Below are 144,179 nucleotides of genomic sequence, written 5' to 3'. Positions count from 1 at the left end.
CAATGGATAATGGATGTTATTAATCATGCGGCAAGTAATTAATTGCGTTGATATAAACCCTGGAAATAGTTCTTATATTTCATTTTAACGATATTAAAATTGCTTTTCCTTAACAAAAAAAACTTCAGATTGAGGTAAATATTTCATTCAAGTAATGAAGAGTGAAAACAAACTTTGTAAAATATTCTGTAGTATTTCATACTCCATGGATTTATGGAAGTAGTACTGGATGGAACTCCTAAATTACTTCAACTAAACAAAATGCAAGTGCATTACAATGAAGCATAAGGGAAAAAACCTCATGCATGTACGTGTTTACTAAGCTTGACAAATGCTACAAATTTCCATTGTTATAATCAAAGTTCATTAATCGTGATATTTGTGACGGATCAAATTATCTACTGGCATACATGCTTGGGTAAACATTCTTTCTCGTCATCTTGTAACACCCCTCATTTTTGCAAAACTCCTAGCTTAATATAAAGTTTAAGGACATTTAATGATAGATAAGTGTAAAGCCATTTTATTAAATTTTATCCACAAATAAATGTTCTTAACTCAATGTCCTTTTAAGGAATAATATCGCTAACGTAATTGTATTTCATAAATTAGCTGTAAAAAGTCCCTTATCTAATTATTTAATCCTGAAAATATCTTGGAACTTCTAGAATTCGATAATAAATATAGTATCACAAAGTAGTAGTCAAGATCTTTCATTTCCTGGAGTATTTACGAAATTAATACCAATTCATTACCATGTAAAGGAAAAGGGATGAGGCCAATTTTTTAACCGCTTCTTAAAAAATGTACATTATCATCACGAGTTATCAATCTGAGGTCTATTTTACACGAGCTCTCCAAACAATCCTACGTCCTGCCAAACTCTTCATTAGCTCAAAGGTTCTTTTACCGAAATTCTCCATGACATGCTCCCCATATTAATAGTATATGTTTGCCTTGACCACTGTTATACTATTCCTTTATGATCTTTAATTTACAGTTTAGGAAGCTTTTTGCCTGAGCATATGTCCAATGAATTTTCCCCCTCTTCTTACGTACGAGAAGTACTATCCATACGTTTATAAATTCACCCATTCTTCATGTTTTGCATGTGCTATTCGAAATGACCATTTTTTTCATCATTCTTCGGTAGCACAGTACTTTTATTGCCTCGATACTACATTTCTTTGCCACCCCCTACATTGCACGTGAGATATCCAGAGAAAAGAAGACTTCATGTATAAATTCAAAACAATCGCTTCTTTTTGACGACGTTAGTACTAATTCCGTAAGTAGCTTTTTACTTAGATGAAAACCTTTCTCAGCATGGTTATTATTATTGTATTCCTATTGCTACGTACATCGCTAGTCGAAATAGCAAAACTCGTTCTCTGATTTCACCGTGCCTTTTTTTAATATAACTTATTGAATTTTTCCCTACTTAATATACAAAACATTTCCTTCGTTTAATCTTGTGGATCTCCATAATAACTGGTTACATAAAAAATTCTTCATTCTCTCTGAAAGCATGCTCATTCCTCAACTTTTTCTTACACTATGATGGATCATTTTCGTCAAACTTAATGCAAAGCTCTTTCTTTAATATTTGAGTGCTTTTTTCTAATGCTCCTCATTCCTTACAGAATTTCGCCGCATTGACACAGCAAGATTATTGTATAAGAATTTATCATAAAATATGATTATATAGAAGAAAATTTGTATATTGAACGCTAAACACGATAATCAATACCTTTATTCCCTTATCGCAGGTACGATTTAATATGCAGGAGAGATTATTGCTGTTGTCACTTTATGCATCAATCAGATATTCTTGATAACTTTGTCTCAGAACTACCAACGTTTCAAGACTAAAGAAAAATGATACAAATTATTCAATCAGAAAAAAATAGTAAAAAACCGTTTTCTCTAATCTGACCTCACTTTCGTTAAGCTTAATATCCAATTTTACGAAAAGCGCAAGTATCTGGTGTCTCATTTTAAATTTTGGGGGGTCCCAAAAAATATGAAGCATTGAGTTTGAAATCAAATATCCATTATTTGAATAAATATTTCTAGTTTTATATTATGTTCAATTGCTAAATTATTAAAATTCAGTTAAATTCAGGTTACACAACGAATAAATAAATATAGTACAATATTACAGGAAATTATCCGTAGGTCGTTTTAACCCGTAAATTAAGAGAAAAAAAATAGAATGAAACAACGAATGCTGCAATTTTACGTTATTTCCACTGTTTAAATAAATCTGTAATTGTAGATGCAGTGAAATTATTAGCAACTGGGTCATACTATTTCGATACACCAAGGATCATAACTTTAGCAGGTTAGCTTAAAAGTGCATTTTAATGCATAGCTAGTTGATTTATACCCGAATAATTGCAATGCACTTTTCTCATAAATGCCTCTATAATTTCCCCCATATAAGTTCCCCATCCTCAATTTTTCTCCATATCTCCCCTTCTGGCTGTGTTTTTCAGCTCATTGGGTGTCATTATTTGGGTTTCCCAATCAATCCTGTAATCCTGAAAAATATCTACACAATTTCATTGGGAAACAGTAATGTTGGAGTATACAAGAGACGCTCGGTAATATTTTCATTTGCAAAGGGTGTGGCGAAGATACGCAATTGAAGGTATGTAAAAATATGAAGAGCTTCCAATCATCCTTTCCCCACAATCAGAAATAAGTCATAAAAAGCACCAAACGGAAGAAACCCTATTTGAGCTAGAGCTACAGAAAGCGCTGACGACAAGATACGTTAAACATCTCCTGCTGGAGCTAAACACTCAAAACCTCCCTCCGCATAATGGAACTTGGAACGCTCTCTCACGAGTTGGGAGGTGTTTCCAGCGATTCACCAAAAAAGTTTAGCGCCAGGGATGGCAAGAGAATGGTTTGGGTGAGGGAGGGATGCACGCCCGCGGAATTATATTGCAGCGTAAGCGGAGCGTCGGAAGCGAACGATCAATCAAAGCTGGAAAAAGTAGTTTGCAGACGCCGCCGGAAATGACGGAGACAAGCCACTCAAGTCATGCCATGATAAAACATCTCTCTATCAGTTGGACGAAAAACCCCAAAAACATGGAACATTGCGACCATATTAATACATTAATGCCAAAATCATCCTCCTCCATAAAATTCACGGCTTTCATGTGTAAACTTATGGGAGAAAATTGTGTTAATTATCTTTGTGGAGACACGAGCAACGCCTCTCGATTATTTGTGTGTTCATTTTTAAGATACACTGCGTCCAAAAAATATCTCAAGGCAAAGGTACACCTTCAAATAATTAACTATGCTTATGAAGAAAGTGCATAATTTCTAACACGAAAGGTAAATAAGGAAGACTGATTATATTACAGTTTATGCATAAGAAGTTGAGGCTAAACCTACGCGGGCGTGGTTGATAGTCAGACAACGAAAGGAGTATTTTTATTTTACACTAGTATATATTTATTTCACTTTATGTGCAAGTAAATTTTTGTCTCGGTCTAAATTTACGGTTTTATCCAATCCTTTTGCTTCAGAAATAAACTCGTGCTTCATATCTATTTATAAAACTTCAGTCCAAAGAGAGACACGACTGCTATTTTGCTATTTTTAATTTGGGACGATTTCTCAATATCCTATATTAAAAGCATACCAAAATAATCCTAAGATGATGCCTAAGGAATCTGCAATTAAATAATTCAATTCTTAATCTTTTCCGATCAGCTCCAAATTCTACAGGCATATTCTCAGCGTGGAATAGCGGGGCTGTAAATGGAAGGTTTTCAATTATTTACTATAGTTACTAAAAATATTGAAATAGACAAATTTGCATTGAAATGAGTAATCCGTCGATGACATAAAATTGTAATGCAACAATTTCAGAGTGTAAAAATTATTCACCTTCACCGGGATTCGATTTAAATAGATTAAAATAGAATATATTAAAGAAGTAACTCCGTAAAGAAGTTCAAGTCATATATGCAAGTATTAAAAATCTTTTTATGATCATAAATTTTAGCTTTTGAAATTGTATATTTCCTATTATTTAATACATTCCTAACTTTGAAGTTGACCTAAGGGCATTCGTAGAAGGTAATGACGTTTTCGAAAGAAATCTAATAATACTCGAACAATTCAATTGATATAAATTCTAAATTTTTATGATTTAAAGATGATTCTGTAAATAAGAAATCATTAATTTATTTTCTTACTCTGCACAAAGGCATTACTTACCAACGTGTAGGCGTTTAATAATCATTCATATATTAAATTAAAAATTCTTGTGACATCAATGGGAAATTACTCATATGTAAATTCTTTCTTTTAAAATGTAATCTATGAGCTCAAGAATAAGCTATCAGAGAGTGCACTCTAATTTTTCGAAATATTACACGAATGTTTCCGTTATGGTCCATTTCCTTTTCAACAAACTGCGACAAAATGGGAAAAAGTATAACATAAACTTATTACATGCATAATCACAAGAGAAATAAACGTAACGTGTGCATCTGTGTCTTCATTGAAGGGAAACTGAACTCTCTGGTGCTTTAAAATAAATGATTGAAGATAAATTAATTAAGTTAATAATGCAGGTGGTATTTCTAAAAAAAATTAGTATTCTTCCTGACCATTATAAACACATGCTATGTAAAACGTTAATTCTAACAAAACTTCTGAAGAGACTAAAAATGGAATTGGTAATCAACATAAAATTGTTGAAAAATTGCATTTTCGTTGAATATGTTTTCTCGTATTCATGAAAAACTACAAAGAATTGATAAACGATAAACGTGAGTACTTGTTGTATTTATCAAGTATTATTCGTTGATTGGAGTTCGGGTAGATGTCAAAATTAAAATGTTTGAAATATAATGCATATTTTTGCCAATTTTTCAATGAAAACGGCAGATATTAGGTGCAAACCCCATACCACTCCGCAGAGTAGAAAGAAAGCCTTTTTATTCTTTTGACTTAATGTTCAATGGGATCAATAAAGATCATGTCACTCTTCATCTACCTATTTGCGAGATAACGTATTAATAGAGCTGTAAATCATTCGGCACATTAATTTGCACTATGGTACACGGCGACCAAAAAGGATAGTCCTCCCCCAAAAACGGTTTTCCTTTCCAATTTATGAGAAAGGAATACTTTATCTTCAAGGGATTACATTTCACAAATACGATTATGTAAGTCCAAAAAGTGGAAGAGAGCGTCTTACGGAATTCCGGATACATTCACAGCGTCGACTGTGAAATCTACTGAACTCTTTACCTCCTCACTGAAGAATAATATATCACCTACGGAGATTAATTACAAGTGTTACATGTGGGGAGGTAAGAGAAAGTACAGTAAACTATAATAAACTTAATTATTTAGGCAAACTCAGTTTAAATCGCATCCAGCCGACATCACAAACTCCGCAACCCTCTGAAAAGATCTTATTTCAGTCAGAAACGCCACTCAAGAGAAAAGCTTCACGAACCTACTCGCAACCCTTCCGAAGACCAAACAGACTCGAAACTCTCACGGTAATGAGCCGGAGTTTTGGGAACTTCCTCACTTAGTCAATGGCAAGCATATCCGGAATCCCTCAACACGGAACCCCCCAAGCCTCCACTTCTCTCCCTAAACACGCCGCCCACTCCTCGGAGAGAGGCGGCACCCGCGCTGGGCGGCAAGGGAGGTAAGGGAGGTAAGGTAGGCGCACCCCAACCGCTTACCCTTCCCTACACCCCTACATCTTCCAAAAAACCCAACTCCCTCAAAATCGCATCTTCTCCTCTTTTCCTCTCCCACCCGTATCCGAGAACCCTGCCTTCTCGCAATTCTCTAATATTGGGTATCGTCAGGGTAAAAGTATTCCTCGGAGAGCATTAACAGTTTCCATCCCATGTTCTTGCGTTTTGCCACCCCTTCCACCACACACCTCAACCCCTGTATACCCCTTATATTTCCGCTTACACCCCACAGACTTTACCCTAATCTTTCTCCTACGCCACCACACCTCCCCTGAGTGTTCCCTCCTCTTGTCTATCCACACGCACTCCTTCCCTCTCTCCCGTTCGCCCGCCTGCCTCCGTCCCACCCGCGTTGCTAATTCTTCGTTGTCATACCTCGCGTCAGTTCTCCGTACGTGATTAGGGGCCGGGAAACTTCGGTGGTGGTTGGGGTTCCCCGTGGGTCTGTAACAGTGGTGCTCCACCGACCATACGGCCCGCGATCCACACACGTGTCATGGAAGCAACTCGCCCACTTTCCTATCTACCTCGAGACCCGGGAGGCGGTTGGACCGGGAATGAGGTCTGTAACTTGACCAGAGAAACGAGTATTTTTTCCCTGTTCCTTGGATGAGGGTGGGGAATTTGATGACAAGAAACGTCGATGGCCGTGAGAACTCGATTACGCGGGATGTTGCAGAGGGAGGTAGCTGCGCGCCGTGCCTGGCGGAAGTGCAACCGTAGGTGGTTCGCTGGCTCGGGACGTGCCCTTGCCTCTGTAGAGTAGGTGGCGTGGATTAACCCCCAGCGCCCTGATAATAAAATTGGATGAATCAGCTTCCTGATCCTGGGAGCGATTTATTGCAGAGTAATTTACTTAACTACAAACTAAATTCTGCCCAAAGAAGAAAACGTATCATGTCTCTTTTATTTATTAAATTAGTTTAATTTCGTAAATTTAATTTTTTTATTTCACAATAACAAATAGCTTTGAATATAATCGATCGCACTATTTCAAATATATTTTGGTAGATTTTACACTGCGTTAGATATGATGCGTAGCACTCAAATAGGTGTGATGTTTTTAGTGTTATTTTCTTCTCATTTAGAAGTAGCCCCTTCTAATCAAATAGGCGATAAAAAGTATGGGTTTTAATCTCCATCAGTCAAACAAATAAGATGTTCTTCCTCATTAATCTTTGGAATGATTCAAAGCGGCAACTATTGAGCTGGGGACGAGGGATTTTGATGAACTTTGCGAAATAGCATTTTTAATGGCGCGCGTTATCTGAGCACAAAGCCGTCCCAGGAGCCAGATCATACTCATTTCTTTTCGGCTGTGATTATGCAATGCCGTGGAAATTGCGAATTTTTACGATGCACATTCATACGAGGCGGTGAGATGGAATAACGCAGCATTGGATAAATAAAGTTTCGCCGATCTGAAGATAAAAAATATTTTATTGAACCGAAGACAAAGATATCTGTTTGTACATTTGTATAGTTATTCCACCTGTATAAAGTTAGATCGCTTTTCAGCCGAATTTTTTTATTCATCAAATGATTTTTTTCGTTCGTCGTTTCCATAAGCTATCAGATGAGAGATCATCTCTCGTTGGAATTACATGCTCACGGAAAAACATTGTGGGTTTGAATGAAAGTGCTGACGAAATTCAACTTTGACTGCCCAAGGGAACGCTAATATGTAAATCCAAGATAACTTTATTTGGTCCAAATCCACAAAAACACCCTGAAAATTTCCACTGAACTCAATCTGTAGGGCTTTTTACTCAACTATAGGACGACAGTTATGTGCTGACCTATTTCTGCATTAAAATCACCACCATTCTTGCACAATTCATTACACACAGATGAAATTTGTTTAGCTAATGTATTTATAAATTCAACACTTAATCACCAAGTTTTGTATCCACTTTAACACATTTACCAGCTTGGGGATTTTATTCTCCTTGAATAACAGCTTGCTCACTGTCGGCCCAGCACCAACATTATGAAGAAATATTTATGAAAACATATTAATGTGTCATTTTATGCCTTGATTTTGGCGCTTCCAATGTCTAATGCCAAATCGAAGGTCCATGACATATTCCTGAATCCGAAATTATTACTCCATAACTCCCCCTTTCTCTGAATCGGTTCCTCGAAAGGTGGAAGTTACCGGTCGTTTATATGGGTGAATGCCTCAAATTCGGCAAGCAAAGTTCTTCATTCCTAATTATATGAAACATACTCAGGAACATATAAGGAATGCAAAGTACTCGTATGATATCGGCTGCATACGGTTATTATAAAGTAGTGTTATTATATTCAACATCATATTAATTGAAGAAGGAATATGATTGTATCAGTCAGAAAAAGACGTCAATTTTTTAGCAATTTCAGTCTACCGGCAATGACATCCTTAACCTACGCTTATGTCCTCTAACCCGAATATTGCACTGCTGAATATAATATCCAGTATATATTCCCTCATTCATATTCTCTGGAAGCTTTCTCTAATCATCATTTCAAGCACCCTCATCAATAATTTATCTTGCTTTCTATAACTTCGATATGTACCAGGTTGCCCTTCACCGGAAGAGAGCTTCGTATCTATCCCAATAATGGTAACATTTGGAAGTCAACAAATATGTAATTCAATATTAACCTATTAAAACTGACTATGAATTAAGCAATTAGAATTCAATATTCAAATTGTCAATATAAATATGGCAGATCAATGGATGTTATATCAAAATTAAATCTATCTTGACAGAATGGTGGGTATGGCACAATTGTGAGTTTGGAATAAGTACGCATTCAAATGCGTAATCAAGAAGTGTAATAAGCCGACTCGATGTCACCTAATCAACAAAATTTATTTGAAAAATGGACATTAATGTAGTCCTTCAGAAGGCTGGGAATGTAAGGGTTTGGATTTCAACTGAAAACCAATGGATATAGTTTCTATGCGTTCGGAATCTTTGAAATAAAAATATTTTTTGTTGGAGAAAGAGTTTTATCAAGGAAAAATTAAAATGTGGCAAAATTATGTATTCAGTGAAATAAAAAATTTCTCATAATTATGACCTTTGAAACAAGTATTTTTTTACCAAATCGTACCTTCTACACAATAGTGTTCGCTTGATTCGCAAACTTTTTGTGGTTAAGAAACTGTCATTGCCTCTTCCTTCAATAATATTAGTCGTCCCTGAAATTACCTCTTTTAAGCACAACTTCAGAGTCCAAAATGTTAAAAGTTCTCTCTGTATGTTACATGCTGCTTAAAAATTTGCACGAATATTGTTATTATGTACTAGAGTTGCTAGTCATGAATATATTTTTAAACTTTGAAAACATATATGTTGCTACGAATAAGTAAGTATACATGCGATATATACAAATTCCAGTGCACACAAACAGTCATTTTTACATTATGTTATAATTATTTCAATAGACATTCCTTTGGATGCATGGATATTTGGGGAGAAAGAGAAAGAATTGATGAAGATGATAATAAACTCTTTTTATGATTTGGTTAAAATGAAATGATAAAGAATATGTGCACTCTAACGAGTGATGTTATAAATATAATATAATGTAATTTTTTACAGTTAATTTACCTTCTTATTCCAATTAAATGTCACCCTCATGTCGGAGCACTTTGACTCACTCTTGAGATCATCACAGGGACGATAAATTCATTTAAAGCAAATAAACTATACGGAGCTGCAGAATGCAAGAATATCGTTGAATGGATTTGGCACTCGGAAACAGTGGTTTCTGTAAATATTTGCTGTAACGGAGCCGACTTTTAACCAGTGACCCGAATTCAGAATCTGCGACCCCAAATGCTGGTAAATATTTATATGTAAGGAATGAAAATGTTTTAAACATTCATCGGATTGCTATTCCGTGCGTATTGAGTGATCGTAAAAGTCGCGTGAAAATCTTTGATAAAGTAATTGTAGCTGGGATATTTAAAGGGAAAAAATTCAATTTTTAGAACAGATTGAATGTCCCCTGTGAATACCAGTAGTGTATTGGATTCAAGTCCCTCTTTGACCTCGGCTTTATTCATTCTCTGACTCGTGTACTATTAAAGAAAACATAATTGAAAGCCATTTGGTTGAAAAACAGGATTTTGATAACTTCAAATGCATATCTTAAACAACAATAAACCTAAATAAATCAATTTCCACATATTAGACAGAACAACCATAATGTCCCAATAATTTTTCTTCTAATCCCGTATAAACGTTAGGTATAATGTTTGAGGCTTCTGGGTATACATTACGCGTAGGTGAGTTGATAGACGACTGTTTTCCTCTCAACGGACTGTTACTGTTGGCAAATCTTCCCCCAGTCCTGTAGGCGTCTTCAGGTCGAAGTGACTTCGACCTGAAGACGTCTACAAAGAATTCTGTCAGTAATCGAGTATTAATTTTTACCCAAATATTTGCACTCTAAATTGCTTGCAGAATGGTAATGATAAGGACATCTATTATAGCACTATTTCAGATGCAATAAATTGTAATTTAACAAAAATTGTTTTTCCTCTATGTTTATGAACTTGTGTGTTGTTGTTAACTATAGAACAAGTTGAAGCAAGAGTACTCAGAGGAAAGCTACATTTTGAGAATTCTTCTTTTACTCTGCACTCTATAAGTATCGAGTATTTTCAGGGACTAGCAATGTCATGAATATGATACAATATGAGCATTTAATGCTGGTAAATTAAGCTGGAGCTGATTCAATTATTGCTGCAACACTTATCCATGCATATGTTTTAAGAAGAAATCATAGAAAGGGTATGAAAATCTATAGATTGTGTGCACATACATTCCAGCTTTTTAAACTACTGCTACGGGGCACTAATCTCAGAATTAATCCCAAGCAAGCAATAAAGAGGCAACGTGTATTCATCGTTTTGGAGTTCAGTTCCTGAACCCTTGGGGACAATTTTGGGATTGGACTGAGTCAACAATCGCTTTACCTCTTTCGATTTCCATATCTATAGGTTTTAGCTTGGCTTAGCAAGTGTGGCTATAGTCTACACGTTTCGGTCAATTCAAGCCTTTTTTGCTGCTGACGAAATAGCAAACCATATCTGAAAACACATACATTGCAAATACTGCTCGATGACCATGAATTCACTCGCCAGTCAGACTACATGAAGAAAGTCAGCGGAAAGTCCCAGCAGCAATGTTTAATTTTAAAAATAATTGAATAAGCCCTGCCAGAAGGAAATAAAGTGAACAACAAATGTAAATGAGGTCTTTCACAATAAAAAAGAAAGAAATTTCCATTTCGAGTTTGCACATTGATTTCTATCGAGCAATCAAGTCCTGAATATGAAGTACTTAACAGAGGTTCCTTTTAATTCTACTGAAAGAGAGGGGAGTTGTTTTAGATTTGACCTATCAAGTGCGATAGGGAGTAGTTCACATAATTCGCGTGAGTGAGCACCTGCATATCTTCCATAAAAACAAGCGAAAGGCGCCATGATCCTTCCCGACATTTTATCGATGAAGATCCCGCATCCACGGGTTTTTATGCCTCTCCTATATTTTCAGCCCATTCTAAGCACTACACAAACTTTCAATTTACGGAGAGGGCATGGTGGGAAAAGGAAAAATTTCCTGCAACGGTTCAAGAGCCCGTATTGCCGTATGCCACTAGGAAAGACGAGTACGATGGGTAAAACAGGGAACGTGGAACAAGAGAGAAATATCCTAAGGCCAGAGAGGAAGGCGAGGGAATCGAGAGCAATACTCCCTCTCTCACTCTGCCTCTGTCACTCATCCCCTGCTTCTGTTTTCTCTCACTCCTCTGCCTCCGTCATTCTTTCTCTCTCCCCTCTGCCACTACAGCCCCTCGGCTTGGGTCCTTCGACCGCGTTGGGCGGGGTAGAGGAGTTTCCCATCACGCATCCCGATTCGATTTCCGTCCGCCAGCTCGACAAGCTCTTGTGTGGGAACTTGTGTACCCATTCGTCACCAGTCCTGGGAAAGTGCGACGGCCACGTGCACGCTGCCTTGAAAATACATAGCTAACTGCTATCCCCGTGTACAGTCCAAATAAATAAATGTTAGCATTAGGCTTTTGGTGCGTCAGCCATTTCTCCAATCAATGGGCATATTCGGCGTCATGATGAGCAGTGCGGTCGCGCTGGAGCTGTAAATGCTTTAATTTTCGGTATACTATAAGAGGCAAAAGTAATGTATAAAGAATAGATCAACGTTGAAGTGACAAATTTAAATGCTTTTATTTAAATTCCTGGCGTAAAAATTGATTTTAGTGACATCTTCAAGCTCACCTCGAGTTAAGTTGGCAAATCTTATTCCGTGCTAAAAAAACTGCGGAAAGATCCGTCGCGTAAGATCTATCTGTATAAGATCTATGGCTGATAGCTAAAAATCAGCAATTTTGAATAGTTTTTAACTCTGGCTTCCATTTCCTTTGCAAGGTAAACGGGTTAGTTTGGGATACTTTTTCAACCCGTAAAATAAATGCAGACTTTAAACCCTATTAAAGTGCAGGCAGTTTTTCTGTACAGTAAGCAGAGACAGTCCGAGATAAATTGTACGTGAAAAACTACTTGCCTTCGACAAATGGGTCGTATCGCACGCCCGCATGAAAGAGCAGCATGAAAGTGCAAACGAGTCGGTGCCATGTCGGGTGCAGAGCTATTGCCATGCTTTCCAACCGTCCATCGATTCGCTCATCTCGCTCTCCCCAGACACGGTCTTTTTTACACCATGGAATGGGGAGAGTCAATTTTTTCCCAACGGTCTCGTAGGGAGATATGGACCAAGTTCCGGAACCATATTTGGGCACATTCTTGTTTGGCAGGGGTGATGAGGTTTTTACATAATGTATATTATAGCAAGACAAAATCAAGTATTGACGAGAGTCTCTTTCTCGACAGCCGCTAATTTGCATGAATGAGCAATGTGATAACTCCCATTAGACACGCCGATGAATTTTCACTCACGTTTTATCTGGAGAGTTAAAAATTTTCTAAATGATATTTGATAATCATAATGGGAATTCCTGCTCCCCTTTCATTAATGTTTTCTTAATTGAATGAAAAATATGCTCCGAAGTACTATTTCTCATGGATATATACAGTTTATTTATCTAATTAGGTATAATTGCCACGAATGGTGAATTGTTTTTCGACACGAGGAGGTGTAAATGTATTGTTTCTCTGCACTAATATGGATTACTGTAAGCAGTATATGAAGACAGACTTTGAGCCCACAAATACAACCGAAGATCCTGTAAGAAATGTATCTTTTTCTTGAAATGTCCCTCGTTTCATTCTCCGCTAAGATTGTATGCCTATTTTCACAACATTATAATATTTAGATTGATTGTAATTTAACTTCTCAATTAAATATTGTCTTCAATCAGTATAAAATCCAAAATATGCGGAATGTCCAAAGTGTTGGAATCGAATGTCTATTTTTAATCATGTTTACCGTGATACGTTTAAATATTAGACTCTTAAAGGGCCGAACACCTATTTACTGCAACTGATATCAAATTCAACCATAAACATAAGCATGTATTACAATGTTTCCAGGATCAACGCTATTACCATTTCCTTCGATTTACGGATGATGACAAATGGCGGACGAGTGAAGTTGGAGCAGAATAAAATCCACAAATATTTGTCCGGGGCTTACTTGGCGTTTGGTAAAATAACAAATAATTCATGGGTTGGGAAAAAATCACCAGCTACGTGACCTTATATCATCGTACAAACATCTTAGAGTATATTATGAACATTGGTGCCTTCTGGCATATCGCACGTGTAAATGATATGCGTGAGTTCTATTTAATCAAAATACTAGCGTAAAAACAGTGACGAGAAACGATAGCAAATATTCTGGATAACCTGAATAAGAGTGGCACAAGAATAATAATGCTCACCGGACGAGACTCTACTCCTGCGTTTATAAATTAATGCAATTTGGTTAATATGTATACACTACATATTGAAAATTTGATATGTCAAAATTTCTGAGTAAGAAAAGGCAGATTCACAAATAACATACGAACAGGAGATTCTAGAAAATATTAACAAAATAGTTTCATTAATGTTTACTCATTAGAGACTACCAATAAGTCATATTCATATGATCGACAAACTTGTTGCTACGTCAGTTTTCATTAATTACATCATTAATATATTAAGCTTCTATTCCAGGAATGTGATATATTATGAAACATTTAAATAAAGTGTCTAAATATAAAATTTATGCTTAAATATGAACGCTTTGAGAACCATCATTAAGTTACTTCAAGTAAATGTTAATGCCCAACTTAATAAGGAGTCCCAACGTATGACACACCGAATATGAGTCGTGTTTTGCTGAATACTAAACGTGAGAACTCAAATAAAAAAGGGATTCCATCACGAGCGCCATTCGAACAAAAAATAAACCTGTTAGGGTAAGCCATAGTTACTTCAATCAACAAACGAATTCTGTCTTGTTTAACTAGGAAATAAGCTACTGCAATTTCTTTTACAGAAGTCAGTAGCCCTTATTAGAATTGACTTTCGGACTTGGAATCTAATGGAATAATATAAAGCCAATGTTAATAAACTTAATGAAATAAACTAGTCTCTTTTCAGGTGCCTATTTAATATGCCTTCTTTTTATTTTTTATTGCCAAGTAACGCGATCATTCCAAGGGGAAGTAATAGTTACCAATGGGATGACCGGCCAGCTGCACGAGAAATAACGGTCAGCCGGCCTCGTGCAGCACCTGAGACATAGATTATTGACCGCTCGCCTTCAAAGTCTGAAAAGGTTAGAGCATGGGGGTGGGCATACGAGGGTGTGTGTGGGGAGGGTTACGAGGTAGGGGAGGAAGAGAAGAAGGAGGCAGGACGGGCCTTTGCGAGGAGTCGACCTCGGATATATATTTTTCCGCCGGCTCCGCCCTGCATGCCAGAGACAACCAAGAGTGCGGGACCCGAGCCCGCCCCTAGCTTTTATCTAAGTAGAGGCCACTTCCAGGAAATACATTAAAAAGACTTCAGATTTGTGGTATTTTAGCAAGCGAGGGTGGGAGGGTTCTCGCGGGCGTTCGGATATGTGTGCGTGGATCGGTCGACAAAAGAAAGCTCTTCGAGTTAAGTTCTTTTTCCATGGTGAGGGGGAGGGTAGTTTGTGGAAAGAGTCGAGAGGTTTGCACTAAGTTAGGAACAAAGAGGTAATTTATGTTTTATGCTCCCGACTCTCGCCCGCTCCCCTCTTACCTCCTCAGCCCCAACACCCCCAAAAAGTTTTCACACACGAGAAATATATTGTCGATGGGTGTTTGAAGGAGCCTTTTGAAGTAACACATGTCTGTGATGTCAAAGTAATGGAGAGATTTAAAAAAATTGCCCTGTGCTGAATTTCCATGTCTTCTAGTGATTTATGCACCAAGTTAGCTTGTTACACCGGATTCAATTGCATGCTTCATCCCCATAAGGTTCGATTTTCTTCTAAATTATAATTTTTATGAAACAGAAATACATTCTTTCTCATGTGGGTTTAGAACATTCCTTTTAGTGCTGCTATTCTGTCATCGATTTACTTTGCGGAAATATTCCAAAAACTAGCTTTCTAATATATTGAAAGCAAGAAGTGAAAAAATGAAAATAAAATTTTATAAAAGAGATCGCGAAAACGATAATTTGCGTTAACCGTTGCCATTTATTTACACATTTATAAGAAAGAAGAAAAATGCTAGTTATATCGACCTACAAAAACAACATCGTTACGGATTAAACTTAAATGAATTGCTTCAAAGTTTACGTACATTAAATATAAAGTTTATTCCTACGCAGTAAAATATTAATACCCATTTTATAAAAGATAGTCCGTTCAAGGTCATGCCATGGGCCACAGGTTTCTTAAGTAACATTTAAATCGCAAAGTATGAGTGCCTAGGAAACTAAGCTTTATGATATCTGTTACTACATAATGATGTCATCCAATGTTATCTTAACTTCAAGTGAGTTATTTATGGCTTTTAAAGGTACTACTAAAAACAAATAATTGCATCCAATTGATCCATCCATAACTATGAAGTATGCCCCCGAAATGAGACAAGTTCTGATTATAAAAATAAAGTATATAGTAGAAATGCCGTGATTATTCAAACATTTGATAAAATTCTTATTCTAAATGTATTCAAGGATTATTTTAGTGTTAGCTTTTAGGCAAAATAGAGGTTAAAACGTATTTTCCAAAAATGATTCTCAAACGATATAATATCCAATTATCATTTTATCTGAAGAGTTTTATTTCAAAATTATGATTGCTTTCCTGTTTCTTTTAGAGAAAATACATTAGGACTAATAGTTTCATGTAAATATGCATTTGAAGTTTAAATTACCAGAATTTCACAAACCAAGTGCAATAACAAAAATATGTAAAATCAAACTCATGAAAAAATTTCTAAATATATATTAAGAAGAACCCTTAATTGGAAATTTCATACCTCTAAATGACATGGGTATTTTCAGCCGAAAGTTGACATCGGAATTCAGGGTCACTTCAAGCAACATTATGATTTACATTATGATCTTTAAGCAAAATATTTTCTTGATTCAATTTCATTATTCAACTTAGTGCGCTTTTATTTCTTTCATGAATGAATTTCAAATTCGTGATTAGGGAATGAAAATTCATATTCAGTTTAAAAAATATAGCCAGGAAAAAGGCCACAGATAAGGCAAAGAGGTTGGCCCAAAACAAATGATTTATGTTGAGGGACAATTGAATGAATAGCTGAGCAAAATATATGACCAGAGAGGAATTTATGCTGCCAAGGAGAGGTAGGAATTTGGTATTCCGGATATGCCCTCCAATATCCGCTGGATATCTGTTACAAGGGTAGATAGAAAGTGGGCTATGTAAAACATGAAGAGCAATAAGCATTATTTATAAGGGCATGTATCTAGAAATGGTCTTTGAGGAAGAGGATTGTTGATTTAATTATAAATAACGCATCCTTACGTGTCTTACAAAGAGATACTAGAGTTGAGTTAAAACATTCTTGGGGATATTGGTGTTACAATTGGCTTTTGGACGCCTTCTGGTAACTTTAAGAATATTTCCTCTTTTTGTGCCAGCTGCATTCCTTGATATGAGCAGTTAAGCCAAGTATATAGTCCACACTGAGACAAAGTTCAAAAAAGTAAATATATATTTATTTTTCTTGGAATGTTATATAGGTAGCTATCACCTTACTACATATATATACGAACTTAGAATAGCAACATAATTGTATTGGCGGTACAGAAAACTGATAGAGGAAAATATGATTCTAACATTTCGTGCAAAGGAGAAGTTACTGCTATTTGAAATATTTCCATAGTGGTCAACAAATTTATATTAAATTTCAAAAACGATATTAAATGTGAAAATAACAATTTAATTTAATAATGACCCAACAGCACTTAGGGACGGAAATGCTAAACATTTATTTAAATGTACGAGAGCCGAACTAACTTGGGCCATGGGGATCATTGGGGGTTAAACCCCCACCAGGCCAAAAATATGCACAGCGGGTCATAAATGTTTTTGTTTCGGGGACGTACGGAAAATAAACGGAATTCTCTCTCTCCGCAAAAAAACGTTCACGAGGATATATGTAGCGAATAGGGTTAAAAAATGCATTAAAATAAAGGCAAACGGAGTGAAATGGGGATCCTTGGTCAAGAAGTTAAGGGGACTTGGAAGGATTCCAAATTCCAGGCAAGCGAATTCTTTGCCTGAGGAAAAGACACTACAAATGTGATCAAAAAACTTCAATCAATGCACCATTTGTGAAAATTTAACAAAAGATCAATACATTACCACCTGAAAAATATCGCAAAGTACACATTTGTCAAGAGCGCAACAGTTTCTTACCCATGTATCGAAAGAAAATAAATTCTCAATTCAAAACCAATGGGAGATTTTTTCACACTAATACCGATATTACATGCAACAATTAGAGTGCTTTATACATAAATGTAACTCTGTGTGCGTACACACACTACACACACACACACACACACACACACACACACATATATATATATATATATATATATATATATATATATATATATATATATACATATATATATATATATATATATATACATACATATATATATATGTGTGTGTGTTTGTGTATGCATATATTTGTGTGTGTACATGTATATTTATATACGAATATCCTGATAGTGATATACCTTGTCCTGATAACGACCTAAGAAAAAGAATTCTGATAATCACTCTCATGCCTGCTGTCACAGTTGGTCTCAAGGAGCGTTCCGAAATTCTCAGGGAAACGAATTTCCCCATAGAGAAACAAGCCCGAGATTCTTCCGAATTCTTTATTATTTTGACTGCCCCTCATGAGGTTGCTAGTGTGCCTGACCGGAAAATGAAACCTGGGAAAGTAGCAGTGACTGAGACACTGACTGGAGGCCGACAACATTAAAAATAACTTCATAACGCGAGGGGCGGGTATGTGGAGGATGAAGGGGGTCCGGAGTTGCCTTGGTTGAGGGTCCAGATGGGAGAGAGATGCGGAAGAGGTGAATGGCGGCCGGGGGGGAGGAGGCGCGGGGAAGGGGAACGGGAAGAAGAGGAAAAATGCCGAGAGCAGAGAGAATGGAACATTTTGGGGCAAAGTGATCGTTTGCTGGCTCGAAGGGGACATTTGCGAGCCTACGACCCACCGAGTCATTCACTTGGCTTCCTCACTTATGCAATCCGAACACGTAGAGCATAATGTTCTACCATATTTTATTTCCTGCGGATTTAACGTGGGAATTCCTTACAGTTCCAACAAAGCCTACGTCACCCCATCCCACACCACGCCAAGATGCTAGAAGAGGGGGTTAGGGGGGAAGGAAAGATAAAATCCTCCTCCGAGTGCCTCCCGGCTCCATCAACTCCCCCTTTCCACCGCCCAGTCAGTCCCACGCCCCTTTTCTCCCTCTCCCCCGCCCACCCCCTCAAAACACCATCCCCAGACACCGCACGCGAAAAGGAACAAACGAGAACCCTGGAGATTTCCCATCCGACTCTACCGGGCACCCCTTCCCCTCCTCGGCCATCGCCAAATCCCTCCCTCCCCATTTCCAGTCTCCCTACTCCGCCTTACGTTCTCCTCATTTCAACCTCAACCTCCAACTCCTAACCATCGCTAAGTTATTCCTCTCACGGGAAAACGTCGTAGGGGGAGCCCCCTTTTCCACCCGCCGGCCCTCCACTTTCCTTCCCCTCCCCGCGCCATCTCTCTTCCTCAACTCCTTCGCCTCCCGCCTCCGCTGGGAGGATCGTGAGAGGGAGGAAGAGGTGGGGGGGCGGCCACAATGGAGATGGAATGGTGGATCGGGGAGGGAGGAGGATGGCCGAGGGGCAAAGGGGGTTGAGGGATTGCCGTAAAGAGTTGGCAAGTGGGATATGTGGGTGGGGGATGGTAAAAGAGGAGGGAGATAGCTGGGATCACGTGAAATAATTCTCATGATTTGTCACCCCTTACTCCACTCCCCACTCCATTCTCGTGAGCCACCCCTCTTTCCGAACGCACACATACCCTCACCTCGCCCCACACTTCAACCCTGTCGATATGTCAGGGTATTCATTCTAACTTGGCGTGCACACACAAAGCCCACACGAGCTATTGGTTCATTCGGTCTCGCCGCCGCTACTCGCGGAGCGGCACTCGGGTAATCTACGACCATCGTGGCACCGCAGCGTGGCAAAAATTGCGAGCTCGATGGAATACGCGATGAAATCGCGGTGAGGATACGTCTTGGCCGCGAGGCGTAGGAATTGCCTTGGCGTCACACTACCTTTTAGTGTCACGATGAAGACAAATATAAACGTGTCCATCGGTATTTCCTAAAATAAACCCATTATCCCAATTTTTCGTTGATTAAGGATCACACCATGTGCCCGAAGCGGTTTATTTAAATTCTTGTGGTTTTTTCACGCGTTTGGTATGTTTCGGAAAAGGAGATTTTTTAAACTGCTATCCCGATACTCTTCAAAAGATTTGAATGAAAAGACAATGCAGTAAGTGAAATTTTGAAAAATACCGTACTTATTTGTCTCTTTGAAGTAATAACATTGCAAACAATTGCGTTGTTAAATGCTATCCTCTTCATAGCAGGGACCTCTCTGAGTCGGAACGAAAACATTTCAGAAAAACCTTTTCGCAAACTAAAAGAAAAATTTCAATAATCGATCATTCCTCTCCTTTCCACGTCAATGTCAGAAACTCGATACTCGAAAGCCAGAGCCTAGTCAGGAAGAAAAATTCAAACGCCGAGTAGATCCTATCGGAAAATCTGGAGAAATATAGTTTGCATTTATTGTCATCGAGGCAGAAGAACCATTTCGAAAAATCCACCGTAAGTTCTAGACGTACACATTCAGTGAAGAGCACAAATGATTCTCCCTTGGCTGATTTCCTCTGCGGATAAGTTATTCTACGGGAAAAAAAATATGGCGCCACAAAATTTTGGTACGGTAAACCTTCAGTTTGGAGAAAAATATCTTATGCTTGAGGATACTATGCGTGGAACTACTTTGACTCTCGGCAGGAGAGTGCACTGTGTTATTAGTTCTCACTGCTTATATCCCCGGCCACTCCTCATTTCCTTGGCATTGGTCATAAATCAGTTATTTTGGAATGAAATAAAAATGTACATTGCGTCCTGTCTGTGTTCAATGATGCGAAGGTAATTTATTGAAAATTAATGTGAGAACTGTTCTAGCATTCGAAAAAAAGTCGAGTTTATTACCTTAGCTACACGAAAACGACCTAAATGTACCCAAACGATTCGATAATATTATATATTCCTCCCACATCCTGGAATATAACTTGTATTTAAATTGAAAATAAACAACTGTATTTTAGACCACGTGACAATGTAAATATCTAATTAAAGTGTGTTCAATATGACTGATACTTGAATTTATTAATAATACGTTTTGCGGCAAAACAGTTGAGAATATTGCAAGTGACCTTGGCGATTAAATTTGATTAGATAGAATTTATTTATCTGATAGGTACGCCGATTATATAATCGATTTCTCTAATAGAGGGATTCTAATACCTGTTGTGGCAAATTTTTTAGCACACACTGGTGATAAAAACGCGCCAGGGAGAGCACAATATAAAATCATTCACTCATATGTTGAAGCGATAAAAGTGGGTGGCCCTGATATATCCTTTTTTAGGCAGAGTTTGGTCTGAGTACAATGCCGACAGTTGCTTTCGGACTAGACCCGAATCCTCAGCCCAAAATACGAAATTAATACTAAAACTAAAATTTCCAATTTTTTCCTAATAAAATAAAAGTCTCATTTTCAATAACTTACTTATCATTTTAAACTTGAACACTCTTTATTTTTCTACTTAATTGTTATTTCGGGCAAAGTATTTTTTCAGGCACTGGGACCGTTTTTGTATTGCCATGTCGTACCAATTCGCCGCCATGTCGCTGAGGAAGTGTTGGGCCTCATATTTTACCCCATCATCGTCACTTATTACGAGCGATAAAACCTTGGTGTCCCACTTCAGATCTGAGACCAAACAGCGATCACCTTGAGTGGCGGTTTTACTCTTCGCCGAAGCCGCGAACATTCAAACAAACACAGTCTGGCGGCAAAATCATAGCAACTGTGTTTTGAGATCAAAACACGGTCTCGCTGGACTATCTAATGGCTCCTGAGACCACGTTAGACGCTGACAGGTATTGTGGGACACTTGTACAACTCAGGTGGGCGATTAAGAACAGGAGAATAGGAATGTTGAGTAAGGGAGCCAGCCATTTACACGACAACGCTCGCCCACGTCATCAGTCAAACCGTCGCTCTCGTGCAACAGTTTGGATGGGATATCATCACCCTACAGTCTGGCCTTGGCACCCAGTGACTGCAATTTGTTTCAAAACTAGAATAAATCTTTGATCGGAAGGAGCTCACGCGACGATAATGAGGTGTAAGATGAAAGTCGGACGCCTCCTCAAGGATATGGCGGCAAGCTGGTAGGACGTGGGCGCACAAAAATTAACCCAGTACCTACAAAAATGTACAAGACGAAATGAAAATAATATAGCACTTTTAAGAGACAACTTTTAGGCCTTTAAATAAATTGGTAATTGCAGAAAACAAGTGTTTATTTCAATTTCTAAAAAACAGAAACCTACATTTCGAAATACCCTCGTATTATGAATACCGGAGTTTACTAAGGCGCTAGTTTCCTATGCTACTTCGAGTGTGAGTGAAGATAAAATAATTGATACAGACTGCTCTTAAGCTGGAGTATCACGTTCAATCTCTATCAGGAGCAAACGTGAACGCGAGTTTGTAGACGTAAACTCATCGCAAATAAATATGTTTGCTACTCATCCATCAACCTTTTATGGCTAATTATGAACGCATAATCCACAATTACCCCCACTAACCATAAAATCAATCAAGGAAGTGACAAATGAGGTTCCTGATCTTACATTCACTGTTATATCACAAGATAAAATAGCATGGGATGCAACAATTTCAGAGTGTAAAAATCATTCGCCTTTACTGGGATTCGAACCCAGATCCCTCAATATCCGGTCGAGTGCTTTAGCCACTTAAGCTATCGAGGCGTCCTCTTAAACTCTGAAATCTTTGGAATTTGTAGCATGGGATGGATAAATCTAATGAAAACCATCACCAAGCGATAGGTAAGCCATTTCACGTGGGTATCTATTTTTTCCCTAACGTAAGAAGATAAAAATTGAAGTTTGCATACATCATAGGTCAAAATAGAGGAAAGTTTAAATGTAAATATCGATTTTTAATCGTAAAAATACATATGATAACACACATAAAACATTATTGGGACAAATATCATCCGCGTGAATGTACTTTTCTTGAAGACGAATGTATCTTTTAGGCGTCATTACATTTATTTCATGCGAAAAATCAGGTTCAAAGTATGGCAAGGTGACTAGATTTTAAATTAGAATTTAAAAAGCCAAAAAATAAGTGATATGCACCTTAAGTTCGGAAATGCAGGCTAGTAATTGAGCGGATAGGGTAGAAAAATCACTAATTGAGTAGTTTCAGGCGTGATGTCATGTAATTCGAACTTAATAAAGAACGGGTATTAGAAATTTTCCACTGGATAAGATTTATTTTACGATTTGTTTTTGACGTATTACATCCTCCTAAGCTACCCAAATGAAGTCAAGAGCTTTCTTCTAAACAATTTACATACCGGGAGGGGAGGAAGGATGTGGTAGGAAAGGAGAGAGGGGGGAGAAGAGAAGGGGTGGCCAACTAACCAATTGGATTGCGACATGCAAAGTTTGAAACGTCAAAAACAGTTAAGCATTTAAAAACTTGACTTTATTTAGGTACCTGAAGATGATGTAATGCATCAAATTCCGGTCGTAAAATAAATCTGATGTAATATAAAATTGCAATTATCCGGTCTTTATCAGAAAAATTATATTGTTATTACATTTCAATTACAAATTTCTCCTCAAAGTCATGATAAATATGACATTAAAAATATAAAATAAAAACATATTTGGTGAAGGTAATTATTTCAAATATCATCGTCACTATATACCCCCGAAATCATCCACGAGAGCTCAATCAAACCTTTCAAATCCTATTGTTCAACTTGATTGAATCATGACAGAACTATTAACGATTACATCTTATCCAATTTTTCGCAACTTTACAGCTCCAGTGTGTCATTTATCAGAATTTATTTATTTCATGCACATTCATGTGGACCGGAATCTTAATATTATGCTCCCTTGCAGGCGCAGAGGGCTTTGACATATTTCTTTAACGAAATCTTCTGAATGAGAGCGAACACGTAGTCAAATCGAATTCTTACGAATGAAGTAGCGTGTGGCTTTCTCTGAAGAGAGTTGTTATATTTACGCTCTGATGGCATTTAGCTTGCCTATACTAACCTTTGGATAGCGAAGTAATGTAACTGGAGGAAATCTGATTTGTATGCAGTGTGAATGAGTCTAAGAAACAGGAATTTGACGGCGTAAAATCAAGAACCCGAATTGGGAGCTTCCGCGTAAATAATCGTTCATTGCGATGGTTTTTTTTTATTTTAGGGCATTCAAAATACCATAATTAGTATCCTTCTCCAAAACAATTTCCGTTGCTGAAATTTTAATTCACTCTTTCATTTAAACTAAAAAAAATTACGCGGACGGAAATTACTTAAATTGTTGATCCTTACGTACAGAAAGAGTCTGCCAAGTGGAAAGGAGATAATCTCAAACATGAGATATATCATTAAGTTTAAAATTGTCGGTAACCTAACCTTATTAAGGTGATCTTTCTCAATCAATAATTTTGTAATCCAAATCAAAGGATTTTATATATTAAATAAATTTCTTTCAACGATACCATTGGGACGCTCTTGGCAAAATATCCACGTCCTGTACGTATTCCATGGATAATTAATAAGAAAAATGGTTTCTTTATGGAAAAAAAAATTCGATAAAGTAAGTTTTTCATCGTTGAACACGCTTTTATGCTTTCCTGGAGACTGCTAATAAGACTAATTATGATTCTATCATTTCGCAAATTTTAAAAACTTTCCTTTACCTTTTTTCACAGTAGAAAAGATGCTTTTCCTAATTAAAAGATAAATCAATGAAGAAGATATAAAGGTTAATAGCTTGGCACCTGATAACATTTTGGATGGCTAACATTACAAAACGTCGATGATTTAATTTATTTAATAAAAGTTGGTACTTTTACAATATAAAATTACATTCAGTGAAGACAAGTTTTATCACTGGGGTGACAATATTACTTATATAGTGCTGAATAAACAGTTTCAAGTGCAACCTCAGTGTTGAGAGTCTACTCCTGTATAACGGTGTATCTATATGCTTCCATTTCCGGGTAAAAAAATGTATTTATATATATAAATATATATATATAAATGTATATATGTATATATATATATATATATATATATATATATATATATATATGGAAATATCATAAACACAGTAATCTACCTGAAGGTCGATTTAATTGGTGATGATGAAGTTCACCCAATACTAAGCCGTACGGTGTGTGAAATTCACACATCAGGGTAAGGGGGACAGATCCTTTCCCTATCCTCTGGTTTCCCAGGAATCCATACAACCCGAAAAATCATACAGCTTGGAGAGTTTCTCGGGCGCGTCTCTCTGAGGGTGCCCATAGAGGCGTGCCCGAGCATCGAACGCGGAATCTCCGGTCAGAAGTCCAGCGTTCTGCCCCTGAACCACCGCAAACACTATAAATGATGTTAAGATAATTGTTCTGTGTCGGTGTAACTTATTACCGATATTCTTTTAGTTCTTGCAAGCATCATCCAATAGATGTTAACACACACAAAGAATGAAATTAAAGAGAGAGTGGAAAATGAGTCGGTTTCAAATGCGACTGACACCAGGACTATGTACAAGCGGCCATTTGAGTAATAGTGAAACTTTAAAAATACTGTTGAGGAATGTAATCAGAAACCACCTCAGTCTTTTACACTTGGAATGTCCGGATGGACACCATAATGAAAATGGGTCCGGGCCTCAACCTAATCGGCCGATTGTCACCCTCGGCAGATGGAATGGCAATATTTCCGCAGTCTTCACCTCACAAAATGAAAGTAATCAAAGATATGTCATAAAAGTACCTGTATTAAAGCAATAAAAATCCCAAGTAGATGGGATGAATATATGGAGGAACTATATGGTTAAGGCTAAAAATTTTTAATGTAGATCAAATGATGAAGATGGAGATAGCTGAGGAGCAGACATATTTGATGACAAGTTAGAAATAATATCATGTTACTCGAAAACAAATATGGCCATACGGTAACAAAACCTTTTCTTTAGTATTTATTAGTATTAAGTGTTTCCTTAAGTAAAACGTGAGAGGTTAAGTTTTCATAGACTAATTTGTTGCATTTATGAGGGATTAACTTGGCTGGAAGCTTTCTTTGTATCTGTGTTAGGTCATATGCCAAGAAATGGAAAGTAAACAAACATGGTGAATGGAAAACAATAAGTTTGATTTCAACCGCAGTTAAACTAGTACTCAAGATCATGAATATGAGCAAGGAATATTCCACTCTATGAGAAAATTAAAATTTTACATCTAAAATGATAATTTTATAATAGAAATTCGGGCACCAAAAATATTGCGGGATAAAATTTAACAACGATGCAAATTGAATACCTTCTTGATATTCAATATATTAAATTCTTCCGAAAATTTTTTATGATATTGAATATAACATGCTGCTTATTCGTTTAAATGAAAATACTTTGTAACTTCCACACAATTTTTATTCGTACTACCGGTTTCAACGCTTCGGCGTCATCATCAGGTACCTGAAGATGACGCCGAAGCGTTGAAACCAGTAGTACGAATAAAAATTGTGTGTAAGTTACAAAGTATTTTCATTTAAACGAACATGAACCTCCACAAAGTTGAGCCCGAGACCATAGAATTCATGCTGCTAATTTTTCACCTTCATGTATGGAACCATGTAATTCGTTTGAATAATGTTGTTCACCAAAATTAAAGTAATTGTAGGAAAGTTTTATTTTGCATTGTCAAAGGATGGGATGAAAAACTGTTTCTTAAGCCCTCGTTATCAGACCCAAGAATGAAATAACTCTCATTTAACTTATTATGGCCTTCTGTTTTAGTTATAAGTTTTTTTAAACCAATGCCGAGTACGGCATTGGTTTAAAAAATATGTTTAACTCTTCAACAAAAAACCTTGTAAGAAAAGGGTAACTCAAATGTGAACTCCAATGATTCCTTTCCCGGCATAGTGCTTAATTTTACATTCCATGGAAAATACTTTTCTACAGACGGCATAGCTTCAACATGTTTCGCCGCATTATTAATTAATACCCTTGGAGATAATCACATTAATAAGCGCGTCAATTTTTTATTTTATCGGATAATTATGAATTGCCGTGTGAGTAGTTTTGGAGTAATGTTCGAAAGCGTACTTAAACGAATAGAGCTCTTACTCCGTCATTCATTCTCAAATCGCGGTCAAGAGAAGCAATTTATGATATCAGTTCTGTGTTTAACTAAGAGGTAGAAGGACTTCACACAAATTGAAAAAAGTAAAGAGAAAAATAGTATTTTTACCAACTCGAAAGCCTTCAAGAAAAAAAAGACTACTAAAGAACTGAAAACTTTGGAAGTGACGGCGGAGACATTAGAATCGGTTGTGTGTTCAAATTGGCGATATCATGAGTTTTTAAGAGTCAAATAGCATTATAGATTTCTCATCATGTTACGACATGAGCACTGCTCATGTCTGCAGTTTTATAATTTAATACCCATTTGACATAAACACTCTTCTTCCGCGAAATTAAGTCGTTTAACATTTTTTTTATTTTGGTTTGCTTTTACAATAATTTTTTGAGCATTATAACGCATTGATTTCTTCCAGATACAGCTTCAAGAAAGTATTCTTCTCAATTTTTCTCAAAGAGAATGATATTTACTGCATATAACTCTGTAAGTAAATATATTTTTATAATTTGTGTTTGACTCTTCGCAATATTTCAAAGTGAATTAATATTTTCAAATGTTAACGATAAATTCTGGTTTTCTAAATAGGAATCATCTTATCATGCTCCTTTAGCCATAAAAAATTATCATTCATGAGAAGAATTGGACTCAGCGTCATGAAGTATGCTTTCATTTGAGTCTGCGTGTAATCTAAGGGATCCTTACTGTGAAACTAGGTCACGAACGCGGCTTGTGTGTTGTCAACGGTTAAGAAATACGACTGGCGGATTTGGAACACGCTGTGCAGCGAAAAATCATTGTGAAACATGATTCAATGCTATTCGCGCGCCGTAGTTTAATTATAAATTCATTATTACAAATAGACGCTCATAAATGCTATCTGTGAGATAAATGTGTCACACATTTTATGTTCGAAGTTAACCATTATAATAGGTTTCAATTTCATCTGCTTATAATAAAAAAAATAAATATTTTCTTTTGAGATTTTTATTCATACACACAATCGGCGTATTTCCGGCTTGTGTATATCATACGTATTATAATACCAAATACTTAAAAGTTTTATTATAACATTATTTATGAAAGCTACTTGCCTTTCTGAATTATAGAGCCAAAAAACCAGAGTGGATTATTTAACCATTATTCACATATCAGTTTAAAACGCTTCGGGAAAGCACGTAAAAAAATTTAAATTTAGCAGTACTGAATGGGTGTGAAATCATAAGTTAGTGATTAAAAACTTTTTATTTTTTTTAAAGAAAATGGTGGAATTATCATTAAAGTTGCTTTAATAATTTGTAGGTTGATGATCAAGGAAGTATTAAGTCATCGATTTTTGACATTTATATGGAATACAAGTGTTTATTAGCTATCCATCAACTAGCGAGTATAAATAGACCATTTGAAATGATTGGACATTCCAATAAAATGCGGGAATTCTTGAAAAAGCTAGATTGCTGAGAGTTACTAGAGCGTTTGGTAAATCAATGGGTGAATCTATGTTTAAAAGTATATCGGATTTTTTTTCCAAAATTTATAATTCTCTTGCTAGTAATACAATACAAACTTTCGCTATAATATTTACGGGAGCTCAACTTATTTATACTCGATATTTAGTTTCTTGATTACTTTTTTGAGTCATAAAACTCTCCAATGCATTGCAGCACTTCCATTTTTCTGTAATAAAATCATTTCTTTCCGTAGCTAGATATAAAAATCTAGTCTTCAGAAAACGAAATTACATGTTAAAAAATCTACTTCCACGACCATCGTCACAGTTTTACACACGAATCCAACCCGTAATTCCCACCCGCGGCAGAGGATCCTGACTGTATGCCCTCGGGCACGACTGAACACCTCCCCCACACCCAATCCTGGCACCTTTGGACAAATAAAAAGCCATTCTAATCTAATACGCTTCCCACAGCCACCCTTCTCGCTCCACTCCACTCCCTCGGCACCCCCCACTCTCCCATATCCGCGCGGCCCACCTCAAAGTGGCCACGGCCAAGAGGGCAATCGTGACCACCAACGGGAGTCGCTCCCCCAGCCCGTCCCCCCCCTACTCCCCATTGCTCACCAGTAGATCGCACGAGTTCCTCAGCAGCCATTACGGCACGTCCTATTCCTCCATCCCAAACCACCCCTCAACTCCCCGTTCGTACTCTCCCGCCGCTGAAACCCCACTCATCCTCACCCCTGTCCAACCCCCGCAAACTCCACATCCACAAATGTTTAAGCCGCTCCAACGGCATTCTCCTTCCAAACACGGGATCTCGTCGACACCTTGATCTGCTTCGCAAACTTGCACGTGGAGCACTACGCAATCCCCGCTGAAACTATTTCAACGCCTACCGACATATCTCAAAATCCTGAGACTGGAGGGTTTTGAGAGGCAGTTCTTTCATGGCTATGCGCAATGGAGCAGATGCACAAGAAGACGAATCTCATTTTTCCTCTTTCCTTGCTTCCAGCCGTTTTTGTTCTCCTGAACGCGGGCAATCAGCGTTCTTCTCCTCTATTGTACCCCAGATCTTTCTCACGTGGCTATTGTGCAGCTTGAATTTTTCGCGCGGCCATCCGAATGCAAAATTGAGAGCTCGCTTTGCTGAAATTTTCTTTGAAGTAACAAGCAAGACGCGGAATTCGTAAGTGTCTTGGAAAGCCTATTTACTCGTGTGCGCATTTCTTTAATTTATGTAAAAACATTATAAATCAGGCAATAAATTTCACCGCAAATAAGTTGTGAAACGTAATTGAAAAACTCCTTTAAAATAGTTTTAATGTGTGTCGTCCCTCGCAAAACTCACATACGCTTTCCGTTTTGAAAGACCTACAGGTATTTTCTCACGGGAGCATTTCTTAAATTTATGTATATAAAATTATTAATCAGGCTGTTACACCACACGGAAGATGCGCACCATGATTAAAAATTTTTAATTTTACTTTTAATGAATCTCACCGCTCTATATACATAAATAAATAAATGAATATATATATATATATATATATATATATATATATATATATATATATATATATATATATATATATATACATAACCACATACGCAGTATTCAATCCGAAGGTAGGTTTGGTTGGTGATTGTAGAGTTTACCCAGTACTAAGACCGACGATGTGTGCAATTCACACATCAGGGTAGGGGGGCCAGTGCCTTTCACTGTGACGGTTATGGATCCCCGGGAAGATCTGGTACCCGAAAAATTACATATCTTGGGTGTAGCTGTAGGTGCCCAGAGAGACTTGCCCGGGAAATGTGTGTCTGTACGTATGTGTGTATGTATATATATATATATATATATATATATATATATATATATATATATATATATATATATATATATATATATATATATATATGTACACACACACACACACACATATATATATATATATGTAACCATTTTCAATCTACCGAAATTTCATTCTCTTGGAAACAGAATAACCTTTCCTATTAAGGATGCATGCTTTAATTATCACTTCATTTTTATTGTCAATTCCTATCACTCGTTAAAATTTCCCATATGCTGCAGAAAGCAATCTATTGGGAGGATATAGCACACGAGATAAAAATTTAGGAAAGCAAAAGGCATTATAATGCGTTAGGACTAGCCGTGACATCGTGCTACGTGCCTGTCGGAGGTTGGCGATAGTCAATTCTCATCCGGAAAAGTTGTAATTTTCTGGGCGTCGGAGGAATGTTAATTAAGTTTGAAAGCCAGTGATGGCTGTTAAAAGCTTTTATGGTTGAAGATTATACATAGATAGGTGTTTTTGACAATACCCTGCCCTCCCTTGCATTGAAATTACCAAATGAGTAGAACCTAGGGGGGCTTAATAACTCAACCTTGCATTTATGAAGTCCACATGTTTAATATGTGTCCGAAGTGATACTACCTACCCAGCGGGGTCTAAGTGGAATTAATTTAATTCCATGCACTTTTGCTTCACTGACTAACAATTTCTGAACAAATAAAATGGCAATTAATTGTTGCACTAAACATTGTATGTATCGATCTGTCTATTTAGTCTGTGAAGTCCAGCTGCAGGCCAAAATGGAAATTTATTCTATTCATTATTATCCGGAATTAAATGAGTTATTTCCGGAATGCTGCATTTTGAGAAAGAAATAATAAATGAAATCATCCAGAAACTTTGATGGTCCTATCAATTTTATCCAAAAATCTATTCACGTGTATTTTCCGAATAGAATTTCATACGTTAAATATATGTTCAATTCTAGGAAGGTACCTTTAAATTGGCCCGAAATCAAATAATTTGAGGAAAACCTTTTCATTGAGGTAAAAACACTAGTGTCATAATCTTACGCGTCTTGTCCTTTGGACTCGTACCGCTTCGTTAACTGTGGGCATAACGCCAGGTTTCAAGCCAAAAGATCAACAAAAAAATACACGTTTAAGGGTGTGAATAATCTGATAATATAATGCAGTGCTCAGGGCAGGATTGGGACTGTTCAAAAGATTGTTCTTATCCCTAGAACTAGAAACACTATTAAAGCAGTCTGAATATCCAAATTCACGACGCATATTAAGAAATTTGAAGACGAGTGTGATTCTGTAGGTTTTATAAAATCTCTCAATTTCGAAACTTAAAAATAAACGAGTTTTCACCCAAATCTTGTCATTACCTCTCCGTTTAACAAAAAGTAAACATTTCTTCTGCTCTAAACGGATTCGAATTCCTCAATTAATTTTTTTGCGATGCTGCCTTGATTATATCGGCAGACTAAGCACTTCACCTGCCTTTAAAAACACTATCTCCTCCCTTCTTTATCATGGAAAGTGCACGACGCGCTCTTTGAACACATTGCGGATACTGGGAGCGGCAAAAATTCAAGAAAATTTTTTTCCAGCTAATTTGCACTCAGAGAGACGAATGGTTTCAACAGATTTCTAAAAGTTAGGTCTCCCTGGCCAATTGTAAGACGAGACAGCGTTAGTTTAGCATCGACAGAAAGGGAACGCCAGTACTCACAAACCTCAGCATCCTAGACGTACGAAAATGTGTATACCTATTGGGGGCGATGGACAAATCTGAAAAAGAGTTCATCATCCAGGAGGAAATATAAATGGCGTTGTCGTCCAGGCCGCAATGACACGCCTTTCTGATGCTGAGAGGAGCATGAAAGAAAGATCATATGTCCTTTAACAAGGGCTGTATGGAACATAGCCGTGATTTTCACGGCTTATGATAACATTTTGCATTCTTTACTCCCACATGAGATGATCAAAGGAGCCGCTTGCATGGTATTGCATGAAAACTGACTATGTTTTTTTTTTTGAGGTACACATGCCGACCCGAGGAAAAGTTGTGAAGAACCTAAGGGGACAAACTCTCGTATTTGCCAACTGTCGCGGCTTCGCCACTCACCATCGAAAAGAGACGACACGTCTGATTGTGAGGCATGCGAACCTCTTCCAATCTTCCATCATACAAACCCTTCTGCCGAGCCCGCTTTCACTACACAAACACGCTCCAACCATTCTCCCAAGGGACTGCCCAAGGGTTGCGGCCTGCGTACCGTAAAGTTGGTGGGGAGGACCAAAGAGGATCTCGACGACGAGTTCGGCGTTTTCAAATCATCTCGTTCTCCACATTTTCACCCGTGTGAATACCGGCGGTGCCGACCACCAAGTGTGCTCCTCCATGTGACTCGGGTGTGGATGAGAGAGGGTGGTGAAAGCTTGTTGGTTGGAGTTAGAACGGTGTAAAAAAAGACGACGCCACGGGGAGCCGAAAGGGGGGCCAATGTGGACAGTGAGGAGTATAGACGACGCTTTGTCACACCAAGAGCACCCCGAAGGGCGTGCAGATTTTTTGTTTCAGTGTTGAATTTTTTTCAGCGCTTGCGTCGCAGAATGCGTGAGTGGGCGTTTGAGACACGGGCCGCGAGGAAGCACTGGAGCTTGCACGAAGGAGGTGGATAGAGGGGGAGGGAACGCAAAGCACCTCCCTCCCCTTCAACTCCACTCTGTCGCGAATTCCCTCCCTCTCGGTGGCACCCACGACACGCCTGCCACCCGACCCACCCAAAACCACCGCCGCCGGTGAAACAAAGCCAGCGATTTTTCGATCGATCCCGGACGGGTGGATGGCGTGTCGCGAGCGTTGTTTGTGGATTCGCTGTGCTGAGAGGTCTCACGCACAGTTGAGTGCGTGAGTGCGGTGAATACGGGGCGGGGGGGAAGCGACCGTCGTCCCGGCCCGCCTCGCATTTGACCCCCTTTATGGACTCCCGCGATGGACTTGTCGCAACCCCACCTCCGAGCGTGTGGTAGAGGAGGACGCACACTGCTACCCCCCCGTGGGGTTCGCATTCGGCCACCGAACCGCACCTGATGGCAGTCGAGGTGTTGGGGGGGGTCAGAGTGGAGAAGTTGGATGTTGGGGTGAACGTGAGTGACGGATCGCATCGGGGAAGGGAGAGTGGTTGCGGCAACAGTGCATGGTGGGGCGAACGTGAAGGTCATCGCGATTATATGCTATTTTCACCTTTATATTCTCTTTTTGGTCACGTCTGGCGGGAGTGATAGTACTGCCCGGGGTCAATTTCAAACAAATTTGCAAAAGTGATACATTCATGATCCGAGTACCGCTTGGTATGATCTTGTTACGGCGGTATATTATTCATTAAGTCGGAGTGTTAAAATAATAAATTTTCATATTTGTCGTCTTTTGTAACAGAATAAACCGTATTGGGAATGTCACCGTGGGCATCATTGCAACAAATGTATGGATTCTTGGGTGATGTCGTGAAGGGCGAACATGGTCAAAATATGGCAAATATTTATGCACTGTTCCAGTTTCAGACAGAAATATAATTTGGTCTGAGTTTCAACGTAACTTGCTCGTTTTCATTCGTTATCATCGTAACTGGGTCATGTTTAACCTGAAAATGACGAATTGTCGTACAAATATAGCTTATTAATAGTGGATTAGTGCATTACTATTTGCTATGAATCGTTCAGTGCCACCCACGTAGAGGCCATAGGCTAATTCTCCGCAGACGAAATTTATCCCCTTTTGGAATTGAAATCTACGGCCACTATAGTCCAATGAGCAGTAGCAGCCACACTAATCAGCCTTGATTATAAAACATAAGTTAACCATAATATTTAAAGAACAGAAAGAGGGAATTATCTGCAGAGAAAATCATAGCTTTATTATTATGCTCTTAAGACGTTGTCCTTTCCATCCAGGCGTGCCTACCGATTAGATCTGAGCGGACCAACTCCCTCAACGTGACATTAGACAAGCAAATTGCCTAAAAAATCGATCCACCTGCGTTTTTTAATGAGTTTAAACGATTTACCACCAAGTTTGCTGTAGTAACTATCCCCTATGACCAACTTTAACTCATGACCTGAAATAATGTGCCAAAATGTTTCATGATTTTTAAATACTTCAGAAAGAGGGATTATAAACTTTTATTTAAGTAATTTATGGTGCCAAATTTTAATTTTACGTAATTTTGCTAATAATAGGTATTGTATATGTGATATATATTCCATTCTTTTGGATTCGGTATTGTGACAGTAGTAGCTGTTGCAATTTTAAAAAAATGGTCTATTCGGAAATATCATCAACTTCGGTCAGATGAAAACGATGATGGTAACACATGATACTGATTTGAAATTTTGCTTCAACATTAACAATTGGTTAGTTGTTACCTATGTTATATTAAAGGATGTCATTGGAAAAATTTTTTTCTCTAAGATTATGGCTAGGGGTAAAATACAAATTTCCCTGACAATGCAAGATTAACTCTTATAACTAATATAATTGTTCAAATACCAAATTATATTACGTCAGCGTATTTTAAAGTTGATGATGCCCATTGGTAATATTCTACTAATATACAAAATTCTAAAGATTACTTGTCCTTAATTTTATTGTGTCCATTGCGTCCAATTTAAAACTATGCTTAAGTTAAACTTAAGCTACGTTTAAGCGCTAATCTCACAGTAGAAAATGAAAAAAAATTCACATAAAAAATGCTGTCAATTGTGAAATATCAATAAAATATTCACCTCAATAACCGCCTTAACTATAAGTATATATATATATATATATATATATATATATATATATATATATATATATATATATATATATATATATATATATATATATATATATATATATATACAGAAACATATATAAGGAAAAGGGATAGGAACACGTATAAAGGACGAACACAATAGAGGTGGGGAAGGCGGAATCGAACGGATCACAAGAGTAAAAATATTTCCTCAACCGGGACTCGAACACTGGATCTTTCCACTTGCCGGGCGGATGCTCTTAACCACTTGAGCTATCGAGGATATGTAATTTACCCTGAGATCCGTGGGTGTTATATGTCGCCAAGCGCCCCGATTCTTTAGCCAAGATGTGGCGTCAGGGGGCTGTTTCACCCACCAAAGGAGAAATAGACAATACACAAGAGGAAAGGAGAGTGGTTAGAATTCATACAACATCATACAGGAAAAGAAAAGTGCGTTTCGTGGCACGCATAGCCAGAAGAAAGACATATAAGACCCACGGATCTCAGGGTAAATTACATATCCTCGATAGCTCAAGTGGTTAAGAGCATCCGCCCGGCAAGTGGAAAGATCCGGTGTTCGAGTCCCGGTTGAGGAAATATTTTTACTCTTGTGATCCGTTCGATTCCGCCTTCCCCACCTCTATTGTGTTCGTCCTTTATACGTGTTCCTATCCCTTTTCCTTATATATGCTTCTGTATATATATGAGTATTTATTCGCCGTTTGGCGGGATTTCGTGTTTGAATGTGTGTATATATATATATATATATATATATATATATATATATATATATATATATATATATATATATATATATATATAGTATACATTCTTACTTGATGCACCAAATTCCTTCGGGTAAATGTAGTCTCAAATCTAATTAGGTATTATTGGTGTATCGATTTCATTATTTGGGGTATGCAGAAACGAATAATGTAGCATTGTAGTTTATACAGGTATGTCAATTTTTTATGGCATCTCCCTCATTGGCTTAACCTCGCGTTCACCATGAAAGATAAATTTGGACTAAAACATTTATCAGTGATATCTTATCTCGTGATTTTTTTTCATTTTACAATCTAAGGAGGCGTTCCTAGTATCTCCAAATCTGCAACTGAACTTTTTTTTAATTAATTGGAAAACACCTTATCTTTTATCTGTTCCACTTCCCCAAAAGCACGAAGCCAGTCTTGCTAGAAAAAAAATTGCATATTTTGGGTTAAATCGGCTGTTGCATTCCATGCTGTATTAACACATTTTAGTTCCAATCAAAATTGCCCTAAATATTTCAAATAATCTACTTTCTCCAATGCATTTATAAAATATTTGAATACGCTCCATTGCACAAGAAATATTATGGTTATTCTTAAATGAGAACAATGTTTTCTAATCTACGTTTTAATTGATCGTGTATAGTTATATTTACTTTCATTTAGTGATTTTTCAAATACCTATACAATTAACTATCTTCCGTGAAACAGAAAAAAGTTTGAGGGATCATGAAATGTGATGTTTCAATAAAATGATCTGCATGCCGGTTGAAGGCCTGTAGTTCTTTAGTCAGTTAAAATATTTTTGAATTCATACACTACTCATACATTATCTATCTCATCATGTCATACTAAGCAAAAAAAATGCCAAAACATTGGTCACAAAAATTATTGGTTCGTAAAATTTTATAATCCTATAGTTCATCAGAATGGAATACCATTTTAAAAGGTTAAATTCATTGATTTTTACCAAGACAGATATCTTTCCTATGTTTTACAATTACAGATAGTTCAGTAATTTAGCATTCAGGATATAACTTTATTCCTAAATAATCTGGCGATAATTGAAAAGATTTGAACAAAATTAAAATAGATATTATTGCTTGGTATTAATAAAAAACTTTATTTCGAAAATATGTCTTCAACTTTTGAAAAAAAAATAAAGTTAGCTTTCAAAAACCAGACGTACTGGTGCAGGATGTAATCTCTTTTTCCAACGATGCCCAGTTCAACACTTTGAGTTTCTTGGCCACGTCATATTCCACATTATCAACCATCGATAATGTATTGTCAGAAGAGACTGCGTGTAATCAAATGATATTTATCTAATTAATTTTTCCGTACATCTCCCTTTGTAATAATTTCATGCACTCTACTCCTAAATTTTACGCTGCAAGTTGTCGTTAGTGTGAGCAGCTGGGTTTGATTCAAAAACCAATGACATAATAAATGTCCAAGTCTTATAATTCCAGTAACTAAACAAGAGCGTATTTATTAAGAAATGGAATTGATTTTTTTTTTAACTTTCGCTTATTCTTCTCAACAGTATCCCTTGATATATTGCTACTCATAGGTGAGATGCTAGCTAAAATTAAAATAATTCAGTAGTTTATATAATGGCTATTACATTTATAAACCCATCGTCAAAAAAGCTACCTGTCTTAATTCTTAGACTATTTTACTAATCCCTTAAATTCCAGTAAAGAATGATATTATACCTGAAATTATACATAAATAAACGCTCGATATATATTTTGATGAAATGTAATATTCGAAGTATAATTATTGTAATGACTGATATCTATTAAATTAGATAACATAGGCATGGTTTAAGTGTAAAAAATTTAGGTACTTGCTATGTTATGCAATTCAATAAGTTATATTCAGTTACCGTATATTTAGTTAAAAATTAAGAAAGCATCGAATTTTTCAGAAAATTTAATAGAGTCGTTTTTTCTCCACCGGATAGTACAGGAAAATTTGAAATAACCGGGATCTCAGGGCACGTAAGAAATAGAGTTCTGCCGGATAGCTTTGGAAAAACCTTGATCAAAAATTGTTAAATAGTGTATTTCTCTTGAAATTGAGCATTTGAATTTCCTGATGATTCTTCAACAATTTTGCAGATGATAGCTTTTTCACCTATCGAATAATCGCTAACCATGTCAGACATTCCCTCGAAAGTATTGGACGCAATCGGTAGGAAAAACGGTTATATCACATTTTGAAAGTCAGATTATTATTATATACCGGGAAACATTGAGTCCCAAACATCCTTTGATAATGCCTAATTAACCTGTCATGTTTTCATTTAGATCGAATCACCGTCACTTGTGAACTGAGGTGAGTTTAATTAAAAGAGAAGCAAGGTTTGCTAAAGGCGTTCATGAAGAATAGAGCAATGTAACAATATTTTTCAAAGATTTAGGGTGAGACCCAATCTACAATCGGAGATCAACTTTTAGACTAATTCTATTAAATAAGGATGAGTTATTTAGCTTTCAGAAGATGTTTAATAATTTCACAATTTCCAAATATTTGCTAAAGGCAGAAAAATTCCTTCAAGATTAGAGAGATACGCTGCAGAAATCGTATATTACATGTCTTTTCTTTTCAGAAAAATGGGATACAGAGTGGCATCAGCGTCGGTTTATACACAATAATGTTTCTCTTTCTACTAATATTTATGTGTGTTTATGCACATGTGTACGTTTGTACAGATGTGTGTATATGTAATATAAACACACACATACACGGAAGGCTAAAATCCTCTTCCTTTCAAGTTGTGCAGTATTTGTTTATTAAAAAGCGTTCTGTAATGTTAATCTCATTACAATGAATAACCAATTGCAAATATGTCCTTCATTTTAATTATTCTACCACTAAAACTGTTTCCAAGTCTTATCCGAGAAATATTTTTACTCCTTAGAAAGCCTTTATAGGAATGACGTATCAAGTATAACGATATGCATGGATAATAACCTAAAATATTTATGACTATGAAGCATTTAGTTTTGAATCTCAGGGTTCCTCCTGAAATTTGTAAGAGTATAGGTATTGAATCCAAAATACTAGTGTATCCTGAAAGGTTACCGAATTACTAAATGAAAATTAAATCAAAGGGCGATCAAATGAAACAACGACGTCCCGAAGTACTTTGATGAGGGGCACTTATTCTGGTAGAAAAAAGAAAACATTATACGTTTTCCAAAGTGATTAATCATGAAATATAAAAATATCAAATAGTCACCATCCGACTTCACTCGGTTAAGTCTTGCTTTAATGTTCGTGTTGGATATCTCGTGCGCCCAACCTTGAACCATCAGACTTCCTCTCTCTCAAGGCGATCATTCCTTCTGGCGCCCTCCAAATCCCACCCTCCCACGGATCACGCGTTAGCCTCCATAATCTCTCCCTCCAGGCGAACAGCAAAAACACTCCCCCGTAGAACCCGTCTACATGTCATCCTCATTTCCTCGGTCTCCCACGAACGACTCGGGAGAAAAATTAGATAGAGTGGAGCTAACGGCAGCGGCCTCATGGATTTCCGATAAATTGATGACTTTTGTTCGCATAATCCCTGAGTTCTACCAAGCGGAAAGTGGGCGTCATATTGGTTTGCGTACTATATACATATACAATTTTTGTGCAAGAATGTGAGCATGTAGATGTAATAACTTTGTTTGGTCTCCTACTCCTTTCATTTCCCCGTACTCGATAAACATATTTCTTCTCCTGTTGGTTTGTTTCTCTGCCTCACCGACTTACACTAGCAGCGGTTAACTTTTTCCTCTGCATAATACACGTAACTGACTTTTTCTCTACAATTAAGGATTACTCTTTGTCCTCTCCCCAAAACACGACTTTATTCAAAGTGTGCCATGTTTCAGTTCACTTGCATCTGTCGTTGATTAATGAATAATTTCTACAAGCACTTTGCTCTACCTTTTTCAGACTTACTTTCTCAAACCTACAATAAAATTGGGTGAAAAGCTTGTTCAGGAATATATTCATTCATTGGGGTCCATAATTAAATTTATATTTAAATTTTGAGTGAAGGAAGTATTAGAACTGGAAATATCCTCATAATAGTTTAAGGTTTAATTTAATATAGCACACATGGTAGCGCATTAGTTTCAGTCTTAGAAGTGGTTTTATCTTTGCATTAAATCTTTGTTTAAATGAAAAACTTAAATAAGTTTATGTTGCTGTTGTTTCGAGAAATATCAGTTGCTGACTTCATAAACGGGGAAATATAGTATACCTTCCATACGGTTTATCAAATATGAATCCAGTATCCTTTAACTAAAATTCTATTCATACCATTGAAGATGAAACACTTATTACTATCCGGACTATTATATGTTAATACACAAATCTCAACTACTGTGGAAAATACATATGTGGAAAGCACAACGATTTATATTATCAGAAACCATTCAATACCAACGTCAAACGTACCTTTTTCTACACAAGTTTTAAATCAAGAATATCATTTATTCCCCATATGTGATTATTAGGATTTCATATTTCCTTGCTTTACGTTGCCTTTAGGAATGAAGTTTTCATTATGATGGTAGGGAATTAGTTCGAGGTAAGCAATGTAGATTCTAAGATATTTTAATCACTTCATTTAGAATAAACAATTAAAATTTCTAGAGCCGGTGGAAGGGGATGGTGCGGTGGCTAATGTATTAGCATCCAACTCGGAGGACCCGGTTTTGAATACTGGAGACCGCAGATTTTTTTCAGTGGCATCCCGATCCTTACTTGAGGTGTTTTGTGGAGAGCACTTCAAGTAAGTACGACGTCCGTCGCATGGGACGTTAAACTGCAAACCCCATGGCGCCTATCGTTTAGAGTAGTAATATCACTTCACTACTCTTACTCCTACTAGTACTAGTAGGAGTAAGAGTAGTGAAGTAATGAAGACGCTGGGTTTCTCTCCACCCTTCCTCCATTTTCATTCATCACTAAAAGCGTAAATGACCTCTGTTCTCGGTTTTTTCCCCTATTAATAACTAACTACTACTACTACTATTATTGGAGCCTTGGGACCTATTGAAAAGAAGAAATATATATTTTCTTTCACTTAAATTATCGAGAAAACTTATCAGAGTTGAATTAAGACGAAGGAAATGAGGAACATTTTTTGAACTAAACTTTGCAATAAGTTTGCTTGTTTACGTCTAATGAAAATAAGCTTCGTCAAACTGAAAATCAGCCCAAAATTATTTCTGTGTGGAGGTGAAAGAGATGAAGAGTTGTTTGGCAAGTGCATCTGTTAGGTAAAAGTGACTTAATTGCTATTGACAGAGACGATTATTCATGAAATTAAACGTCTGTTCAATAAACAATTAGAAAATTGGGGAATAAAACCATATTCCACATTCAAATGCTCACCGCTGTCCAGGATGAATAACTAAATAAAAATAATTTTTCAATTTGAAATTTTATTTGCAAAAGTTTCACATTCTTTGCTTGCCATTTGCTAGATTTTCTTGAACAAGAAATATAATCAAAGAGAACGACTGCTTGGTGAATAATGGGAAAGAATCCAGATTCATTAAAAGAGCGACATCAGCTCAAAGATTACAATCAATGGCAAGATTACATTATCAATGGCAAAATTACATTATCAATGGCGAAACCATTGTTAAAACTGAGCATCCCAAAAATAACTACGAGGGTCATCCGGAAAGTAGTAAACAAATAAAATTTTTTATGTTTGTTAATATTTACTTTTGTGTCTTTATTTCACGAACGGGTACTACTTTCCGGATGACCCTCGTATATCGGTCGGCAAATCATGTTACAATTTGTAAATCATTAAGTCGGCTTTTCAAAGATGTTGGCAGCGTCGAGATATTTACTGGCGTGGGCGCCTAGTGGGCGGATCTTTCGGTTGCATTTAAATACAAGGAGTGAATTAACGATGGAGCAAATAATTGTCCCCTTTGAATGAAAAGCAGTTATTTTATAACATGTATGACATGCCAGGTACATAGTTTGTTCGCTTATTCTAGAGTATGGATTGGTGAACAGTTACAATAAAAAAAACAATTTCAGCGAGCGTCTTGAGTAACTATGGTATTTGCGACGGTTTGAGGGTCAATAGGAATAGATACATTTAACGCTTTTAGGCGCACTCACTGATACTCATCCCTTAAAACTCGTATCCTGTAAATGAATCAGGCATATCTACCAAGAATAGTTATTATTCAGCATAGCCTGTGCAATGGAGTGGTCAATTTCACTAATTATACGTGAGTTCCGCACCTTATCACACTCGGATGGCATAAACAAGGTTAGTAGTTACACCTTGGGTCTCGGCAAAGTGCCTCAATATGCATGCCTCTCTCATTTGCAGCTTCCACTGATTGATTTTCTCGATTCATTTGCAGGTGGAGGGAAGAGAAGGGAATTCGAATGCCCATCACAGAATATCAGTGTGGCTGTACATATAGCGCAGTCTGGATCCATCATTTAAGATTCAAAAGGCAGAGTAAGACGCCAGGGGCCAAAGTTAGCAGGGTCAATGAAATGCAAGTGGCTGATTTGGCGATGATAGATCGATCACACTATTCTCAATGCAATGACCCCCCGAGGCTTAACTACGTTAAACTTACCATGGAATAATACTTAAGCCTCCCGCCCCTAATTGGAACACACGCATCGAGGCTAAAATTTATAAGAGGATATTTACATCTAGATTGTTACCTTTGATAACCCTTCAGGCCCCTACTACAGGGGTGGCAAATTAATTCAGCACCTAACTGTGTTACTTATTAATCGCGAATGAATGAATCGTGTTTGAATTAGGCTAATTTGGAGGATGGAATGATTATTTTTTTCTGCTATAGAAATAAAATCTTTCAATATTAAAATGATTTCTCATAATTTTATTGAACGTGCTGTCCCACATTCTTAGTAGTATGTTGCATTAAGTTTTGAATTCCAAAAGATTTCCATTTCATGTCTTTCTTGTACAAATTTGAGAATGTGACCAGTCAATTCAAACTTGTATGCACGTCAATTCAAACTTGCATGCATGTCATTTCAAACAAGCATCATTCGGCTCATTTCACTTTCTTTAAAAGAATTCAGGGCCCCTTTTCAATTTCGACGCCGGTATAAGGATTTCCCGGCTCTCCACGCGCCATGAATTATTGAAGTGAAGTGTATTGATTCCGTAGCGAATATCCACGGGCATTGCCACCCCCTCGCGGTTGGTGACCGCGTTTGAGCGTCCAGTGGTCGAAGCACAAATGCTTTGAATGCCGTCTAGTCCTCGGAATTTCAGTAGAGAAAGAGAAAAATGTAGCGCTATGCAACTGCGGACGTAGTCCTTCAATCGATTTTCGAGAGCCGACAGAGCATAATGTTTTTTTAACATAGACAAATCATCATAATATTTTTTTGTGGATTCGAAGTAATTCGCATAATATTTATTTATTTATTCAGTATTAGTCCGAAAACAGCACATTTTTGTCTTTACATCGCACTATTAACAACGATAATAATGGTCAAATTTACAAACACCCAAGCCCAAGGTGGAGAAATACTAACCCAGGCAGGAATCGAACCCGCGACCCTTGGCATGGCAGACAGGGACGTTACCCCGCCGCCACCGGGGTCGGCAATCATGAGTTTGCAATCACCTTTCATGTAGAGATTAAAGTATGTACAAAATAATTTTTCAAGCCATGGATGGCTTCAGTGACCTCCAAACGGATAAAGAAAATTTCTGTAGCAAATGGAGTTATGAGAAGAACAACATAGATTAAGGTTTAAAAAAATTATTTATAAATTGATGGGGTTCCCAGGACAAGAATGAGTGCGAAAGCATTTATTCAAAAGCGGTATGAATGTGTAGCAGAAAAATTGGTGTGATAACCTCTCAAAGGAGTATATCCATAAGATATGGTAATCACAATGATGAAAGAGAAAATTTGCATGCACGTAGAAAACCTCATGGCATGGATTTCATGGCATTTATGATTCCAAGAAAGCACTCATTAACAGACCGCTTAGTTTTAGGCTTAACTTAGTAGAAACTTTCCATGTTGGGGAGATATGACAATGAACAATTGTGATTTCTACAATTATATTTCCATTCACACGACTGGGGTTTGAACACTTCGCGTCATCTTCAGGTTTTCTTAATTGAGCTAATATGTGTTCAAATTTTGATCTAGTTTTTAGTCATCAGATTTCAGGAAAACACTACTCCGTATAGGCAGGACGATTCAACTTGAGACACTTAGACAAAAAATGACCAGACGCATAGGGGGCCTTTCGCTTTTATAATATAGATTAGACATAACTTATTTGAGGATAAACTGTTCGAAAAAATGCCAAAAGTAAGTTTTTAAATCTGTTAATTTTAATTTTACATCAGTTCTCAATGAATGCCCAAAAGTATGATTTAACAAATAAATAAATACATAATTATAAAATTGTTGTGTTATTTTGTAGATTTGTAAAAGGGGCCTATTTTCATAAATGTCTTTTCTTTTATAATGAAATATTCCTGCCAAATATTGCACACATGATCCCTTAATAGTTACAGAAAATCTTTGAAAAGAACGTTTTTTATCAAAATGTCAACTTCCAATAATAATATGTGAGTAAATATTTGTTTCCCTCTTGTTTCATAAAAAATAAGGTTGGCTATTAATCAGGCTATAACTCTGTCAGTTCACACAAAGATTTAAATGATACTAAAATTTGCCTATTAGAGAGTGATACCAGAAGTACCCGGCCTGAAATAGATATGGCGGTAGTTGTTTTAAAAATATCACTGTATTCAGAAGTACATAATCTATCTATAACGCATATGTTTCAAGTTTGAAGACGCCACGTTGTTTAGTATTTGTTTGATAGCCATCAATAGTGATATTTTAAGTGAATTTGTGAAAATGGAGAAACTTGGTCACCGTTATGTGACACAATACTTTTAATTCAAAGGCCTCAGCCCAACCAATATAAAGTCTGAACTGGATTCTAATCTGGGTGAGTCTGCTCCTTCGTTTACAACAGTTAAATATTAGGTAGCAGCGTTTAAATGAGGTCGTACGAGCTGTCAAGACGAGCATCGCATTGGTCGACCAAATGAAATGATGACTCCAGAAACGGTGAAGAAAATCCACAACGTGATACTGGATGATCGTCGACTGAAAGTGCGCGAGCTAGTAGACATAGTAGGCATTTCAAAAAGTGCGGTACATCACACATTAACTAAAACATTGGATATGAGAACGCTGTGTACAAGATGGGTGCTCACACTCGAGCAAAACCAGTGTGGTGAAGATGTTTCAATTGAGTGTTTATCAAAGTTTCACCGTAAAAAAGCAAAATTTTTACGCCATTTCATAAACATGCATGGAAAATAGGTCCATTACATCACACTCGAGACAAAAGAACAATCAAAACAATGGATTCAAAAGGGAAAATCGGCTCCAAAAAAGGTGAAAAACAGTTTAATCTGCAGGCAATTTCATGGAGTAGGTCTTTTGGGATGTGCGTGGGATCAATTTCATTAACTATTTGGAAAATAAAATACTAACAACGCCAAGAATAATGCGAACTTATTGCAACGTTAGAGCGAAAAAATCATTCAAAAGCGGCCGCATTTTTTTTAGAAGAAAGTGTTGTTTCATCAAGACAATGCTCCAGCTCACAAATCCGTCATTGCAATGGCCAAAATTCATAAATTAAAGTTTGATTTGCCACCTCATGCACCCTAGTCGCCACCCCTCGGATTTTTTACTGTTCACAAACTTGAAAAAATGGCTCGGTGGTCAAAGATTTCTCAACCGTGAAGAAGTAAAGTCTGCAGTTCATAGCTAATTTAAGGAGAAAGACAGTTCTTATTATGAAAAGGGTATCGAACTTATTGAGCATCGCTGGAAAAAGTGTATAGCGTTGAAAGGAGATTATTTTGAAAAAATAAATACACCTTTTTCCAAAATATTTGTGGTTTCTTTTTTGGGTCGGGTACTTCTGGGATTAACCTCGTGTATGTATATTTTCAAAAGTTAAACATTAAAATTTAGCTGGAAATAACATCTTTAATTTTAGTTTTAGGATGAATAACTACGTTTCAATACAATTACAGCTCTGATGACGACAATCCAATTGAACACGACGATAATGAAAGTTTACAAGCATTTCTACATATGTTTGACCATGTTTGGAAAAGAAGGTAATAAAAGGGAAGACAGAGTAAAGTTATTTTCACCATACCTTGAATATATTAATCAATTTCAAGAGTTGCATATATGATGAATTGCACCTAATAACTTTAGGAATATGATGAATGACGGAAATTATTTCATTGCCAGATATAAGGAAAATATTACGCATTCGGTAAATCTTCACGCATCAGATATCATTCAGTTGCTTCCTTAGTAGACTATTTGCATCATAAAATTTAAACATAAGCCTCACAAATTATTACTACACCACTTAACTCGCGGATTAATGTGGATGACTGTAAATTCATTTAGTACATATCTAAAAATAAACTGGAGTCGCGAAAAAAATTCAACAACCCATGGCAGCTAAGCTGAATAATACAAGTAAAAAAACTCCAGTAACATGCGATCACGGCTGAGTGGCTTTCATTCAAAAGTCCAGAGTGACAGTTTTCATTCCCTAACATCAGTTTTTAATACTCACAGCCGCGTTCCCATTCGGATTATGAAAACAATACCTTCTATAAGTCTCATTTACTTGTTCAAAACAACTTTCCGAATGCATTAAGCTGACTTGTGTGCTTTTTTGTTAATTTCAGGGACTATGAGATCAGTAAAGAGATCTTTGGTTGAACTCATAGTTGCCGACGAGGTAGGGTCCGGGGAATGCCAGTGTTCTTCATCAAGGAAAACTGAATCGTGATTCAAAGATGATGAAGGAATCTAAGTCACTAATGGAGGCAAGGGTAATCAATGGCATCAGCGAGCTGTTTATACTCATTCAATGTCTAAAACACTCGGAAAACGACATCACGGTTTCGTGGCTAAGTAAAAGCGCTGAGGAAATGGTTAATGGAAGAAGGCGCTGCGAAGGTTTTAACAGTCTCCGATGTATTTCCGGAACTAAGCCTCAACAAATGAGCACGCACAGCACGGAAACCACACATTTATACCGGCATTGTATCATTGATTCCCCAATTCTTTTCGACTATCAATTTTTTAGGGACAAGTACTTTTCTCGGCTCATAAGCATCTCAAGGCCTCTTCGCCAATTCCATCTAAATCCATGGGGCAATTCAACCATTCTGGAGGATTCAAACGACTAATCATTCCTGGAAGCTCTTATCTCCTTTTGTCAAGAGTTTGTGGGAGAGAGGTAATGATATCTTTCTGTGTATAACCCCATCTCACTAAATTCCTAAGAGTCTGCTACATTTTCCTTTAACACATTCCATCAAATACGGAAACATTGCAGTACTAAATCATTAACGGTTTTAAACGATAAATGATTACTCTAAAGAAAAGAAGCTACAAAGGACAAAAATTATGACTAACTAGTAAAAGGGAATATCTGTAATGATCATGTAGTAACCAAATGCAAACATTTTCATTAAATTTTATTTATTTGCCCAAGGAGAGTTTGTCGCATGTGTTTATATTGGAGTACACGTCAGTATAGACAAATTAGGATCAATTATTAGTTGATTTTTGAGACGGGATGGAATCGATTCATTTTAAAATGTAAAACTATAAGTTTATAATAGCATGGTGTTTCAATTAAATACGACCAGGGTTTTGACTTTAAACGTAATCCTCTGATGATGGGCATCTTAGGATGACGTAAAACTTCGAAACCCGGACCGTGTCTAAATAAAATTCTGTAAAATTACAAAATTCTAGTTTTTCATTATAAAGTAAATTATTAGATACATTTACTTGGAAGAATTGCAACCACTCATACTAGAATTACAACTATTCTGAGAAACACCGACGACGGAGTAAAACGAAAATTAAGAAAGTTCCAATTACATCCACTGAAATGTAAAACTAAAAGCTCAGTGGCAGAATAAAATTTCTACACAAAACGTGAAAATAAATTTCAATTTATAGTAATGGCAACCAACTACTAGCACGATTGGTGACACTGTATGAGGGTTAGTTCAGAGAAAAATTCAAAGTATCTGGCTAATGAGACTTTGTTACAAATTTTATTGGATGTACCCATTGATTTGTTATGCCTTTGTCTTTTGTTACAATGTAACTCCTAATGAATAACCAGATATTCCATCAGGATCTTCTCCACACACTATATCAGCTCTTTTGCGGCGTGGCCTGAGGACATGATGAAGGGAAATTGACATGGGAAATGGAAGGAAGTACGGCTCATCAGCAAATGAAAATGGTCCGTTTGAGACACAAGAATCACCTTTTCTTTGTTCTTCTTTCCCCATCTTGTAGTTTCAAATGCAACAGAGAGACAAAGTAGAGTAATTGAGATCATTTCTGGGGTTTTTGATGATTTTAAATTTATTTTGGTTTCAGCCAGCATAAGCGAATTCATTTTATATAATTTTTGTTTTGCTCAAATTTGAATTCCTTTAAAATGATTTTTTTGAAATTTTACGCCATAGTCTTCACCCATGTATTTGTTTGCTTAACTCAAGGCGCTTTACTCATTTATTTGTTTATTATTTGGTATCAGTACTCGTGAAATGGTTCCAAATTTTAACGTTAGAACTAAACTTCTCATTTATCATGAACTGGACTACTTCCTAAATTTATAAAACTTAAAAACTTTTTTAACGTTAAAAATTTTAAAGATACCCAACTATTCTATTGCCACCCAAACGATTTAGTTCCAATCCTATATTTAATTTCGACTTCCCATGAACAATACGACGTCCTTTCGTGAAATGTAATAGAATCAAAACGTTGAGTAGTTACCTATACAATTTAGTGTACATTTATTTAAAAAATAATGAGGGAGTTAACTTCAATCTATCAAATTGTGCCTATAACTTACTGCTACAATTTTTTTAGATATGTAAGTTTTCACCCCTGATATTTTTCATTATTAGGCCACAAATCTCTAATTCAATTAGTTCAACAGAAACTTTCCCACGATTCATTCCTGTGGTCACACCAGTAACTAGGCATACTCTGGGCCATGAAATCTTCCCTCCTCGTCAAAGATAAATTTATTTAAATTGTAAGTTAACTTTAATTAGGCCTTGCATATACTCTCTCTTCATACATGCTGATCAGGGGTTACATGGCGCCGAGAAAACAAGTAGTCATGTTGAATAACGGTAACATGTGGACAAAGTTGCTTGTAGTGTAACATTCAGATATAGTTTTGTATTTTCAGAACGTGCTCTTTCCATCGTACCCACAATATCACTTAAAATTGTTCCATATAGCCGATAGCTACTTCTGTGTAGTTCTAAACCACTAGCAAAATGTCCGCATTAACAACTTGATGGTCTCTCCAAATTCTAAAATAATGCAGATTATCCCGGTGTAACTCTTCCCATATAAATGCCCAAATAACGTCATAATTTCTATAGCATACTTCTCAAGGGATTACGGGTTTCCAGACACAACAATTTTAAAATACCCGGATTTTTTAAACAACTTATTTCTTTACTAGTGACAGTATTTTATGTTCTGAGTACCATTGATGAGTCACAGTTAAAGATTGCAGCGAAAGAGATCAACATACCCAATAGAATTCATAAAGTGGACTGTTCGAGCACATTGCCAGAGAAATTTTTTCACGATCAATGGGTATTAAACTATAAGATATTTTCTTCTCGAACCCGATTACATGATTTGTTCAATACCTATATGGACACAGTAATATTCAGCAGATAGTTGGATACCAAATTATTTCTTTTAAATGTTAACATGGTCGAGTTAACATCCACAAATCGTTGCTCAAAATTCTGCAATCTGAAGGAGATTTCATGGCATATGCATTACTCTCATTTCCGTCTCGTTACAGATTATGCCACCAATGAGATGGGAACGGGAGCCAAATTTCCGGTGACATTTGATGACAGAAGCGCTTCCGCGGTGTGGAAGCTGAGTGAAGTGTTATTTTGCAGCATGGAACATTCATTGAAGTTTGGATAAACAGATAATAGATCCCGGATGCATACAAATAATATGCGAAAAGAAGGACGTGGTTACTTTGGATGCCAGACGGAGTGCAGGAGCCACTTCGGTGCGCGCTCTCCAGGAAGTTCCTTCGGAAAAAAGTTCAACGAGCACCGGAGCGGATGGTGGAATTTATGTGTGGAAGTCCATCGTGTTATTAGCTCCCCTTTTCTCCTGACTTTGCCATTGCAAGTTCAGCATATCCTTCCCCACCCATGGACGCACTGAGAACCCGGGCAAAATTCCCATTCCTATTCAAGCGAAATCCAGAGCGAAACAGCTCCCCTCGTGCCCTCTTCAACGTCCTGAATGAAGAGAGAACTTCAAAATATCTGAAGTCTTAATGAAAAGACTGGAAACACTGTGACCATAATATCGAACATTTGATAGAGGAAAAGTCATAAAATCTGGTTTTTGCGTTATGCGGGTATCGTAATTTTATGTTTGCGGTGTCATCGCTGGACCTGTATTCCGTTGATCCAATAGAGCACAAGGCAGAGTTTGAGTGGTTAATGGTTGAAAAACCCCTTGAACTTATCCGACATTTTAGCATATACCAATTCAAGCACATACGTGTATGTATGCATAAATCGATGATGTTCCAGCACTCAATAGCAATATAACATTCCAGCACTCGAGAGCAATATAACATTTGGACGGCACAATACAGCAAAAAATAAAATAGATAACACGTAAAACACAATTCTTAATATTCTTATCACTCTAAAAGTACATTATATGTTCCCAAACGTTTATTAACGGTGTAAAGCCTTCCTTTTTTTTGAATTGTAAGGCTCACAAGAAAAAAGTATGAATTATACTTTTATATTCTGATCATAATTCCTGTTTTATTTTCAGTTTATTTATTCCGTAAAAATATTCTCTAAGCTGCAGTTTTCTGTGCACACAAACTCTCACTCATAAATATATATATCTATATATATATATACACACACACACACACACGCACACGAGGGTCATCCGGAAAGTAGTACCCGTTCGTGCCGCATGAAGTGCTGACGACGCGAGTAGCCGCTGGACGAGGTCAGATAGCTTCAGTGGCTTGTCTGCCTTCTCTGAGCCAAGTTGCGTGACGCTAGCATTGCCTGTGTTGTTTCTGTGATTGTTTACAATGTTTAAAAAAATTGAGAACGCCGCCAGTTGTGAAGTGAGGGCAGTGATTAAATTCCTCAATGCAAGAAACGTTCGCCCATGTGATATTCATCGCCAATTAAAGGAGGTGTATGGAGACAATGTAATGGACGAGTCGTCTGTTCGGCGGTGGTGTCGCAACTTCAACATGGGGAGGGGGAACACACACGACGATGAGCGTTCGGGGAGACCGTCTGTCATTACAGACCAACTGGTGAGTTCAGTTGACGAATTCGTGAGGAACGATCGGCGCGTCACAATTGATGACATCTGTGAGCATTTTCCCAATGTTTCTCGAACAATTGTTCATGAAATTGTTAAACACCATCTGCATTATGCAAAAATTTGTGCAAGATGGGTCCCTCGCAAGCTTACAGATGAGCACAAAACCAAGCGTATGGCTGCAGCACTGACGTTTTTGGGACGTTATTCTGATGAAGGAGACTCTTTCTTGACTCGCATAATTACTGGTGACGAAACATGGGTTTGTTATGCATCACCTCAGAGTAAACGACAGTCAATGGAGTGGCATCATGCTCATTCACCAAACAAACCAAAAAAATTCAAGACAGTTCTGTCCACCAGGAAACTCATGGCAACCATTTTCTGGGATCGACGAGGTGTATTGCTTATTGATTTTATGGCCCGTGGAGACACTATTAATGCCAATGCGTATTGTGAAACATTAAAGAAATTACGGCGGGCAATACAAAATCGGCGGCGAGGTCTATTGTCTACTGGTGTCATTCTCGTTCATGACAATGCCAGGCCTCATGCAGCTGGGATAACACAAAAACTTTTGCAGCAATTCAAATGGGAAACTTTCGACCATCCACCGTATAGCCCGGACTTGGCCCCTTCAGATTTTCATCTCTTTACAAAGCTTAAAGACTTTTTGGCAGGAAAAAGATTTGACAGCGATGAAGAACTTAAAGAAGGAGTGACCCTGTATCTCAATGAGCTGGCGGCGAAGGACTATGCAGCAGGAATACAGAAACTTGTCACACGTTATGACAAATGCCTTAATTTGCTTGGAGATTATGTTGAGAAGTAGTTTAAAGTATCCTCTTTCAAATAAAATTTTTTATGTTTGTTAATATTTACTTTTGTCTTTTTATTTCACGAACGGGTACTACTTTCCGGATGACCCTCGCGTGTGTATATATATATATATATATATATATATATATATATATATATATATATATATATATATATATATATATATATATATATATATATATATATATATATATATATATATATATGAATGATTTTGTCGACGTAGCACGGAAGTGTTGAAATAAATTGGACAGCAGCAAACAATATAGAAGCACATAAAAAGATCACTCACACGTTATTTCTTGATCATTTCGACGGAATTCTGCATATATATATAGATGTTGGGACTATGAATTTCTCTAAATATGAGGTACACAACTGTCACATTTCCAATTCGTTTTTCGACTCATTATTAGGTTAAGTTCCTCCTTTTTTTACTATTAGTAAGGGAATGAAAAATACTTATTGGACAGCCAATGCACTTAGGACCAAGGAAACATTTCATAGTTTTTTCTTTCTATACCATTTGACCTACACCTTTGACGGACTAAAGCGCAATAAAGTTTCAGGCCCCGAGGGTCTAGTACTCCATCATAAAATTTCCGTGTCACGTTCCACATCTGTCTAAATCTCATCATAAAAACTTCCACATAGTCTTGCACAGAAAAGTTATTTCATTATTAACCTTTCTTTTCGATTTGGTCTACCAACCACCACTGCAGAGATAGTGAACCGAATGTGTACGTATTTTCTGCGAAACAACGTCTGGTTCCAGAAAAAAAATAAAATGGGCTACTTTCTGTGAGGTTGAGTACTCCGTCACGCTACAGATCTCAAGTTACTCTGGGAAATTTAATCTCCTGAATGCCAAGAATTCGTCAAAACTTACTAAAATGCAATCTCTCGCAGGGTGCCAAAGCAATGAGGGGGGAAAGAAAACTCTTAAATTGGGAAATGTTCTGTATATTTCATCGTGGTCATTGGCGTGGCGTATACCTTCGCAGCTTTGCAAAGATTTGCTTAAAAAAACTTAGTCTTGAAGAGGAAAGCTGCCTAAAAAGGCATATTTTTAAATTTGGATTTCAAAAATCTCCACAGTGTTTAAAAGCACAAAAAATTATCACGTGAAAACTTATCATATTATAAGACTCAAATAAATGTTATTTTGGGTCAATCTGAAAACGTAGAAGTCAATGCGGTATGAAATGGCTAATTTGAAAGGAGTAAGAGGTTGCAGGTATAATGGGAGGAATAGGCGAGGAGAGGGGAAGGGCGAAATGGCACGAGGTGCCTTGAATGCTTTGTCCTTGATCGTCATCATTTTCAGGAACATGGTTTTCAAAGTTGCCTTTTATTAATTAATACCTTAAGAAAAATGCACGAGCCTCCTTCCTTGCATTTATTTGAGGATTAAAATGCAAAACGTGTTATAGTTTAATAATTGCAAGGCTCGTTGGAGTGAAAAGTAAAAATGGTGGTGATTGTAAATGATTCTTTCTTCCAAGGGAACTCAGTGGAAGCAAAATATAATTTCTTGAATCCAGCAAGAGCAAACCTCAGCGTAGCGGTGGAATAGATTACATTTGTAGAAGGAGAGAGAGGCCTCTTTTTTTCGCTAATCCGAAACACATCAACATCCTTTATTCAATGCAATCCCTTTTTCTTTGGCCAATCTCGCCACTACTCAAGAGCAGCCGTGCAGCCACACAATCTCCCTCCTCCCTCCTGGCCCCTTCTCCCCCATCTCCACCACTGCCCTCATTCAATACGCCCCCCACCAACTTGCGTGCGTCCCTAGCTCTCCACGAGCCACCCCTGTACGCCCCCATCCACCCCATGAACTGGCTCGCCCGCAGCACGCTCCCCCACGAAACGAACACATGGATGGAGACTGTGATCATGCCCCGTCTTTAACATGTGTGACCCACAGCGTCAATAACAATGCTTCCTTTGCATAATCTGTATATTAATTAGTCTGTTACGCCTAGTTAGATATCGCATTTGGTAGCTAACCTGGAGGTACGATGTACCGTGAGCCCTTTCATTGCGTAAATGGTGACTTGAAAAATAGAATTTCCCGCTGACACCCCTTGAGTGATCGGAATCGTACAAACGTTGCAATATAAATCCATGGTGTGCAATGTTGTCACACAAAGTTAGGTGAAGTATTGAACTTAAGCGTTTAAATATTATTACCTTGCATAAAGATCAATGGCTTTTTTTTAACATTTTGTCTCGAAATAGACAATGTATTACATCCTTCATCAATGTATTGAGTTGTTGATAATTGGAGTTCAGTTTACCAAACCAAATTCTTCTTCCTCTAAATGCAAATTTTCTCGAAAAAAATTCACCAACATTTTTTTTTCATGTATGAACAGCCGGAAAAAATTCTGCATGTGTGAACTCCAGAAGAATGAAAATTTAATTTGCTGTGTGGAGAGATCAGAATTATTCTCCGGGAACCTATTCTCAGAAAAGTTAAAAAAAGGTAGACCGGAATAAATCTGTGGACGAAGGAAAAAATATATTTTGGGAGGAGAAAACAGTCACCTCTATTGATCTCGTTTCAGTGATTAATTTTACTATAATGCCTCTTTCTTTTTTGGAGCCTTAAAAATAAAAAAATCACCCTTGAGCTCAAAAGAAAATTTAAGCTGCTCCAATAGAAAATAAAGCAACTACATGCATGTAGTTGAAGTAAATCCACAGGCAGCATTCCTACTTAACTCAATAAGAAAACTTCATTACATGATTTTAAACCGTCACAGGTATTTCTTAGGAATACGCGTGCCATACTATGGAAATCGAAGGGAAATATCAAATTCCCTAGAAAGTCAAGTATATTTAAAACATCTAATTATAAAAAGTGTTTAAGTGCCCAGTAACTTTCTGGCGCATTCTAATACATAATACCATATTTCAGCCTAAACTGGACGACTTAATTACAAAATACTCATTATTTTCCCTGCGGATTTACCAAATTCACTTTGAAATGGTTCAACGTCCTTTTAAAAATTCACTCTTTCAGTTGATGCATTTTAATAGACCATTTAAAAGAACCTATTTGCGATATTTCACTTTCTATCGTGACGTTTCAAAACTCCGAAACGACTGGCAACGTTCACAATATTTAATCCTTTTCAATCCAAGGTTAGGAATCCGGAGGGTGTAGAATTCTGCCCGGAGTGCTTCCTGTTCAAAACCCTCGAATTATCGAAACTCTCCCTCACTCAACTCGTGCTCTCTCCTCCACCTCCACCCTCATCCATCCTCATCCCTTCCCTTCTCCCTCCCCCAAGCGCTCACACTTTCCCATTCTTCGCCGTAAAATCCGCACATTCATTATTCGCTCACCGGCATTCCTCACCCGCCCCTCAATCTCACCCCACACTCCGCCAAGCGTGCCCCCATTGGCCCAACCACCCTCACCACCACCTGCGCACCACCTCCTCCCCAACCATCCCTCCATCCATTCCTCATACAACAATTCTTCACCTTCTCATTCTCTCACACTCCAACCCTGCGGAACCCCAGCCGCCAGCCGGGGCAAACATTCTCCTTCCTTCCTCCATAGTAAAAAATTGCTCCCTGCCAGCCAGCCAAATATTTTCCACCAGCAGTCGTGGTTGTATAGCCTAGCAGGACGTGGAGTGGCTCAGGGCAGAGGGATGAGTGTGGGTTGCCCTTCTCCGCAGAAATAAACCACGCCGCACGCGACGCGCTCTCTCGTCCCCCGCGGCAGGGCTACTCGTCTCCGGGGCAATTCCGACCGTGTCCCCGCTTCAACCGCATCACGGTAGCAAGCCGCCTCCGCTCCCGTGCATACTGAGAGCCGGGGCTACATTGCCCTCATGCGTTTTACATCTACGTGGTCTTCTGCCACCCACGCACTTGCAGAATGTTTAAACAAGAGGTATGCGTCTTCAGAATTTAAGTTTATCATATTAGTCACCGATAAATATGTGAAATAATTCAAATACCCAGTCGATGGCAAAGGGAAAATTGAGCAGAGGAGGTTTAGTTTCAGGGATGGATGTAATCTTAAAGTCATTCACGGTGACTGGTCATGGCTTACTTTTAGACTCTTTCTCCCACAAATTTTTCTGACTACGTGACTCCGCTCCTCGGAATAAGAATTACTTCTCCTACTACATCTGAGATAAAGTGCACACCCTTGCCTTCCTATCCTCTGACTGCCAACTTAAACTAAATGGACTATGAGACATGCCGTTTTGCTCGATTTTAAGCCGCATGAAAACCTACGAGCCAAACGTTACATCCCACGAACGCAAATGGTAATTTTAATAACAGAGTTTTCTTTTTTAAAGTGTCTTGCTCTGCTCAATAAGTCATCCAAATTGACACATGCTTGGTTCAACTAGTCCTCGCTGTCATATTGCTGACATGAATGTGAGTAAGAAGCAGTTAGAGTCAGTTATTTGATGCTCATACCAGCAGGTACACTTACGACTTAGCTGAGTATTGTCAGTAAAAACTTTTACTGATCTTTATGCTCATGAAACCCTGCAAGCCACCAGTGAGCTGAGTAGCAGTGGGTTATTCTATATTAGTAATACACCATTATATTAAGTAACCAATACTTCAGTGATTGCATTTTTTACTTACTCTGTTAAATGCATTATATTCCGAGACACATGCGAAACGAACTACTCTTGCGAATAAAAATACAATAAGACTTAGACTGGATGATGTGTTCATGCTAGGCTAAATTATATGAACTACTGGTTTGTGGCATTCTTTGATGTTAACTATTATGCTCCATAACCGATTGCGGGAAAAATGAAACATTAAATCAGTATGTTTATCGGCTTATCTCTTTTTTCTAATTTTTAGTGTTCCCGACCATTGACGGTGTATGCATTACATTTAATAAAAAATCTCATAAGAGTAATTGATATTTATTACGTATATTAGTTTTAGTCGATTCTATTTCTTCCAGAACAATCATGTTACGCTACTTAACACGTTATAAAAAGCCCTTATTCTGTTCGTTTAACGTGACCTAATTCGGAAACCACAACGAGCTATTAAGGATCCAATATAAGAGCAGTATATCCTAAATGAGCGCCTAGAAGATAAATCAGCACCAACCTTTTACCTTTTGTCCTGTTTCGTGATCACTCATTCTGAAAATCCGGAATTAGTCTTAATTGTTATCATGCATCCCGAATGTTACTCCAAGAGTGGCCTTGAGCAAGAATAACACTTAAAACATTTATGCCTGTAGAGTTCTTATTTTGTCTCTTATTTTACATCTTCATAACATTCTTAGTACGTTTAAAAGCTAAAAGAACTGTTAACAGGTAATTTCCTGAATTGTTAATTTTTACTGGAAAAAAATACCATCCGTTGTTACATATATTATATTGTTTCTATATTTCAATTTAGTAATTACGCTACCGTGGACTTGCCATTATTTTAGGTTTTATTAACGGTACTTTTATTTATGGCGGTTGCAGGGAGGAAACCGACTGCGAGGTCATCAATGCGATTAACGATAAGTGGGTAATTTAGGGTCGGTAAGATAAGGGTAGATTGGTCCGCAGGGACATCCCCGGCAACATTTCGGTCGTGCGGCGGCTCTGCCTTGGCTAGGCAAAGATTTATAACCACCCGAAGGGGTTAACCAATTTTAATGCCTCACAGCACTACTGATCAATGTATTCCCATTTTCAACTTCATTTATTCATAACCTTTTGTATTTTTTACGTGTTATATTTTTTTAAATTTATTGGGCCAATGGTGGCGATTTTCCCGGTCCATGTCATGCTAACCCCAATCCATCTCTTTTGATGTGAATGAGAAACGGTGGTGGGAATGTAGGCGTGTCGACATCGCTCCTATCTTGAGGGAAGCTGCCAAGGGTTCTGAGCTTAATGTTCATCCCGTCCGCATTACGATCGCACTGTTCCCCAAACCACATCGGAGTAAATGTCGGAGTCCCGCTGTGAAATCCGCCGACGCCGAGGTCTCAACCCGAACCCTTTGAGTCGAAACCCATTACTCTGCCCAACGTAATGACCACAAACAATTTGATGAAAACAATATTTTCCTTGAACCATCGCCATTTAACGGAAGGTGTAATGCTAATTATATATCGACATGAAATATCCATCCACATTTTTAAAGGGTCCCAGTAAATTATTACATCTGACACACTTAAGAATGAATGTGGGGAATATATATGCATATTTTGTCCAAATCCAGTACATAAATTGAAGATGAAGAGATTAATATGAAAAATGTAAATTAAACAACAAAATTAATTTATGACATCATATTAGTGAAAGCATCGAAGGCAAAGAGTTATAGCAATTGGATACTCTCAGATAAGTCAGTTTTAAATACTATAGATTTCATCAGGCCATCCTAAGTGATCATGGCAAGCTACGTGAGAATGTGTACCACAATCAGCTACAGCTGTTTTCTTGCGACGGATAATTCTCTCAATCGAACTCGCTCATAGAGAGAACTTTCGCACTCTCCAAGCACAAACACTTCCTCCAGAGCCATAAGCCTAGAATTGAGAGTTCTACAATTTAAGCAGCTATATCATCCAAAAAGGATTGACCAAATATTGTAATATACTCGGTCGAGCTTCTTCAGGATCCCGCACAGATAATGGAACCAATAGAACTATTATGGTACCGGTAACAGGATGCATAAATAAATATCAAAAAGTCATGCGAACCCTCGGATAGGACACTGGTTTGGTCTTGCGCATTAGTCAATCCACGTAAATTACAAAAGTGAAGTACATGCTGAAGTTAAGAACACCACCGATACATTAAAAGAACATATTGGGGGCCACTGTTGAAGGCGATGAGGAGGCACTGATCTGGAAGAAATAGTGTGAAGGTTTTTCATGAAAGTTAAACCAACCTTTTCTCCGACGGTTTTCCTTTTTCACGGTAAACAGTATTCGGATCTTCTACATGCGAGTGGCGGGATAAGGGCGAGTCGGGATTATAAATATTGGAGTCGAAGGTAGAAGAGGGAGATTGGTTGTGGGATGGCAGAGAAGAAGGGCTGAGAGGGAGGTTTGGGGGGGGTATGACTAAGGGAGAATCCGGGGATTTGTGTTTGAGTTCCGTATCGGGGGCGATTGGAGGAGTATTTGAGGGTCATAAGGAATGTCTATCCATCAAGGGAAGGAAGTCGGGCGAGTGGAGCGGGAGAAAAGAGAGGAACAGAGGAGTGCAAGCCTGAGGAGGGCGTTAGGGCCCGAGAAAAATGTCATAAATACAATTTTTCAGCGAATATTGTCCTTAAAAGTGATGCTTCGAGTAGTTTGCTCCACGCCCCCTGATCCGACCTAATCCAAATACCGCTTAATTCAATTACTACCCGTTTTCCCGTCAAGCTGTCACTCCCAAATCAAACAAGCATTCCCTACAGTTCTAAGAATATAATTTGTCTTGTAGCGTATGCAATGCGCCAACGTACTTTCTCTCAGTTAAACAGCTAAATGTTTCCTTTCCTTCATGTGGAGTGGCAGGCAGATATGATGAAGACAATTATATGCGCGTATAAAATTTGGATGTCACAATAGAATACAAAAATATAAATTTAAAACAAGTAAAAGGACAATCACATTTAAGAAAGTTTAAGCTTTCACCTCCAAAATTCATCCACATGGATATAGATACCAGGAAAAGGGATAGGCATACATATAAAAGATAAGACCATAGTATTCTTCAGCCACGTAAAACAACAGGTTTGAGATTTATCTCTTTTTTGTACTCCTTGTATTTTGTTTAAATGTGCATGCATATAATTATATGTATATATGTGTATATATATATTGTATATATATATATATATATATATATATATATATATATATATATATATATATATATATATATTGTATATATATTGTATATATATATTGTATATATATTGTATAAAAATATTGTATATATATTGTATTTTTATACGCATAAATATATATATTTATGTTCCATACATACTATATATCCGGACCCGCCGGTCAGCAGTCCAACGCTCTACCCCCTGGACTACCGCGACCCACCTATATGTTTGTGTATATTTATATGCATATGTAAACGTATAGGTATACGTATATGCATATCTATATATATATATATATATATATATATATATATATATATATATATTGGGTCGCGGTTGGGGACCTGCAGCTCAACACAAGCAATGTGATTTTTCGGGTACCAGATCTTCCTGGGAAACCATAACCGGCACAGGGAAAGGAACTGGCCCCCCTACCCTGATGTGTGAATGTCCCACGCCGTCGGGCGTAGTACTGGGTGAACCCTACCATCACCAAGCAAACCGACCTTCGGGTTGATAACCTTGTTTATATATATATATATATATATTTATATATGAACAAAGTTATCAACCCTATTTATGTGTATTTATATCATATGGTATGTATATACATATATATATATATATATATATATACAGAAACAGATATAAGGAAAAGGGATAGGAACACATAAAGGACGAACACAACAGAGGTGGGGAAGGCGGAATCGAACGGATCACAAGAGTAAAAATATTTCCTCAACCGGGACTCGAACACCGGATCTTTCCACTTGCCGGGCGGATGCTCTTAACCACTTGAGCTATCGAGGATAGTCAATTTACCCTGAGATCCGTGGGTCTAATATGTCGCCAAGCGCCCCGATTCTTTCAGCCAAGAGATGGCGTCAGGGGGCTGTTTCACCCACCAAAGGAGAAATAGACAATACACAAGGAAAGGAAAGGACAGTGGGTTAGAATTCATACAACATCATACAGGAAAGGAACAGTGCGTTTCGTGGCACGCATAGCCAGAAGAAAGAGATGAGCCACATTGGCCAAATACACATTCAAACACGAAATCCCGCCAAACGGCGAATAAATACTCATATATACAGAAACAGATATAAGGAAAAGGGATAGGAACACATAAAGGACGAACACAACAGAGGTGGGGAAGGCGGAATCGAACGGATCACAAGAGTAAAAATATTTCCTCAACCGGGACTCGAACACCGGATCTTTCCACTTGCCGGGCGGATGCTCTTAACCACTTGAGCTATCGAGGATAGTCAATTTACCCTGAGATCCGTGGGTCTAATATGTCGCCAAGCGCCCCGATTCTTTCAGCCAAGAGATGGCGTCAGGGGGCTGTTTCACCCACCAAAGGAGAAATAGACAATACACAAGGAAAGGAAAGGACAGTGGGTTAGAATTCATACAACATCATACAGGAAAGGAACAGTGCGTTTCGTGGCACGCATAGCCAGAAGAAAGAGATGAGCCACATTGGCCAAATACACATTCAAACACGAAATCCCGCCAAACGGCGAATAAATACTCATATATACAGAAACAGATATAAGGAAAAGGGATAGGAACACATAAAGGACGAACACAACAGAGGTGGGGAAGGCGGAATCGAACGGATCACAAGAGTAAAAATATTTCCTCAACCGGGACTCGAACACCGGATCTTTCCACTTGCCGGGCGGATGCTCTTAACCACTTGAGCTATCGAGGATAGTCAATTTACCCTGAGATCCGTGGGTCTAATATGTCGCCAAGCGCCCCGATTCTTTCAGCCAAGAGATGGCGTCAGGGGGCTGTTTCACCCACCAAAGGAGAAATAGACAATACACAAGGAAAGGAAAGGACAGTGGGTTAGAAAGGGTTGGTCAAGTGGTTAAGAGCATCCGCCCGGCAAGTGGAAAGATCCGGTGTTCGAGTCCCGGTTGAGGAAATATTTTTACTCTTGTGATCCGTTCGATTCCGCCTTCCCCACCTCTGTTGTGTTCGTCCTTTATGTGTTCCTATCCCTTTTCCTTATATCTGTTTCTGTATATATGAGTATTTATTCGCCGTTTGGCGGGATTTCGTGTTTGAATGTATATATATATATATATATATATATATTAATATGTATATTTACATGTTTATTATATACCTATGTCAGCCAGCTATCATGTGTGCCTGTGTGTATATATGTGTGTATATACATATATATATACAGACATAGAGTCTCACTGTTTATATACATATACATACAGAGTCTCACTTGAAGAAGGCCTTTGAGAGGGCCGAAAGCTCGAACAATTTACCGTGTGAATGTGCTTTTAAATGTTGTTATTCAATTCTATTTGAGTTATATTGTGTCAGCCCATTATATATATATACCGCTCTTCGGCGACGCACAAATATATAAAATCACAGATGTAGATTTTTAAACCATAGAGGCACAAAGAAAGGACACTCACAATATGTTGTTTTGACGTTTCGACGGGTCGGTCGTCGTCTTCAAAATCAATCAGAGTGATCATATATATATATATATATATATATATATATATATATATATATATATATATATATATATATATATATATTTATATATATACATATAGATATATATATATATATATATATATATATATATATATATATATATATATATATCAACCCGAAGGTCGGTTTAGTAGGTGATGGTAGAGATCACCCAGAACTAAGCCCTATACGGCGTGTGAAAATTCACACATCAGGGTAGGCGTGCCATTTCCTTTCCCTTTGCCGGTTATGGCTTCCCAGGAAGATCTGGTACTCGAAAAATCACTTTAGCTTGGGTGGAGCTGCAGGTGCCCAGAGTGGCTTGCTTGGGAATCGAACCCGGGACAGCTGGCTGACATAGGTATATAATACACATGTAAATAAATTACGAGGGTCATCCGGAAAGTAGTACCCGTTCGTGCCGCATGAAGTGCTGACGATGCGAGTAGCCGCTGGACGAGGTCAGATAGCTTCAGTGGCTTGTCTGCCTTCTCTGAGCCAAGTTGCGTGACGCTAGCATTGCCTGTGTTGTTTCTGTGATTGTTTACAATGTTTAAAAAAATTGAGAACGCCGCCAGTTGTGAAGTGAGGGCAGTGATTAAATTCCTCAATGCAAGAAACGTTCGCCCATGTGATATTCATCGCCAATTAAAGGAGGTGTATGGAGACAATGTAATGGACGAGTCGTCTGTTCGGCGGTGGTGTCGCAACTTCAACATGGGGAGGGGGAACACACACGACGATGAGCGTTCGGGGAGACCGTCTGTCATTACAGACCAACTGGTGAGCTCAGTTGACGAATTCGTGAGGAACGATCGGCGCGTCACAATTGATGACATCTGTGAGCATTTTCCCCATGTTTCTCGAACAATTGTTCATGAAATTGTTAAACACCATCTGCATTATGCAAAAATTTGTGCAAGATGGGTCCCTCGCGTATCTCAATGAGCTGGCGGCGAAGGACTATGCAGCAGGAATACAGAAACTTGTCACACGTTATGACAAATGCCTTAATTTGCTTGGAGATTATGTTGAGAAGTAGTTTAAAGTATCCTCTTTCAAATAAATTTTTTTATTTTGTTAATATTTACTTTTGTGTCTTTATTTCACGAACGGGTACTACTTTCCGGATGACCCTCGTACATGGAGTGCCCGCCACGGGCAGAAAACTCATACAATTTTTGTAAAATATGGTTGAAGAATGTGGTTTTGTGACCGAACAAATATTTGGTGACAAAACGACCTTCTTCGGTTCAGGGAAGTTAGGGCTTTTGCCTCAACTCAACTACTTTCTTCCTCTGAGGAAAGTGGTTTTACCGCTGAAAGTTCAATTGAATTATTGTGTAAGTTTTTCTCTTACTCATTCCTATGAAACAGAATAGGATCTAAAAAACCTGGAAGAAAGGAATGTAATGGGTTAAGTTATTCGTGATCAAAGATCCATCGCATTCCTACGCAAAAATGGAAAGGTGGCCATCCATATGTGAGGGCTATAGAACAATGAGTTTGATAATTGAGCACAGCTGAGGTGATACTGAACATTATCAATATAGGAATGGAGAGGAGGGAAAATTAATACTCAGGGTATGACCATTTTGGGCTCAGGAAGGGGAGAGGTATGGATGATGCCTTAGCAGAGTCCTGTGTGCCTTTTATCTCAATTCATTTAGAGAGATGGCCTTCAGTGACCCCAATTCATTCTATCACTTACGAGTTTTCATAGAATAAGTCCAAATATTTTTTAATTGAACTCACTCGTATCAAATTATTAACATATTTATGTTCTTTGCGCTAACCAGACCGATTTGTCACCCAAGTATGTATGAATCCGTCGAATTCAGGTACGCAATATTTACTTACTTTAGGTAGGGGATAGTTGGAAAGAGTGGTCATATCTCATAATATTGAAATGAAAGCCGTAATAGCTGAGGGAGGAACCAGTTGGATGGAGGAGATAGTTGACCCTCTCTTGGAAAGAAAGAGTTCAGGCCATAAAGATAAGAAGGGGCTCAGGGCCCTCGGAGCGAGGAATGGTCAAAGAACGTCTCAGCTGAAATTGCCCGTGCATACGTAAAAGTACGTTTCCCGAAGCTTAGGAGCTAGGCACGAGGGGAGTTCTTTCCCAACCGGTCAGGACAACCTAAGAGGATCATTATATATTCATAACATATCAGAGAAATACTGTGAATTAATGCGCGCAGGAGAAGTGAATTCACCGTCTATGGAACGCAAAACCTAGTCGAATATAATTTCAAACAAATACGAAACGCACCTTTGAATGATTTTTATTTAAATAAAAATGTCATTGAAATACGGATAACGATTGTTCGTCAAAATCAATACGTGCATTCAATGTATGTTCGGAAATTCACTGAGTATTAACCAGAACATAAAATTTCACTCTGACTTCTTATTTAAAATCTCTCACGGAAGAGAATACAGGCTACAATATATGATGTCGGGGTCCCCGGAATGGGAAAAAATTTTTATCCTCTACTTCGTCGTCTCTGCTGAGTACCCCAAAAATACATACAAAAATAGTAAGACGAGCGAGAACACGAGAAATGCCTTTTTCTTGGGGAAGGTGAGTGAGAGGTGAGAACAGGTTGGGGAATGCTTAAAGTGCACTAGGGTTTAGAGATGTTTTCCAAGTCGGCCCCGTTCCCTCTTCCCCATGCATCGAGCGTCTGAGTGGAGGGGAGCCCTTCCATGCGGACCGACTCAAACCCTACAGACCCCACCCATACCAGTCTCACCCCTCCCCCTCCTCGCACCGCCCAACGAAGAGCCCCACAAAAACCCAAAACGACGTGAAACCAGCCCGAATAATAAATAAAATATTCCAAACGGTCGGGTTTTTGCCCCACACTCTCTTTCTCTCTCTCACAGCTTTACATCTTCCCCGTTTGCCATTCCTTCTACCCCTTCCATGGCCTTCTCGCGTCCTCCCCTCCCACGAAACTCGGCGACCTCTCTCCCGACGCCCTCCTTCCATCCCTCCCCGCTCTAGCACCCAAAACACCCCAACCTACACCCCAGCCCCTGTCCGCCCGCGCCCAAAACCCCTTCACCTCGTCCGCCAGCCAGCAGCTCATCCATTAGACTCGCCTTTCGCCTTCAGGGACGCAGGCTGGAGGAGAGATCTGTCAATGTAGTGGAATCTTGGATTCGGCAGCCAGCGTGAATGCTCGGGTGAGGGTGTGCGGGTTGGAGGTGGGGTGTTTGGGAAGGGGATTGGAAAACCCTGGCTGTGGGAGAGGAGGTGGCAAAGAACCCATCCCCGACCCCAAGACAGAAGAAACAATGCCCTAACTCCCACCCCCGGGTCCCGACCACTCACCAACCCTCCCCGATTGGTCGGGAGAGAAGAAAAATATCGTCCGCAGAAGCCAACATTCGCATCTCTCTCCTTCGAAGATTCATTTCTAGCTCCCACCCACCCACCTCCTAAGCCACCCTCACAAACGCACAACACCCCCTTCCCTCCCTAACACACCCCGATCCCTCTCTGCTTGTCCCCTCCCACCACCCCGTGCATCATCACAGCACATTGGGTCCTCCATATTTCCATCGACGGGAAAACTCATTACCCTCACTCCATCTCCTGGAGCACGCGCACATGGGATCATCTCCGTTCCGATTCGTAAAGTGACTCTCCCACCCCCCCTCTCCATCCGGCAGCCTTTAACGCCCCTCCCCACATTCCTCTGCCACCGATGACGATTTTCGACTCCGACGACCGGCTCGCTTTCGTTCTCTTTAGTTTCTCCACGCCCTCTAATTGGCCTCCTAAGATATTCCCCGAAATATTCATTCTGATCCATCCGACAGGAGCCCCTCGCTCTTTGATGCGTCCCCTTTCAGAGGTCAACGAAAAGGAGGATATTCTTGACTTCAATGAGAGAGTAAAATTTAACTTAAAGTTACATTATGAATATTTTATAACGTATAGTATCCAATTTATGAATGTTAAAGGAACAAGCGTTGGGTTGGGCAGATGTAATGACATATCTGAAAAATGTTTGATACCGAGATTATGGGTTCCCCACGCTATCTAAACCGTTGGGAGGAATAAGCAATTTTAACAACACGAGGCATTTCGTATACTGACGTACTTAAATAAGGGCAAACACTATATTTTGTGAAAAATTTATATTTGAAAATTATTTTGAGTAGGAAGTAGTATGTGTTCACATTACACTTCACTATAACCAAAGCTGACTGCTACTATGGGGAAAATATTCGGACGTCAGTCGCAGAGTTGACACTGAGCAACTTGATCTGACAAGTTTATGGCCTGTAAGTTTCGAGTGAATTTGGCGTCCTTTGTCAGGTTTAGGATTTCATTGCTTTCGATCAGAGAATTAGATCTGTGACTGAAGGTAAATTGCAACAGCCAGTGACGCTAATTCACTCGACATAAATCTTCCGAAATCGCATGCATCTCGAATTTTGGAACCAGTAGTGTTACGCCTGGTGAGACCTCAGCTTTTACTAAATTCGTCATCTAAGCAGAGTAGTAGAGTAGTTGGATAGAAGCGAGACAATGCGGTAGTTTCACTAGACTGCTCAATGATTTACATCAAACGATGTACGTTGTGGGAAATGGATTCAACTATTGGAGAACACGAAGAGAGAATATTTGATAGAATAGATTAGAGAGAATATATTGGAGAATATGTACGGTGAGGTTACCACCGTTCAAAGCTAAAATATGGAACTGCGAGGCAACTTACCGAGAGCTCCCGGTCAAGTGACACGGTCTCGGGTGCATAAAAATACTGCTACGTGATAAATTTCATACGACGCACGGGAAAATGCTTCTTGAACAAAAGTTTTAATATAAAAGCGAGGGTCTCAATATGGTTTGGAATAAAATCCATACTTATTCCTTCCCGCATAGGTCCTATACGACTCCGCATGCTTTTCACATTATGCATACGGTCACCATATGACCTATCGTTTTATTTACCAGTCCCAGTTCTAACCCCCTGTCTTCCTTTCTCTGGCTCACACTCCCTTATACCATTCACAAACCCACCTAACCACCTCCCTCCCACCTGCTTACCAACTCCCATCATCCCTTCCAGCCCTCACGCCATGCTCGCATTACTTGCCCATAAATCTTTCTTCGTCAGCTCCTTTACATCTCATTTTACCGGTTTCCATTCCTGCGTTTCACGAACTTAAACTTTTTTGATGCCTTGGAAGATTGAACCATAGTTGAAATGCGTTTGCATGGACAGTGAATGTATGACAGCGATTAGAAAACTATAAAACGACACGTGCAACAAATACCGTGAGCTCTTCAAAACGGACTCTTTTTGAAGAGCTCACCAAATAAATATGATTGATATTACATTTGCATAAAATTTGAAAGCGAATATTTATTTATCCATAATTTTTAGCTCTAAGCTTTCCATTTCCTTGTTCAGTTAGGAACGGAAAACTTCTACGTAGTATATTGCGATAAAGTTTAACAATGTGTATAAAAATAAGATAAAATGTTGAAGCAGTAAGTCGAAACGAATCCTAGGATCCGATCTAATCTTTACACAGAACGTAATTATACTGAAATGCTCTTTTCCAAGCAAAGTTCAATATCAATTAACAAGAAGTACGACAATTGAAACATGTGTTACAAACCAGCCTATTTCTGCAATTACCGTTATCACCGTAGATAGCAAAATTGTGAATGATAGCCATATCCCTAGTGAAATGAATTATTTTTAGTCGTTGAGTAAAACAAAGCAGCTAGAGTTACACTTATTATTTTGGGATTTCGTCTGTTGCTCTGCTAGTTAAAACCGCAAGTTTTGACACTCGAATATCTTTTAATATTTCCTTCACCGATAATTTGTTCCTGAAGGTTATATTCACACATCTAATAAAATTCATTGCAGGCAATACCTGTATTATCGGAGTTATGTTCTCGATACAGCAGATATTAATTGATGAAATTCTAGTACGATATCATTTCACATTAATAGCACCTAAGTCATTTTATGGATAGCAAAAACAATAAGCATTACAATTAATAAGCTTGACAACATTAACAGCGGTCACTTTAGTCCAGGAGTAGGGCGAGGGTTTACTAACAGGAGGGGCCGGGTTTGATCCCCGGGCAAGCTTCACTGAACACCCTCAGCTCCCCCTCCCCTCCCCCCCAAGCTCTGTGATTTTTCGGGAATTAGATCTTCTTGGGAAGCCATAGATGGCATAGAGAAATAAACTGACCCCCCTATCTCTATTCGTGCATTTTACACGCTGTCGGGCTTGATAGAGGACACCATCACCTACCTAACTGATTTCCGGGTTAATTACTTTGTTAATGTTCGTATATAATCCGCAAAAAAGCGAATCATAAGCCCTAGTGGGACTGGAACAGTTTACACGCGAAGTAATTCACCTTACACGGTACTCCTGGGACTGAAAGTTCCCATGTCGTTTTCCATGGACCGAAGGAATATCAAAATTTACATCCGCCTAACCCCAATAAATGCAAATTAGAGTAGTTGTTCACAGAGTGACGTGTAATACAGAATAACTTCCTAAGTTGCCAGATTCCTAGATTTTTCTTCATGGAATTTTTTATTTACAATTTGCTGATCAATCATCCCAACTTAGGAAACATTTTGCTTTTAAACAAAAAGAAGGATTTGCAAATTTTGACGGCTAGTGACATGCGATTTTGGACGGAACTTTTAAGGTAATAATTTTAATTTTTTAATGTAAGCATTTTGATTTTTTCAAATGTGAGTTCTCAATTTAATACAGAAAATATGAGGATAGCACTAGTAAAAAAAGACAAAAACACAGAAACGCACAAAAAAGAAAAGAAACACACGTTTTTGAATTTTCGGTGGTACAAGCTACCTTTCTCAAGGAAGAGAAGGAACTCAGGAGTTCCTCCTCTTCCATTTTGTCACTGTTCGCTTGGGCGTACTTTATATTCGTTATTATTCACATCAGTGAGACCTTCACATAAGTTTCATATATGTACGAGTATATACGTATATAAGTGTATGTATATATATATTTTTTGACCTGTACCACGTTATTTACACAATACTACCTTGATCACAAAGTTCCCGGAATAACCACCGTGTGGCGCTCCCATCGTTCCGATTTGAGTTCTGTTTTTTTTGTTAAATTGGTACATCTGTTGTTGATATTCCCTTTAAATCTTAGTGTCATAACTTGACATTTGCAAAAGTTACGGTCGGTTTTCGGTATGTCCATCAGTGCTTCCTGCGATTTTTCCATTACTTCCTCTCGGCTGCTAAAACGCGTTCACCGTAATGGTTTTTTAACTCGATTGAACAGAAAGAAGTCACAGGGAGCCAAATCAGGTGAATTCGGTGGCTGTTGGATGGTATTTGTTGCATTTTTCGTCAAAAAATTACGAATAATGATAGCACTGTGCGACGGTGCGTTATCATGGTGCAAAATCCACGAGTTTTCTGCCCACATTTCTGGTCTCTTTCGGCGAATTGCTTCACGCAAACGTCTCATAACGCCCAAATAATACTCTTTGTTTACTGTCTGGCCTTCTGGCAAAAATTCATGATGCACTACACCGTTGTAATCCATGAAAACCCTCAGCATTGCCTTCTTTTTTGACTGAAAACGACGTGGTTTTTTTGGTCTCGGCTCATTTGGTGAACGCCATTCACTTGCCTGATGTCTGGATTGCGTGTCGTACTCATAAACCCACGTCTCGTCTCCAGTAATGATCCTTTTGATGAATGTGGGATCGGATTCAGCCTCGCAAATCATGTCTTTTGCGACGTCAACACGGTCTCTTTTTTGCATGAAATTGAGGTCTTTTGGAACCAACTTTGCTGCTACACGACGGAAACCCAAATCGTTAACCACAATGTCTTGGGCGGATCCATAGGCAATGTTCAAGTCCTCCGCTATTTCTCTGATGGTTAATTTGCGGTTATTGACCAACATTTCTTTTACTTTATCAATTTTTTTACCGACTTTCGATGTCGATGGTCTGCCACTGCGTTCATCATCTTCGATTGCCTCACGACCACTTCTGAACCGCTCGTGCCACTGGTAAACGACCGTTTTTTTTAGAGAATCGTTACCGAAAACCGACCGTAACTTTTGCAAATGTCAAGTTATGACACTAAGATTTAAAGGGAATATCAACAACAGATGTACCAATTTAACAAAAAAAACAAAACTCAAATCGGAACGATGGGAGCGCCACACGGTGGTTATTCCGGGAACTTTTTGATCAAGGTAGTATTCTCTAGCATGGTAACGGGAATGTAGCATCCAAACCTATGCAACAAAATTCAGAAATTGCAATAAGGACGGGATAAATATCAAAAATGTGTCGCTAAACTGAATTTCGGCCAAAAAGTAAATACGGAGACAAAGAAAAAGTGAACTGAGCTGAAGGTAAGTAAAATAGGAAAGAAACTCGTGAAATCGGATTTGTTGTTACTTTTGTGAAAATACCCATTCTTGTAAATGTTCATTCGCAAAACTGCTCGGGCAGTTTAGGTATTACTTTGGGCGTTAAGTTTACGGAAAAATTAATTTAATTTTGCGCAAAATATTTTTTTTTACTTTATTCCTTTTTGTCCGTCATCAGCAATGCAAAGGGTTGAGGAATGAAAATAATATTAGGCCTACTCGGACTGAATCGGTTAACAGACAGTGAATTACGTATCTGTAATATGTATATTATAATACTGAAAAGTGAAAATTTCGCGTTTTGATCCCATACACTGGTGATATTTTTGAGGTAGTCGATCAAGTCTTTACCACATGATAAGTCTTCTGATTTCGAAGGTAAGCAAATGCCTGGAATTCATCAACGTGTGTCGGCAATGATGAATCTTGTTAACGGGGTTAAAATTAGAGATATTTATCATCATTAGTGGTAATTGAGCTGTAGAGAACTTATAAATGTGAAAAGAGGAAAACGTGAATTGCACGACGTACCGTGAGTTGCGAGCGGGAAAATATGGAAAAAAATCTCATCCCAGCGGGAGGCAGTTTGTTGACACTCTTCAGTCGTGGCGAAGGTAGAGTGCGAGAAATAATTTATGAAGCACACGTCAGCAACTGGTCGTGTTTTCCAAAGGAGTAAAGGAGGGAGTATTTCTTAGGCAACTTGCGAAACCAGAGGTAAATGTCTTGGGGGAGGCTGTTGAATGCAATACACTCCGGTTGTTTAGAATGTGTACCAACTGTTACACACCTGCAAATTGTATCTACTGTTCTTTGAAGGGGATTAATGTGAGGAGCGGTTTGAATTATTTAGATTATTTTCATTGAAAATGACAAGAACAATTTAAATTTAACTCTGATTAGTTAAGATTTAATGAAAGGCGAAAATACAAAAATAATTATGAAAGGCACAGGTGAAACTTGAAATGTAATCGACCTATATGAAATACTTGATACGCCTATTAACCACTTTATACTCTTTGAGAATAAAAAAGTAATATCTGTTTATTAATACACAGGCAAATTTTGCAGTGATCTCCAAGTCTCATGTCTTCAATGAGACGAATATCATAGACATTTGGAAATTCACGTTGACTGTGAATTGACGCTGATGGTTAAATAGTGGCATGTAAATACATTTGTTTATTTTGCAAGAATTATCCGTTGGAAATTTTCGCTTGAATTTAGATGACAGGCCTTTCCTTGAACAACTTCACACGGAGGAGTGGAGGAGTAAATAGAAAAAATACAAGTGAATTCACTTTCTTTGCACCCCAGGCATATATTTTGCATAATCGATAGCAACCATTTTCTGTGGGCTAAAAACAAGCTTTCTTTTCTTGCTTCAGCAATTCCTCCCGAAGTCTCGAGTCAGACGTAAATGATTTAATTTAAACTTGAGAAAATATTTAAATTCTCATTTGAGATACATTTACGGTGATTATAGTACAACTTAGGAATTATTTGTTAGAAATATCAAATGCGAAAAAGGAACTCATGTTATCAGTTTAATATGTGCGTAAAACCAAAATTCAGAATCATTCTAATATAAATAAGGGTTCAAAACTACAAAAACACTTTAACTTCTAACAATCCATCTTATTTCTGTTGCTATTAGAATGGATCTGCTGGTAATTATAACCCTATCTTAGGCTAAACGGTTTTGATGAATCGGCAGAATGTTTGAAAGCAAATATATGAAGCACATCGAATACTTACTAAAGCCTCAGACCAATTTGGTAAGAATTCAGACGAAGGGGTCACAGAAGTGAATGATATTTTATTTTCTTATCACGTGTATAAATCGTAACTGCATTCTTCAGAAAGTAAACGGACTGTAAAATTCACTTCGGGAATGGATACCGTCAGCATTTTCACTGAGGCATGTGATGGGATCTTTCGAAGTGCTCGAAGTGGTCGCCTAGGGGAGGTGGAGGAGAGAGCGGAACGGCGATAGAGGACGAGTTGCACGGCGGTAGGACGGCAAGCGGTGGCGGTGCCTAGGGGGTGGGGATTCTTACTTTGGAAATGATCAATTTCGCTTTTGGAGAAAGAAGAAAAAACCTGCATGAGGGTGCAACAGCTGGAGAGGCGATTTCCCTCCGGATAGTCTGAAGTGCTTGCTCCAGTTCCCACCGACCTCGGCCTGAGCACAGGAGCATTAGGATAAAGGACATTGCGCTGGAACTATCTTTCACAAATTGAAGAGCTGTCGGGCACGAAAAGAAGGCCAGGAAAGATTTCACGAAGAGGGACAGCTCTAGCTCATGAGTTTCCGAAACCCTTGAGCTGACTTCTCTAACCTTAAAAATAGTTTCGTTGACGTCCTCCGTACAGCACGTTTGGGAAATGTAGTGACTGTTAGAAACGATTATAAAATGGAACTCATTATAAAAAGAAGAGGTACTTTGTGAAAACTGATATTAGTTTATAGGTCAACAAAATCTTACCTGGTCATTTGAACACAATAAAAAAATAACAAAAGATTATTTTAAGTAATTTCAAAATATGGAAAATATTTTACGCATACAGTTTTAAAGGTTTTTTAACACTTGATATTTAAATACTCCATTCCCCTATCCTTTAAACGGTATTGTATTCAATTTTATTACAATTAGTTCTACCTTCAAAACTGCTCTTTTGTTATACACGGTCAAACGGAATAAATGCCAACTGCATGATACCTTGAAATATGATTACAAATCATCAGCCTTCCAATGCTAAATCTCTCCTTATAAAAATACAGAGGACATTCTCTGAGGGTATTGAGTCTATATTTATACTACTTATGGACTACCGTTTGCAAAACTATTATTACAGTAAATTTTATGCAACTATTTACAATGCTCGTATGCCATCCTTTGCTCACCCCATTATATAAAAAATTATTTTATATATGGCGATTTTATAAATGTATATGCCATTTTGAATACCTAAAGCTAGGATTACAAACACTTCTTTCTTTCGATACATCAATAGGGAAACGAGGTTTATTCGCGGTTGATTAGATAACCTAAATATTAGTAAGCCTTTATTTCGAGTGAACAAAATGTGGCATTGTCGTCAAGTTTTACTTCCCCTGGAGGGTGAGTCGAGGAGAAAATCAATGTTAGGCTTCCATATGTAAATACACCTCATTTAGCTACTTACTGAATATATCATGTTACTTGATTCTTGGCCAATTTTTAGAATTTCAAAGGAATTCTGGAAATGGAAGTGTAGACAAAAGAAGAACTAGTTTTTCCTTGGCTACGAAGCAATGCAACAGGCCTCAGAGAGTGCTGTTACATTATTGGCCTAAAATGGCGTCGTAAACCAAACCTTCTTAGCCTTCAAATATATATTATTATAACAATAAGTGATTAGTTCTTACGCAATATATAGATATTTTGTAAATAAATCCAGTTAGTCTCCGATATATATTTCACCATTTAGGAAAGCTGGAAAATAAGGTTGCCCACGACAAATGCGTTTAACTAGTCTTAAGTACTTGTGCCATTTACTTTAAGGCTTACTCTTTAAAAATGATAATCACTTTTGCACATGGAGTTTAAACATCAAAATGCCAAAATGAGTTGATTTAATTATTTCAGGTTTTGGCAGAGCATAGGGGGGGGGGGGATCATATGGGAAAAACAAGCCTTGTGTGGATTCCATGTTTTAGGAAAGAAAAGTGCTTGATTAAAAATCGAGGCTGTGGTGATTGTTAAGTGGTTGATATGACGACGCGTCATATAATTGGCGCATTGCCGCACTGGTATTTTATTTATATGACCACTGTATTGGCCTTGTTCTCGATGGTAATGATTATGTCAGGGCTGGAAAGGAGTTTTTACAACGGGCACGTTTCCGTGGAACATAAATTAAGTGCGAATGAGGGATGATCGGTGAATTTATTGAGTAATAAATTAATGAAATTTCAACAGGGTGATCATGAAGTAAGGATATCCGTTTTGAAATCTGAATATGAGCGAAATCTGGTGTCATGGTGCGGGCTCGTATTTTGATAGGATTTTAATCGAACACTTTTTACCCAACTGCGTTTTTCTTCCGCGAACTCAAGTTCCCAGTTGACTAAAATAATTATAAAATGAGATAAAGCCGGACTCTGTAAATCAAAGAAATAACTGAAAACTGATAAAATCGAATGAATCGTTTCCCGGGGGTTTCGTTAATGTTCAGACAGTGGAAATATTTTATAAAAATCAAAATGTAAATGATACCGAATGATTGAGTCAATGAAAAGTTTTGATGCAATCTGGACGTACAAAAAGACCTCTTGGTAAAAATTGGAATCAGAGAAATCTTTTATGTATATAGTGTATCTAAATATATTTTATATTGATGATAATTCGCTAGGTATTTTGCTGTGGTAAAGGAGTAATACTGGGTATCCTGTTGATAAGAATCTTAGTTCGTTGGTTGGGTATGAATTTGAGGGATACGGTAATTTCGAATATCGGGCAGGATGATTTATTAAAGGTTTTCGAGATATAAAGCTGAAAGGGAAGTCAAAGGGCCAGAGAAAATTTTAAATGTTGTGCATTTGTTGAAAATGACGTTGGCTATGAGATTAGTAGATGAGACATCTATCAAACGGCATGATTGCAAACAACAAGCTATGTTGGATTTCTTTGCGAAAAGAAATCTTGCCGAACTGATGCTTGAATATTTTCTATTTCTGCTTCAAACCTTTATTGCTCGAAGAAAAACCAATAGGTCTGATATAATTTTCTGTTTGTTAAAAGTATGCAAAATATAAAGGTGAAAATAGTATTGGGTTTAAAAAACTGCGAAAACAGTGATTTCTGGTATAGTGACTATGCAAGGTTACAAAAAATTAGTCACTAAATTAAATACTTAAGGGTGGCCTGGTTCTTTGAAAAAACAAAAACCCTTGTCAATCGTGTATAACAGATTTCAGAATGAAATAGAAGTAGGAATGACATCTTTTATTTATTTATTTATTTATTCAGTATGAGTCCGAAAACAGCACATTTTGGCCTTTACATCGAACTATTAACAACGATAACAATAGTCACATTTACAAACACCCAAGCCCTAGGTGGAGGAAAACTCTCCCAGGCGGGAATCGAACCCGCGACCCTTGGAATGGCAGACGAGGACGTTACCCCGCCGCCACCGGGGTCGGCGTTTACTGCCAAGCCTTAGGAGAAAATGTAATTAATATAGCGAATGTTCATCAGAATCCTGAGATATATTTCCTTAAAGTTAATGTCTTGAGTACCCCGTTCACTGTTTTTGACCATCTATTATAATTTCCAAGGTAGGTTTCTGTGGGTGCGAAGCAACAATTATGTACATTACATGTGCATGAACTTCCTCAGGTTTACCCTATCTTATTCTCTTCTTCAGTTTAGCATCTTATCCAATTACTTTATACTTATATTACTTATTCGAATTTAACAAGTAATTTGCTTTCATCTCTTATCACCTTCTTCATTGTCTTTTCATCCGTCTTATTTATTTTCAGCGTTCTTAGTTCTACTCGAATCTGAAATCTCAAAATCATCCCTCATAGTGTTTCCTAAAGAACATGTTTTCGTTCGGAATAGGGCTACGGTCTACATTAAAATCTTAGCTGTTGTATTGTTTACCTATTCACTTGGGCTCCCACTTGTCATCCATGCCATTTTCGGTAATGATTAATTTGTCAAAACTAATATACTCCTATTTTCTCTAGCTAACCTTATTTTGCTGACTTGTACGAACAATCACAATGTTTACCGGACTCAGGCTAGTTTGAATATGTAACTACATCATGTGTTGAAAACGAAGGCAACAAGTTAATGATAACTCGCTATTAAAATCATATTAGCTGTATTGAAATTCTAGAAAGCATAAAATAATCTCTTACTGACTTCGACAGTCATTATTAAATGGAAAGACAAGCAAGAAAAGGTCAGTAAAATACAAACTAAAACCATCTAACATCATTACCAAGATAGATAAATCGGTAAAATCACGCTTGCTCCTCATATTACGCTATTAAATATTAATAAACAAATAGTATATATTATCACTTTAACTATCATGGACACTTGCCTAAAAATATATAAACATTTAATTATCCAGACCAGGCTGGCATCCGTCCATCAGGACTCATTACAAAAAATATTCTTATAGTGCTGCAATGCTTAAGAAACACGCGAACTATCACCCATTTAAATTATCTTTTATAAAAATATTCACATATTTCTCATATCGACATAGACTTTATAATATAATAATTTATATAATACTGATAATTGCTCATAGGGCAAACAAATGCTCGACCGCCTCCTTTTACAAAAGTAGCATAATTAATGCATACTTATTTTTGTATTCAATTATTTCGTATTAGTCAGAAAACAGCTGGAAACTGTGTATAAATAACTATGGTAGAGTCAATTATATAAATAAACTGAGGTTTAGTACCTCTGGGATTTTAAAAATGAAGGAGAGAGTAGAAAAAGCAAAAACTTTTAATTTCTACTGCCAAGGAGGTGAACGTCATCAAAGGATTAAAATTCAAACGATATAGACCAAGAAATACTGTGCTTAGAACCAACGTTAAACTTCACCGCCGGACTACCACCAACACATTTGAATTTGAATAGAACGAGTCCGATAAATGTAAGAAAAAATACAAATCAGTATAGGCGGTGTAATAAGGTGCAGCACATCCGAGCATCGTGGCTTGAATAAAACACAGACTACTCCGTACTGGCAGCAGGCTAAATAATAAGGCTATCTGCCTAATTCTTACCATGGGGCACAATCCTGAAAACACTAAGTGAGTGTCCCAGAACAAACATTTTGCTTTCCTTCTCTATCCAATTTGTACGCTACCTCAAACCCTATTACATGGCCAAGGCAAACTTACAAAGATGGACACACACGGACGGGGGTGTCACACGTCCAGTATGAAAGAAGTGGGCTGGAATAAACCTTATTGGATGAGCATCAATTTTTACCGGGAAAAATTTAGAAAAAATAATTTCATATCCCATTCAAAGTTGCAATATTCTTTGGTACTGCCCAGTGGTTACAGAGTTCAATGATTTACGCCTCCATTGAATGATGGAGAGATACGTTCTTCAAGGGTCATAAAGCAAATCGCTCCCCACTAATCTGAATAGCTCAGAAATATTTTGTCGACGAGGAAGATTTCCAGGGTTATATTTTAAAATGTCAGATGATATTATTTACCTCAACCGGGGAGTTCTGTTATTCTCCATATTTACATGACCAATACACATATATATCTGAAATACTGGAAAAAGTGAATTGTTGGAGCGATAAATCTCTATGGGTGTATCGGTAATTGATGCGGAAGACTTTTCGAATGTTCTCCCACCCTGAAACGGGTGGATGCCTTCTGACAGCGATATTCAATCAGTGAGCCAGAATTTCTGGCCCATATTAATTTATTTTCCGGGTTTAATGATTCATTAGAAAGGATATACGTCTCGATTAAAATAATGAAGACAATATTCTAAAACCCTCGGAATTACGTAATTCTGTTAACTTTTGCTGATATTTTTCATTTTCCCGTGGGGTGTACGTGAATTCACGTAAGTGAATATCACACACCAGAGCGTGGAAATTATTATTACTTAAGCTCTAGTTTTCTTTTTTTTCTCACCCGAGAGATTTTGACACCTGAATGCCTTTTATGCTTGTACTACTCCGATTAATGCCTGCCAGACTCCCATTTTATCTCATTTCTTACACTCTTGATATTTTTGGGAAAAACGTTTTTCTGGACAACTCAACCCCCTAAGAAAGTTTTTATACCACTCTGAATATCATTCTGCTGGTCTTCCCAAAACCACCGTATTCGCGCGGTTGAATCCTGAGTATGAATATGGTGGCCGGTTTCCACCTGCTCCTTCCTGTTCCGACGTCCACCACCACCGGGATAATGCTAACGGGGCGAAAACTTTCCAATCCGTCAACCATATGCGCTAGGTAAAAGAATGAGTTCCATCAGATCGACAATCGAAAAGACCATCACAAATCTTCCTTCCTCCGTTCCCGGCACCATAAAATTGTCTCAAAAAATCTTTACAATTTTTCGCGTTCACAGTTTTCCTTAACGAAATTTAAGTTCATTTGATATAAGGCTGAATAAAAATGAAAATATTGCATTGGTCAGTCTCAATACCCTCCTCCGCAAGGTGTTGTCATAACACTCACAAAGAGAAATATCAATTCATTTTTAATGCTATGTTATGAATTATACTATATAATATGATTTGGATCTGTTTATTTCTCATCAGTTACATGCATTTAGTCTGATTGTTAGCATCCACAGTGAAGATAATATCAGAAAAATCATATTCATAATAAGGAATCGTACACTTAATATCAAAGAGATGCTGCATTGGCGCTCTTAGATAACGAGGAAAGGAATTCAACTAACTATGATACACCCCTGGCACCGTTACAAAAGCCGTTCATGATACCCGTGTCATTCTGTCATGGTGAACCCTTCGTATTACTCAAAAGGGCAAGGTTAACGTAAAAGACAACGATATAAGTCGAAATGTCCTTTTGCAATTCCGAATATTTAGGCTTTGCATCGACAGAATAAATGATCGGTCGATCAATGTTTATTTTAATGGTCGAATAATAGCCGTTTGATTATTCTCAATATGTGACGTGAGGGGGAGACCTGGTCGGAAGCCTAAGATGATTAGTCAGCTACATTCCATCACTCGCGTATCGAATGTTGCCCGAAATTCGCACCGTTCTCTCGAACACTCCTTTCCGTCGGCTTGCCCCCCACCCAGTTCCCGAAGAGCTCCAGAACCCTCTCACCACGCCGCAAATCCCATCGATCGATGGCAATGAGCAACTAGACCGTCGGAAGACGATTAGATGGCGTACAGGCAGTCATACTTAATTTTTCGCAGTCATGAATTGATGCATGGATCCGGATGAAAATAGCCACGCAATTAAGATCGTTTTCCATGATGAAAATTATACCCAAAGAGATTAATTTCCGATTTTTTTTCAGAAACTGTACGTTCACGAAAGGAAAGTGAATGAGGTGTTTGATATAAAATACCTAATGCCGCAGAGATCTTCCTTCTCGCCATTTCTTTTTACTTCTTTCCGGGCACGGAAGTCAACGAAAGTAAACACCAATCTCAATTCCCGGAAACCCCTTCGTCAAATATTAATGAAATTTTTGGAAAACATTCCAAGGGGATCCTTAAATACGTACAGGGTTCGTCCGGAAAATAAGTGTACTGATTTTTTCCCGCCGCTCCAGGCGCGCCCAGCACCGCTCTGACGGGCTGCGTTTGAAGGGGCGTATGTTGGCAAGCGACGCTGAAAAAGGCAGTCGGCTCTGAGCTGTGGTGTAGTGAGGAGCTCTGTTAACGCGAACCTCCACGCTCGACCCACGTCACGGAACGCGATGCCGAAGTTTTTGGAGCAGCGTTATTCCATCAAATTTGCAGTAAAGCTTGGGAAATCGTCTACCGAAGCTGTCGGTATGATTAACCAGGCTTACGGGGGAGTCAGCCATGTCCAGAAACATGATCTTTCGGTGGCACAAGATGTTCGTGGAGGGCAGAGAAGAGGTCGACGACGAACCACGGCCTGGACGCCCATCAACGACACTCACCGACGAAAATGTGCGAAAAGTTCGCGATGTACTGAACTCTGATCGTCGTCTTAGTGTTCGGATGATAGCAGAGCAGTGTAATGTGCCAAAAACAATAGTGCACGAGATTATTAGGCACCAATTACAGATGCGAAAATTTTGTGCAAAGTTGGTGCCGAAAGTGCTCAGTGATGATCAAAGACTCAATCGTTTGGAAATCGCGACACAACTTGCGGATCACTGCAAAAATGATCCACATTTATTAGAGAACATTGTTTCGGGTGACGAGACGTGGATCTTTGAGTACGACCCGGAGTCGAAGAGACAAAGTGCGGAGTGGCACACACCATCATCACCCCGTCAAAAGAAAGCTCGCATGAGCAAATCTCGGATCAAGGCGATGCTCATTGTCTTTTTTGACAAAAGGGGAGTCGTCCACTACGAATTTGTACCTGAACGACAAACTGTAAATGCTGCATTTTACGTCCAAGTACTCGACAGGCTTCGAAAACGAGTCGCCCGCGTCCGGCCAGCGATCAAAAACATCTGGCGGCTGCATCACGACAATGCGCCGTCTCACACCGCGCTTGTCGTGTCGGACTTCTTGGCCAAGCACGGCGTGGCAACGCTGCCGCACCCGCCCTACAGCCCGGACTTGGCACCACCGGACTTCTTTCTGTTCCCGAAGATAAAGAGGAGTTTGAAAGGAACGCGATACGGGACTTTGGACGCCGTCAAAGAGGCCGTGACGACGTGTCTTCGAGAGGTTCCCGATGATGCCTTCGCGGGAGCGTTCCAGGAATGGGAACGCCGCTGGAACAAGTGTATCGACTCATAAGGGTCCTATTTTGAGGAATATTAGCTTAAGATATGTAAAAGTGTAATAAACCTCCATCTACGTCTATCCTCCTGCTTCATTGACCACGTTTCCGCGCCGTACATAGCCACGCTCCATATCAAAGTTTTTACGAGTCTTTTCTTAACATTCTTACTCAACGTCCCTGTCATCAACTCCCTCCTCCTTGTGAAAGCCTCTTTGCCTAGCGCAATTCTTCTCCTTACGTCATTACTACTTTGACCGTGTTGGTCCAAAACACTACCGAGATACGTAAACTGTTCTACCTGCTCTAGTTTTTTCCCTCCTATTTTATTGTTAAGCTTAGCCTTTTTCTTTCTAGAAAACCGCAGAACCTTTATTTTATTAATATTGATTCTCATCCCATACCTGTCGCACTGAATTACCAATTCACTAAGCAATGCTTGCAGCCCCTTGGCCGGTTGACAAACTAAAGCTTGGTCATCAGCAAAACTAACTGATTTTACGAATTCCCCGCCCACTTTCATTCCTACCTCCAGTTCTTCCTATGCCTCTTTAATCATTTCCTCTGCATACAGGTTGAACAGGAACGGTGATAATGGGCAAACCTGCCTTACACCTCTTCCTAACACTGCCGAACCGGACTCCCCGTTCCCCACTCGCACCTGTGCAGTCTGAGACATGTACAGGTTGCGGATTAGCCTCATTTCCCTCCAATCTATTCCTATTTTCTTCAATATACTCATTAGTTTTTCCCAATTCACTCTATCAAACGCTTTTTCGAAATCTACGAAACAGGCAAATACCTCCTGGTTGTGTTCTATATTCCTCTCGATTAATAATCTCATTACTGCAATGGCATCACGCGTACCTCTCCCATTCCTAAACCCAAACTGATCCTCCCATAAGTAATCATTTGCCCTACTCTCTATCCTTTTGTTTATGATCCTGAGAACAACTTTAGCTGTGTGGGATATCAAACTTATCGTCCTGTAGTCCTCACATGATGTAGCCTTTACCTTTTTCGGAATAGGAACTAAAACTGATCTCACAAAGTCTTCCGGTTAGATTCCTTCCTCATAAATACTACGGATCAGCCCATATAGCCTTTTCCTCCCACATTTTCCTAAGCCTTTTACAAGTTCCGCGGGAATGTTATCCACCCCCACGGCCTTATTTAGTTTCATCTCCCTTAATGCCCTTCCTATCTCATTGGCCAATATGCCTGGACCTAAGCTATCTTCCTCTACATCATGTTCCTTTTCTATGTTAACTTTGTTGGTCTAAGCTCTTTACTACATAGTTCTTCTATATATTCCTTCCATCTCTCTTGGAACTTCCCTGCGTCAACTATTACCTTACCCGTCTTATCTCTAACTGCTATCGTTGATCTCCATTTCTTACTTCCAGATAAAGATTTAACTTTTCTGTACAGCGCACCGATTTCACCCTTCCTCTGCAGACTTTCCATATCCTCGCACTGCGTCTTTCACCATGCTTCTTTTGCTTTATTTGTTGCCCGCCTCACTTTATTGTTTAATTCTTTGTACTTCATTTTGCGTAATTCTGTATTTACATTCTTCCAATTTCGCCGCTCATCCATCTTTGTAATCATCTCATCCGTGATCCATGGTTTCCTAGTCCTTTTAGCGTTAACGGTTCCAATAGTGTCTCTTTGCGGCTTTAGACAACCCTTTCTTGAAACTTTCCCATTTTTCTTCGATAGTACTGAGCTCTTTACCATCCTCCATGATTTCGTCTCCCGCTAATTGTATTCCTTCCTTTTCAAACCATTTAATGCTTCTACATTCTATTTTCTGACTCGCCGCCCCTGCCTTATCTTTTTGAAACGGACACTACATTTCATAACAACTAAATTGTGGTCAGAGTCCGCATCCGCTCCCGGGAATCTGTGCGAATATACCACAATGTTCCTAAACCTTTGTCTAACCAGGATATAATCTAGCTGATACCTTTCTATAATTATATATATATATATATAAATAATTTTATATATGTTTAAAAAACCATAAACACAGTAATCAACCCGAAGGTCGGTTTAGGAGGTGACGGTAGAGATTACCCATTATTAAGCCCTATACGGGGTGAAAATTCACACATCAGGTTAGGGGGGCCAGTTCCTTTCCCTGTGCCTGTTATGGTTTCCCAGGAAGACCTGGTACCCGAAAAAAAAAGAAAAAAAATATATCTACACACACACACACACACACACACACACACACACACACACACATATATATATATATATATATATATATATATATATATATATATATATATATATATATATGTATATATATATATATATGTATATATATATATATATATCTGTGTGTATGTGTGTATATATATACACACACATACACACCTATATACGATAGCTATCAAGAAAGTAACTTACGTTACGGCCTTGCGAGGAGGTGGGTAGGGTGGGAGCCCCATTTTGGTTACTGTGGTAATATGCAGACTGTGGCTCTTCTGTTTGGATCATTGAAAACTAAAATAAATGTGTTTCAATAAAAAATTTCGCGAGTTGTAATGTGCTAATCTGATCTGAAGAATCTAATCTGTGATTAGATTCTTACTAGCAAAAACCACAATCCAATTGAATTTCATAGGCAACTTTGTGAAGTATATGGAATAATTAGGTAAATTAGAGTGAGGTAGTGGTGCTTTTAGTTTAAAAATGGCCGCAATACTGTTCACGACGAGGACCGCAGCGATAAGCCTTGCCTTGTGCCAGATTGCCAGTTCTTGGACATTTGTCTGTTCAATCTTAAACTAACAAAACCGCTGACGTGGAACACTATCACTCTTCACTTAGTCGGTTGAAAACACAAACACACCGATGAATTCTAGCAGCTTTGGAGCTAAATTGGAGTAAAAACCTTATCACTAAACGGATTTCACATTTGGCAGACTTTCCAATTATATTTTTCATTTTCATTAGCTACTGTAAACAAGCGACAAGCCGCGCGGCCTTATAAACATTGCTACTCGAGGCGTACTGCCCTAGGGTGTGTTTCGATACAGCAAACATTCGGCTCATACTCCGCTCGCTACGCGCAAACGTATGTAAGTTGCATTTTGGACAGGCACCGAATTGGTGTACCATACATACGTATGAAAAAAATATGTATATATACTACTTTATATATATATATATATATATATATATATATATATATATATATATATATATATATATATATATATATATATATATATATATATTTAACCATAAACGCAGTAATCAACGAAGGTCGGTTTGGTAGGTGATGCTAGAGTTCACCCAGTACTAGGCCCGATGGCGTGTGAAATTCACACATCAGGGTAGGGGTGCCAGTTCCTCTCCCTGTGCCGGTTATGGTTTCCCAGGAATAATATCTGGTACCCGAAAAATCACATAGCTTGTGTGGAGCCGCAGGTGCCCCGTGACTTGCCCGGGTATGCATGTGTTTGTGTGTGTGTGTGTATGTATATATATATATATATATATTTATATATATATATATAGAAACATATATATATATATATATATATATTTATATATATATAGAAATATATATATATATATATATATATATATATATATATATATATATATATATATATATATATATATATATATATATATATATATATATATATATATATATATATATATATATATATATATATATATATATATATATATATATATATATATATATATATATATATATATATATATATATATATATATATACATCGAAATCGAAACGAAATCCCGCCAAACGGCGAATAAATACTCATTTATATAGAAACAGATATAAGGAAAAGGGGTAGGAATACACAAAGGACGAACACAATAAAGGTGGGGAAGGCGGAATCGAACGGATCACAAGAGTAAAAATATTTCCTTGACCGGGACTTGAACACCGGATCTTTCCACTTGCCTGGCGGATGCTCTTAACCACTTGTGCTATCGAGGAAGGAGGTTAAGAGCATCCTCCCGGCAAGTGGAAAGATCTTAGGTTCGAGTCCCGGTCAAGGAAATATTTTTACTCTTGTGATCCGTTCGATTCCGCCTTCCCCACCTCTATTGTGTTCGTCCTTTATGTGTGTTCCTATCCCCTTTCCTTATATCTGTTTCTGTATATATGAGTATATATATATATATATATATATATATATATATATATATATATACACACACACATACACACACATGCATACATATGTATTCAGCAGTCCTCAGGGCTTGTTATCGGGTCATCATTTCTGCCGGCCACATACCACATATATCCTTCGCTTGAGTTCAGATCACTACTGATTGGCTGTCGAGCACGTTATCTCATGATCACGCATTATGAACGTCATAAGGACGATCACGTGGTTCGTCACCGAAATATCGGCTGCTGACACCTTGCCCTGGAGGGAATCTCGCGAGGAGTTCACTGCAAACGTGAGTTGGAAAACATCAGATCTTACAACACAATATCGCCTGCGCATGCATATCATTTAATAAAACAAGAACAAAAGGCAGACATGACACAATATTAACGTTTTTTACTCCAATAGCCACTAATATATCCCTTTTTTCGACCATTTAACTTAAATGGGGCCTAGGGCGTTATAACAAAATATATATTTACTCCAAAAATTGCCATTATTGATTATTTTTGATTTCCTATTGCTGACAAATAGACTCTTCACGTACGCTTCATGCTCTATCTAAATGCTTTTCTAAATAGACATCTGAGAAAGCTCCCTTAAGTATTAACATTCATAGATTCAATGCCATACCACTGTCAAAACAAGCATTACATCATTATTGAAATAGGAGACATATAATAAAAATAAGTGGATTTAAATTTTAACTCAAAGCTGAAGGGCCATATTGTAAATGGGGTTCAGGGCAATACTTCGATCGAAAAGAATATTTAATAGTAAAAAACATTATATAAGTATTGTAGCTTCATATTCTTCAAAATCTTGCGACAACGTTAACAATGAATTTTTATTTGTCGCATATTTGAATGTTTATTTGATTAAGTAGATACCCTGAGAATATTCGTTCATTGATGAATTTATCACCTTCGGTTATGAAAAAGACATTCTATATGCGGTTGAATCAGTCAGGGATGGTTTTTAATGATTAAATTTTTAACTAATCAAAAGGGCCTTGAAAAGCTACCACTTCGCATTTAATGAAAAGAATAAAACAAAAATTATAGCTTTGTTAAAATATTGAAATTGAAAGGGGAAGCTAAAGCCTCATTAACCCGCAATCCTCGTTGCTGCCGAGGTGAAACGACCCGTCCGGCCAAGGCTTATTCATGCACGATAAACCAGCACGAATATTTGGTTTTTTAATTCCTATCGCCAAGGTTATACTTTCATATTTCTTCCATTAGTTCTTCACCGAAAAACTATTCCACTGCATTCAACTATGACGTAAAATTGTGTAGAAGTGATAAATACAAATATTCCGATCAGGATGAACGCTCGAAACTCCTTTTAGGCAAGAATTGCCAAATTTGGTAACATTTTTTACATAAGGTAACTTCTAATTTTGTCATAAAATGCGAGAGCTCTATCATTATGGTCCATTCGCCTTCTGTTGACACGAAATCCACTGTGGATTAGGAATATTTTGATAACATTATGATTCAGTTGAGCATAAAATCGAACCAATTTATAATTTTATAATATTTCACCAACTGAAAATGTCCCTTTCATAGACAATGAAAATTATAGATCGGCCTCGGTTCTCGATTGGAATCAGAAAATCCCATTTCTCTTAAATCGACCAAGTATAATTTAAGGAACAATATTTTCAAATGCAATTCCCTTCTTTCTCTGGGATAAATGGAAATTAACAAATTTCGAAAGTTTCTAAGGAGTGGAGAAAACATATTCCAGCTCCTCTTCCTCGTTAAACCACCTTCATTCTCACCATGAACTCATATGGTACCCACCTTTCACCTCTTTTGAAAAGTTCTGAGCTCAGATTTTCCTTTTCAAGCCCTCACCATTCTTTCCTGCCTTCATTTTGTCGCTTGGTCTTTGAAGGTGGCACCCTGGCGTATGTATCGGTTAACCGCTTCCTCCCCCCCTTCCCCAAGTCTTTCTCTCCCACAAGCCACAACTTGTCCCACCGCAGCATAGAGAGTGAGTCATGGTCTCTTTCTTGCATATTGCGAAGGAGCCTCTCTGGGTATTATCCTCCCTTTGTTTACGACCCTGGGACACACGTCGCTAGGTTTGTAAGAAGCCATGTAATTTATGCCTACCACGGGAGGCCATCCTTTCTTCAAGGCTTCTCAAGATCTGGGGACTTGAAAGCACAGCGAGTTGGTTGTACTTTCGAGTGATTATGCTCTCTAGCAAACTTTTAATGAAATATTCACCAAAGTAAAGTTGCAGGTTGGTTTGGTTTTACTCTCTAGGGATATCACAAAAATTGTCATCTTTAAAAGACATTATTCAATCCTTTCTTTCAAGAACGTAATGGAGCAAAGACACTTCAAACTCCAAGACAACTTGAAAACAGAACTTCCTTCCAAAAACTACTGTCATTTTTCAAGTCCTCAATAGGTACCTAAACGAAATAAATCCCTGTTACACAAATTTAATGGTTTTTATACCGTGACGGTCCTACGATATAATTCTTTATGGTGGAGATTGAGTTGAACTCGGTGGAGTATTGCCACACTGTTATTTTTCACATCCTTTTAAGAGCATTAATTCTTAGCAGAGAATGATCTTCATTTTAACGTACCCGGAGGTCAATCGTAGACGGCAATGTTATGAGCCTAACATAGTGCGCCCACACTGCAAAATACAATTCATAAATCGTACTTTGCCGTTCACCTTTTTTGACCTTTGGCGTAAGGATATGGGAATGAATTCAATGAGATGGAAATTATACACGGGAATTATTGAAAGATAAGCATCCCTTAGAATAAATACCGCCGCGGAATTTCGGAAAGCATCAATGGCATCAAGAGATGAAGTGTTTTTAAAAATTCGCTAACTCAATGCAATTGGAAAAGATGCACACTCTACAATGCTTGCTTTTACGAGTCTCGAACATTTTCCATGCTAAATTCTAAATACTCTCGTACATTAAAAATTAGCAAAATGTACTCTATCCTTTTTAAATAGTTTACTACAATAAACAACATCAAACTCAATAAGAGCTTGAGATTAAAAAATATCTTTTTTTTCAGATACATAAGATATTTTTGTAGTTTTAACGGCAGAATGAGATGGCGTTTTCTTTGAAAATTCACTGAGTATGGGCCCTGTAAAACTTGTAGAGCCTACCAGTAAATTTTTTTGTCTGATATGTGTGTAATGTGAAAAATATGTCCAAGCCAATGTTATCAAAAAATTCCCAATTTGATGGATTTGTACCTCGCCGATCCCTTTTACTAAATTTAGCATAGGAGTTTCAATTCTGTGAAACCATTTATGAGAGTACGCGACAATTTAACGGCAACTCGAACCTTATTTTCTGTTTTAGTCCAACAACAAGCAGCCTGGACTAATTTATGAAATTTGGTAAACATTTAAACAAAAAATCCTCTTCCTGCTGTCAAGTTTTTTGTGGAAATGTAAAGTTTATATTTTACCCTCATGCAGTAAACTTATGTAAACACATGAGTTTTGCACTACATGTAGCTACATTCTAATGTAGTATGTGCGCACTGGTTGAATACATTACATTCTCTCTTTCTTGGTTAATTTAGATGATTAGTTTGGTAAATTAAATATCTTTCGAGATTTTTTTGGAGAATAATGTAAATGAAAAACAACTTTATTTTTTTAAGATTACCAAGTCTGATAGAATGCTGTATTGTAGCAGATAACATTCATTTTTAAAATTTAATTTATATATTCACATTTGAGATAAACATTATGCATTGAATGAGAGGCTTTTAAGTTTCCAAAAACGAAAACATGTGAAACAACTCAATATTTGCCTTCTTTAGTACAAAACTACAGGAAAACACTTATTCAAGGATGGGGCCACGATGGAGAGAAATGTATTCCGAAAGACAACGATTTTTAAGTATTTCATTTGTGATTTAGGAGCTAATTTTTCGTAGCTCTCGCACCTTACGAAAATCTATCGTACACTATGCCACGACATCGGTGTAACAATGTAGAACGTATTTGGTTTCAAAAGAGATCTCTTAAAATGTTTTGTTGAATATGGCTGTACTGGCAATTTTGACTGATTGAACGTAAATATTTTGCAGGTCTTTTTCAATTTTTCATAATTATTTATTAGAGGGTACAAGTATTGTCGAATATATCCTTTTTCCAACCCTATGATTTGGTCAACGAGCCATTATTTAAATTGAGAACCACCAGCGCGTACGCCACTCAAATTATATCTATTAGACACGTCACAGCGATCATGTGCGGGAGCAAGTGAAATTAGGTATCTTTTCGGTGACTCTGACCGCGGCGGTGGGGAGAGTGGGAAGATTGGGAGCCGTCCAGAGGGTTGTCCTCTTAAGAGTTTTGTGAGGTGGGGCTTGTGGGCTGTAGGGAGAGAAGAATGGGGCAGGGGAACGGAACTGAGGCAAGAAGTGTCTCTAGGTAATCATTCAACCACATGATTCATAGAGCTCATCGCGTGAGAACGGCCAGCCCCAAATTACTCAACTGTTATCTCATGGGATTTCCGACTCTCAGGGGGAAGAGCACTCTTATTACGTTCGCCGATCAATCAATAAGCGCAAGTTTTCCAAAATCCTCCATTCGCCGTTAGCTTAACTCTCTCGTGTGTCACACCACGTGTGGCAAGGGAGGAACCTGTCCGACCTTAATTGATCCTTGACTTTTCCAGAAGATGGTAGGAAGGTCAATTCTCTAATGATGACCGAATATCTACATAGATGCAAAATATGATTTCTCAATTTCGTGGTTACGATATTACGGTGTAAATCTTTGACATTAGTATCATGTCCGGTCTGAGAGATGGGTACACACCTTGGCCACAGCGTCCAAGAAAAAATCTTATGCACAACCATTCTTTGAAAGAATCTGAGAAAGAATCAAATAAAATGCGTTATCCAACATTTAGGGCGGGAGAATAATACCATGGATATAATATATCAAACACAATTTGTGCACGAAATTCACGAAGAATAGGGTCTAACACAGCATTCAAATCACTGGATAGAAATGTGGCGCAGTAAGACATGCCTAGGCATGGTAAGAAAACTCCGTAGCGACAATTCCGTTCTTATACTGTGGAAAATACTTTTTTATTGATCTCGATGAAAATAGTACGAAAAAATTGCTATCAATCTAAGCACTCACCAAAGATATATAATTGAGCGTATTCCCATATTCATTTAAGCTTAGGTCAGGATGTAATGAAATCGTTATTGTAATTAATCGTCAATTATTATATTTGTAGTCCCGGTGGCACCAGACTAGGACAATGAAAATAATCCAGATTTTGAGAACCCGCTTTTTTTAGTACAGCCGTTACCTACTTAAGGATACACGCCGTGGAAATAAAAAATGTCATAAAATAAAAATGTGGGGAAATGTTTGATAATACGACCCAGCAATGGGGAAAGGTAATACATGGCTGTTCGGAATTAATGTGCATATTAGTGATTAGGGGTAACACTACACACTCAGCTTCAACGATCAGCTTTTGTAGGTCGATAGTTTTTATTTCTAATATCCTCTATTTAATAAATCTGAAGTGAAAGTTATGATTAAGATACATAATTAACCCAAATAAAATAATAATCAGAGCAATATAAAATTATTTTCTGAAAATGTTTAAAAAAAATTGTGCTTGCACTGATTTTCAGCTGTTTAGGAAGATTTGTGAAATCCTTCAATATTGTTTGCGTATTTTTCATTTTGTCCGACTTATCAATGAATCGTACTGCGTTCATATCTGCCAAACTGAAACCCTAGTACACGATTAAAATGAAAGAACATGTATTTAATATTCGACATATTCGGTACGTTAAATATTACTAATGGAAAACTCAAGAAAGCACGGAAATAACCTGACAATAAGAAAGGCGCTCAAACGACAATCCGTGTTGAAAACTATCAGAATGCAAGGTACGTATTGATCCAGTCATCAAAAACCCTTGACGCGTGGTAAAATAGGGGTAATAAATATTAGCATTGGGTTATATATTAAAACCAAGAATATAAATTAGGTTGGTTAAGATATTACTTTTCTTTATTTCATTTATTTATTTAGTATAAACCATAAGCACAGTAATCAACTCAAAAGGCTTGGTAGGTGATGTTAGATTTCACGCAGTACTTAGCCCTACGGCGAGTGAAACGCACGCATCACAGTAGGAGAGCCAGTTCCTTTCCCTGTGCTGGTTATGCTTTCCCAGGACGATCTGGTGCCCAAAAAATCAAACACCATGGATGGAAGAGAAGGTGCTCAGGGAGGTATGCCCGAAAATTGAGCCTGGGTCCTCCGGTCAGCAATCCTAAGCTCTATCCCTCGACCCTCATTTATTTAGCGTTAATCCGATAACAGCACTTTATTGCCCATGCATCGAATTCTAACAATGATATATGTAAATATCAAAAAAAACAAATGAAGGTGATACCTCTAGGTTAGTTGGCAATAACGTTAACCCGCCACCACTTCTATGAATACATTTCAGTTTGCTTGTTATATTTTTGTGTGGGTATTTATTTCAGTCAACTCAAATTGCTCATTACTTGTGAAATAGCTTTGTCTATATGAATTTGTATATAATGATGTGACGATATACAGAACGTAATACATTGATCGTATGTCTTTCAAAACAAAAAAAAAATGTTCTTCCAATTTAATAATATAACTCATGGCCATAAAATTATACTCTACGGTTTATTTAATCGTATGATTCTCGCAATACTAATACAGGTTTTAATTTTACTGAGAATCAGAATATGTATTAAACCACGTTTGGAGTTCCACCCGTGGAAGAGGATATTCATTGTACGTAATAAAAGGTCCTGCAAAAATTTTCTTCTCAAAGAAGAAGAGTGCCTCTGAAGAGAAAAGAGCAAGGCGAAGCTTAAAAAATCTCTGCGGACGACATCGCATTAATAATCCGTCGTCGAAAGACGGAAGTCCTCCCTCGGTCCCGAGTCATTTTTTTAAAATAATAAAACCCCTTGTCCCTGTGGAGACCTTCACGACATACCCCACGCATTCTGGAGTCGTAGAATTTTAACGCTCCTTTTCCGACCCGTATATAACTGAAAGCTTCCTGCTAATAATAAACGGAAAGAAGAGGCAGGTAAAATAATATGACGGAATGAAGAAATATGGCATACATATTTACACCCGTAAATGGCTCTCGAATACGTATCATATACTTGAAATATGCCAAATAATCAATACAACTTTATTTGCGATTCCAAGGAAAACCCGTTTTCATATACATGTATTTAATCAAATTTTATTTCAATAATCATGCATGTAATTCCGTGTAAATCTTGAAAATAAAACTTTTTGTAAAATTGCTAGGAGAAGAAATTCTTAAAAGGTAGTGTTGGATAAATGATTAATCGAATGATCGATATCAAGGATTATCAAGGACTCGACAGTATAGATTATTGTTACTGCATGCTGAAAAATATGTACTCACTGTGAACTTCAAAAATAACTGTCAAAAATGATAAAATTCACAAATGATGATAGCTAGTATTATCAATTTTATTGTCCTGATATATTTAATGTGCAGTGAGTAAAAAAGAGGTGTAACAACCTAAAACAGGATATGAGCCGCCTCATCGATGAATAGTTCAAGATCAATCAAAATTGGGTAGAAAAAACAAAGTAGAAAGCCACTTAGAGAAAAGTATGCATCGCACATTGAGCATTCATAATCCACAGATCGTTCCCGACGCATTCTTGGAGCATTAAAGGCATTAGCTAATTTGCAAGAGAAAAAAACACCTAATGCATAAATGCATGGATTGATGGATGAGAACCATAGAAATAAGGATGAAAATGAATATAAGGATCAATATGAATATAAGGATCAACATGAACATAAGGATTATATAAAAAACAAAGATCTCAGAAAAAATTACTCCATGTAACCATTAAGTTCTCTAATATTACCTCAAATCAGAGATACAATCCGCGAACCGACGGGAAGTTTATATTATTTCCCCCTATTATGGTTACAAGCGCCAAAATCAAAATTCCCCGGAGAGTGCGTACCCTCGACTAGTAAAATGAAATCAGAATTCGCGAAACCCCAAGGAGTTCCTCTCTCGCGCTCCGCTTGGCATAGTGTTTATGAGCAGAGGGAAGAGGTCGGGCGAGAGGGGTGGGTGGGGGAATCGGTTCGGGGTCGGAAGGATTTTGGGTTGTAATCGATAGAACAAGGAGTGGGAAGCCATCATCTCATCTGTCACACGTGTCCGTCACATGCCACCTCCAACCCAGCCGAAAGTCTCCAAAACCCCATCTTCAACCCATCCCCCAGCACCCTCCCAAGGAACCGTCATGTCTTCCTCCCCGCACCCTCAGCCCCCATAGTCGTCCTCTGACCCCCACGCACACACGAAACACGCACGCACAACACCAAACTCCCCAATCTGGGACCCGCCTGGGACAGGCGTGAAAGCTGCCGACTAGTCTCGAGATAAGCCCGTCATTTCAGGAGTCTTTATCCGCGGGACCCCTCTCGCTCCTGTCTCCCCCCCAATCCCACCGCAGTCTCACCGACCGCCTAATGCAGCACAAAGGCCCTCTCTGCTCATCCCAGAGCCGCGGGATCCCTCGGTGAAGGAGCTAATTAAGCAGTCAGGGCGCTCCATCCGTAGAGAGCGGGTACAAGCGGCATCAAGCAAGAGCATTCTCAAACCCTCGTGCCTTCAATAATTCCCAGCAGATAATCCCCTCAACTCCCCAACTGCCTAGCTCACACACACACAAACATACACTCTTCCTCTCCCTCTCTCTCTACCTCTCTACCTCCCCTCACCTCTCCGCCCCCCTCACTCACCCACAATTCCGTAGATATCTCCCGCATGCAAGCCCCGCTGACTACATCACGACTCATGTCATTCCGACGCCTTGAGGAGGGTCAAAAGGTGGCAGTGGAGATGAGCGCCGGCTAGGGGAAGTAGGGAAAAAGAGTGTGTTGGGGAAGGAGGTAGGGAGGGGTTAAGCTGTGAATTAACCCCTCTTCCGCATCAACCGGCAAACCCTTCACGCAGTCACCGAGCATACCCCCCTCCCAACATTATCTTGCTCTTCACTACCCTCCCCCAATCCTAGCCAATCTCCCTGAGGGCTCATCTCCTTAAAGCCCGTCTGTTCCCTGCATATTCCGACCTCTAGTTGCCCGGCACGCCCACATTTCGCGAGGGAGCGCGAGGCGAGGATGTCATTCTCCACGCCTCCCCCTCCGATCCCACACTATTCCCCATCCACAAATTTTTAGCCTTTTGTTCATCCCCTCGACATCGCACCTACCCCGATTCCCTGGGAACGCCTCCAGGTGGTGGAGAGCAAGTTTTTGGCATCCCCCTCCGCGACACATACCCCGACCCCGGGGTACACCCCGGCCCCCGCTATCAAACGCCCACGTCCCCGCCACACAACCCCTTCACCTCAACGCTCTCCGGCTGGCCCAGAGGTTTTCCACCGAGTGGCAGTATGTCCTCAGCACCTAGTGGCATGGACGCGGTGTCCCCCAAAAGTGAGCGAGTGGGAAGTTGGGGCGGAGCACCATGGCCTAGCCGCGTCCCTCTCCCAAGAACCTCACCGTCGCCCCCCCTGCGCGGAAAAAATCGAACGCTCATGAAGAGAAACGCTCGGGTTTTATGGAGGCGATTTAGAGAGGCGTTTGAGGGAATAGCCGAAATCGTCGAGGTTAATCGCCCCACGAGTGACCAAAACAATGGTGGGGGTTTTTAGGGGTGAGTGAGGAAAAATCTCCATCGTGCTGGTCGTGGATAAGGTTCACCCCCTTTCCAATGTTTCTCGATGGCGATAACAGTATGATTCGATGGCAGGCAATCGACCATGCCTGCTCCCGGGGCGCTCTTTGCTCTCGGCCTGCCAGCCAACGAATACTCCAGAAAAAACCTTTTGCATGCTTTTCGCGCTATTGTTCTCTTCCGTTTAGTCTCATAATTTCCCTTGGCTTCATTTCATTATATCCTTCTTCATCTCAACCCCTGCCCTAATTATCTCGCTCGTTGAGCGTCCCTCTGCGCTTCCCCGCGTGCTTCCACACCAATGGTTCTTGCTATGTCGGGGAAATGCGAGTACCTCTTGAGGCACTCCTATATCGAACTGGAAAGCGGAGAGTAATTGAAGGTTTTTCGCCAATAGTGTAATAAAAAAACTGTTCCGTTTCCAGTGGCATATAACAAACCTTTTTTCAATGCCTTCCGAATGAAGTGAACCTATTTAATAATTAAATGATTGTCCGCGTAAATTGAATCGATGTACTGACGTTAAATGACTTTTCTAACTTCGAAACCATGGCTTGCGCTTTTCTTACATTGTCTGAGCACGATAAATGTACGTAGATTCGGAATTGGCTCAATTTCCATGCAATGACTGTATACAATTGGAAAAAAATTCTATAATATTTAAAGTAATTTCAGCTCTTCGATGTTGTATTCTGTTCTCAATTTCATAAAAATATTTTGCTGTGTTTAATCAACTAAATTTTTATTTTAAAATGTTTAAATTTCTTCTCAAAGTTATTTGATTTAAATGCTACGTATACTAATGATTATGCTGAATACGTAATATACTAAGTATGACGGGTGGGAAGATATTTATGTGAAACTGGAATGGAGCAGATTTCTAATTTAACATTGTTTATAGGAGTATATTAGTTTTTTTTAAGTAGGCTAGAAAGTCCGACGTATTTTCAGTGAATATTTTCCAAAAGAACTTTATGTAACTCAAGGATTAGTCAGCCAATAAACCGACTGAGCATTTTATATAAAAGAACGCATAAAAAATGAAAATTGATGCAATATGGTTTTATGCATGTACGTAAACTATTTCAATTATCTTTTGAATAGTATCAACGCAGATAAAATCCCATGTTGAAATTTAAAAAACCCCATGGCAAAATTCAACTTTTAATTCCCGAATAATATTTTTGACTTAAAAGTCAAGATTTTACTTCGTCGCTTTAATGCCTAGCTTCATCAGTCGTGGCCTTAGCTTTGAGCTCATTTAACGGGGTGATAAATATTTCCAGCTGCCGGCCGGGAAATTTTAAAAGGTGACAAGGCCATTCATTATCATTTTTTTCAACTCCATGTTACTCCAGGAAGCGTTTTGAGGATATAAGCGCCGAAAACCTTGGAGACAAACACCGCTTCATTAACGTTGGTTTTCATTCTGGAAATTAGTCGAATGCGGCCCAACGCCCGTAGCTGCCACGCGCTTGCCAAATAATTACATTCCACAGAGGGTAACCTCAACCATGCACGCCCCGTCCCAGTTTCTATTACCCCTCCGTCGCCACCTCACCCTTCATAATCCCACTTCGGCCCTACAGGCCGCCCCACGCCCTCAATCACAGCCCGCTCCCCGCTTCCAACTCCCTCCACTCCCTCGCTATTACAGGAAACCTCAGTCCCCACGCATCACACACCCCCAAAAATTACCTCCACCTTCCTCTAACCTCGCCCCGATTGCCATCCCCCCCGGGGGCCTCGCCACCTCCCCACACCCCTGGTGCGCGCCAACTCCCCATCGGACTTCAAGTAAGCCCCCGTCCGACCATCGCGCCTCATCCCGGGGCCGCCTCGCGCCTATCCGAGCTGACACCGGGTCCAACGTAACTCGTGGGGCGGGGGCCGTTGGTGAGGGACGCCTCCCCACCCTACTCTTTCTCTTTAGACCATGTCAGGACTTCCCCAGACCCCAGCTCTCTCTGGGACAAGACGCCCAAGACGTTCCCTGCCAACGATGCACAAGAGAAGAGAGGCCCCGTTTTTCCTCGCTGGCACAATGTGTGGACGATGTCGCCCCTACATCCTTTCCCCTCGCACTCACTTCGAAACTCGCCTTCCTCCAACCCTCGTCTCCTAGCCGGTCCCCTCGTGCCTCCCTCCCTACCTCCCCACGACAAAGGGCAAAAAACTAAATAAACCCTCGGGTCCGCCCACCCTCTGCCGACACCCTACGTCCCGCCCCACTACCCGAAAACACCCACCAAATTTTATATGCAAAGGGCAAACGAATCTTCTGGAGCGAGGGGTGAAGGCAAGGTTGGTGGACGGGGTGAAGGCGAGAGAGAGAGAGAGAGATGGGGGCACGTTGGAAGGGGGGATTGTGAGGGGAGGTTGCAACGCGAATCTCTGAATGCCCCCACACCCCTTGGCGGAAGAAGGGGTCCGTTTGGCATGGGTGAGACGTGGCGAGGGGGTCGGGGATTGGCCAAGAATTAATTTGGCTCGACTGTCGTGGAATGAGCGCGATAATCAACAGCGGGCATTTAAATGGCAATAAACAAAGATCGTCGGAAGCACTCGCAGGAATTTGAATTTCAGTGGGCTCTCTAAACAAACCAAATGGATATCATCGGGGTGGGGAGGGGTTCTTATCCCGGTGACAGGCGCGTGGAAAGGACTTGGAAGTAACTGGACAGCGACCAATGTTTTAGGCGGCGCCGTAGTAAAAACATGCGGTCCTTGACACGCAAAAGCAGTGTATGATTCCACTGTTTTGGTTCTTATAATTGAAATTTGCGGCTGATCAGAATTTCAAACGTTTCAAAGGTTTCTCATTCCGTAAATACTTCCCATTTAAACGATGCATATTGATCGACGACAGATCATTTCCTAAAAATGAATGACTTTCAAAAAAGCTTCTGTGTTTCTTCGCAAGAGTTTTTGCAAGAATTATATAAAGGCTTTAAAAAATATAAAGGAAGGAGAACGGCCAATGGATAGATGTGGAACACTGTAGCGCTTATGAACGATATCTGTCCTCTTTTATCTAAATCAGGATGGAACATTACACTGGAAAGGAAGGCAAATCTTGGCAATTGTGGCGAAAAGTTCGATACTGATTTTTAGCACAAACTATAAATATAAGGACATTATGACTTGAGTTGGAAAAAAGGATAAAAAGCACGTTGCGTTTTAGAGGTGATGGAGTAGATTTTAGAGGTGATACACATAAATTGAAACATAGCACATAACTTTGAATCGATAAATTGCACATATCAAATGTTTTAACCTTAGGGGGTTCTGAATACTAAAAGTTCAGATATTTGGCGGTATAAAGGATAATTTAGGTAAGAGCATTATTATTTTCATGCATTACAGATGGCAAAAGGGCATTTTTACAGACAAAAAACTCCAATCTATCCATGAAAATACGATGAATAATGAGTTCCATGACATTCGCATTGAGAGGAAAGTACCATTATTAAAGTAAAAGCAATCAAACGGGATTATGAACAACTCAAAATTCTTTAATGAGTATCGCAATAAAAATACAAATTAATTTTCAAATATGACGTGTCAAATTAATGGCGCAAGGTAGAGCTTTAATTGTTTTGCTTTTTTATTCATCATGTGTAAGCTAAATATTTATTGTGTTAGCATTAATCCAGGTGCTTGGTGTTCTCTGAGGCAGGATATTAATTAAATTTTCTTCAATTTGAGTTTATTTTCAAAGCGTACGTAAATACACGTCATGGGAACGGTCCCTCCATTTCACACCATGCCTCTTTGGGAATAATTTATTACTTCATACTCCACAGTCATTTCTTTATTCTGATTATGCCATAATTTATTGCTGGAAAGCTGATTCTATCGGGGAAACATTTAATTAGTTAATTAAAAAATAAATAAGGAACCCAACAGATTAAGAATTGGTTTAGAGAAAGTGAAAATAACTAAAGGATATTAGTAAAACGGGAATGGAAGCCACATAATGTGTAAAGATAGCATTTTAATAATTAGAAAACTAAAAATTCAACAGGATTAAAGCTTTTACACAGGAAAAACCTTAAATATTAATCTGTAAGGAATAATCAGATTTTCTTTCATTTTTTCAATGAATTAAAGGATTTTTTTCAATTAAATCCTTTACCCTAACGAGCAAGTGTCTTTGCAGCTATCAAAGTACATTAATTTATGATTACTTGTAGAAGAGCTAAATTAAATATATGCATTAACGAATGAAATAATAATTTTAATAATCATTTTCATAACACTACAGTCCCATCACTGCCTAAGGGATGGTGTGTGAGTAAACTTGGATCAAGATAATCCTGGTATAAAATAATCATGAAAGCAGTAAACTCATTATCAGGCTTTTTCCTAACCGTAAAAGTCTCGCACATTCAATCAAGGATGTAATACGTGAGTGTCCTGTGATCAGTATTTTACGGACCTTTCGTGTCCTTTGCACCCGGAGCTCGAAACCAGGGTGCGGCTCCAGGCGCGGCGTGCGACGTGTCGGTCTGAGTGGACGTGCGCCCCCTGTGCCCGGGGGTCGAGATGACTGGGTTTGAGTGGGAAGGGTGTGATCGTGTGGTGCCTAGCGGAGGAAATTTCATTGAAGCTGGAGTTTCGGGGTATTGGAGGAAAGAGAGGCGGTTGAAGGGCCCGTCGTCCAGTCCAAGAAAATACAAAACCTCCACATTTTTCCGTTCCATGGAAGCGTAAGAAAGAACGACGTAATTCGATTTGTTCTGATATCGGAGCGCTAGAGCTGAAAGGTAATAGGACGTGGTTTCTCTTGATTTATACAAGCGTTTAAAATTATATAATGATATCTATTATTGTGGAAAATTATTATATTTGAGTAACGTATGTAGTATAACTAAATAAATATATATACCTATATATATTATCAGTTCTATCCCTCTCTTCCTTGAGGAAGGTGGCTGCGACCACCGAAAATTTGAAACTTGTCAGTTTCTTTTCTTTTTTGTGTTTCTGTGTCCAATAGAGCTAATTTTTATACATTATATGCATATATATGTATATATATATATATATATATATATATATATATATATATATATATATATATATATATATATATATATATATATATATATATATATATATATATATATATATATATATATATATATATATATATATATATATATATATATATATATACATATATATATACATATATCCCGGTCAAGGAAATATTTTTACTCTTGTGATCCGTTCGATTCCGCCTTCCCCACCTTTATTGTGTTCGTCCTTTATATGTGTTCCTATCCCTTTTCCTTATATCTGTTTCTGTATATATGAGTATTTATTCGCCGTTTGGCGGGATTTCGTGTTTGAATGTATATACACACACATATATATATATATATATATATATATATATATATATATATATATATATATATATATATATATATATATATATATATATATTATATCCAGTGGGTAGAGCGTTGGACTGCTGACCGGAGGGTCCCGGGTTCGATTCCCGGGCAAGGCACTCTGGGCACCTGCAGCTCCACCCAAGCTAAAGTGATTTTTCTGGTACCAGGTCTTCCTGGGAAACCATAATCGGCACAGGGAAAGGAACTGGCCCCCCTACCCTGATACCCTAAGCCGTCGGGCTTAGTACTGGGTGAACTCTACCATCACCTACCAAACCGACCTTCGGGTTAATTGCTGTGTTTTTGGTTTTTTTATATATTCGTGTGTGTGTGTATATGTGTAGCCTCTTTGGGTCCCCTCCGCTCCACCCGATGTGTGTGATTTTTCACGGATAGCTGAGGTCCAGGATTACTCGATGGCGAGATTGAAAGGGCACTGAGGTTATTTAAATCAAATAAGGCCGCGGGGGTAGACATCACCGCGGTACTACTTAAAAGTCAATGAAAGAGCGGGAAGAAGAGTTTTAGTGGCCTTATTCAGTAAATTTGCTAAAATTAATGAATGCATTGCAGAAAATTGCAGTAGACTGGCGGAATGAGGTATTAATTAGCAACGTGGACATGACCCAGCTTCAGTCTGAGTGTCGGATGAAGAGTCCGAGTGGGCGGTGTTATGGTGAAAAGTAAGAAGGGGCGTCCATGCTACCTGTGCTGTTGAACTTATATGTACTGGAAACTGTTAAAAAGCCTTGGAAAGAACTGGAGAATGAAAGGTGGTTACAAATGCATAAAATCATTTAGAAATTCCGACGACCAAGCTTTAGTTTGTCAGTAAGCCAAGGGGTTCCAAGGTCTGCAGAGTTCAATGAAACTTCAGAGTAAGGGGGATGGGTATGGGATGAGAATATTTGTAACTTTAAGAAAGGTTACGAGGTTTTTTAGGCCGAGAAAAGCTAAGTTAATTGTAAAAATTGGAGAAAAAAGACTGGAGTAAGTTGAAAAGTTTACCTATCTGGGAAGTTTCTTGGACCAAAAAGGTCAAAGTAGTTGAGACAGACATAAGGAAAGGATTGCATCAGGCAAAGAATGTTGCACAAGGTGAATGAAGTTAATGACAGGAGCGTTGTGTAAGGATGCTAAGAAAAGGACGTTGAAACCTTGATAATGAGCGTGGTTTTGTACTTCTCGGAAATATAGTCTTGGAAGCAGCAGAAGGATAGGCATAGATTGAAGGATTTTGAAATATGTGTATGAAGAAGGATGGAAAAGGTTATGTAGACTGGGAGAAAAAAAACGACGAAGTGCTACGTATGGTGGGGAAGAGAGGATTATTGGGAGCAATCAAAAAGGGGCAGGAATGCATGCCGAGCGTTACGCTTGGTAATGGGATGTTGAAGACTGTTATCGAGGGGACAATGTTAGGCAAGCAAGGAAAAAGCAGGAGTAGGATAGGTGCTTTGGACGGAATGTAGGGAGGAAGGAAGGATGCAGAATTGAAGAGGGGCCTAGTCTTACACTGTTTGTCGGATATTAGACTCTATTTTATTAAGAAAGATCTGTACCATTTCGTGTACGTATCGTGTTCAACCAAAACACACCTTAACCAGTGAATTACAGATAATATTATGTACGTATATCGCGGTAGTCAATGGGTGTACTTAATGGCAATAAAAAAGTACTCCGTTTACATTGTATTTGAAATATATGATAATTGCTTAGGAATGGATGGTTAGGGTATTATTCAGATTTAGTTTTCAATTTAAATGTTTCAATACATTCTAATATTTACCAATAAAAGTAGCTTATAATCACGATTAGCAAGCCAAACAATGTAAATATTCAAAATTTATTTTTAAAAACCGTCAATTGTTGTATTATGAAAATGCTCAAAAACCCTAAAATAAGTGTTAAAACCTTAGGAAACCGATCCTTGTTTCTAACTAGGTGCAAAATTTCCATATCGATTTTGTGGCCTGAATTCAGGGAGGCTTGTCCTCTGGCGAAGCAAGTGACCGCGGATCGGATTAAAAAACTTATTGTCTTCAATCCTTTGTGTTCATTTAGCGAAGGATATATCTGGAAAAAAACTTTCATATGTATATTTTTAATCCCCTGGATCTTATTTTTTATCCATTTAACGCAGTACACGCTCCAACGAACGTTCTAATAGATTAATTGTGGTTTGTCATGAAGAACCAATGCTCAATCGCTGGCAAGACAATAATGGACTATTGATATAATGGAATAATAAAAATTAAAATAATATATATATATATATATTCAAACACGAAATCCCGCCAAACGGCGAATAAATACTCATATATACAGAAACAGATATAAGGAAAAGGGATAGGAACACACATAAAAGACGAACACAATAGAGGTGGGGAATGCGGAATCGAACGGATCACAAGAGTAAAAATATTTCCTTGACCATATATATATATATATATATATATATATATATATATATATATATATATATATATATATATATATATATATATATATATATATAAAATAGATCGCAAACTTTAAAAGGTAGAATAGCTCACGTGGTTCATCGGGAAATTTTAAATCGTACCAGCAAAGGGGGATTCCTTTAATACTAAAATGGTGAATGAACGCTTGCACATGCGTATTACCACTTCAAAAAAACCGTTCATCATTTTCCAAAAAAAAGTAGTTCTACATTGAGTAAAAATTTAAGAAAGCATAAAATCTATTCCTAATAAAGATGTTCAATTATAACTGAAATAAAAGGATAGACTTACATTAATTCCACTACAGAGTCGGAGCGGGAAACGAATGAAAACTTCGGCATGACCCTCGGATACTGAACGTTTCTCTTGCCGATATTCTTATTAAATAATTTTAACCAAGGTGGTAAGGGATGCAAATGCGGGGGAGATGAGTAGGCGGGGGGGATTATGAGTTTAGATGAGACCGGGGGAAACCCAAGGGGGCCACAGGGACATGAGCCCAGGAATTAAAGTCGAGTTAAAGGAAATGTTGCAGTTTGTACGGGGAATAAAAGAGGGGTCGAGGTAGCGGAGTGAATGGCGGCGGGTGTTTCCTTTAGGGATCAGGGGGGAAGGGATGCAGAGGTGAGACGGGGGAAAACGAAAGCATTTGCTTGGAGAAAGCTGTGAAATGGGCGGGTGAAAGAGGGATTCGGAGGGGGCGGGGGTCGGGCGGAGAATGTGGATGGAGGATGTCGACCGAGGGGCAGCGACACCCCGCTCGCCAATTCTTCTTTGGCCACGGAGTCCAAATATATGGGCAACCATCATGTTACAAGCTTCCTTTCCTCTCCCTCCCTCCCTGCACCTTTTCCGACCTCCCCCATCACAACCCCACTTCTCCGTATGTCCCTTACCCCCTTCCGCCCCCCCATTCCTTTTCATTTCCTCTCACACTTCTGACCCGATATTTGCTCACTCCTCTTCCGCGCACAGTTGACACAGCGGAGGCAGCGAGCCATCACTTCCACTACTAAAACGGCCCAACTTTTAATTCCAACCGCTCGGTGGATTCTCATCTCCCACCCATCACCAGCCGTCGACCCACCGTAAACACACTGTCCGTCTCGCTACCTCCAATGCCCCTTCTCAATGGCGCCACAATGGACAAAAATTTCGTCTCGCTCCGAAAGCAGACAGATAGAATGTTAAGTAAGGTGCGCTGGGTACAAGAATAGGCAAACGGTTCACAATTAAGGTTTTCAACGTTTAACCTGAGATTTTTTTGTGTTTCTCACTTAAAAAGATCTATCTTGGAAATCAATCCGTGCCCGCTTTTCACTAATCGCAAGTAAGATCCCATCTTAGGACACTTTGAGCCCGCATGAAAAAAGTTAGGGCTTAAACGGGGAGAAGTTTGGGAAATTGGCATCCCAATTTAGTCTGGCCGAGGGGCTCACGCAAGGTGGTTTCGAGTTCAGGAGAGATTCAGATAAGGCAAAAATTTACCCGCACCTCTGGCCAGTATCTAAATTTTGACTCATAAATGGTGTGAAAATATTGACGCATGAGGATGTTTCTTAAAGTAAGTAACGAGAAAAACGTGTAGAGCAGTCAATACAAATTCATATCCATCACTTCGTACAAAAAATATACATTATTTGGCTGAGAAAAATACTATAAATTAGACCGTTATAATAAAATTCAACCTGAGTGAATTATCTGAAATCGATGTGAGCTTCTCCGGGTAGCCATTTGGTGAAAACTCAATATATTTCCATTTCGGTCCTTGTATTACGGGTATAATCACAATGATATTCAACATTTTTATGAACATGAATTGATGAAAATATACAAATATGTTGATCATTCTTAGAAACCATATTTATTAGGCTACAAACCGGGAAATCGTTCTTTGAGAACGTGTTAACTATTCCATTAAGACTGCGGCTGAGTGAGAATGGCTACCTATTAGGAATCAAAATTCAAACCGCTCATTTTTATATTAATAGATGATGACATATTTAACAAAGAAGTTCGTGTTACCCGTGCCCTATAGGCAATGACTCAATCTCGAATCAGTTTCACAAAATTAAGAATGAAACACCAAAGTAGTTCTCGTTGAAGTTTGCGCAGAATTCATGCACGGTACCCGATTTAAAACTGTTATGAGTTTGAAAATGTGCAAAAAATGTTTACCCAAACCTTAGACTAAGAAAAGAATAAAATAATTTGCAGCTTTAAAAAAGTTTCCGTGTTCATTAATTATATTTTGACCCCCATAGAAATGTTAGAACATTTACCGAATAGAAGTAATTAATGCTTACTATCCATTTGGATGCACTGTTAATCATTAAAGGAATTTTCCGAAAAGAAAAAAAAAATGGTTAGATCAAATAGCAGCTATAAAAACTCCAAGGGTTGCCAGTGAGTGTTCTGGTTTTAACTAATTGTGAGATGGTAAATATATGTCAAAGCATTTTTTTAGTAGATTTGAAAACCAACAGGTATGCCACATGAACTTGATTAATTGCAATCTACTAAATATATCTTTAAATGTATCCTTTAACAAAATTTCTACTTTAAACCATAAGTATGACATACAATTACAATAATTTATTTATATTAGATTGTTTTAAAAGATAAACTGCCCAGGGCAGTAGTTTAATAAAAAAAATGAAGAAGAATTTGACAAAATGAATTATAGATGAAAGATGATCATAAGTCGGTTCAAAGAAGAGAACTGATCGAGTTTGGAAAGGTGCTGCCTCAGAAATCATTTTCTCTCTCCTGCAAAACCATGTACACCTGTTATTTTGACCGAGCAAAATGGAAGCTGTTGTATTTTTTAATAAAAGTTAAAGATTAATAGAGGTTTTCTTAGAGTGATTAAATAACTAATACCATTTAATAAAAGTCACTTGGAATAATAGAAAAGATGATTGCGCTGATCACTAGATCTTACGAACCAAATACGAGCAATAAGCCAATTACATTTCCTAACATTAAAAGTCCTTATTATTCATATTTTGAATACATTTGATAACACTTTCATAACTATCATGCTTCTTGATTATGTTGGATTAATTCATTCGTCAAGAGAGTACACGGTATTTTTGGCCTTAAGTCGATTACACTTTAAACTCAAACTCTTTCCTTCTAAAGATGAAAAATACGTTTACAATTTCAGTTTTTCATAGATTTTTTAGGAAATGATTTGCAATGCGGCGAAACCATGGTTTTGAAAAATAAAATTTCTTGCGGAATCTGCTATGTTAGTCTTCCTTGATTCAAACCTAGTATGAAAGAATTCCACCAAGTAATTCCTGAGACGGTATCTTATACTACTTATGTTTTTGAAATGAACTGATGACGGTGGTCGACACTTCACATCACATATTCAACTTGAGAACCACTAAACTACAAGGAGACACATGAGCCGTTTGTTAAACCTATGTTATTCAATCCAAATATCTCAAGTGACTTAATGGGTACAAAAAAAAACTAGGTCAATCGAAGTTCAACATGAGAGCTTGCAACCGGAGAGAGGATGAATCAAGAACCATGAAGAAAGGCATTCGTTCCGATTTGCACATTCCGTCAATCTTGATCGCTGGACGATCCCCCTCTCTCGCTGAATGCAACATACGGCCGCTCAATATTCCTGCTAGGGAGGACGAGGGAGGGCAAGGGTAAGACGTGCCCGTCACATCCGTATGCCAACCGCACAGGCGATGAGACTTTTGGCTCGCCGATATTCAATTTCGCGCGGCACGTAGCATGCGCCCTCTCCCACGTCACGGCACCTCCCTCCTTTAATTTTCCTTCTCACGTCGCAACGGACGTTGGTACCTCACCGACGTATTTCCTCATTCCTCCCCTTATTACCGAGCTTCGTTCTGACACCTCGCATCTAGCATTAAAAGCTTACACTTTATTCACGAGCCTATTACGAACATGCTGCCCACTTCCTCACTATCTTTTCACCCCAGGGAGATATATCCACGTGTATATTTCCATCTACGGGGCTGAGAGTTCCTCCTGACAAGGAGTTTTACAACACTGGGGCATGGTGAGAAATAAAGATGGGGCTAAATATCTGAATTTAAAATCATCCCCGATGGAGATGTGCAAAGGGTAAATATCCTTGCGGTTACGTGAAGGCTTGGTTTTATTTCGGCCAAATACCACACGCATCCCAATAGCCGGCTAGAAGGTAAATAAAATACCTGTTTTTCCCTTCATATGAGTCATTATTTATTGAATAAACGTGCGGGAAGGAATGTGCTGAATTGGAAATTTTTCCTAATTAACATCAATAGTTCTTAGAATAATAATTCTACTTCCTTTGTCCATGAACCCTGTAGAAAATGCGAAAATAAACATTTTAAGCATGGTTGTTTGCAACTCCAATACAAAATTGAATATTAATTTTGGGTGCCGTCCAATCTACGTTACTAATTCTCCTGAAAATGTTGTTCATATTCAGGATGCAGAAATATAGCGCATTTGGTTTTCCACATCAATGCCTTTATACATGATTACTATGATCTATACGATGCAATTAACGTTCCGCTGCGTAACCTTAAAGCTTCAATTTGGATTTCGTGTGTACCGCATTCCTCCTCTCAAAATACGATGGACTATAAATATTCGGCCTGAATTCCATAAAATATTTCGAATATCGCAAAAATATTCAATTAGCAGACGCTACCTCATTTAGATGGCATTAAAATTAACAAAGAGACTAAATAGGAGAACTTAATGGTTACTAACTAAGAAAAAAGATTATTTTATATCTTTTTCCTTATTTTTTCTAGGAAATTTCCATTTTAAAAAGTATTATAAAGCGAAAATCAAAATTATTTTCTGTTTGAAGTGCTAAATAATCAAATAGCAAAGAGCAGAAATGAAATTAAATGGGGCATACGAGAGCTTAGATTAGGCCAATAAAGGCAGACAAAAATATATGATGCAAATAGGAGCCAGTACATTACTTAATATTAAATATGAATATTTGTTGACTCAGAAATTTTTTCTCTAAGACCATATTCGTGAGTAATACATATATATCCACAGGAATGTATTCCGTTCAGTTATTTTTTAAATATTATTTTTTTACGCAAGGAAATCTTCATTCTATGCTTGACAGATTACCTCCAGGAGGTATACATTTTATGACAGAAGACTAAATGGTCCACAAAGCATGTCATCTGGATTTAGAAAGATATATACTAATCTTCAAGGCAGATTTTTTTACTCACATTTTGGCTTTAAAACATATACTTGGGTAAAACATAGTTCAAGATAGTGCAAACTACATATTTGAGAAGCGGTAGGGAGATAGTATAAATTTTCATTGATAAGCAGATATTATGTACGAGATATCGTACACCACGACTTGTGGTCTCCACTCCTGGAGGAGAATAATGATAAATATTATCCGTTAAACCAAAGAAATAATTTTCTATTAAGTATACATGGTATCATAAGAATAAAATTAATATTTTTTACAAAAAAAAAGATTCAACTAGTATCAAAGATATGAAACCGAGAAAATTTGAAAGTATAAAGTATGTACATATAAAATAAGAGAAAGTATGTTAGATCTTATCTGATAGCGCTCGCAATGTAGCACAGTGGATCGCACTTGCTGAAGTGGAGCAAAATTACCTCTTTAGAATTGCTTTACAATGGTCTACTTTTTCACCAATTTATATCTCATTTTGTCGAAAAAATTGGAAAACTTAAATGGCTTGTTGACAGTTTCATGCTAATTCTGTATACTGAAGTTTTTCATTACTCTTGTCTGTTAAAACATAATAAGGATGTGAATGAATAAATTTAGAAGGGAGTTGAATATTCGCCGAAGCTACGCTATGGCATTCTATATTACTTGAATGGCCTAAAGAATTTTATGCTCGATTATAGAAGAGATTGACACTGAAGCACCAACAAGAAAGATAGGATAAAAATAGTTCTTTCAAATTATTTATGCAGAAAATCTGCTGAATTAAATTTCAAATTATTAATAGTAAAGAAATATTGTTTTGGAAATGGAATTAAGTATATCCTTTTTGGAACACTGAAAGTTTATAGGAAATGGCACTAAGTCCTAACGGCAAGTTTTTCAATGCCGACGGAATTCACTCCAACCCACTTCACTAACATGCAATCGTGTTCTCTCCTTTTGGAGGCGCCAATGAAGCCAAATTTCCTTCATCTTCCGCCCTGACCATCACTACTAAAGTTCCGAAGAGAGCAGATGAGGCGAGCGATGCCTCTCCTGGGTTCTGAAATGGGAATCGTTTAAAATATCGAAAGAGGCCAATGGGACTGAAATGTGACCGTGATGAGCCTCTCTCCGGGCGAACGGGGAAGGCTGGTGGGGGGAGTTGCAGGGCGTGGGGAAGGCGGGGGCGGTGGAGAGATGAGTGGGGTGAAATTATGGCGGAGGGTGAGGGCGCGAGAAAGAGAAGGAGTAGGGAAGAGGAGAGAGGGGATGGAGGGCTATGAAGTGATTGGAGATAAAGGAGGAGTTGATTGAGCGGAAGATGGCGGCAAAGGCAAAAGTTAGGCGGTGGGGAGAGGGCCTGGAGGTGTAAGGGAGTTTGAGGAAGAGGGAAGGCACAAAGGAAAGCGGCAAGGTGGGCACGGAATGGTAATAAGAAGGCACAGGATGAATGGCTCCAACGTGGCCTGGACTGCAGCCTTCAATGCCACGATGAGGAGCTTATTTGGGCGGAAAATCGGACGAGGAAAGACTTAAGTCTTTGGAGCCTCGATTGAATGGCTAGATAGACCGGGGTCTATGAGTCATACTCCGGGGAAGAGAGGGTTTCTCTCCAATATTTCCCGTCACGAAGGTGCTTTTGCGAACAACTCGAGTGGAAATGACTGCATTATCAATGGCGATACTATAGTTATGCATTTTGTGTAATAAACCGCCGGTTCCTCCAAACCATTTGATGATCCTAGCTCAAAAAGTGTCTTGCTTTCGCCAAAATTCACTCTTCATACCCCGGCTCCGAGATCAGCCGGATCAGACGTTAGCAGCCATAATGATCTTCTTATGGTATAGTGTGAAAGCACCCTTAGTATTCCAAACAATAATTCACCCTAAACGACAGAAAATATGACTGACTATTTATTGTAGAATATCTAACTTCCGGATCTTTACATAGTTTTCGATAGCATCGAAAACTGACCGTTATAAACATTTTAATGGGCGGAAATTTACTTACCGTTAATGCTATTAGTATTGGTTAGGATATTAAAGTTAAAGTAAATACCTGATTGGATTTCCCTCTCACTCAGACATAACGCAATTGTTTGGTTCCACAACATCGTGAATGCCAGGAAATAATAATTTAATTTGTTTCCCGGAGCATACCAGTGGTGTGCGTACATTATGGAAATAAAAACATACGTTAACCACCTATATAATTGAAAAAAAAATATCAATTTCTCCAATATATGAACGATACTTCTAAATATTTTCATGGAACTTTGGTTCCATTTAAGGTGAGATAAAACTTGAAAAAACATGGCATGAGAAAACATAGGTTATACACAAACTCCAGCGTCATAAAAACAATTGATTACACACGTTGGCAATCATTCTTTAATGAAAACAGACCCCCAAAACTCTTACCCAACTAGGCATGAAATCGATGTCTATCGAATGGCAGCACACGCCGGCGGCGGCGGTTTTTGGTTAGAATGCCGCCGCAGGAATAACACTCTGCCGGGGGAAGGTAAACGTTATTGCCCGAGGAAAACCAAATAAGGAGGGCACACGTACGACGCCTGCGGTCCACACCACAGGGAGCTGAGAAATGTCTCCGTGGTGTAACCCGATAGGAGCGCGTCACTCTCCCCGTGCGGAAGACACGCCAATAACTTCTGTGGCGGCCTCGCGCGTCGCCGTGCAAGTCTCTCTCTCCGAAACACAGATTTACGCAAGGATTTCTCTGCACCCGGCACCCGCGGACCCCGCATCATCTCCACAGGACCCTAAGCACGCAACGCGTCATCGGTGCCGATTAGTGTCTGCTCTAGTTACGCTCGCTGACCCACCGCGCCCGGAAGCCGCGGGCCCGGATGCCGCGGCCAAACAAAATTGCTCAAAATTTTAATCGGGGGCATCCCAAAACCAGCCGAAGCTGAAGGGAAATAAAAAAAGGAGCAACAGAGAGAATTGATTGAACCACGGAAGAGCCGAGTAAATGGCCCTAGCACGAACGCCGAGCGTCCCTACTCAAAATGCGATCAAAACGAGGAGCTGGTGGGGGGGGGGTGGGTGACGGGGAAGGGGGGATGGGGAGGAGAGGAGTCGTGGGGAGGGAGAGAGTGGGAGAGTTAACGGGCGCTTTGAGTTCGGAGCTGTGGGGATGGAGCTGTATTTCGCGGCCCCCGGATCCGAACATTATTTCAGTAAATGGCGGCGGGGTTCGGTGGAGTGGAGTGTTGGGCGGGTTCCGTCCTCACCCAGGGAAACTTTTAAAGCGCCGCTTTAAGGGGCCCAGGCGTATAAACGGGTGCAGGGGGCAACTCTTCTTCATAGAACGTGACAGAATGAGCGGGGCAGCAGTTGGGGTGGTGGTGAGGGTGGGAGGCGTGTGAGGGGGGGAGAGGTGTGGGGCAAGAGGCGCGGATGAGAAAGGGTGCAGGCGTGGTGTGGGAAGCCGCGTTCCCGCGTCGGAAGGCTGGGCGGGGTGTGGGGCCCAGAGAGAGGCGCGAATGAGTGATAAATTGTGGTGCGAGTGAAAAGAGTGTTGTGTTGCTTCCAGAGGGAGGCGAGGGGAAGGACGAGAAGGGAGGAGCGGGAGGAGGGACGGGGGCAAGAAGGGTGGGGGCTTACGTGGGATGTATTATTCCGCGTGGCGAAGTTGGCCCCGTGAGCGCCCTACCATCATTCCTTCTCCGTCGTTTCTACCACTCTGCCACCACCCTTCAATCCCTTTGCCTCTTACAAACAGCAATTAAGTTTCAAATGCGGAGGGAGAGAAAACGAAAAATTGGTACGGCCTTTAAAGAGCTTATGATGGAAGGAGCCGAGATTGTTTCGGGTTAAAAATCCCATCTGATGAAAGGTAATCACTCTGAAATCCATGTCAACGGCGAGTAGAAAATCAATGGGATGTAAAGCTGCCTCCGAGGTCGCATCTTCTCTAGAGAGAGAGAAACAAAGAAGTGATGGGGGAGGAGAAATTTTATGTGAGCTACCTATCTAACGATAGGTAGCTCACATATATATATATATATATATATATATATATATATATATATATATATACACATTTTAATAAAGAAACACAAGGAAAGGATACTCGCATATGTACTTTTGACATGTGGTAGGTAACGTACTGGTGGTTTCCCACCTTGGGGTTAGAATCCCCGTGGCGGCAAATATTTTTCAGTGGTATCCCGATCCTCTTCTTGAGGTGCTTTGTGGAGGGCACTTTAAGGGTGTACGCCGTCCGTCGGATGAGATGTTAAACTGCGGACACTTTGGTACCTTTTGTTAAGTGAAGGCTGACGCCGACGCTGGGTTTCATTCCACCCTTTATCCCTTCCTACCCATCCCTAATTGTGCAAATGACCTCAGTTGTCGTTCGCGTCCCATAAAAAACCACTGCTACATATACATAAGGGAGAGAGCACGTCCTCTCAAAATGTTAGCCAAAGAGTCAGTGTTCTGTTTTACACGTTAAATTCCAATACTTTACGCATTCCGCTGCTTAACGCACTTCTTCCGTATACACATACGTAAAGGTCTAATAAAATTATAGCATAAAAAAAGGATCAATTTTCTTTAAAAGAAAAAATCAAATATTTTTAATAGGTTGATATGTGCTCCGGTAACTTAACTATTGTAATAGTCATTGAAAGCGTGAAGAATATACACAGACGAGCGTACGAAGGAGTGTATACACCTGCTTCCCACACTTGTCCAAAATGTAAATACACTGCTGATTCTTCATCATGTGGGGTGAGCTGAAGAATACGGAATCATGTATTAAGTATTCAAATGAGACGAAAACTGTACACTGGAATGGAATATTTACTTATGAGAGATAGAATTGAGCAGCAGTTTAATATGAATCTACGGTAATGATATAACCATAAAAGTAACCCTATGCTAATGGTTCACTTAAGTTTTTTCATCAGTATCACACAATTTACAATATAAATTATTTAATCCATGATTTTCTGAAACCACGACCTTCGCATTTCTTTGATGAAATAGGTAATATTTTTTTCTGAGTATTTTACATCAGGAAAACCAAATTATACGGCGGGCTTAGTAATTTGGTTTGTAGTGGCAAGTGATGTGTAATCTTGTACGTATTGTAGTTTGTAGAATAACAGGATTGATGACAGTGTAACATGAGGTGTCCCCTTTTACCTCGTTTCGAGCGGCAAAAATCTATAGTTTCATGAAAGCGTTCAATCTATACAAACTATATTTTGGTTCAAAAAACGATTATGTACCACTTACGTCAGCTCTCTCTCACCTTTGGGCCAAAAAATTCTTAGCTGATCCAGTAATTTCAAAATACCAAAAATATTTTACACCCCATTTATTTGCAATTAAATGCTTAAATGAACGCATCTACAATTGCAGCTTTTAGTTCATTCAATCCTCAATTCTGTCAAAAAATATTTTATATTTTCCATTCTGGACACTAGAATTCAACACCACAGATCACCGGATTCCTTATAGGCAATATCGACGTCACCTCCACATGCCCATCTATTTCACAACAAAATTTATACAACACCTCTCCCAAAGCCACATTCAACAAATCAAAATCAATAACTTCCCAGTCCAAGTGTGTTCAAGTCCCGGTCAAGGAAAATATTTTTACGCTAATGATTTGTTCGATTCAGCCTTCCCCTTCTCTCCTGTGTTCGTCCTTTCTGTGTGTTCCTATCCATTTTCCTTATATCTATTTCCATGTAATGCATAAAAAAATATATATATATATATATATATATATATATATATATATATATATATATATATATATATATATATTCATTGCATGGAAATAGATGTAAGGAAAATGGATAGGTGTGGTGTGTACATATATATATATATATATATATATATATATATATATATATATATATATATAATGTATAACACTTAGCACTAGTGGACACAGACAAAAACAAAGAAACACACAAAAAAGAGACTCACTATTTTTCGACTTTTCGGTGGTCGTTGCCACCTTTATCAAGGAAGAGAGGGACAGAACTGAAGGGAATACGAGGGCTGGAGCGATGGATGGAAGGGGAAGGTGGGGATAGAATTCCGAAGGGACGGGTTTGGAGGGGCAGCGTTAGAAGGGTGGGGAAAATGTAGAAGGTGATGGGGGTGGAAGGGGGATGAAAATATAATTGGAGCAGGGTAATTAGTGCCTAATATTGATTCCTGGCCAGTTCCAGGACTCAAAGTGCCAGATGAAGGATTGCTCTAATGTCTTGAGTTTCAGTGGAGGATCAGAGGGTGGGAGGGATGCTATGATGGATACACTATAGCATTTAACAAAGGGAGTGTTGTGTTCGGAGGCGTGTTTGGGGATAGGGAGCATATCAATTAAGGAAGAGTTTTTGCATGAGGCTCGGTGGTTGTTGATTCTGATATTGAGGGGTGTGGTGGTCTGCCCAATATAATAGGCAGGGCAAAGTTGGCACTTCAGCAGGTAAACTACATTGCTAGATGTGCAAGTAGAGGAGGGAATTGGTGGGAGAGAGTTAAAAAGCGGGTGGGAGAGGGATGGGATTTTGGTTTTTAAAATAGGGCATGTTTTGCATCTGGGTTTATTGCATGGCGTTGGAGTGGTTTTAGGACGGGTTGGGGATTTAAGGAGTGGACTTGTTGATTTGAGGAGATCGGATAGGTTGGCGGGGCGTTTGAAAGTAACTGAGGGGCATTTGGGAAAAAGGTTGGCGGTGGCATTATGATTTTTTAGGATAGGGTAGAAGTCTTTTAGAATTGATCGTATAGATTCTAAGCCCGGGAAGTATGTTGTGCAAATTGAGAGAGGGTGGGGTTCCGCGGTGGAGGAAGGTTTGGGAGTGTACGCATGTTTTCGGATTCTTTTTTTCAGGAGGGATTCGGGATAACCTCTTTTGAGGAGGGAACAGTGTAGACTTGAAAGTAAATAATCAAGGGAATCAGGGTCACTGCAAATTCTGTGTCCTCTTATGGATAGGAAGTAAGGAATGGAGCGTTTTGTGTGATATGGGTGGCAACTATTGTAGTGTAAGTATTGCTGTTTGTTTGTGGGTTTAATATGTACAGAAGTGTGAAATGTTTGGTTTCTTAATGTAACATTTACATCCAGGAAGGTGATTTGGGAGGAGGAAACTGTAGAACTAAAGGATACAGAGGACGAAGCATTGAGGTCGGAAATGAAAGCTTTCAGGGAATCGGTACCATGTGGCCAAAGGAGGAAGATATCATCGATGTATCTGAGCCACAAAAGAGGTTTCAGTGGTTGTTTTGACAGGAATTTCTTCTCTGCAAGACCAAGAAAGAAGTTTGCATAGGAAGGGCTGAACCTGCTACCCATGGCACAGCCCTTGATTTGTAAGAAGAATTTGTCGTTAAAGGAAAAGGAGTTGCCGGTGAGGATGAACTCGGAAAGACTAAGGAGAAAATCTGTGCTGGGTATGTGTGGCTCAGGGCGTTGGGAGAGGTAATGTTTGAGAGCGGAGAGACCTGAGTGGGGAATCGATGTGTATAGGGATGTTACATCTATGGTGGCCATAATAATCTCAGTAACTGGAGGGAGGGAGGTTGATTTTAGCCTTTCCAGGAAATGGTAAGAATCTTTGGTCATATATATATATATATATGACACCCACCAGCAAAGGAATTGGTTCACATGAAATAACCGAATAGTCTTGGATGTTGATGAAGACTTTTACAATTTTTTTTTAATTTTTGTGTAGATTTGTGAATTAGTTCCATTTCAAGGTTGTCAGAATCAACATTCAAGACAATTTAGATTTTATTTCATGTGAACCAATTCCTTTGCTGGTGTCTTATTCTATGTTTAACTAAGGTTGCAACTTTAAAACATCATTATTCTTTGATAATTAAAGAGAAGAAATAATTAAATGAGAGAGCGGTCGTGCGTCCCATCTAACTTCAGTCCACCTTAGTCCATTAAACAGCGATGCCTATTACACGCCACTTCTTTGTCTGCATTCAGTGAAAAGGCAAGTTTACACGCGAAAATGTGATGCTCAAACTACTATGATACTTTCTCTGGAGTAAACGTCCTAAACAGAAAAGACCAATTCTCTTCCAATTGGATTTTTTGGGGTAAAATGTGAGCCTAAGAACTAGGAATTCCTCAATTTCCAAGCATCATATAAAGGTATTCTTAGTTATGCGTACACTTCAAGCACTAATCATTTTAGCGGTTTGTATTCCAAGTTATTAGCTAGAATGAGAGAAACAAAGAACGTGCAACCAGCTATCAAATCGGTGATTGGCTTTCTTCGGGAGTTACACCTTCTCCCAATCCTTTCATTCAAAAATTAGTGTAAATACAAGTACTTGTATGTGGAATACTTCGATCTCCCGCGACATTGGAGTCTGCCTGGGAGATGGATGAATCGGTCTCAATACTTGAATGTCATTCGATATATAAATGTTAAGTCAGGTAAATGGTGACACGATAAAATGAGAACATTATGTCGCACGCAGGTTTTCGCAATTTTTCTCTCCAGATAATACGTCATATGAGAATGACATTCAGTATCGGCGCAGCAGAACCAATATGGTATATCCGGGAAATCATCTACATGGATGTCCTCAATGTTCGTAATCAAATATTAATACACGCTACAGTGGCTATTGAAATGGTTAAAATTAATATACTGTGAAATTACTCCTCTTCATTTGTTTCGAAATGGTTTGTTTATATTCATTAGCATTATTGTTAAATCCATATCAAGTATCTCAACATTTTCAGTTTTTCAGTGAATTTGTAAGGAATCCATTTCTTTAGAGATTGAAATGATGCAGTACTTTACCCTTCGTCTTAATAAACCAACCGCGAGCACGAATTTCTACGTTCGAATCCTATTGCGGTGTGCTTTTATACTACGGAAACGAGCTGAAACCAGGCGAGGATTTTTCAGCAGTCGTGGAGTAGAACAACAGAGATTTCAACTTATCTTTGCACACCAGAAATGGAAATATATTGCTTGGTCGAACGCCCTTGACGAAGCACTATTGGATGTTTGGAAGCGAAATGTCATTAAAATTATCACCGCCGTATTTTACTATCAACTGCAGCGAAGTAATTTCCCCATAGTGGTCCAATGAACACAGAAACAGCGAGTTACTGGTGCAAGAACTCCAGGGAGAATAAAACACCCGCCGCCCACCTTTGAACCGAGAGGCTCATGAGCGGAAAATGGGCGAAAGCGGGAAGAGGTCGAGCGTATGACCGGGTCAGATAAATTTGGGCCTACGGTATGCATTCACGAAGTTCGAGGGGCTCTCCCCCTCCACCAGCCTCTCCTCTCCCACCCTTTTAACTCGCCGCCCCTACCACCACCCCTTCAACGCCCGCACTCGCTTCCAACTCCCCTTCTTGACAAGGTGGGAAAACTGGAATGGGGGTGCGAGGGGGTGGAGGATGAGGGCGCGGAGGCGTTCGAAGAGAAATAGAGAGACAGAGAAAGGGTGGACCTGTCGAAAATGAAGCATGGGTGCAAAGTTTCGGTAAGTAATGGAGGAAGAGTTGGTTGGAAACACGCCAGAGATGCAAAAATATTTGCTCAGTCCATAAAACTCAAAGTCCGTTTCAGCTTCACCAGTTTTGGACCCTTATGAGAAAGAGAGGGGGAGTAGCACACGGGGGATTCTCATCCTCTTAGCCGTCACCAAGGGTGTGGGAAGGTATGCTTAACCTTAAGCAAATCCTATGACGCCGCCAGTGAACTTCGATTGAGTGCATGCAGCTCTTGCGTCACCTAGGTGATTATTGAAAATAATCAAACTTGAACGCTGCACATAACGTTAACCTTTTACATCTCAAAGTTTATTCAATCACAGGTGTCATACGATCTGGATCACAACGGTGCATTGTCATTAAAATTTATTGATAATTCTCAGATTTCGGTCATCTTGGCTCTAGCGCCAATTTTGAGAAACAATTATTGCTCCAAAGACAGTTTTAATAATGTATTGTTAAAATTGATGCATATCACCATTAATTTATCCTTTCCGAACACGCTTTGTAAGCATATCATCGTTTTCGCTATTGTGATATTTTCTCCCCCGTCCTCACTGGCTTTTACATCTGTTTCCGAGCTTGACGAAACTGTGCACAAAATTTGTATAATTGTGTCACTTTGGATTTCTGGTACCCATTCCATCCCTTATTTACCACATGAAGATGCCCATGGGTAAGAAATCAGCCCATTTAATCCACCCTACAAAGCATATTCTCGTCTCCGGCTGCCTTCACTAATACATTTTCCTTATTCACCACCTCCAACTATTCGCCTAATTACAGCTCCACACTCCACTTTGCCATGCCCCTTCTGCCTCTCACATAACATACACTCTTCAACAGCTGACGAGGAAGCGTACACGATATTGGATGGCGGAATATCTTTGTGACTCTAAAGAAGCCGCAACACTGTGAGATTGATATTAATGCTAACCGCTTACTTCTCCAATTTTATCTAGTTAAAATGTACTCTATCTAAATACCAAATAGTTGCGATCGCGAATTTTATATTTTCCTGCGCACTTATCAATTAATTATATATATATATATATATATATATATATATATATATAGATAAATATATATATATATATATATATATATATATATATATATATATATATATATATATAAATCTATACGTGATCATCAGTTGAACGTATGCCTATTGATATATGTACATGGTAAAGGGGATAAGGGTTGGAATGCGAATTGTAAGCATTGGGTAGCGTGTTCTATATTTCAAATAATACTATTCCACCTCATTGCATCAACAAAGGTCGAAATACTGCACGCAATAAACTGTGGTTTAGGGAACTTTATTTAGAATATAGTCCAGGAGAACTGAGGGCAATGGATTCTGGGCGCCGCATCGGCCCCGCGAGTCCCGCGGCACCGATTCTCCGACTGCCGTCAACTTTTCTATCGCAAAGGACCGGGAAGCTGTGACTTTCATCAGCTTCCTTCGACCGAAGCCATTTTTGGGTGCACCAGAGGAGGCAGGGGCGCCAGCCGCTGACGGTTACCGGTTGAGCGGGAGGGCAGGAAAGATTAGGACGATGGCGGACTACGGGGAAGGGAGAGGCGATTTGGGGCCACGGGGAGGGATTGGGGGGCTGTGGCACCGAGGGACCAAAGTGAAATGGATGAAGTGGGAGGGGGACCAAGTGCTGCTGAGCGTTCCGAGGGTGGGCGGTGAAAGGAAGGGATAAGGGAATTAAAGGCTGGGAATTCTTTCCCAATCCCTGGGTTTTGGTTTCCGATATTTTTAGCTTGGGTTCACATTGGTTATGAAAAGTAGAATGGTTTTTTTTACCTCCTCCGGGGAAAAGTAATGCAAAGACTTACATTAATTCAGGGAGTTAGGGAAGGGGAAAAGGGGTGCGGAGAAGGGAGACGAAGAAAAAATGAATGCATAATAAGATATAATTTAGAATGGTAATGTGCTCAACGTAGATTTCGTTCGGCATGTCGCATAATGCTGGAGCTTTTTGACTTAATCATTTTTACTTTTTCAATCCTCCGCGAGAACAGGGAAACGGTATCGGAATGATTATGGTAAAAAATATCGGGGAATAATTTTGCCCAACCGAGTACGCAATAGCCTTTTCATTTTCCTGCTCCGCTCGAAAACTTCGCGTTGGCTCTGACTATGCAGTAAACGCCTTACTGCCTCTCTCTCTCTCATTCCATTTTAAGCCTCTGTTTTTCAGGCTTACCTGGAAGTGTATTCTCCCTCCGAGGAAGGCGTCCAGGAAGGGGGGTTGGCTGAGTTCCTCGTGATTCATATGCTGTGAGAGAAGCGGTTTCAGGGTGCTTCCCTCAACTAAATACGTAATACCCATCGAAATACCAAATGAATGTGTAATGGTGGGAAATAAGACGTGGAATGAGAAGATATCCATGAAAACGAAAAAGGAATACCAAAGTTGAAATGTAATTTGGAACGCAAGCACACTTGAATCAACCGTGGCATAGGTCCACATTGGAGCTAAGCTATAGTGCTTTATAAAGAATGAATAAATACCCTAGTTATTTAACATTGACAGGAAATATACCATTTACGTAAATATATATATTCTTTCGTCGAAGTATGATGATTTGGGCCTAATGCATCAGTGGTATTTTTTGAAGAAATTTGATTTTCCAAATACGTATATGCATTTTAAATGTACTATTTTACAATAAATGGCTCATTTCTTGGCCAAATTGTAGCTAAATTAATATATTAAATCGTTTACTTGGGCAACTCCTTAGGTATGATGTTAGGGAGGTGTTGTTGACGAGGCGAATGACACTCAATTTATAGTTTCAGTTCAACATTTCCGGAGGAGGCGATATTTTTTCAGCATTTTCGATTGAGGCACATACATTGAGAATGGTATACGATGTGTATATATTATTGCGTACAATGAGCGTACTAAGTGCATATATTATTGACGTTGAAATTTCCATAGCAAGACGACTGAATTAAATGTACATTTAGGGCCATTGGAGGGTGACGTAGAAAATAAAGAAAAAATCTAAAAGTGTTTTAGTAATAACTAAAGTCACGTATATGCTTAGAAAGAAAGGGAAAAGAGATAAGGAAACATATTCCATTTAAACGCAAGACAACCTCCTTACCGAATAAGTCGGAGGACGCGAAAAGGTAAGATATAAGACTCTTGAAGAAATGCTAGCTGAAAAACGGAGATATAGATCAATATATATCAGGGTTTAAATAGGCTAAAGGATAGTAGATAATAATGCAGAGAGGCATCATGGTAGCACAACTTGAGCTTTCAGACAAAATGTGACAGTGTGAGTGGAGAGTCGAATCCGTCCATCGAATTAACTGTTCACTCTTATCTGTGCCACCATGTCACTATTACTTGGGGATAAACTTAAGAGCCTAGCCGAGTTTTACTCCAATCATGGATTCAAGTTTCTGCACCAAGCTCACCCAACTACTCCACTAAATTGTACGTAATACCACGAAGTTGGCACAGCATCCATTTAAAAAAACAAAACTTTTTATGGCAGCGTCTGTAAAAAAAGCTAATTGAGGCGATAGAAACATTGAAAGGGAGTGGATACATGCTAAATGCGAGTGTGCTGTTTTTGGGGCTTGGAGTAAGCATAGGCAAGACGTGTATGTGTGCGTTTGTGTGGCTGGAAGGCAGTGCGCGGGGCGGCATCACCAGGGGCGGTAGTATCATCCCTCGTGTCGGAAGCTATGGCCCAGCGTTGCGCCTTTCTAGGGGAGTGGCAGGGGAGGCGCAACGATAAGTGTAGGGGCTGAGGGAAGGGAGGGTTTCTGGGTTGGTGGAATGGGAGCGCGTTAAGGGGGAAACAAGAGCGGAGAACGGAATCCATAAAGAAAGGAAAATGATTTCATCTGAGTGGGGGGAATTAAATAAAACGGCTTGCAATAAAACGCCGCGAATTTCGTATTTTGAGCCTGCGGTGATAATGGCTGCTTTAAGTTCATTTTAAGTCAAACTGCGATTCCGGCCACGAGATTTGAATCCTGATTCTTGCAGACCTTCAGTCATTATGCGCTCTAAAGTAATAATAAAAGGCAATCAAGTTAAAAACACTGCATGAAATGCCTCCATAACTGAACGAGTAATAAAATAGTAGTGTCGTTCTCAAAAATGCCTTATTTCCGTTTTTACCATCTTATTCTTCGAATGCGTATCCTATAACAAGATATATTATAAAAAGGACTTGCTCATTAAACGAAATAAATAAAATTACTGGATTACCCGTTCAAATGGCAATATTTGAAACAACTCGTTTCAGGAAAGTGGTTTATCACCAATAACGACCTACGTCTTCCTTAACATGCGGATTAGTCCTTAGAGAAGGAAACTATAGCTTGAGTGAGATCCCAAGGCCTTCTATCGATCGTCAAATTATAAAATGTGCCGGCTCCCTTACGCCGCATTAATGCTGAGGGAATTATGATTAATATCGACAATTAAAAGCGAAACCATCTCTCTAACTAATTCCATGTGAGTAATGAGCGAGCTTATTAAGGCTGGGTAATTAATAAGAATATCCTATAATTTATTTGACGGAAGCTATTCTCTACCACCTGAGCTAAAAGGAGCGAGGGGAGAAAGTGGTGAGGAGGTAGTGAAGGAGAGAGGTTGGGGAGGTGAGAGGGACGGGAAAGGAAAAAGTGTAAAAAAACTGGAAGCAAAATAAGGAAATAGCCTCTGACACAGGCCCCCGTGCAACCTTTTATGTGATTGTGTGTTTGATGGAATCTTGCCTCTTGGGAAAGCATTGCGTGCGCCTAAAGCATAATGAGCAGTGGGAGGGATACGGCACCAAACTGCTTCCAATGCTTTCCCCCAAACTCCCACTAACTCGCCAAACCCCACTCCCCATCCCACTCACACCCCAAGCCCACATTCAAATCTTTATATCGCACCACGATTCCGAGTTTACACGGCAAAAACCCATCCCGTCAGCCTCGTATTCCCTCTGCCCGTCGTTAAATGAGAACATTTCCGTTTTATTTTCGCGAGTTGTTTATCCGGACGGAGTCATAAATCCTCAATTATTCACTTTCGGGGGCACTGCAAATCAAAAGGAGGGTACGCGTGCAAATATTAGACGCAGCTTAGCAACCTTCGTGGGGGGGGGTAGGGGTGAGTGGAGGGGCTGAGGATGAGGAAGGGATCTGTGGTGCTCTTAATTCACAAGTTGGACGCTCTAATGAGGACACGTACGTGCCGCCTCTATAATGACACCACCGGAGTATATTATTTGGGAAAGGCATTAGGAACACGTGAGGAAAATGGAAAATTAAATAAAGAGCTCCATTTGTTTCACGCAGTATTTTCCGTTATCTCTCTCAAATTCTACAGTTGTTTAAATGGAACCTTATTCTTTAGCATTTCCATGAATATTCAACTATGGTAGCAATATTTAACTACTTCTCAAAAAGAATATCGAAACTATGAATTTTAGTCGTTTACGAAGTGTTTTGGTGACATATATAGCGTTAAAGTGTAAACAAATGGAGGCAAGATCTAGTGATTACATTTTCCCTGTGACACCCGTTTGAAGGATTTGTGGTATTTTCATTACATTCATTTCCATTAACTCCAAAATCTTTCAATTAAATAGATGGGTCAATATCTTTTTATCATACTACAAGTATTAACAACTAAAGAATTGTTTCTTATAAAATTATAATACAGTTCTCTTCGCAAGTAATTTACTGCGTTATTTTTCAGAATTAATCTTACACTGACTACGGATTTATCAGTGAACAGAATACATTTTTACTAGTAGTTGAACATTGACTTTTGTTCGTAAATACTTGCCATCTACCATGCTGCAAATACACATGATTTGCAAACTAAAATGGACAAAAAATAATCCTTGAAGTTTGGAGGGGAATAATTTTAAATAGTTAGCTATGCTAATGCTAAATATTATCTTTATTCACCAGTGACACCTTTTATAAAAAATGCGCTAACCCAGTAAGTGTGAGAGAAAAGGCGGAAAGAGTGGAACAACGACGAAAGATCGATAGGTCTATTGGATGGTTATCTACTCATTTAGGGGTGACCTGAACACGTTAATATTTGAAGAAAATACACCAAAAATCTGGAGGTTTTCTTATCAAGCCTATTTGGTGACACATCTTTAATAGTTCATGCCAATAACTTTCGCGGTCATTTTCAAACAAAGAACCTCTAATGGACGCCCCATCATAAGGCATATGGAATTCGTCCTTTGTAAATTGGTAAAACGAGGTGTTTTCATTTGCACATTCCCCGGTCAGTTATTGACCTAACAGCTTCAAAGGTCATTCATATACATCTCCCAGCATACTGAATCTTCATGTGCGATTACTTCAGGTTTCAGATCAGATGCAGATCAGATGAACAGATGCATTAACGACGTATTTTTATCTATTCAAATAATAGAGAGCAATTAATAGTTTTCACCTGTGATTAAGTTTTATAAAACGGTTATTAATAGATGCATCTTGAATGTGGGAAAAATATTTTTTTTTAGTTTTGGTCATGTTTAAAGGGACCCTGCCATAGTGAGATTTTTTCAGAGAATTTCTTTAACATATTAATACAAATATCAAAATTCGTTACATGCCGAATAATGCATACTGTTGATTATATTGGCGATGTTTTTCCTGCTACTCAGGGAACGATTGGGACTACGCACCATTAACTGTTCAATAACCCATAATTGCGTTTTTTAGTACTTTCTCCAAACTGAAACTCAGAAGTATTTTTTAGAAAAATGTTCATTTGAACAATGGTATCAATGCGTAATTCACTTTTTCGAAATTACTCAATTTAGGCTAGGAATGATGAGCCTCCAACTGTCATTTAGAAAATGTTTGTGAGTGATGGTTCGCTAAATTAAGTTGGTACTACCTTGCCTCTAAAGGTGAAACACCTAAATGGGAGCTTTTCACCATTTATTTCAGTTTGTAAATAAGACAAAATATTAGTTATTCTCAAGCCAATATCGTTAAAATTTACACCCAAAAATTCCCTCATCAATAGACAAATGTTCAAAGAAATGCCATGTACCACAAATATCCTAAGTCACCAATTATTTGATTCCAAACATTTGATATTCCAATCAAAATTCTCCTCAAGTGAGACGAAAGTGTCGCTCTGGAGCATTTGATGCTATACCATGGGTTATTTGATATTTAAAAAAACAGATTTGATGGATCTTCTACTCTTATGAGCGATTTATTTGTTATTTGTCAAGTGTAACAATTGCAGTAGTGTCGAACATTGTCTAAATAAAACATTATGTGTCGTGTCATCCTACGAATACAATAAACGTAAATGCGACTTAGGTTTCACTGCTGTGCAGCATCATCACATGATGCTCCACAGCAGTGAAACCTAGGTCCCATGAAAGTTTATTTTATACTCGTATGTGGAATGGCAAAGTTTCATTTTGTCATTATTCATCATGGAGCAATTCCACAATGTGACGCCTTAAACGATTAATTATACAGCAGTTTTACTCCACAAGGTGTGTCGGTAACCAATATTCGTTTGCCAAAACTGTATTTCGTAGAGAGTTTCTAACGAAAGTAACCGTCATTTACCGAAAAATATTTTGGAAAATTCGTAAGGTAATATCGGATCTAGAATTATCATCGCTAATTCCAAATATTTTACGCCATCGCACGGTCCAGAGCTCTATTACGTCCGCCTCTGCCGCGTCTAAATGAATCACCGTGGTCATACCTCGTTACGGGAAAGACAAAATACTTGCGAAAAAATCTTTCCCAGAAGCAGGGATTTTTTCCGTATGATAGCGTTATTCCAAACCATGGCACGTTCCGCCATCCTCAGTCTTGCACCGAGTCCCCGGGGCACCTTCCCTTAAAGAAAGGCGAATAGCAAAACCTATCGCCATATATTAAAGCGTACCATCGAGATAGGTCCATGTGGATGCAACTACACGATCGGTGGCCCTGGTCTCTTAGTGTACTCCTCCACTCTCTCTCCCTCCTATTGCCCTCACCCTCCAAGTCCCATCCATATATCCCATACGCCGCCCCCTTACGCACAGAAGACCCTGCACAAAGGATCCCTTAACCTCCCTTCAACCCCCCCCCCCCGCCCCCATCCTCTCGTCGGCAAAACCCACAAGGCCTCACACAAGCAAACTTCCCTGCACGTCTGCCACCTCTGTTCGATGATTTTCCCATCTTTCCCAGGCCTTCCGTTATGGCTGGCCGGGAGAATCTCCCCCAGAACTCCCCCATTCCCCTTTCACCGTGCCTCACAACACGGCATCGCGGAACCGACTCGGCCGCCAACCCCCCAGACCCGTGATCCCCCCGTCCGATACGGGAAATTGGAAAAGTGCGTCGTGAAGTGGAAGAGGCCACCTCTTCGACTAAACTACTGGCGGGAGAATGGGGTTGGGGGTGGGAGTAGGAGTTGGGCACATGGGAACGGGGAGCGTTGGATGGGAAGGGTTTTAGGGGTGTACGAAGGGAGGGGGGACGCTGCTTCTGGCGGTCGAGGGGGAGCTGGTGGGGAGAGTGGGGTGGTCGTATATGCGTGCGGGTTGTTTTGGCGGAGGCTTGGCCGGTTTCCACTTAGATAAGTAGGCTCGGTGGGAACTTGACGGGAGGCCCGCCGATAATTTTTTTTATTTTTTTTTCTAATTTAGCTCTCTTCCCTTTTACAACTTGTTCACTTAGAGGGTCATTAAATCACACTCTAAAATGTAAGTGAATTTCGGTGAAAGCTTCGGGGCAAAAAATGCGACCAGAGTGTAGTAATGAGTTAGAAGTCATTGTTGCTGCTGGCCCAATTCAATCAACTTGTAGAACTGTCCAAAATTGTAGACTTTGTTTTACAAATCGTTTCACAATTTACTTATACGAAACTTGTACATTTTATGATGAAAATATTCACTCTCATAATAGAAGAACACAATGAAAATTTATTTTGTAAAAGAGTGAAATGGTAAAATTGGACGGGTTAATAACTGGCGTACAGGTAGTAGGTGGGGTAGTGCCTATTCTTTCAATTGTGCCTACCCGCAGGTGGGGTACTTTCTAGACGCAAGAAGCCCGTATGTGCTTAAAAGTTTGTGACAATAATGAATGCCTTTGCATTTATATTTAAAGGCGTACAAACTGTGATAACATTCAATTTACCAGTAAACTACAAAATCATTGAAAAGACATCTTAAAATAATGAACGCGCAACATTTCCCGTAAATTTGGCCTTAGCATTGCTAGTGTGCAATAATTTTTACATAGCGCCATTTTAATTGGAAATGATAATTTCATGATTTAAACTAATAAGAGGTACATAATGAACAGAAATGCTTTAAAATTTGCTAAATATATCAATACAATTTTTCAAAGTAATCATTTATGAGGGCTGCTTATCTCTAACTCTTAATGTTTGATTTTAAGTGCTCTTTTTAATATTGTTACATGGAATTATTTTCTGCCGTGGTGAAAAGAATTAAAGTAGTTTCAAGACATTACTATTGGAGTATGACCATTTTTTTTAGGCAAAGTTTCATCATATTGCAACAGAAAATTATCGCAAGCATCCATTCATGCTGAAAGCGTGCTGGAAGAATTACTTAGCATAAATCGATACTTCCAAAAAATGAACGATAAGTTATTGATGTAATCACCAATTACCCTAAAACGTGATAATCTAACATACATACAAGGTGTGTCCGAAAGCTATCCGATATGGGTTCATATCTTCGCTCCAGAGCACTCGTGCTGCCTTGAGTCGCACGCAGCGTATGTCAGTGTCCAACGTGTGCTTTTCGTTCGTCGCATTTCTTTTCTGTTGAAAATGACAGAAATAACAGATCAACGAATTTTCATCAAGTTTTTCTTCAATCTCGGCAAAGAGTTGTACGAAGATGATTGAAATAATATAGAAGGCCCTTGGGGACAGAGGTATGGGCATAAAACAGATGAAGGAGTGGTATAGACGGTTTAAAAATGGCCGCACATCTATTGATAGTGACCCTCGTTCTGGCCGAACTTCACTGAAAAGAACACTGGGAAACATCAAGCTTGTGTGACTTGCGATTGAAGGTGATCGTCAATTGACTGTTCGTGAACTAGAAAATGATCTCGGCATAATGAAAACTACTGTCTGGGTAATGTTGAATTAGAATTTGGGAACGACTCGCGTGTTTGCGAAATTCATTCCGAAATTCCCCACGACCGAGCAGAAACACCTTTGCTCTGAAATCGCTTAGGACAACTTGGAAATGCTCAGTGATGATGAAAATGTTCTTAGGAATGTAATCACTGGTGATGAAACACGGTTTTATGATTACGATCCAGATAGAAAAAATCAATTTTCGCAGTAGAAGCGTCGAGAGGAGCCACGTCAAAAAACACATCAAAGTTGGAGCAATTTCTAGTCAATACTTATGTTTTTCTTTGATTTTGAGGGTTCTGTGCATTACAAACTTGCTCCAAGAGGTCAGAGGATCAACAAAGAATGTTACATTGACGTTCTGAAAAGATTGCGTGATGCCATGAGAAGAAACAACTGCCTCTGGTCAAGCGGTGACTGGTTTCTTCACCACGATAACACGCCAGCGCATTCATCGAAACTGGGGAAGCAAGTTTTGGTAAAACACAAGATTGAACAGCTTTGCCAGCCTCCGTACAGTCCCGAGAGGGCTCCCTGCGATTTCTGGATGTTCCCAAAATTGAAAATGGCGCTCAAAAGAAAACAGCTCGATGTCATCGAGTCGATTCAGGCCATTCCAAACTCAGCGTTCGAGGAATGCTTTAAGATGTGGAAGCGTCGCTGGGAATACATGGTTCAATCAAATGAGGACAACTTCGAAGTATGCTTTGGTCCGGATGACGAAGAATAGCACCAATGCGGAGATATGAACGCAGGTCGGACAGCTTTCGGACACACCATGTATGTCACAGTCTTTATGAAGTGTTTCAGGTTATCTCACTACACACAGGTTATGACCTGTGTGTAGTGAGATGAGAACCACGGTAGGCCATAAAAGATAAGCGTTTGGTATTAATCCTTCTATCTGCCAATAATGTCTTTTTTATTTACAGAAAATTCAAAAATAGCAAAATCGCTTCAAAGGCGTAGCATTTCTTCTAAAAAGCAAAAGTATTTCACCATAACCGCCACGAAAGCCATTGACTTGCAATAAAAAAAGAAGAGGAAGTCATTCATCAAGATTTGAAAATACCATTACGGTGAATATTCCCTTTTCCGGAAGAATTTTCGAAAACACGATATTTTTTCGGTTTTCAACGGCAAAAAGATTCCACTCACTCGGCAGTTCCTTTAGCATGCTTATGATCATTTTGGTTGTATGGGAGGGGAAATGTTTACGAGAAGTGCATATAGAGGGAGGGGAATTTGAGGAAGGAGGAGGGAGGAAGGAAAAAGATAATGGTGTAATGTGGATTTTGAGCGATTCAGACATAGATTAGAGATAAAGCATCGATAAAAACACGTGATTCAGTGTCGACTTCATTTTCTTTCCTGAGAAAAGAGAATGAACTACACCAGATATTCATAACCTATCTCTTCGTACTAGTGTTACGTTCGTAAGGAATTAAAAATTCTTTTTAACGGAATAAAAAAATTGGATCACTTGCATGGGTATCCTCATTATGGTTGCGATTAGTCGCTATAGACTGGAGTATGAAGTGGAAGAGTGTGAAAGAAAATTTAAATAAGACAGCTCAAATGCATGCTTTAAGTTACATAACGTATTTATCTTGCTTTTTTCACCCTTTTAAACATTGAATTGAGCAAATGTTGCCCTTGACAAAGAATGAGGCATCCTGAATTTATCATCGACGATGGGTAATATGGCGTAAAAAATATGGACGCGATCTGCCTGATGAAAGCATTTTGGGAAACGTTGGGGGGGGGGGCGGGGGAGACGGAAGGGGGTTTGGAAATTGGGAGAACCACGAGTCAAGCGTTCAAATCTGCTGTACATTACCACGTGATCGTACGGCATGGAGCGTTAAGCCACCAATTACAAGTATAAGGGTAAATATCTTTTATGTTTTAAGCGACCGACAGCTGAGGTAATTTGCGCCATTAGAGATGGACACAAAAAGGTGAAGGGTGGAGATATACCAGGCGTCGGCTTCAGCCTACTCATAACAAAAGGCGCCAAGGGGTCCGCAGCTTAACATCCCATCCGACGGACGGCGTACTCACTCAAAGTGCTCTCCCCATTGCACCTCAAGTAGGGATCGGGAAACCAGCGGGAATCGAACCCGGACCCTCTGGGTGGGAATTCATTAGGTACCCACCGCACCATTCCAATCCCCGGGTAAATGGTGATAATTAATTAGAAAAGGTATTGTTTGATACGCAACGTTTTCTTTTGTTGCTGTCCTTAAAATTTTAAAACGTAGCGTATTCATTTTATTGCATTCTGATGCAGTCGTTTTCCCTTGGCTTCATGCCTTATTCTCGGCTACTGTTGAAGTTCTTGGTTTAAGTATTTCCTCGTTTTCAAGGTAATACGAAAATGATTTGTATTTCCAACTTATTAAAATGTTCATATCATCCTCGTCCTTCCAGTAACTTCAAACTTAGTATTTATGATAATTTTGTGGCCTTTATTGTTCCATCGTAAAGAGTTTAAACGAAACGGGCCTCATGATACTATATTGACCTAATTACGTGATGAGCTTCTGTTGAGGAGGGTCCCTAAGAGCTCATGAAGTACTCCGTTGAGATTGAGATATAACCACGGGAACATATCTACTTTATTACAAATTGCACATCAAGGCAAAACCCGCCGAGTCTCAAATTTTTTACTTATCGTTGGTCTAATCTCCTCCGTATGCCTATATAACTTCACTTATCATATTAATTGGACAGGAATTAAAGCGAAAGTACTTCAGCTTTCCATAATAGCTGAGTAATAATATTATTAATGAGAACTTTCGTGCAAAATAATTTATCTAATAAGAACTCGTTAGATTACAATATCTCGATTAAGTGCCAAGTAGTGAACGTAGGCATACCAATTTCTTATGCGAGGATTTGTGTACTATTCAACACCCCCATATTTTGCAGAAGTAAGAGAATAATATCAATATTCTCACTATTATTAGTGTCGTGCCGATGGAAGATGTGTGGCTACTAAATGGAAGGTCGTGGGATAAAATATGAGCAATGCAATCACAAACATCAAGCTAAAACTGCAATCTGTGTAATTTTCTGGGTTAGATGTCTTCCGGGGAAGCCGCAGGTAAAATAACCACCTCCTACCTAGTTTAATGAATGTAATATTAATTGGAGGATTAAAAACTACAATTTTAAAATCATATTTAGAACATTTTGAGCAGGTGATTTAATTTCAGTTACGTGCAAAATATTATACGCAATTAGCCATATAGCACAAGAATGCATAACTTAAATACGGACCGGACTTATCAACGCTGGATTTTCCCAATGGATGAATTCGCGTGAAGATGCGCTCATTGCCTTCGCAATAGTCCAATTATCCAGAGTTAGGATGGGCAAGGTTAGGAAGAGTGGCGGGACAAGAAGTCCCATTAACTCTGGTAATTCATTACATCTGTATGGGGGAAATGTGTTAAGTGTCAGAGGTAGAACTGAACCTAGGTATGGATGGTTTATTGTAAGGAGAAGCAATGGAAAATTTCGGAATACATATCAGTCAGTGCCCCTTTTATGTGTTTTTCTATATTTTTGTTGGCGAACGCCATATTTCTCTTGCGTTTGAATTTTATATACCTTCTCTTAGGCTTCCTTCAGTTTAAACTGAGTCTGTCTTGAACAAGGCATAAGAGAAGCCCCGAAGCTCATCAAACTTTCTTATATGTGAGTGCTCATTTACATCGATAATCTCCCTTTAAATCCCTGTGACAAGTACACCTTGCGGAGAAGTCTCCTAGTCCTTCAATTTACTCCTTTTTTCTGTAATACTTTCAATAATACTCATCAATTGCTCTACTGAACGCCTTCGCCAAATCTAAGAAGAAAACCAGAATATTCTTTATGTATTCCTAGTAACTTTCTTTAAGTGACCTTGTTACTGATGTAGCGGCACGTATGCCTCTTCCCTTACGGAACCCGAACTGATCATCACTTAACTAAATGGAAGATGTGGAGCTATTGGCTGTTAAAGAAATAATCTCAAGGAAGAAGATCCTAAGGCCAATAAAAATAATTACGAAGAACTCCTATACCGGTATTTCGGTCACACAGGTGACCAAAGTTGAGACAAAAATTGGTCACCTGTGTGACCGAAATACCGGTATAGGAGTTCTTCGTAATTATTTTTATTGGCCTTAGGATCTTCTTCCTTGAGATTATCACTTAACTAACCATGTTATCTGCCCCCCTTACTCATTTATGATACGTAAGTGCCATTTTAGATGCGTGCGAAATCAAACTTATTGGTCAGAGACTCACACATATGGCCTTTCCTTTTTGAGTTTTAGTAGCGGTTGTATTTTTGGTCCGTCGATAGGTAAGGTCATTTACGCTTTCTTTTTGGATGTGCTGTTGTTGGGGATGGGTGAAGGAGGTTTAGGAGACATGCGAAGGCAGTGAACGCCTCCTCACGCAAAAATTTGCGTTATAGCATAACCTTACCGGGACAATCCTAAACGGTTATACGTGAATGCCTTTTACATTCATTGCCTACAATAGGCATGTGATTTGGTGAGAGTTCGTTTGTTAAAGATGTTTAAATTTATAAATAACCCCAGATTTCATCGCACGGAGCCTTCTTCTGTTAACATTCGCATTCTTAGGTTCAACAAATAACAGTTTTCTCATTTTCAGGTCATACTCCTGTATTTTACTCTTTCTATTCACCTATCTTCCTCCTACAGGTATTAAACTACCTGTATTTCTATTTCTACCTCTATCACCATTTCCCCATCCTATGCCCACATCAATCTCTAAATATGGTATTTTTGTAAGTTAGGCACAAATATCATATAGATTCATTTATTTTAGATATTAGTATTCAGCTTAAGAATATTTAATTATGATTTCTAATTTAGTTTACTTATATATTTTATTGGTAGTTTAGGATTGTTTACCATGGAAAACAGTTTCCATGATGATATTATATCTAATGAAAGAACTGATGGAAGCGACATTGACTAGGGAAATTAGTTAATTTACATATGTAAACATATTTAAAAATAAATAAACACACCTCTTCTCACTGGCTTAGTATTGTCCTCACCTAAGTTAGGAAAACACGGCCGTGAACAGAGCTGTGGGGTGCCCGAAGAGCCCGGCCCAACCCGCGTACAGGGTAGGCTTTAGTCACCATGAGCAAAGGCAGCGTGTGCCGCACACTCCGCCTCGACCGTATTAATTTATTCACAACGCCATTCTCAGCGGTTTGTCAGCTTTGTTACGTCATTGTGACAATTAAAAAAACGAGGAATGTGCTTGCATAGCAGTAGTTGAGTGTTTGAGGGCCCATTACTTAGAGCCCCCATTTCGGAATTTGACGGATATTTATTAAAATTAGGAGCATTCAAAATATTATCAATGGGCCCCGGCGATGTTTTCCTTTAACATTTAGTTGATATTCATTTTAAGGTCTAAATAAATTGATTACTAATGTTGGTTTGCTGAAATATGTCAGTGAAGCTATAGCAAAAGTTATCGGTGTAAGGTTTGTTTTACAAACGGTGATATTAATTACCAAAACCCTTTACCTATTATCATTCAATTCGATAAAGCATTGAAAGCGTTCTTAACCTATTTACACTTAAAATATAGACATTGCCTCAATCAAATGGTCTCGAAAGTTAAAATCGCTTTGGTAAAAAATATATTTTTATAAATCTCAATGAAGAGATGGATTATTTACTACCAACGGAGTTTTTTAGCAGAAAAAAATTCAATAAAAAGCGAATTTACACTAAATCTATTTTATCTTGCAGATACTTATACATTAACTTCGGAACATGTTTTTAATTATAAAAAATATGATTTTTGAACCTTTCGTTATGTCTACACATGCACATAATTTGAGTGAATAATAGAAATAACTAAAAGGTCACCCCTTTGGGAGACACGAATATTTGCGAGTGGTTTTCTTAGTTACTGACTTATCGGTATTTTCAGGGGATAAATTGTAAACGAATAGGCAGAGAAATAATTTAAGTACATCGTTAAATACAGAGCAGACCTATATGGGAATCATCGTCACTACTGAAAAGAAATATGTTTAAAAAATATATCCACCAAAAGTGAAGAGCCATAATCGTCATATGAAATATTTTTTAAGCAATTTTATAACACGTGCCACTATTAGAGCCAAATATGAGTATTAGACATTTAGCTTGAAGGAAGAATTCATTAAAAAAAGGCATCCGGTGTTACTTCAAAGCTCACACCTTGACAAGAAAAGTATAATATAATTTTTTGTCTTCAGGTGCTAACTATGCAAGTTATCTGGGTTGATGAAGATGCTTTCTCGGAAATTGGAATCTTTTTCGTCCCAGAGCAACATCTATTGTTTCTCCTTCCTGCCGTCTTCTTACGCTAGTGTTCCCTTTTCTCGCACCAGATGGGGATTTTCTGGATGAGGCAAGAAACATCTGCGGCTCGCATGCTCCTTATGCTGAAGGAGGGACAGCTTATAGCGTAAAAGCGTATTATAATGGCAAGAAGATCCTCGTGTAGACATGCTATGTGACTGAGGGAAATATGTTTCAGTAGTGCTTCTGAAATGTAGAGGTCAAAAAGGATATTCTCTATGATACGATGCGCTCGTAAGTGTAGAAATTGACCGTAGGTGAGACAGAGCTAGATATGGGAGTTGCTTACATTAATATTTAGATAATACGATTCATATTAGAATGGGAATTCCTGCAATTTCTACATAAAATCCCATTGTCTAAAACGAAAGCGATGTGAGGAAAGGAAGAAAACTTTACATGACGTTACATGTCCAGAAAATTATAAACCAGCGAGGATTCATGTTCCATTAAAATGTTCCTTTGTATATATCTGTTCTCTGACTCCTGAGGTAGAATTCATAGTTATATGTAGAATAATGATATTATGATAATTATTGCCTTTATCATTTAGTTACTTTTTGCAAACGAAATGCCTGTGTGCCTATTTTTCCATCTTTTTCATCGCATTTTTTAATTTTTATACACGTTTTCAATAAAATTATGAAACTTTTCTTTAATAATAAGTATTTAATTGTTTTTCTCTCATTAATTAGGTTGCTTTCATGTTCCCTGAAGCCTGATTATAAGTAAATTTAAAAAATAATTTGGTTTTAAAAATGTTGAACGGCGTTGCGTATTCTTCGAACGGATAGCTACGGGGAAAAAAACGGTTATCGCTGGGAGCTTTAAATTAAAAATCAATTTATGCGATAAGAAATCGTGCAATACCGGAATCAGATATTTTTACCGAACGATGTGAAGATTATATCACCGATAGCAAGTTTTGGTTTCATTCAAAATATATCAGATATTCTCTTTTTCTTGCAGTCGTTGGTGATGAAAACTAATAAATTTCCCAGCTACTAGGCCCTACGTTCAATGCTGGAATGCTATTGAATGCCATGAAATATCTGCTTATACTAATAAAACAGAAATTACGTAATTAAAATAAAAATACTCAATGTATTGGTAAGGCAAAACTTATTCTTCAGATGCAAATTCTTTAATTCAACAATTTTCCTCCCAACTAATGCTTACTCTTATATTTAGATGACGAAACTTTGCAAAGACATTCCTAGTCGATTAATGAATTTAAATGGTCGAAAGTGAACTAATATATTAACTGATATCTGACTTCAAAAAATTCGATTTAAAAACAGACCATCCTATTTATGCAATGCATAACCAGAGGATACGTCTATCATAATTTAGTAGTGGGCAAAGATTATCCTAAAGATTAATTTTGAAGTTCCATATGCCTCTCCTATCGTGAAATTTGGTACCTCAATCCTACGCATTTCACAAAACAGTGAACTATTTTCACGCGTCCCTCAGCCGGAGAACTCTTTACATAAAATGGGCACTCCTCGCAATGCTCCTGTAATGTAGGGTGACATAAAAAAAAATGAAATTTCACTATAGTGCCCATTAGAGCGCAAATATAGCGCAATATTTATATTTTCATACGGGGTAGTAGACTTCAGTTTATTCCTCATGACATTTTTTATTTCAGTATAGTTCGTTTATTTGAACTTTTTAAGTATTCACCGCCCTGACGTCTTGTAATCTACGAGTGTTAAATGGGAAGGCGCTCTTTTGTTATGTCTACTACTTCAATATTTAATTCGCGTAATACCCCGCAAGCCGCCGCAACGGCGTGTGGCGGGTGTTTTTAAGTGAATACCATCAATACCTTGTCTGAAAAGGAAACAACCGAAGAAGCCTCAACTGTGATCACTATAAAATAGAATTCCACTTTAAATATGCAATATTTCACGCACACATCCATTATCATAACTTTTATGAGGATAATATAGTAATACAAATGAATGAGTATTTGTAAACCCTAGGGAAACTGGCAGATTACGCACGAATATAACGTAGTAATATGTAATGAAGTATTTTAATTATCGAAGCCGCGATTTACACCTGTACTCGTATCACATATATAACAAATAAAATTACGCTAAAACTATTCCACTAATTCCACAACTAAAATGCATCATCACCATGCAGTTAGAAATAAATTAATGACAAATGTCACAACAATGGCTTCCTGAACTGAACTTAAACCATACGTAATAGACTGCTGAATGAAAATATTTCTATGCGCGAAATATATATTAGGTCTCACACTCTTGGACGGTTGACACAAGGGATGCATTTACCCATCGTATTCGTCGCATATCAAGCGCACACAAAAGCTCGCACTCAGTCGAGAAAGATCTCATAGCTACACAAAGTGCGGTGTCTCACTCATCTCAAATCCTTCCTTATTTTGCACGGGTCGTGTGTCTCCTGGCAAGGATCTTTCCGCCTTCAATCATCCCAGCTCGTCCGTGGGTATCCCCCGAGGCCGCCGGCTTCGTATCCAGCCTCGGAGGGACACCTAATAACGTGGCAATTTCTCCCTCGAGCAGAGCTAATTCCCTCCCAGCTCACCCAGACACTCGCTTCCCTCCAAGGAAGGCTCGCTTACCTTGCAGCCCTATCCGGCCTCAACTTTTCATCTATCCCTCTTTCTCCCTCGCGTTGAGGGGTAAACTTTTCGGGAAAAATATTCCATCGCCCCATCCCTCATCCTGAAACCATTTGCCCACAACATATGCAAAGAGCCATTCGCGTATATTACGGAGAGTGCGTATTAGGAGCATACCCGCCCTTTAGAAGGGAGGCCATTACATTATCACCCATGCGGCCTTCTTTTATACGTAACTGAATGGCAGCGTAAACTATGAAACGAGGCGATGTAATTGCGGGCTCAGGGGACAGACTTGAAGGTTGAAATACCCTTTACGTGCTCGAGGGCACAGACGCCGAATAGTGTCCATTGAGTAAATGCGTTATTTTATGCAGCAAGAGATTTTATAAATATACATTCATAAACACAAAAAATGTATGTACATATATGTGTGTTTATATATATATATATATATATATATATATATATATATATATATATATATATATATACGTATGTATGTATGTGTGTGTATGATTTAGATGAATAAGAAAACTTAATAAAACATTTTTCAGCACGTTTTTGCTCGTGTCACTACCATTTTATCATCTATATTAAGACATAAATATAAGATTGTGACTAATAACTAAGACTAGCGCTACGCCATTAGCACAATATAAATGGAATTGATTTCTTAAGTCTATTTGGTTTCAACTCATCTACGAGGGTCATCCGGAAAGTAGTACCCGTTCGTGCCGCATGAAGTGCTGACGACGCGAGTAGCCGCTGGACGAGGTCAGATAGCTTCAGTGGCTTGTCTGCCTTCTCTGAGCCAAGTTGCGTGACGCTAGCATTGCCTGTGTTGTTTCTGTGATTGTTTACAATGTTTAAAAAAATTGAGAACGCCGCCAGTTGTGAAGTGAGGGCAGTGATTAAATTCCTCAATGCAAGAAACGTTCGCCCATGTGATATTCATCGCCAATTAAAGGAGGTGTATGGAGACAATGTAATGGACGAGTCGTCTGTTCGGCGGTGGTGTCGCAACTTCAACATGGGGAGGGGGAACACACACGAAGATGAGCGTTCGGGGAGACCGTCTGTCATTACAGACCAACTGGTGAGCTCAGTTGACGAATTCGTGAGGAACGATCGGCGCGTCACAATTGATGACATCTGTGAGCATTTTCCCAATGTTTCTCGAACAATTGTTCATGAAATTGTTAAACACCATCTGCATTATGCAAAAATTTGTGCAAGATGGGTCCCTCGCGTATCTCAATGAGCTGGCGGCGAAGGACTATGCAGCAGGAATACAGAAACTTGTCACACGTTATGACAAATGCCTTAATTTGCTTGGAGATTATGTTGAGAAGTAGTTTAAAGTATCCTCTTTCAAATAAAATTTTTTATGTTTGTTAATATTTACTTTTGTGTCTTTATTTCACGAACGGGTACTACTTTCCGGATGACCCTCGTAATATAATGTTAAATTACGAATAAATATAAGGAGAATTACTATATGTTTCAGCTCTGGCTTGCATGTATGACTAATGCTCACATACCATATAAAACTCCATTTCTAAAGGGTATATCAAACGTTCTTTCAATTATTTATGGAAAATATATGTTCTGACCTTGACATTCTTATGAATCTTTTCTTACGGAGAATAGTATAGTGAGTATTTTCATAATGAACAGTAAATGTTCGGAAATTATTGTGATATATTTCACCCCATTTGAAAAACATTTAATTCACGCAATGTAAGGTAAAATTATGCACCTATGAATCTCACATTATTTTATCAGAAAAAGAATTATCCATTTTGGCATATTTTTGTTGGTTTTGGGATATTTTTGTTGGTTTAAAAACGGTCACTAAGAATAAGGAATACTCTACAGGAATAGGACGCATAATATTACAAGTAAGCTTTGAAATGAGAAATGTTGAGAGTCTTTTGGGAAAAATGACATACAATATCCAAAATAACTGAGCACCCCTAATCCCAATTCACGGATCGTGACTTCATGAAATGTTTCGTACTTTGAAGTTGAAATCAGCAATCGAAATTAAATGGCCACCTTGGTGTGATAATAAGTAGAGGACCCGAAGCAAATGGACGACGGAATCCGAGGGGCAGGGACGTGAGAGAAGAGCAGAGCCGGCCAATTTTTAACACGAACTCTCCACGATCTTCGAAAGTTAAGGGCCGAAAAATTCGTGTATACCTGATTGTGGTAATAAGTTTTAAGTAATTTGCCCACCAGAATTTTACGAAGAATTATCAGAAAAGGAGCTCATATCTGAAGTTTAAACCGTAGTAGTTCAAGGAACTTCAGTGCATTCCCAGATTCGACAGTTCAAGGAACAAAGAATTACCTATGAACTCCATTTTCCTAAGACTTCAATCGGTTAGGAATAATACCTATTGAATACGTAAACGTAGCTGTTAATATGACTCCTACTCCAGCTATTAAAAAATGCCTATTATTGACAATAGTTTTACAATCTCTGAAAACTTTCATAAAAATTTGTAAACTACAGGAATTTTTGCATGAAATAATTTAAATGAACGAAGGCTAACTTTGCACGTTTTACTAGAATTTTCATTTTCCACGACCATGCTTTTTTCGCAAGGCAACGCCATTAGGTATAAAGTAACAGTATGTGTGCATGACACAGAAATTGGAAGACAGATGTGCTGCTAATATCTCAAGATATGCCAGTATGTATTTCTTGAAGATATGATAAAACAGATTTATAAAGTTAACCATGTATTTTTATTAAACTAATATTCGTGGCATATCAAAGTGTGTACTTATAATTTCTAGGATATCCTTCCTCGAAGTATGAATGCGTTGATAACGAATTTTAATTCAAAAAAATGATTAAAGGAGTTCGACGCTCCTACATAACATGCCCTCAATTTTCTCTAGACAATTATTCATGAACGCCTTATAGCAAGACAAAGTTTATTAGTTACCTAGGTTTTGAAAAACAAATAATCCTATTAATACTTTTTGAGTAAGGGAATAATTGTTTATGAGAAACATAGCTTTATTGATTTGCCTACTGTTTCATTGCTACTAACGTGCCACTAACAGATATTTGCTGGCCGCAGCTTGCAGATGCGGAGGAAAATCAATTGCGATTGAGATGACTTTGCGGAAAAAGGCTCGTCTAGCGACTAACAGAAGGAAAATATTTAGCACTAAGTCCACCCGAGATTAAAAGAAAAAATTATCCCAGAATATTTCCTTACGATTTGTTGCTTGTTGACTAATAAACAAAAGTTTTGTGGCTTCTTTTACACAAAGATCTAATTAGGAACAATTATTGATATCGTATCCAATGCCAAAAATATAGTAATTGAAAAACGCTTCTCCGGAGAAATAGACGAACTCGTCTGCCACTGACAACATTCCAGCTAATTTTTGATTTCCTTAGAAATTTTCCAATATTATTGACTCGGCTCCGGATTGCATTGCTTGAACGTCAGAATAATCTATTATCCCTGGCATTTTTCAGCGTTCTACAGTATATCTCCTGAGAAATATTATAATTTTCTGACTATGAACTCTTCATATTGGTACTGTATATCCGTCATCTGATATCATATGCACTCCAATCATCCGACGAACTCCAAGAGACATTACCGTATTAGCAAAAATATCCCGGAGGACATCTTAAAACAGAACTTTTTCAAACTTCCCAATTAGTATTCTCATTTTTGCATTTAAATATTTCCTACCTCATTCCCATTATTACCAGTAAAAATAATTCACCGTCTTCCCCCTACTATTTATGCAAATATACCCAAAAAACTCGTGAAATTTCAGCAAAATTAATTCATTCCCCTGCCGTTCTTAACATTTGTCCTCTGTAAATATATTTTACTTGCGGAGAAAAACTTCTCAGTTATGTTTCACCAAATATTTGATGCCCAATTTAATCAAATTAGTCCCGATTCCAATGTGGCATAATTTCATATTTTGGAAAGCAATGCCACATTCCCTGTCCATTCAACTCATTTCCAAGTTTCTCCTGGATCACATTCAAACTTTCCATTTCGTCCGTCCATTGATGCTATTCCGTAAATTAATTTTCTCATACCAAGCCTGCTGTTCTCTTATGCTAACTCTCCACGTCTCATCAATGGCGCTCCTTCCTTTCATTCCGTTGATTTCCAGGAAATCTCGGCACAATATTTTCTCCCCATTCATATCACCCCATTCCTCCCCCATATCCCTTACCTAATCCCTCACATTCACACGCCATCTTTTGGCCCCCGAAAATACCAAAGTATGTAGCCAGCCACCAAAAACAACTCTCTCGCCCCGCGTTCTACGGTGATGGAGGCCCCGGCATCACTCCCACCGATCGTGCGCCCCAAATTTCATCTCCGAAGCCCTCTCTTTGGGCGCTCGCTACGCTTCCGAATGACCCCAAGCGCCCAACATTACCGCCATCCGCCCGCCCCACACGCCCACCACCGCCAACCCAACGACGCTTCCCCTGCTCCCCCCTCAGTCCCCATTCCTTTTCTACTCCTTGCCTCCACATATATTCCTCCTTCGTGCTTTTTCATGCATTATCTGCTTTTCTACACTCCGGTTCCACCTTTCTTCCGCCACCTTCTTTTAGATTCTATCGCAATCTCTCTCTCTCTCTTGCTTGCTCCCTTGGACCTACTACCTCCCTACAGGAGGTTTTATGTGCGTGGCGGTGGCCTCTCGGACTCCTTCCCCCTTTCTGATGCCCCCTTCGGCAAGGCGAAGTGTCCCCCACCCTCGCCCGACAAAAGGCGAAATGTTCCCCGCCTTTCCCCGACACAAACTGAACACACTAACACACGCACACGGATGCACACGTGAAAAGGAAGAACATCGCAGCGATTCAACTAAACTCCCTTTACCCTTCGCCCCAGACCGCCAGACCCCACCTTAGCCCATCCCTCGCTCCACCCGGGACCATTCCCCTCTTCCCAACGACAGAGCCGGTAGCCACCGGGGGCATCCGCCGCCCCTCTTTCACGGCCTCCATAGGTCTCCTACCCACCCACGAATGCCCAACCATCCAAAATGACACCCCCTACGCTCATGCTCGAACTACTTCATCTTTGCCTTCCACCCTCTCCCTCCACAGACGTCATCTATCCACCCAATCCACCGCTTCCGCGCTTTCCTTCCTCCCCCCAGGCTTACTTCCTACTTGCATTCGCCTGCGCATTCTCCACCGTTCTCTCTCTTAAAAATACCCTAACGCCCCCACCCCCATACCACGCCCTTTCCGCGACCCCCTGGCCTTTTCCTCGTTGTCCTCGAAGACGCTGTTCGGCCCTGATTAAGTCGCACCGCGGGAAACCTCGTCGGAGCTCAGTGGCTATAGCTGATTTCGTTGAATCAAAGAAATCGGAGGAAATGCCGTCCGTGGAAGCGGCAAAGGACCCCTTTGAGCGGATGCCTTCGAATGCTCCAAAGGGTGGAGAGGGGTTGAGGTTGGAAGGTTATAGGGGTGAGCGGGTGAGAAGATTGGATGGTGGGAAGGAAGAAAGGAGAGGGCATGTGAAGGGCTGGAGGCTGGTGGGCGCGAGGCGAGGTGGCTCGGAGGAATGAAAGAGGTGAGACCGATGGAGAAGGGAGAAGAATGAAGTTATTTAGACGGGTGGGTGAGAGAGACAGGCAGCGCAAAAGAGGGAATGATTGAGAGACGGAAAGAGAGGGAAAAGAGAAAACGGTCAATTCGACGTAGACGAGAGTTGGCGGTGAAGTCGAAAAAGGGTTGGTTTCGGGAAGTTTTTGTCCAGATCAAGCAAGTGTTACCGTCGCTGTCATCTGGTCACGATTTGAAGAAACACATTTTATCTCGGGACTCATTTATGTTTTACGTGCGAAAATGGAACTAAAAAAAATAGATAACGTCTACGACATTTAAAACTGCGCTGAAAACGAGTAATGGTGACGTCAACGAAAGTCACATCAAACTTAAGTCTGAAGCAGGAAAATATTACTTTTATAGAACCCCAACACTCAATATGACATTCAATGTGTTCTTCAAGTCCTGATGGCATAATTATCACACCATTTCTTTCCACATTCCCCTCTTCACATCATCTAATCAAAATGTATAAACTAGCTATTGAAATAACGAAGCGTGTAAATAGAATACGGTAATTAATAACTTATGGCAATAAGTTCCCTAGATCATTTCAGTATCCGTCCGACTGTACGACATATATTGCTAATAGAGAAAAATATCTGAGTACCTTAATAGGCAGATCGGGACCATATTGAATTTGAGTACAATTTCGCGAAATAATTAAGAGTAAGTAAAAACTTAGTAATTTTTGGTTTGCAAGAAATGGTAGTCAATAAATGCAGTCTAATTCGATTCCGGTATAAGGTTAGAGCGCAAGGTTTTCCTAGTCAAATTTAAATTTTCAGTAAAACCAAATGACTACACCGAAAGGGTAGCTTAAAGTTCCAATACTACAATTGATTCTTATTTCACAGACTTCACTGCCAGGGATGGGTTAACGTTACGGTATTGCATATCATTTTGAGATATTTTAGAATAGTTACGCACGAGGAGTTGCAAGCAGGCCAATATAGTCACTCATCTGACATTTCCAACAATATTGCAAAACTGAATTTAGCACCTTTCCAACAACCCATATACTCGCGCAAAAATTTGATATCTTACAAGTTTCATTCGGAAGAAGTTGAATATGTGAGACGGTTTTAAGTTATTGCTTTGTATTCATGGAAAGCACTCAATGCAAAACGCAATCCTGTGCGATAAGGTGGAGAAAAAAGCCTGAGAAACCAAGTGCGGAAAAAGTTATAGCCTCCGTGCAGCTACCTTGTATTTATTACAGCGGAAAACTTGAACTGTATTCTAGAAAGCATAAAACATTTACCATCGGTGGCGTTCCAACCCATTCATCATTGGAAAGGAAAACTTTCCTAACTCTGAAAAATAAAATAAATAAAACACCTTTTCGAGAATTTATCCACATTGACGATTTCATTGGTTGCACTCATCGCGACCATTGTAGCAGGCAGCGTATGAACCGGAAACTACATAATAGGGGTACGGCGGAATATG

Source organism: Hetaerina americana, unplaced genomic scaffold (genome assembly GCF_022747635.1).
Source record: "Hetaerina americana unplaced genomic scaffold, ioHetAmer1.1.p SCAF_12, whole genome shotgun sequence".
NCBI lineage: Eukaryota > Metazoa > Arthropoda > Insecta > Odonata > Calopterygidae > Hetaerina > Hetaerina americana.
The sequence above is the reverse complement of the archived record's forward strand: the minus strand, read 5'-3'. Positions refer to the sequence as shown.